This window comes from Amblyomma maculatum, chromosome 1, assembly GCF_055883805.1.
Source record: "Amblyomma maculatum isolate TAMU_Amacu chromosome 1, ASM5588380v1, whole genome shotgun sequence".
Classification (NCBI taxonomy): domain Eukaryota; kingdom Metazoa; phylum Arthropoda; class Arachnida; order Ixodida; family Ixodidae; genus Amblyomma; species Amblyomma maculatum.
The window spans coordinates 350,232,278-350,376,456 of NC_139344.1; the positions used below are offsets into that span (position 1 = coordinate 350,232,278).

At 45.2% G+C, this 144,179-nt stretch overlaps 3 protein-coding genes across 3 annotated transcripts in view; 1 reads left to right on the forward strand and 2 right to left on the reverse strand.

Annotated features, from left to right (window-relative positions):
- Positions 1–21,279: 21,279 nt before the first annotated feature.
- Tusp (WD40 superfamily protein Tusp) lies at positions 21,280–59,596 on the forward strand. Its single transcript, XM_084590163.1, has 10 exons — positions 21,280–21,569; positions 36,602–36,797; positions 37,387–37,497; positions 39,163–39,311; positions 42,584–42,808; positions 48,724–49,066; positions 50,645–50,763; positions 52,472–52,868; positions 56,177–56,576; positions 59,459–59,596. The coding sequence occupies exons 1-10, from the start codon at positions 21,438–21,440 to the stop codon at positions 59,532–59,534; spliced, it is 2,148 nt and encodes a 715-aa protein (XP_084446289.1). The 5' UTR covers positions 21,280–21,437; the 3' UTR covers positions 59,535–59,596.
- A 19,415-nt stretch (positions 59,597–79,011) lies between these two features.
- Positions 79,012–92,042, reverse strand: LOC146207741 (uncharacterized). The gene is made up of 6 exons (XM_084587149.1): positions 91,895–92,042; positions 91,123–91,302; positions 84,603–84,857; positions 83,086–83,318; positions 79,803–80,021; positions 79,012–79,236 (listed from the first exon to the last, which is right to left on the reverse strand). Exons 1-6 carry the CDS (start codon positions 92,040–92,042, stop codon positions 79,012–79,014), a joined length of 1,260 nt encoding a protein of 419 aa, XP_084443275.1.
- Positions 92,043–142,480: 50,438 nt separating this feature from the next.
- Positions 142,481–144,179, reverse strand: part of LOC146207742 (cytochrome P450 302a1, mitochondrial-like) — a 79,309-nt gene continuing 77,610 nt past the window's right edge. Inside the window, exon 11 of the mRNA XM_084590176.1 lies at positions 142,481–144,179. This exon is cut by the window's right edge and continues 161 nt beyond it. The gene's annotated coding sequence lies outside the window, so the exon portion shown is untranslated.

A 144,179-nucleotide genomic window follows, 5' to 3' on the forward strand; every position in this document is an offset into this window, starting at 1 on the left:
CTCTTACGTATGTGTGAAAGCGGTATACGTCATGTGCCCTTTCGCATGTATTTACTACCACGTGAATCATCATGACAGTACACGTGCGGATTGTCTCATTATGACGTTATCACCTCGCTCTCTCTCATTTCCTATTATTGATCTTCCATAGTACTGAGTAGCAGGATGAAAGCATATTTCTCGAGAGACCTAAGTCCTGAACTTGCTTTTTCTTTCTCATAATTAAGAAGCGCCTTCCTGCTTTTGGGAAGTGCTATATAGGAGAACTGTGGGAGTGCAGGGTTTAGACACACAGTCTTCAAAAGCGTTCTCCTAAACAGGCTCGGAGGATATAATGCACGATTTCGTCATCTCTAAATATAGTGCTGCCAGTTCCACATCGTGTGATGCAGTTTGAGATGCAGCCTCAATCTCAAGGGCAAGCACTCTGACAGAACGCGTCAATGTTCTCTTGGTACGCTACTTGCGCGCGGGCATCTTTTTTTTTACTATATATATATATATATATATATATATATATATATATATATATATATATATTATTTTTTTTACTTTTAAGCGGCTGTCATAGCTAGAGCAGGGGATATCGACGGGGCGTCTACTCAGCTTCGCTAGCGCTTTCGCCTTTACGTCTCTCAAAAATTTCCTGACGTCGACGCGCGCTCAAGTGGGACCTCGGGATATGCCCAAGGGCTCGCGCGAAGGGCTGTCGAACTGCACATTTATATAAGCGAACCGTCGGTTCGGCGCACCTCTCGGTATTTTTTCTTCGCTGGCTGTGCTGCACCGCGACCTTTCCTGTCTGTGCTTTGTGACGCATGTCACGCAGTGGCGCGGGCGGTGCCTGCTCATCGAGTGCGGCTTCTAAAGGCTTAGTAGTGCACTACTCGTTCGGCGAATATGCCTTCGAAGCCGCCGCACGCCGCCGCACGCCGCCGCGCACCGCTCACCCTCGTTTCCACCCAACACTGGCTTTCATCTATCCAGAGCTAAAAGGGCCCCCTTAGTTCAGTTAGGCTTAGCTGTAATCGAACTAAAAATAGCCTGCAGCTATAAACATGGTAAGCGTGGTTAGTACTGCTGTGCTAACCAATGGCTCTCATGCGAACTGAGCTGTTCCCGATGCTGAAATTATTAAAATATCAAAACCAATAAAATGTTTATAGTTAGGTTGGTGTTCGCATTACTCAATTTTAAATTTATACCCTACCAAGCGGACTTCCACTGAAGACTTTCCTACTTTCAGTCGCTGGATTCCTGAGTGAAGTATCGTTCCTTCGCGTTAAGATCTTTTAAGATTCTGTGGAGCTGTTCATTTCTTTTTATAAATGCTTTGACCCCGAGACCTCCGCACAGGCACGTCATTACAACAATCGATCAAAGTTCAAAACACACAGTCTAAAATAGTGGTCACACTATTTATTAATTATCACTTATGATAAGCAGACAATTTTCAAATCGTATTTATTGTAAGCAAGTAATTTTTTAGACCGCTATTTTCGCATGACAACGCTTTGTCGATTTTCTATGGGTTTGTTTTTTTGGCATTGGTAACATTCTCCAATCTTAATGTACGTCAGGCAGCGTTGCTATTTTGCACTTGGCCTCTTATTGCTAGTTTTCACGAAATATCTGCATGACAAGCTGTAATACTTGGGCATTTCGTCCTATATTAAAACACATATACGTAAGCCTAACACAATCGCATTGTATCTTTTTCGATACCTGAAGAAGGCTTACCCTTCTCCGCCCTAATATTGCGCATTTCCAAAGCTTTTCAGTCGTACGAAGTCGCCATAGGTTCGGGTAATCACAATCCCCTTCCACCAGAAAGCCGGCCTCATTTTTTTTTTTTGTCAACAGCAGCACAGTTTCTACTGTTAAGGTATATCATCATGCAAAGTAATTTTTTGTCTTCTTTTCACTACACGTTGTATACTCGAAGAGAAGGATAGACTTTCTTGTTGTTTTTACAAAACGAGAACGCGCATTTTCAAAAAGCAGCTTCCAGGCTGTCTCTATGAAACAAAGATATTTCATGTAAACGCGACCACCCGAGCCTTCCATTATAGAAAACCAGACGCGGTTCTCGTTTTCTAGCTTCCTAGCTCTGTATATGCAACGAAGGTAAGCTGACGAAAAATAAAAGTAATATTGAAAGCAGCCCAGACGAAAGCCGAACGCTGCCAGCGGGCTCTCGCCTAGTCTGTACAATGCAGTTACAATCTCGGTATAAATAAATAACGCCCTTAAATCCCTCCGCCGCGCTCTTTATCGGTCTCTATAAGACCAGCAATTTCGCAAAAGTGGCGTGACCTGATACGTAACGCACGCGCAGGTGTGCTCCACCCACGTGGGCGGAAGAATGCAAGGCATCTGCGCCCTTCCCAACGGGATGCCAACCTTCGCTGAAACATTGATACGGCTTTTTAAACATGCAAAAGTTTTTTGGCGAGCGAGTCGCATGGGGATAAAGAAACAAGGGCGGCCAGAGGATGGGGAGAGGTGAGGTCCCTGTAAGCTGTGCCTACACGCGCGGGTATCGACGTGCAACGCAGCGGCCTATTCTTTCACCTCGCTGTCGGTTCTTTATCGACTGTTTCTGTTTACTGAGAATCTCATTTCAAGTTTCCAGTTAAGCCTCAGTCTGCAGAGGAGGATGCTTAAAATCTGGCTCGGTAACTGCTTTGTTTTTGACCTTCGTACTAAGGCTGCATACGAGATGAATATCTCGTACATACAGGCTGTTAATGCGCTGAAGTTAGGGTGATGGAACCCTCTTTAACGCGATAGCGTTAAAGGTCGCGTTCCCCGGAATATCCGACGTCGACTTCAGCATCGGCATCTGCTTTGTGAGCGTAAAATCATGAGCATGGCACTGGCAGGTGGTGGCTTGGAGCTGACATGGCCGAGCAGTCATTCTTGAATGGTTTGTGCGTCTTAACCAGATCACGTGATATCGGGAAGTGAGGAGGAGCTACCACTTCTGGTTACTCATTTGAATCAACCTTCCAAGTGATCTTGTATGCTGGGTCAAAGGCGCTACTCTTGCCGTAGATCGATGAACGTAAATCAGACGTATCGCGGTGTAACTCGAGTTGTTATTATTGCGAAGCATTGTATGTCCCATTAGCACTAAAGCTGGTGGCGGCGACAGCGTCCTTTGCACAGAATTCGGGTGAAGTCACCCCGCTTCAGTACGGTACCACAATTTTAGAGGGTGTATATGGTAATGAATGATGAAACATAACACATTGTGACCTCTGATAGTTATGAGCAAGCGACATGACTGATCACTTTGGAAAGAAACGTACTGTAAGGTGTAGACGCTGTACAAACATTTACTCATAGTATGCAACTTAATATGACTCAGCCCTCAACAATGTAACGTAACGTAAGGTATAGAGTTGTACAAAAATTACGCGCCTTCATGTCTTGTAGACATTACTTAGTCGTTATGAATTTAGTAGCATGACTTATATAGTGCTTGACAAAGTAACGTAATGTAAGGCATACACTTTGTACAAATATTGCGCGTAGTCATGACTCATAGTCATTATATAAGGTGACGTAATTTAAGATGTAGAATTTCTATAAGCATAATACACAAAATTACTCACTGCCATAGTCATTATTGGGAGTCATTGTTCAACGTAGCTGTTTCAGCGCTTCATAGAGTATAGTAATGCTTCCGCATCCTCTCACGTAAGTAGTTGAATGACGAATTGACGAAAAGAGACAACCCTGGGGAGAGTTGAGTCCTGATTTTGCTTTACAATACAGCCAACACAGGTAGTGTATTATAAAGCTTGCTGTCTGGCTCATGCTCGCAGTGTTTGCCTGTCGCAGCACGAGCTAGGTGGTCGCGTTTGGCCGACGTCGCGGTAGGCTTTTGCGAGTATGCTGAAATAACATATATGCTAAGAATTTTGATAGTCAGTGCGCCTCTGGACAAGGGTTGCCATCCTCAAACCCACTCAGGTTTGAGTGTTTGCAGCGGTGCCCTCTACGGAGTGGCTGAGGGGTAAGCCCTTGCTATACGCTCACAAGATGTCCTCTGTTCTAAGAAGAGTTTGACAACGGAACAGTTTGCAATCTTCAATAAGGTATATGTGGCTGTGGGGCTAAACTTCTCCAAGCCGAACGTAAACCGCGAGGAATGCCGCAGTGGAGGGCTTAGAGATGATTATGTCTAGTTCGATCGCTTGCCCGAAAATATACTTCAAGCCTTCCCTGTACTTGTTGGACAATGAATTATTTCCATCGATTCACCTTACACCCTTAGACATTAAATTTTCTCCGCAACAGATCCTCTGCAACGTAGGCGTTGGCATTACACCGGGTCACGCTGACTGGTCAGCATACAGATGCCTCACGAATGACATTTCCGCCACGCGCCGCGCTCTATGAGCCACCCGTAAACAGTGACATCTCGAATTACATCACAGTGACTTCATGCGTGCTGGACAGCCGAAGACTGCAAATAAAACAAAAACGTAATACAGTAGCTACTGCGAACAGCAGTAGTTGAATCCAGTGTTACATTGTGGTAATCGCTCTTCGGGTTTCTTTATTTATTTCTTGTTTTTTTGTTTGTTGTATTCTATCTTCCGTGCGTGCAGGAAGATGCTTTCACTCGGATACGAAGATTCCCCGCTGCAGACGCAAGTGAGGTGCAGCAGAGAGCTTTCTTGCCACATCAGCGGACCACATCAGCGGGTGGTCCGCTGGGCCGCTAAGCACCCGGGATTAGGGCAGCCCGCGAACCGAAGCGCCCGAAAGCTCGTCACTTGTGTGCTGCGGCGCCCCGGCAGTTATATTAGCTTGCCCGTGTGAATAAAGCAAAACGCCGAGCGGAAGGCGCGCTCCGGTTCGTTCCTTTGCCATAAGCATGGACAGCTTAGCGAACAGGGCAAGGGTTTAGCGTCCGGTTACGGCACTCCCAGTGGGGTCGGAAATCCCAAACATGGCGGTTGCCGCGCGCCAGCCTATTCGCCCCGTAAATCACATTCGCTACTGTTGCTTATATACGTTGCATCTTGTTACCATACTGGTGCCTCTTATGACCGTGACCGTGATCGTGCGACTGGGCAGGGTGGCGTCTTTTCACCGCCTCTGTGTTAAGCGTGTGTCATGCTTGTTTTGAAGACAAGTAGTGCGGGATAATTTTCTGCCCCAGGCTGTCCTCTATCTTGTAACGGGAGCGTAGCACTCGGAGTATTTACACCCGTTGTTTTGAGACTAGCAGAGCATAGTTTGATGTCGCAGAAACAGGTTTTGAATATAGTTACTTGGATTTGTATCAATACATAGTTTATATTGAGTAGTCAACATTTGTGCCCTGAGATATAGCTGATGCTTCAATAAAAAAAAAAAAAAAGAAACGGGCGCAGCTCAGGTTTGGGAAAACAGCGCATAACTAGACACTGAATGACAAACAACAATTAAAAAAAATGAAATTAAGCCCTCTCTCTCAGCGTTCTATAAACAAGGTATCACGCCAGCTGGAGCAACTTCACCTCATGGAGTTGAGATGCACAACATGAAGTGAAATTTCTTGAAGTTGATTGTCATATTTTTTTTTTTGCTAAGATTTGATTCTTGGTTCTAAAGCTGCAGTTAGCGTTATTTAATCTAGTCCTCCGGACCACTACGGCATCTATAAAAGGCGATGTTTGATTTTCGAATGCTAAACCCCAATTTTAGTTTGCTTTTTCTCTTTAGTTTAAAGAATTTGAAACTCCAAAGGAGCGCAGAACTCCGGGATGCTCTCATGCGCTGATACAGACTTCTGCTGCGTCGAGTGTGGCCCACGTTTTGATGAGAGCAAGTAGTGGATCGCTATAGGACACTCCATACCTGGCTGTTAATGACGTGTCGAACAAAAGCAGAGCCGTTACAAGGTATGCATGGTTGACGAAGCGTAACCGAAGGCCTAGGTTGTTACAAGGCTGCTTACAAGGAGAATGTTGTTGACGAGGTAGTGCGCCAGAAAAGAGATTCTGCAGTGCCATATAAGAAATTGGCACGCTTTTCATACGAAAACTAAACTAAAAAAAAAAAACCAATTTACACTTTGGCTGCCCATGTGCAATATTTAGGTGGCCTATGTTTAAAACTTAATTCTTTGGCTTGAAAGTTTTGTGCGCTCCATGTAGTTGAAATGTTGCTTCCTTATTTTAATGTATTGGCAGTCAGATAGCAAGGAAATGCAGACAGCATCTGCGGTCAAAACAAAATATTTTCCCCTTGTATTACTCTAAAGCCGCAGTATACAGCTAGCTGTAGTCACGGCTCTCAGAAAACCTCCAGAGAAAGTAGACATGTTTATAAACCGGTTGTAAAGAAACATCCATAAATTCATAGCAGCAAAGTGCTGCATATGCATATTCACGTTTCAATTCCGGCCTGACTCTGTGTTTAGGGTTGAGAGTCCCAAAGCTGCACACATTCATTTCCGCATAATTCCTGTGCATCGAAATGAAGCCGCCGTGTCCGGGATTATGTCCCGCCATGTTGTACTCAACAGCCCAGCGCCATAACGTGCACTCGCTGACGCGCCATAAACGCGCGACGATTCTCCCTGCGCGCCTCGGCTTTTTGCGGCTCGGAAAAATGTGGATGCGCTATGGTTTTTAGACCAGTGACGCGTTCCTCGAATGCGGTGCATTGAAAGTTTGGAGCATCGGTTCGTTCCCTGAGCTGCTTTCGCACAACTGCGTCTCGTTATGTTCGCGGATTACAGGATGAAGGGGATAATTTTGGACAATCTCATTGCACTCCAGTGGCCTCGGACAGTTCATCCACTCGTGACAGAACTGCTGTGCATACATCGAACAGGCGGACGTAATGCGCCGTTCGCTGCGCTCCAGTGCGGCCCGCGTCGCAGAAGAGCCGGTTACGGCGTCGGCGACACAGTCGGTCAAGCGTATAAATCCTGCTCTGTATACTCGCAGAGGTTTGGGGAGAGAGGGTTTGTATAGTTGCATCACCATGGCCTCGGGTTGAAATTTCAAGCACTGCTAATCACTCACATTAAACGTGACGTCAGTGGATTAAAACATATTGTGCAATGTGAAGTAAAGGTTAACTTAGGTACCAAATGTGAGAGAGAGAGAGTTATTCTAATGAATGCAAGAAACTTATTCTTGGTAGTTAGCCTGGCATGATACTCCTTATGAGCGTAAAAATGAAACGAAGGAAAAAAAAATGTAAACATAAATTAGCCGCACGCAATATTCACACTCACATACAGAAAGAGATGAGTTTCAAAAGGTGGGCGTCAACCACATATCCTTGGGGTAAGTTAATAAGGCTTGCATGCCTCGTGCAGCTGAAGCCCCATTACACCAGGGACCTAAGACGTGGTCAAGACTCAGGACTCCATTCAGAAGCAGTCCTAAATTCGTAACCTCCTGTTGTGTGCGTTAAACCTTTTGGCGGCAGAAGATCAAGTGTCCAATGTCTCCGTACGTATTGCATGCATGGCAGGAACATAGAGGGCTGCTGAAATACCGATTTTATCGACGAAATATTTTGGTTTTGAAATGTCCAAGCGAATTCGGTGGATGTAATTACGCTTACACCTATCGATATCGTGAACGATTCGAAAGTTACAAGTGGAGTCAGTTCTATGAAAAGGTCTGTATTAGCGCTTCGGATCGCACCTCAGAGAGCGCCATGAAAACGTCAGGATTCTGCATTCACTAGTCTTACTGCATCCTTTTGTGAAGATGGAATAGGAATCCGCAATTATGCGGCCAAGCACTGTTTTCGCTGCGTCATCAGCGTGGTCCTCGCTAGTGATGCCGCAGAGAGCGGGTAACCACTGTAATACAACGCGGTGAAGCAGCTCGCAGGCATTGGTGCGTGTGTAGCCTGTTTGAGTTGGCGATAAGCAGTTCCTGATTCTGTGGTGACTTTATCGGTTGGAGTACAGCGTGACAGTCAATGAAGGTAGAGGATTGTTGCAGAAAATATGCAATAGCTGCTCGCAGAGATGTCGCTAAGTAGCCGTAGCTGAAGTGCGGTGACTAAGTGTCGCCGAGGTTGAGGTGTGCGCTGAGGATATCCAGATGCAAATGGCTAGCGAGAAAGGCGTGGCAAAGTCATCAGTGTAGATGCGGCAGTGAGCACTGTAGTTCCCAGAGATGAACTCTGGGAGCTACCTGCATTTAAGTGCAGGTCTGGCAGCGTGGGCTCCACTCTTCATGTTAGATAAGGTGCCCTGATTTTCCATGAAGCAAACTTCTAAGACGATAAATATGACGTGACTGCGCGCTGGTATTGTGCCGGGAGAAAATAGGAGATTGCAGTGGGTGGTTAGGTTCACGCGTCATAAACCGCACCTGCTCACGAAGCAGCTCCTCTGGTAACAGCAAGTCCAAAGAGCGTAATGCATCGGCCTAATTTTGGAAATGAGTGAAACAAATTCAGTCCTACAAATGTAAGGAGCGACGTTTCAAACACATTTTCAGCACGCACCCATAAATGCAAATTAGAAAAATTAAATAACGTATTTAATTAATTAGCAAACAAATGAAATCATTCTGCCTAGTGCCCGTATTAACCCAGTATATAGCGCAAATACAAAATAAACCGGAAGTAGGTTTCCTATTTATAAAAATTTTGGGCTTTCCAAAAGAAAGAACACCTAGTATATTTATTCCAACCAAGGCTTCGCGGTGTTTTGAGACCTAAAACTGACCTAAGGCTGTCAGCCCGATGGCGAAGCTCATCACTGGCAAAGCTGCAATTAGCAAGGATATAGTTCTGGTTTTCATTCTTGCTGGATGTAGTTTGCATCTTGTGCTGGGAGTATCAGTGAGGTGCAAGGCGCGAAAAATACTGGCGCTATTGTAAGCAACCCTTCATGGCGCCTAGAGATGACTTCAGTACGATCCTTGACCGCCCATCGGTTGATTGTCTCCTCGTCTTCACCGGTAGGACTATAGGCACACTGCAGATGGAGGCCTTGTCCTTTTGGTCTCCATTTAGTTCGGTCCTGCGCCGGTTGCAGCGAGCCTATTTCAGCAAATTACGCAATCACATCTTTCTGGCTCGCTGCTGACCATGGCCACTTGGCCTTTTCTTTGGAATTGGCTTTCTAGCCCCAACAGGTCATCAGTTATTGGGTATTTGACATCCTATTCGCTGGCTATTAGGAGGCGTTCTCAGCGCGGCTCCGATGGAATCGGGAAATGGGACGCACAGTAGTCCTTGTGTTGTCGATCGGAGCTCCCGCAGAAAGTAGAAGCTTCTGCTGGGTTATGGGGACATTGTGTTATTTGAGCAATATTCATCATGTGGATCTCTTCGTTGGAATTCGTGCAGTCATTGCATTAAAGAGCCCACATTTAAGAGTAAAGAAGAGATGTGAGCATTTTTAATCGCATTCATAGCTTCGTAAAAACCTATTAGAAACAACAGCTTTAGACACGGACCCTATGGCTTGACTGTCCAATATTATAGTGGGGCTGCTCGAGACGCGGGTCATTTGATTGATCGCCGAAGCCACAATTCCTAAGCTCCAAAGGTTGCCGGCGGTTTCCTGTACGGGATACCAGCTGATATATACAGCGTCGCTGCCCTGTTGATTATAGGTGGATGCATAAAGTATTTTCAATAAATTATGAGTAGATATAGTGGCACTTTGCAAGAGAATCGATTAGTGGAAGTGAGCTACTATTACGGCTTGGCTCGCTTTAAAGTATATGATTTCGTGGCTAGTTTTTCTATTCTCTCTAAACAAACGGCTGTGCAGAAATATATATGCCAGTAGAACGTGCCTGCGATGCAGTAATTGCTTTTCCGATATTATGGTGTAGCTGCTTGAGACGCTGGTCATGTGATCAATCGTCTAAGCCTCATTTTCTAAGCTCGGAAGGTTGTCGGCAGTTTCCTGTACGGGATACCACCCGATACTTGTGATATACAGTGCCACCGCCTCGCTGGCCATTGGTTGATGAATACGGTATAGTGAATTTGGGAATAGATACCAACGTATTCTGCTAGAAAACCGATTAGTGTTCGTGACCTGCTCGCATATGGCTTTTCTCTCATTAGGCTATATGATTTTGGCGATAGTTCTGCTATACAAAAATTCAGACGTGTATATGTATATGTCAAAAGGACGTGCGTACAACGCAGTAATCACCCTTTCCGAGGACACGTTTAAAAAGATAAGTGAATTAATTATGTTACGTTTATTTCTTCTTTTTGCGAACACGGTAGATGTAAAAAAGAAGCATTGAGCTGGAAAGCACCGCTCCATTCAGGGCTTAAGCACGTGCCTGGCCATGCCCACGCCGTAACCGAACGTGACTAAGTCTGGAAAAAGAAAGCGTACGCGAATGATGACAGAGAGGCGACGACAAACCACATGGTAGAAACAAAAGTTAGTGTCGCGCGCGCGAGTGTGACAGAGCAGCACAACCGGGGAAGCGCGAAGGCGGGACTTGGGCTGATGAGCTCGAAAAGACATCGGTGACGCCCAGATCACGGAAGGACTGCTGCGGCCTCTCTCGTCTCGTCAAATATTCACGAGATCCGCAACCTTCAGCTCGCTCTGACCCGGTCACTTCACCCCCCACCGCTGCTTTACCTTCTGTAGCAGATACGTTTTTCTTTTCATATAAATTATCCCCTGGCATTTAGCTCACTTTCCGTTTAGCAGTATTTCTTTCATCAGGCTTTCTCTTCAACTCCCCCTTCCCCTTCTCCGTCCATAAATGAGCTTATAAGGCAAAACCTCTTGGACGAAGTGGAGCTGGTGGAAGTTTAAAAAAAAAAAAAAGTGGAAGAGAAGAATGAAAGGGAGGTGGTGTTGTCTGCTCATCAATTCAGCCAAGAAGTTTTCTTGATGCGGAGGAGGACAGGAGAAAGATATATAGATATATCCCACGGAGAGGAAATTACTGGGCGCGCTTAATTATTCACCCCGTTCTTCCTGCGTTCCTTCTCCGCGGGTCAACCTGATTATTCGTGTAAAGTTTAGCGCTTCACGCGCTTCCTTAATTATACCGCACGTGGCAAGAAACGGTGCGATGATGTCAGGAATATAGCAGCATTCAATCTCTTTCCGGGTGAGCGCATGAAAATGAATTACGGAGTCGGGAACTACGAGTTAACGCAAGCTGTAATAATGAAAAGTGATCAGGAGCACCTTTAAATTAAATAATTCAATCAAGAGAGAGCGTTAAACTTCACGAAAACGCAAAAAATGGGTGAGCGTTCCCGAATAGAAAAGTAACGAAGTTTAGACATTTTAATAATATTGTAGGAGGCAAACTTTCTGACATGCAAGCACACTCTGTGTTCTATAATGGCGTTCTTTATATAATAGATACTTGTGAATGAGTTAATGGTTTCTGGATATGTACACATATTTGCTTGGTGTAAATTTTAAGCGCTAACAGCGCGAAAAAATTTCTTCTTCCCTTTTTGGGTGAACATCAGATAATAGACATAACCCAAGCGTTTGTGCTGTTAGTTCTTCACTTAAGTAACGAGAAAAAAAATGTCATTTGTTCGAGATTTACCATGTAATCAGGCGCTAATCGCACTCAGAGCCTAAAGTTGCTTGCCGGCTTAGCGGGGTCAGCTGCTCTAAGTAACATAAAAAGAAAAAAAAAACTGTAGTTTTATCATTTAACCAAGTTTCATGGCGTGAGCCATCGGCCGCAGCCGTAGTCGCTGCTGCTGCTTCGTTCTTGGCTCGCGTCTGGGCCTTAATAAGCGTCTTGGAAACGGGCTAGCCTGGCTTCTCGTTGTCCTGTGGTCTCGGCAGTTTGTTTGGCATGGCTGCAGTCTCTATCTTTAGAGAGATGGCGTATGTGTATGGCATATTTACCTAGATTAAATGCAGGATTGGCGCATAGAACTTCATGACGACGACGATGTTCAATGCACAGCGCGAGAGTGTTTTGAAATTGGAACTTTACTGCACAGCGATTAAGACGATGATGGTTGCTGCCCAGCGCGAGATGGAACAGCACGCGGCGCACGAGCACGCGGCGCCATCTGTGAGCCTCATGAAGTACTAGGTACACGCGAAATAACCCTGAATAACGTGAAATTCGCAAATGAACGCAGTAGAGCTGTCGCTCTACAATCACAAGGTGAAACATGAACTGCACATACCTTGCCAATTGTGTCAGCTTTCTTTGTATAAAGCCCCTCATCACGAGGGTATCCTGCGAAATTTCTGCACAAAACCGAAACTGCGCGTATTCGACGCTCAGGAAGCTCGGCAGAAAAGGCATATCCGCCTATACGGACTGCAGTGACGGCGGCGCCAAATTGGAACTGCCTGCTCTGTTCCTACGTATCGTGAACCCGCACTCCTTGCTCACTCGCTTTCAGAAACAGCGGATATGCAGTTGGTGTGACTGTCGCTTTTCTTGCACCTTTTGGAGAAGCAAAAAATGTCGCCCAAGAGTCGCCTAAATAGCAGCCTAAGGAGAAGCGTAAGAGTCGTCCACAGTTAGTGTGAACAAGCTAGCGCGTGGTCGCACTGTTGAGAAGCTCACTACATCCGACACGGCATGCTTCAAGGCGAAGTAGCTGATGATCAGAAGCACCATCTTGAGGTCCACGATCGCTCGCGCCATTTTGCTTCAATGCCAGAAGCCCCAAACGCATTGAACGATGTTGCTCTCCTATGCGCTCGGCCAGAAACTGGTGTGTTCCCTCTAAGAGTGGACGATGTTGTACATGATGGCGCTCTGTAGCGCATGCAGTTCAGATTGGTTGTAGTAGTCACTATAACACATCTTCAATAGAAGTAGGCTTTCCCGAGAGCTTCCTGCGGTTCTCAGCGCTAAAATGTCGCTTAAAAGCGCACGATTTCATCTCACCTAAGGTAATTAAAATGAGCTTTTTTCTTTCAAAGAATGATATGGCATTGTCTTCTCCACAGCTCCGCACTCCCCACTTGTTAGTAACCGTTCGATTTTGTGAAATACAAGACTAATAAGGGATATTTATTTAATTAACTTTATTATCAGGATTAAGTTAATTTAATTTAAACACGAGCACTTGGGGCATTTAGAGAACAGAAAGTCTTCGAGTGAGAAAGACATCATCTGTATTTTTCATGTTTGTATGTAGTGTGCCTTTCTCGACATGGGAGCTCCGATGAATGACCCGATAGATATCTCGCATCATTTCCATAGGGAGCCTGTTCTGCGCTTACTTCCTTGTTTTCCCTCGTCGCCAGGTACCCGGTTCAAAAAGGGTTCATTGCTGAAGCGCCACACCTCATTATTGAGCTCGTTTGATGGATCCCAAAATTTAAAGCACATTTAAAATTCGAGTTAATACTTTCCCGTATGGGCGAAGTGCCTGACATCAGTTGAATAGTTGTGGGAATTGTTCCTCAGCCATATCTGCTATGAACGTGAAGAGTTGGAGCAATTCTTTGTTTTTTATCGCGAATTAACCTCCTTCAGCAAACATCTCCTTGAGCCGCTTGACCAAAATTTGAGGTCGCTGTTCACTATACGAAATATGCGCTCATTTGGTGTTAACCAATTGGGCTGTATTCGTTGGCCACCTGACTCCGATGTATGCAAGTTCATTTGTTCCTCCCAGAAGGTTTCCTTTATTGAGGCGCCGATCACACTGTAATTTCCGATTCATCCTCTCATGCTTTCCTTCCTCAGTGTAAATTCAGGCTACACTTGAGGACGTTTCAGCGAAGAAATCGTTCCTCGTTCCTCGTTCTTGTTTTCTTTTTTTTTTTTTTTTTACTGATTTCATATTTCCACTGCGTGACCTCTCATCCTCATAGATATGGATGGCGCAGCAACGCAACAGAACAACACTTAAAAACACGTAAATCTAAAAAGAGGTCAACCAGCTCCTTTTGTAAGTGAAAATTTGATTTATGCGTTTATTCAGCCACAAAGACGGCGATAACCGGCGAAACTTCTTGCCAAAGTAAAGAGGGCTCGTGACGCATGTCCCGTTGAAGTTACCGTTAAGAAAGCATAAATGTTGATAATTGAACTCCTGATTCCAGCGATGAAATGAACACAGAGTGGTTAACAATATATAATTTGTTTAACGGTTTCACAAAATTCTGCTTCACTGCTCGTCCGTAGCGCTTTATTCACACAGCCTTCACGCTGATGTCGCCAAAATGATACTCTAAATTGTTCGACAACAGGACTGCCTCCTTCATTTGCCCTTTTCTTTCTTTTCTTTTCTTTTACCACGGACTGTAGTAGTTATAACTGTTTGTTCTAGTTTCCACTTATTTGGTTTGTAATCATCGGTTTGGCTTTACCATAGATGGTGGACACGCTTTCGCTGACACTATGTCCGGCCAGCGACGAGACATGTTGGCCAACAGAACGTGTACATACATCTCGCAGAAATACGAAAGCGTGCAGAAGATGCAATCAGACAGCTCGTTCCAACCCGTCTACGACATCACTGACCTAGTGTTTCTTCGGATGTTTGTTTGTATTTCTATTTTCGTATCTCTGTCCTTTCGCGTTTGCCAGGAGGCACATCAGGCGAGGACGCGATAAGGGACCAGCCGTCGTGCACCGCCGCCTGCCTGGACTCCGGGCGGGAACAGCATCCCGGTCCTTCGGAAACGGTGGCGCGTTTTCCGCCGCGGTTGCCTCCTGCCACCGCCACTTCCTGCCCCTATCCATCGGGCCAACTGCACCGTGCCTGTGCGCACGGCGCCGACATCCGACAAACGATTTTTCCATTAGCGAGCACGCGGCAGCTAACCCTAACGGTGGCGCTGAAAGAGCGCCAAGCGATGCGGGAACGAGGTAGCCCGCAGAAAAGGCCGCCAGTACGGGATAAAACTCGCTAGCGGATCTTATCTTGTGTTGAAGCCGTCGAATGCGAAGTTTTCCCGCAACTAGGTCCTTTATGTGTATTGAATGCCGCTGCGTTCCTCGCACTGATGCCCTGGTTTAATTGATAGAGCCAGCAGTATTTACCCTTTAACTGCGTTCAATTTTGTATAGCTACAACTGAAGAAATATATATAATGGGTCTGAGAGAACAGAAACAAGTGCCGAAGGGTATAATGCGGGCGCTCATGCTTTTCAGTCGTATTCAGACGGAACGCATTCGAAAGTTTTGTAATCCTGCGCAGTTATGAATGACAAAGGATGGAGCTGAATGTGTATGGAGATCGGGTCATGTATGAGAGGCTGTGAGCGCAACGAACACAGCAGTTAGAGACCAAAGAAAACCCAAAACTATAAACTATAAGCGCTGTTGCCTGCTTCTTTTTTCTTTGGGCTACTTTCCGCACCATGCGCTTCATCCTTTAATCGATTAAGCAATGACGATATCAGCCAGTGTCAGCCAGTTTATGGAGAGCGCCACCTCCCGACGTAGCTCGGTTTTCTCTGGGAATTCCCGCCTGAGGAATACACTGCGTTTCCTTCTTCATGTCGAAATGCATGAACTTGCAAACAAATAAGGAAGATTGAGGGAAGTTCATCGTTCGGTTCAATAAAAGCCAGCCCCTGTTCTCGCGCAGATCACTGGGTCAAAAAACAAAGGCAAGGCCTGAGGTGGCGGCCACGACTGACTCAGTGCGAGGCGGCCACAGCACCGAATGGCCGTGTAGAAAGCGGGTCACCGCGGCCGGCGATCGCGCTGATGTGGTTAGCAGAATGGAGCTTGCAGAAACAGGAGAACCAGAGTACTCGAGCCCAAATTATGCGCGGGGCTACACGTGTAGCGCTAATTAGAGGGCTGGGTGTGAGCGAAGTAAAAATAACAAAGGCTAAATGTTTGGTGTGCGCCAGGGATAGCGGAGTAACGCATGCTTTGTCTTCTTCAGCCACCGTCAGCTTTAGGATACGCCCAAAAATGGGTGTGGCTGAACGGTCACGTAGCGCGCATCATCTGATTTCCTGTAATTACGAGCGTTCTTTACCTCTGAAAATTGAAAAGCCAATAAATGAAAGGGATAAAACGTGATATGCCTATTAGTGAAAGTCACAAACAACGTATGCGTTGGGATAAGGCTAAGGGTATAAGGGTAAGGGTATATATACCGTGGGATAACGTATGATGCATACATTCTCACGAGGAAACGGTTCCTGGTGCACACTGCTTTTAACGCGAGCTGTCGCCAAACCTCGTCGAGGAACCAGAAAGAGAACGAAATGACGAAACGTAAAAAAAAAAAAAAATTTTTCTGACAGGCTTTGATGCCTGTAAATGGCAGATTTTATGTCTGCATGAGATGTATACTTCGTCTCACGAGATATCTGCGGCACTGCAAAAGGCCCTTGCAATTGTTCTCTTATGTGCCTCTCGCCTCTGCGCACTATAATAGAGAATTGTGCTCGTACTGTCACCCCCGTCAATTTAGGGGTGAGAGGTGCGTAGGAGCACAATTGCCTAATGCAGCGCGCGTGATGCTGATTGGACCGGGGTGCCTCTTCCTTTTGCAGTGCTACAAACACCTTGTGAGACGAAGTATAGACATGTCACGGACATCGCATTTACAAAAACAAAAAATAAACAAACCTTAGTTATTGTTGGGCGCGCTTTAGAGGTCAGTCTTGGCCCTCAGAAAGCTTGTTGAAGGGATGGCCGTTAGTGTTACTAGTGGTCTGCAGCTTGTCTCAAGAGGTGGTTTAATAACACAGAATATACAGTTATTAGCATTACAAGATGTTTGAGATATTTCTATATAAATTACTCACACGGCTCCAGAATTGAATGGGAACACTTTGATACAAATCACGGGCGTAATATTGAGGAGGATCTAAGTTCTGGCTAGGCAAGGCAGCCCGGGCTTGGCTCCATGGAAGCCGAATGCATAAGCAACAATACCTTGTCCCACATCCGTTGCCGGTTGTATAGCCATAAATCTCAAGCATAAATTTCATTTCAACTCATGTACTTCATGCTGATGCATTTCGTATCAGCCAGATCCATGACTGCACTTCATCACTAAAGAAAATACATACAGATCCAGCTTCTCCACAGGAGAGAGTGAGAGACAGAGAATGCAAGTAATTTAAATGTTTCCAGGGAAGGGGTTATTTTTCCGCCTCACTCACGCATGGACATCACCATCGTATACGAGGGGAATTAAGCTGCTGGATTCCATCTTTCGTGTCGTGATCTAGCCGCGTCCATTTTTTTCGCAGCTAACCTTATAAACCTCATTACTCCATCTGGGCTTCTACCGCTCTCGACTGCCTTCCTGTTCTTTGGCATTCACTCAATTTACAGCGCTCTGTCTGCCACATAATGTTGCACGTAGCAGCTTTGTTCTTCGCTCGCTATGAACTTAGCGCAGTCCACTGCGCCCAGAGGGGGACAACGGGTAGCAAGGAATTACGGGATACGGGGGGCGCACGTGTCCGGGAACAAAGCTATTCTGCAGCTCTCGAGCCGTTAGGCTTCATGATAATATTAGCATATGGAGCATGCAGTGCAAGCATTCTGATATATTTTGATGTATTGCACCATTTATTAGCTTTACGATTCCCAAGTAAGCTTCCTTTTCTTGTCATCTCCGAATCCCGGAAGCTGTTGCCGTCGACTATTAAGGCTTGCGTACATCGCTTGCGGAACTTCCGTTTTATTTTTTGTTGTTTTTTTTTTTGCACTGCTACCGATTTCTGGATTACTGGCCCCCAGCCAGGAATAAAATGACAACTACATTGACCGACACTGACCATTACTGCAGTTAGGGCAACTCCAGCTGCAAAGCGGGGTAGCGTGGGAGGAAGCTAAATGACAGAGATCCATGTCACTTGCGAATGGACCTCGCAGGAACGATGTTAATGGCAGTCTATTTTCTCCCTTACGAACGCAATTAGGGGGGGGCCATTAGCATTAGTCAGATGCTATCGACCGTCGCTAAAAGTGTCGTCCAGCCATCTTTTGGACGAAAAGGCGGCTTAGCGAAGATAAAACAAGGAATAAAACCTTGTTAACTGCTTCCCGAGCGCGCAGATTGGTAGCTGCTGAAAATGGCCAACATCTTTCTTGTGTGGGTCAATGGGTAGTTTCTGCTCTTCTTGCGTTTTCGTTATCACACTCGATTTGAGAAAAAGTTGTGATCTCTATGTCTTGAACTTTTTTTTCTTTCAGAAACGTACTTTCCTAAACTTTATGATAGTTATAAGTGATACGCCCGCATATATACCAGCAAATCCGCCTTTTCAGACATCGGACTAAACGATGATATCTACGGACTCATTTTGTAGCCAAAGGCTCAGTTCTTCTACAAGGAAGAACTCCGTTGACTCGAATACGTATCGCTAAATGCCGAATTGAGCTTCTTTAAAAAAAAAAAAAAAGGAAACCAGTATGTTCTATCAGGTTGTGTGAGTGACTCAACTATGCATAAAGCAAGAGTGCTGAGCTAACCATGCCAAACAAAACAATCTGTTAAATACGAAAGCGAAGCCGGCCTAAAGTGCGCACACCAGGTTACAGACCAATTTTCACAAATTTCCGGCAGCCATGCATTCCAGAAAGCGAATAAAAGAGTTTATCATACCCTTATATGCAGTATGCAGTTGTCGGTACCGCTGCTTTCAGGCCCTAACTATGCATGCGCGATATGTGCATGCGTATACTCAATTCCTTACAGGCAAGCACCTGTTTGTAGTGCCAAATGGGGACATTTATGGTAAAACTATCTCAAAGTGCGTGCAACCACTTTTGAAAGGGCTGAAACTCTGCCAGCCTATTCAGAAGACGGATGAAGGGCAGCGCATCGCAGTTATAGAAACGTAAAGAGACACGGGAGGCGCTTACACTGTTTAGCATGGTGCAAAGACGCCCAGATTGATAAGTCATTTCGAACGTTTCGATCTGTATCAATCATCGTGAACAAATAGCTTCAGTTTTTAACTGTGTAATCATTTATGAGGCTTACGCGCCATTATCTTGAGGACTCATTTTTGCGCTGGTACCATTGGCCTGCTCCGTATAAAAGTATAGATTCAAGTGCACCTGAACAACAGATAAAACAACCCACATCTACAGAAGAATGTGCGCGGTGTGCATGGATGCGTGGGGGTGAATATACATCATTCATGATTTTTTAGTCCAGCGGAAGAATAGGAAGTACCGCAAGAGGTTATATGCGAAAGAGAAAAAATAGAGTAGACAAAAGCAGTACCTACGGGAGCTCTGGAAAAAAAGTGAAGGCCTGATGATATTAATGTTAACGCATCACCAATAGCAAGCGCAGTGGTGTAAATTACTTTTTAAACAGTAGAATGCAATCTAAATTGTCGCAATTGGGGGAGGGGGGGGGGGGGGTATCTGGCGTTTTATATGCAGTCAATGTTTCACGCAGCAAAGGCTTTTTGTCGGTGAATGGGGATTTTTAAAAATATGACGTCGTAAATCTATGCACGGTGCTCCTCGCCATCGACTTATTACGCGAATAGCACACTTTTTATCTCATGTAAAGTGCGAAGCAACAAATTAAACTGCGCACCCTAAGCTCTATCGCCGACGGTGTAAAAGGTGCGCCCGGCTTGTGGCAACAGAGTAATGAGCGACGCAACAACGCGCTTTGGTTTCTTTAAAACTGTGATTATAGACCTGCTTAACTTAACCACAGCCACTTAACTCAGCTGCTTTACGCTGCTGTGTTATCACAGCTACTTAACGCTATTATCTGAGCTTTTAGCATACAGATTATGCGCTGCAATTTGTTGGTGTAAAAATTACATCCTGTGCACCGGCCCCTATTCAGCACATTGTTTGCGCGGGACGAAAATCACCTGTCCGATCCCGCATTGCAGTCGATGCACTAATGTGCCTGGACTTGCTTATTTGTACAATCGCAGCATATATACGAGCAATTTCTAGAAAACTGGTTACTGGGGGAAAGATTTAGTACGAGGTTTAACCGCTCACCAACTTGTATATTATAAACTACGTAAGGCACGTTAGTGCAGTTTATGTAGGTGGGTTTTGAAGCAAAGTGGGCATCATGCATCTGATAGAGTTTGATGATTAGATGAACAATTAGCAATAATTACCAAAACAACTTCGTATTTGTTTATCTTAAAAGCCAATTTTATTGAGCAAAATCAAAAGCCGTCAACACCAAAGATGGATCCCGTTTCAAAATTTTCTTATTCGCTCATGTGCTCTGAAACATCGAAGGTAAAAAATGTGCATTTGAAAGCTCGTTGAGTTGCCTTTCCTGGCATTGCACATTCAGAAAAGGGTGTCTATTCCATGTCATACGCATCAAATGCAGACAAAGCGCGTGTGATTAATGATAAAAATGACATCATGGTTTTGGCGACATCGCCGCTCCTAATGACGTAATAACGTATAACGCTATGGTGGAAGGCAAACTTAACGAGCGTTGCAGTGCGTATTTTTGATATTCAGTATTTCGAAACGCTCAGACAATTAAGAAAATTTTAAACAGGGCTAACCTTTGATGGTGGGCGCTTTCAATTCAGCAGTATACTATTACACATCTAAATAAAAATAAAATAGATTAATTAATTTCATTTACCTAACTTTCCACTCATTCAAGCTCTATCGCGTACGTAGTACATGATGTCTGCCTAACTCTGAAGCCTACTTGCATAGACCTCACCTATGCAATTCTCGTAGTTTTTAACAACTTTTGTAAACAGAAAAAAAAAAAGAAAAGGATTGTATGTGAGACACTCTAGCTGCGCGCTCTGACTGTTCGCACTTCGCTTGAGTAGGTTACAGCCGGCCCACGCAAATTTAAACGCACCGTAAACCATGCCGTCCATGATCTCGATTTTTTTATTTCAAAAAAAGAGTTTGCAGCTGGGCTAGTGAAAAAAATATTTGCATAAATATTAATCACAGTTCATAATAATTTAAAAATGGCACAGGGCTTCTATTCTTAACTAGAACACGGTTGCCGTCTTCATGCGAATGCCTCTGACTCGACCGCGCATATGAGGCAAATGGCAGGCCATGCGAGGTATCACCTTCAGATCTCTCTGTACTTGCATTCCTTTACGTCGATATGCGGCCGCATAGGAGGTAATGTCAGTTTGAACATAGCGAGCATGTTTAAGCTTAGACTGCGCGTTTCTCTACGTAACAATTGATAATCAAACATATGAAGGTTAAGTTTCCGAAAACAGCATGGTAAGAGTAAACAACTCGACCAATTTCTAGCTGGCCCTTATTTGTGCTAGGTCTCCCTACTTCTATTATAATTCTACCTAAGCACGTCCTTGCATACATTCGCGATGGTACCCTCCAGTGAACAGAATTGACAAGCGCCGCTTCTCTCTTCGCAGGTGACGCTGGTTAAGTGGAATGAGCCGTACCAGAAGCTGGCGTCGTGTGACAGCAGCGGAGTGATCTTTGTGTGGATCAAGTACGAGGGACGCTGGTCCATCGAGCTCATCAATGACCGCAACACCCAGGTGACCGACTTCGCGTGGAGCCACGACGGCCGCATGGCGCTCATCTGCTACCGAGACGGCTTCGTGCTCGTCGGCTCGGTGGCCGGCCAACGCTACTGGTCTTCCACGTTGCACCTGGACCGGGCGGCCGTGCTGTGCGGCATCTGGACGCCCGACGACCACCAGGTACGCTGGACCGTTTAAGTTACTCGCATATGACGCCGTCGTGTACCTCCTTTCATGGAACACATTCCTGTGTGCAGAACCCCTGCGAAGGCGACGTGCTTATAAAAAAAATATAGCTTTGTCAAGTTCAGTCTGTTACCGTGGCGGACCTAAGAGTAGCGAGGGGTGGAGTCTGACGTCAGGCTGCAGGCACTCGGACATCGGAATTGTGCGTCTCAACAGTGACAGGCTGGGGATCGGGGACAGTGATTTATTTATATAATGACAAGAGAAAAACGCACTAATACTTAGCTTTTTAGGTCCTCCATCAAGGGGATTTTTCTGTTTATACATCTGTAGTTTTTCTTTTTATAGATCTGTAGTTTGAAGTTTTTAATGATGTACAAAGACTTCGAATTGGTTATATGCACAGTCTGCGTGATCCTTCCAACATAGACGTCCAGGACACACTCTCTGCGCCGATTCGGTAAGGTGCTGACCCTGCAGTTGTGAAGCTGACCTTGCAGTAGGTCTGACAGCACGAACTGCCCACACCGCACTGTCTCCGCGCCGGAGCGCTTCATGGGAAAGAAGAGCGGATGAGGCACTTGAGCACAGGGAAAGGCGAGACGCCTTTTGTTAGGCGCGTACTCTGAGGTGCATCAGCGCCGAGTTTACGAGTACAGCCGCGCCTGCTCGTCGGCGAATTAGGTAAATCACACTCGTGACTCCGCGAACAAGCGAGGGGCGTTGACGCCACTGCCACCGACAAGACACACCATTGCCAGCGCGTCCGGGTGATCTACGCTCTGACCACTATGTGGTTGCTTGGATTTTTTTTTCAGGCTAGAGGATGGTCATCTTTAACACCACTGGTTCAGTGCTCGAAAAGTTTTGAATACCTAGCACTGATAAAACAGTAACGCTGGCTAGCCAGCTCTGAGAAATCACTCTAAAAGAGTGTGTCAAGGACTCTAGGGCGCACTACTGACAAGCAGGATTTCGAGTAAGTGTTTTCCAGAGAAGCCTCGGTTATAAGGTCGGAGAGTAAATTCCCTAATGGCCGCTATACCGCTGGCGAAAGGCATATAGGCGCTGAAAAGTCTGTCCTTGATGCGTCATAAAAGCCAAGAGTTAGGAAAGAGCCAAGAACTGGCTTCTCCTGCGCCCACATCACTCCCGTTGTTTTTGGTGCCTTTTCAGTTAGCGTGGTTGTAAGCATCATCCTGCCTTTTAAGAACTTCAGGTTCTTGACGGGGGAGGGAAATAAGGAACGTGAAGAATTGGGGGGACAGTCCAAAACTGTCTCCCAGTAGAATTTAGGGACCACCGCAACGGGGCTGTGGAGGAGGAGGGTAAGAAGAGATAAGTGATAATTAGAGGAGAAGGCGACCGCCCTGCTATTTGTCCTTAAATATTTTAAAATTTAGCTGCGGTTTATCTCTTTTTTTGCCATTCTAAGCTTCTTTCTTCCTAAATTACAAAGTCAGTTATTTCGATTTATTTGATGGCTGGGCCAAAGTATCATTTCTGTTTTTACGCCACGAGTACTCTTGTTTTCCCCTGCCTGCTTCTACTGCTGATGTTTTGATTTCACTTTCGCTATTGCAGAAACCTGCCGCTTCTGAAGGGTCTATCATGCCCTTCGTATTCAGGTACACAGTTTACCAGAACGCGGTTATCATTTTGTGCAGTGCTGCTGTGGCATAGGCGGCTACTTTATATGGTTAAGTAATGCATAAATGATATGGAAGACACTGCACCTGTAGACTTCGTGAAGGGAACCCGAAATTTAGCGCGCGAAAGTCTGGCTCGTACCCACAAATTTGACCAGAAAACTTTAACCCTCTTTTTGATGAGGCAAGGGGATTTCCTCTCTGTTACTGCTGAGCAATTCGTATTCCTAACTACACATTACAGTTCTATGTAATCAGCATTTTGTGAAGATTTACTTGGCTTCGACAGCACTGCGTTTCAGCATAGCGAAAAAATCGCACCGTTTTAGGGCAATCTGTTCATACCGCGTCGCATAACAACCGCGCATGCGTTTAACGAACCACATGAAGTGAACAAAACACGAGAGTGAAATTGGGAGAAAATATTCTCCCAGAAAAAAGAAAACGAAACGGGGGGTTTGAAAGGAGAAGGGATAAAAAAATAATAAAAAACTGTTCGATATACACGACACAGCGTCAGTCCTACGCCTTGCGATCGTAGCACGCCTCCACATTGCACCCGTGTGCACATGCGAAAAACCATAAGCGAACGTCTCCATTCTTGCTGCCCGCATAAATATCGTCGTTTTTGCGAGTCGGCAATAAAGCGTGTTTATCGGATGGTCGCGACTATAAAAAAAAAAGAAAAAAGAAAGGGACGAGATAAGAGCAACGCGTTTCCAGAATTTCTGCTCTCCTTTCTTCCAGAGCTGCCAGAGAGAGTCCGCTTCAGCTTCCCACTACAGATATGCAGAGAGGGCTGTCAGTTCTGCGCTTCGCGCACGGTTCCTCGTATTTCAAGAGCCCCGTGTTGCGGCAACTTATTTCGCATACTTGCTTTCAATGCCCGCACGTTTTCTTTCCCTGAAAGCCCAAAAGGGCCACTCACAGAAAACTTGTGAGAAGCGAGTAAAAGTGAGGATGCGCTCAGAAAAACTGAAGTGCTTCAGCATGTGCGTTCGCTGAAGTTTAGCCTTTCTTTTTCTTCCGTAGGGTTGTTGTGTTTTCCCCATACACGTGTCGTAGATTTGCTTGCCTCAAAGTCGTCGACATCGGGATTGTTTGATGAATCTCAAAAATAATTGCTAGCTTTTTTTACTCAAATTTTAGCGCGCACTTGAATTAGCCTAAATCAGTTGAAGAAATTCAGGCAACGTTTTGAAAAACTGGAGAAGAATGAAATAGGATAACACCGCATTTATCGGCATTTATCGAGCAAAAACCCGCCTCTATCAATGATTTCCACTGAGGACTGTATCAGTGTTTGTCCTGTTTGCATATTATAGACTGTGTCATGTTATCCAATGCAATTGAGCTGAAAAGGTTATTAAAGCATGCTATTGTAAATATTAAAGGAATATTATTGAAATGTATGCTTAGTTATTCGTCTGGAGAGGTAACCCCACCTCAAAATTGAGGCGCTATGGAATGGTAGCAACACTAGTAAAAACATTCCGCTTTGAATAAGCTAAAATATTAAACCGTTTTGTTTTATCTCTTACGAGATCAGCAAAGTTGTTTCTTTAAACCAAAGCTGTAAGCTCGAGAGCTCGTTTCGTAAAGAAGTTCCGCGGCACTTTTATAGTTTAGTGCTTCGTTCCTTTCCGAGGCCGCAAAGTCTGCTTTCAGGATCAAAACGAGGCGTCGTAAATTTCAGAGATACCGATTGCGGAAGTGCCCGACCGCGACTAAGCGCCTGGAAAAAGCCGTAAATTTGAAACGGACCATAGAAAGCGTGCCAGAGCAAAACAACCATTTGCTACTAGCTCGTGTAGCTTTATAGTCCAGAAAATGTACCGCTCCTTTTGGTTTTTCTTGCTTTTTTTCTCAACGGCGAACTCTGTCCACGTACAATAGGAAATAATAAAGCAAAAATAAATTGCGGCTTAGTGGTCTTTCAATGCGTGAACGTCCCATCAGACCCCACGGAAAAGCGCCAAGCGTAGTTGTCACTGAATTCTCGACTGCCGCTAAAGGGGAATACAATGGGAGCGCTGATCCCGTCAGAGGAAATCCCCAGGGATGGGAAATCTCGAGACGCGTTGGTTGGCTCCGAAGGGGCTTGCCAGAGATTGCCTTTTGATGCGTTCACTTTTTATTTGGCACTCGAGGTATTCAGCAGTTCTTTTCAGGCTTGGCCCATTCTTCTTGAGAAACGCTCGCGGACGAAAGGCAAGACGGGAGAAGAGGCTCGTTCTTGCGGTCGAAGGCTGGAGCAGTGAGGAAAGAGAGGTGCAGTTTGTCGAAGCAAACCTTCAGATATTTCTGAAGGTGCATTGTATCTCTTCGCAAAAATGTGCTGTGGTATCGAACTGTTTGGAGAGTAATGTTAAAAGACATATACAGCATTTCAAATATTGTTTTCGCAAACGCATAACTCAACAATAACAAGATTATGAAACATTTTCACACGGCTCCGCCACGGTGGTGCAATGGTTAGGCGCTCGACTTCTGTTCCAGAGGATGCGGAATCGAATCCAGGCTGCAGAGGTCGCTTTTCGATTGAGGTGAAAAGCAATGAGCTCATGTGCTGTGCGATGTCAGTGCACATTAAGGAACTCTAGGTAGTCGACATTTCCGGAGCCCTCCCCTACGGCGTCTCTTATAGCCTAAGTCGCTTTGGATGTTAAACGCCATAAACCAAACCAAATCTTCACACGTTTGTGGGATTCTAAGCGCACGCAGTCTACTAATATGTTTATTCCTTGTAAACGCTGCCAAAAAGAGTCAACCAAACTATGCATTCGGTGCTTTACACGCGAGGATACCTGTCTTGTGAAAGGTTTTCATAGCGGTGTATGAGCAGAAGCCACTTAAGCGAAAGAAAATTGGAATGCACTGTCAACACAACCATATGTCACCTGCAAATGAATGCATGAAAAACTGCGTTTCTAACTTGTGTTAAGTATAGCATACTAAATATGCTCATCAATAACTGAGACCAATAGCTTCGATAGCTAGATGATGGTTTGCATGTTCAGCATACCATCATGCCCCGCAGCTGAGAATAATATGTGTGATTGACAGTCGATCAACACACTGCGCCGCTGTCTACTGCGACATTCTTTTGCTTTATATGTGGGTCCAGTCGTGGCTACCTTTGTCTTATTGAAGAACAGTCAATCCTAAGCCTATAATAAGTTTCACAAGCCGTTTTCAACACTATGCCAAAGGTAAGGGCCATCTAGGCCAATCGGGATTGTGCTCCTGCCTTTGAGTGCCGCCATCGGCAACTACATTTTAGAAACAATCATGTAACGTTGCCACCCTGATCAGCTCGAACTGCCCTTACCTTTCATAGTGCTGCAAACAGCATGCGATGCGGAATATTAGCGGCGTCAGCAACATCAGTCAGTCACTGCTATCTTTTTGCCGCGAAAACGTTTCTTTGGGCCCACGCGCTGCCTCCCGCGACCTCCCGATAACTTAATTGCTCTCTTCGCTCCCCCTCCAATTCCGTCCCTATGCGGCGGCAATCAGAGCGCCGGATTGGTGGCGGCGGATCACGATATGTGTACCGCCCGAGCCGAAACGCATAACCGCCGTCGTTCGCCATTGCGAGCAGCCTGCCTAAAAGTTGTCTGTAATTGTGATTGCATGTCTTGCTCGAATTCTTTGCCTCGGTCTATCGAAAAGCTGAAACAGCTGATGAGCTGCGCTCATACTTTGCGTTAGGAAGTAACGTAATCGTCGGCAATTTGTTTTTCCTCGCAATACCGTCAACGCCAGTGTCAGACTTTCTGGAAGACCGCTCAAACCACGAACTATATACATCGTGTATATTAATAGCTGCTCTGGCAATTAGACAGAATCCGAAGCCCGTCCCAACGTGGGGTCAATGATTAGTGTCAGGGAGTGCAGAATAGGGCTAAGATATAAAGTACAGCTGTTGGCAGATCCAGAATGAATCCTGTCCCCTCAAAAAATATAAAAGTGTTTTCTTGTGCATTATGCTGTGCGGATGCTTAGAATTGTTTGTTATGAGAATTGTGTCGCTGCAGATGGGGTAAAGTTGTGTGACGTTTTTTTACGAGCAACATTAAGCGAAGTAATCAAAGCGAAAGAACACACTGCCTGACGGGCTGTTCGTAAACTGGCGCTGAAACTGTCGGATTGCGGACACGCACTCGTTATGCTTAATCGTGTGGTCCGTCTCACCAGCTCCTTACTCTGTTGAAGTGGTCATTGCAGATGATGATGAGGCACTTGATTCAGCTCGTCTTTGGCTGCGTTCGGCACCGCCATTGCGACGTTTGGCGAGACGGGCTTCACGTTCTTTTGAAGTTTCGGCGGCAAGTTTCGCTCGACCGGCCTCTCTTCGTCTCTGTGCGGCAACCACTCGGCGAGCTATGTCCACTGGATGATCGGATTCGACCTTTCGTCTTTGGCACTTCTGAGTCAGACAGTTCACGAGGCGTCTCACCTAGATCATTCATGATGACTGCTGGCGTTAAATTGTGGAGAGCTGTTGCAATGCGTTGGTCCGGCTGAGCGGTAGCGGAAGCTATCATACAGCGCGAGCTCACGGCTCCTGCCATGGCTGTTTCGTCATGGCTGTCACGTGGCTAGGCAGAGGCAAGCGCTCGGTTTCGGCTGCGGCAGCTGCTGAGTGACGTCATAGTGGTACCGTGGTTTCTCCTCGGTTCAAGGTCGACATTATGCGCACGGCAAAAAAGCTACGGAGGCACTTTTTTTAAAGCAGTTGACTATACGTAAAATATACACTGTCATTCGAACCCACGATGTTTGTGTCGCGAGCCGGACACGGTACCGGTTAGGCTACATATGTTTTCTTTCTTTCTAAGGCGAAAGGCTTTCTAGATCAAGCCCAAGATCACCAAATAGAGCCTTCGCCCTCTCTTAATTAATAATTAATGAAAGGCTTTCTAGAGTTATTGTGACTTTGTGTTCGTTCGCTGGATGTGTTCGCTGGTTGAGCCTATTGGCAGGGAGTTTCCACCGCATGAATCTAGCTATCTCTCCGGTTTCCAGCCGAACACGCTAACCATTACTCCATGCCGGACTCGTGAGAAACCGATAGTAATTCTCCTTGTCTGGCGTGAGGACGATTGTAGCCATGACAACGATGACACAGTTATTCATAATGATGATGATGATAGTAGCAATGATAATGGCGCTGGTGGTAGCAGCGATTACAGTGATGGTGCATTAGTTGATAAAGATGGTACTAGCACTAGTGATGATGATAATAGCAGAGCGAAAATGATGCAGTTACTGGAAACAGTGTATTTCGCCATTTATGCTCTTAAGCAGATTTAAGCTTAGTCTGTAATGTTTTAACGTGGTACTTATTAGACTGAAAATGTGCTTTATATAAATGAACTATTTAGAGAGATTTTATGAAAGTCCACAAAAGACACCTAAAAACATGTCGAACAGAGTACTAGACGAGAGTTAAAGGGGAACACTAGGCCGCTTTGGCACGCCGAGTTTGCTGAGCTACGAGGGTATATGGAGTGGTAGTGTTTGTGTGTGGATGAGAGAGAGAGAGAGAGAGAGAGAGAGAGAGAGAGAGAGAGAGAGAGAGAGAGAGAGAAATTGAGGTGGCGAAGGTTGGCCAAATTGAAGTTTAGTATTTTGATAATCTGGACTAAGAACGGTGATCTTGTGTGACGACTAACTGTTGAAGGGAACCTTTAAAACTATTCCATCATGTCTTAAAGCAGGGCTTAAACGTCACCTTATTTTTTTTCCTTTCTGTCCTATGTCCCGAAGCTTTCTTTGACATCATTCAATTGTGAGGAAACTGCGGAATATTTCAAGACAGTGCTATGAGCATGTCGAAGACAATTTTGCAATCTTGATGCGTAGCGAAATATTGGCTGCAAAGCTAATCCTGTGCTTTTCACAGAATAGTTAAGGAGCAGGAGGAAGATAAGCAAAGGCAAAAGCGGGGACGTTAAGAATACGCTTTGCTACCGTACAGTGGGGAGCAGGAATGGGGAGTCATAACGAGGAATGAAGAAAGGCAATAAGGGTATAAAGCTTACACTGAACACATAGCTTATCATGTAGCTCCGATACTCTCATGAAACGGAGAAGTGCCTGAGAGGCCTTCATCGCTGATGATCGCCCCTGTCAGTGAGAATACTCAGCTCCGTCAGCGGTCTTGGCTCAAGACACTCCAGCGGGCGGCATGGCGGCTGTATTTCGTTTATGTATGCGGGGAGTTCAAAAAAAATATGTGCTAAGGTTTTATTGCCGCCCGCTGATGTCACTTGCAGGGTTACCATCCATGTAGATAACAAAAAGAAATGGTTCATGAATGACGCATCAAAGTGCTTTACGCTGAGGTAAGCCAGGTAGAAGAAGCCAGAGCTCTAGATCAGGGTGCAGCGATTGTATACATTAATTCATAACTGGCTGGGAGTTTCCTGGCTGGGTAAACGGCTGGGTAACTGGGTGGGTAACCCGGATTTCCCGCGCAGGTGTTCGAAGCAGTATAGCCACTGTGCTAAAGCTCATCCGAGTGGCGGGAGATTTGTGCGATCTTGTCTCGTGGTGACTGCCTGCAAAACCACGTTGCCTGAAAATATTTGGTATACAGTATCATTTAGCGATGACAGAGTGAACCATATCGCGGGCGGATATCCTGACGGGCTGTTCATTGCATTCACGGCAAGGTGAGCTTGCAAGCCCTGGAGGGCTGCTTTGGGGAATCACTGAAAACAGACCCCTGATGAGGGTGTTCTTGTTGGATGTACTAGCGCCGACACAAAGAGCAATGAATACTGCACCGGAGTCTGCTGGGGTGTCTTATATCTGATTACGGTCGCTCTGTGAAGAACTAAATATATTCACAGTACCCCTTGTGTATAGAAGTGCGGCTCGTATTTGCGGTTCTGAAGAGATAAAATTTTTTTTTTTTTTTGCGAACTACGTCGTGATGTTCACTGTGTAACATTTTATGGAATGCACGATTGTCGCGCTATCTTCTGAATGGCATTGCAAGAATATCACAAGACATGAGCCATAAGCTACTACCGCTGATTATTCTAGAAGTGGCGTTTTTAGTCGGTGTCAAGTGCTTCAAGCGCGCCGTCGCTCTGGACAGCCGTTTCAGGAACTTCCGACTTATTCTTGAAAATTGTGGAAGAGGTAATTATCAACCGATTCGAGAGGTCGTTGCTGCTTACTCCATACTGAACTTCTGAAGTCTCAGTCATGGTACCCATGTGCACAAGCACGTTATTGATTAGGCGAGTTAAACAAAGCTAGCTTTTTCGTTTGTGCTTGCGATCAGTGATCTTTTTCTAGCTAATCACGCTCACTGAGGTGCGCACATTGTTTGGTTCTGGCGTATTGATAGCTGTATATTCGAAATTAAGCTTGTGTTCTTTTTTTTTTTTCTTTTTTTACGAAAGTCATTTTGCATGCAGTGTATGTGAGATGTCTGCCCAGCAACTTTCAGCGTGGAACTTTACCGTTGTATAATGCCGAGCTGTTATGCGCGCTTAGATGTCGCTGTACGTTCGTCTCGTGGCACTAACTACCTGCGGAAGACGTTTTCGTGCGTTTGTTTTCTGGTAAGGGTTTTAGAACTCAACCACGGCAGCTTCACATCACTTAAGCTGCCGTTGATAGCTGTGCGGTATCAAGTCGCTTGAAAGCTCGGCGAATCGTGCCAGCTAGGTCGATGTAATAAGTAAGGCGTAGTAATGCAGCATCAACCAGTTGTAATCGATCGCGAGCCCCGGAGGTGTGCGTAATATTTTCCCCTAAGATGAATGACCACGAATTTGATACTAGCCAGCTCATGACAGTGAAAGCTCTGCGTATCATAATATTAAAAATCGAGAATTTTGAACTCGAAACTCCCAGATCGCTCTTTCGAATACAGCAACCATGCCAAATCTTGCTCCAAGTTTGAAGACATGTCTCATGCAAGCACAGTGGAAGTACCGTTTCTACTTGCGTGTTTACGCGAATTGCCCACGCATACACAAAAAAAAGGATCGTCCTTACCACGACATCAAGCGAAAGGAACGGCCGTAGCTTAGGACATTAAACGATCTTCCCGTACACCGCATGACTTCGTGGGGAGAACGTTGTGCCTATTCAAGAGTGACCTGCCTCAGTTTTGTCGGTGACACGTTGATCGTTTTTGTTACGTAGGTATGGAAAGTTGTACACGAGGTTGATGCAGGTTTCATGGTGAATATGACGGTATTGAGGCGGTTGCGAATTGGGATGGGAGAACAGCATAATGGACATCAGTTGTTTCTACAAACAATACAGCACATAGTCAGGCTAACTCGCGTCGAATCTAAACGACGATCTTTCTTTTCGGTAAGAAATACTCAAAAGGCTGGTGGCTAGGAAGCTCAATAGCCTTACGCAGGTTTGACTTACAAATCATAAGCTAAAGTACTCTCAAGTGTCTGAAATGCGGGATTTCTTTTTCTGTTGGTAATTCATCTGAAAACTTGCGATTCTCTCTCTTGTTATTGGGATACTAAAGCTGGCGTAACCATCGTATATGTTACAGCAGATCTGTTTGGACTGGAGGTAGTGGCTTGAGTGTCTGTAGGGAGTTACATGCTGCTGGCGAGTGCTTTCCAGACAGCACCACACAAGTGGCCTGCTATTCACTTTCTTGATCATGGCAAAAGGGAACCGATCGTCCGCCGAAGGATCCTCGCTTGGAACAGAGTACAGTCCGTAAAGATGGCTGCTTGCCTCTCACAACTGGTACATCAGTTTTCTCAGTTTGGTCGCTGGCGACCCATTGGCTTCTTCCGCTCCTTATCGCTGTCCTTCACTCATATCGCTATTGAGAGGGGAGAGCGTCGCCTCTCTGATTGTGCGAGAAAGAAGAAAAAAAAATGGATGATGGTGAAGTTTCGCCTTTAAGGACGGAACTTAAATAATAGAGGCAAAAATAAAAAGATAAGCGATTAAGCGAGTAGCAAAGTTCATGTACAATTTGATGACAACCTTTACGATCCATCGTTCCATTCAGTCCAGTGGCACGTTGGACAGCAGACTTTTTCGAGAGACGGTAAATGAACTGGGCTCGCAGGCCACAGAAAAGAGCCATCAGGGCCGTCACGTCATAGCCTTATCGTCGAAGCTTAAGCGTCCCTTACATTTTGGAAAATATATAGCAGATAGCTGCCAATGTCCCGAAAGAGGTTCTGCGGATATATTGATTTTCATTGCGCAATTTTGGATATAAAAAAAAATAGTAATAAACGACTTCCCGTTGAAAAATTGCGCTTGTTCATAATTTCTTGGTGTGACGACGCAGGATCTGGCCCAGCAGCATCTGTTCCACAGATTAAAAAAAAAAAAGAAACGAGAAATTTCTCTGCATCATCCGGATTATCACGTGTCGGATCAAGTTTACAGCCCAAGGCTCAAAACCGAGAAGAAAGAAGAAAATAAGTGCAGAGAGGCACGCAATTTCGAAAATGACAGCCAGGGCACCGAGTGACGGGCAAGTTCAAAAACAGAGCAAACAGGCGGGCAGGTGGGTCTACGATGAACGCCGTACAGCGGGCTTTGATACGGCGCACGTGTAAGCCTTGACGTCCAACGGAGGCTGCATCGTCTCGTCTCCCACGCTCTCTGCGTTCCCTGATAGATGAAGCCGCGCTCCAGACGTCTCGCGCTCCGGCTTCATCCGTTATCTTCGGAGCGGGTGCGTCCTACGGATTCCCTCGCGGCTCCTTTTTCACGCGCCTACGAAAAGTCGAGCGCCGCTGGAAAGAGCTACGCGTAAGTCTGGTAGTAACGTGCAGCATCATGATGGGTGCTAGCGGCTGGGTGCTACCGACAATAACAATACTGTACAGAGTGCCCCAGCAAACTTTACGGAGCACGGAAATCGCAAACAAATGTTGAAGTGCTGGGCAATTCAAGTAATAGACGGTAAAGAAAAAAATCTATAGTGGTCGGTGCGATCAGCACTGCGTCCTCGAAGCGAGGCCGCACTGCTAAGCTGGCAGAAAATTCTTCTTTTTTTTTTTTTTTTGTAGTGCTACAGTTCACGTCCTGTAAACCTCCGTGGCTACCTGTACACAGACAAAGAACTCCATATGTTTAGCGACCTAAGGAGAGAAGACCTCCAGGCGGCTAAGAAAGCTTTTGTAAGGAATGAAGACAGTACGTCGTCTCACAGTCTCACAGAGTGTATGCTCCGACAATGAGAGAAGCAGATCCGGTAATAAGAGCTCAGAGTGAATTTACAAGGTGTGATCGGCGTCAGAATCACCTGGAGAAAGGCAGAGGAAAAGGAGGCTCACCACTGGTAGAGAATGAACGTACTGGGATGAACACCGAGTGCCTCACACCAAAATCTCACGCCTTCCTGGTTCCATTTGGTCGAACGTTATTTTGTCTTCATTCCTCGTTTGTGAAGTTGAGCGCTGAGCTGAAGACTTCACGTCTCACGAAATGCGTCGTAGTACTTCGTTATTGATTTGTTGTTTTTTGCATGTGTGTAGGCTCGTTCGCGTTGATGTGAGGATCCGTCGGCGGCAACATTAGACCGCCCCAAAGATATGCCCGTCAACATTTGCCAGCCCTTGCGAATGCATGTGATCCTTGCACAGCGGAATAAACAATTTTTTCTCCGCTTTTATTTCTTATTGAGCATGTCGCTTTTATTTTCTTGCTTATTTATACATTACTCCATTGTTCGCGAGAAATGTTAAACAAGACTTATGGAAGGATTCCTTGAAGGATGAATTTTTCAGCGTAGGTCTTGGAGTTCGCCTGCTTAACACTCTGGCGATGCCTTTTATTTCCTCCGGCTGCAGATCTCGTGTCTAAGAAACATGCGAGAACTTGGGCAGCCCCCAAACATCTTACAGCATAGCACGCCGTCTGTAGATAGCGTTACACGCAACAATGAAGATGAACACAGGGTAGTACATCACAGCGCCATCGAGCGGCTCGTCTTCGCCTTTGTTCTTGCGTGTTTGGCCCTTTCCAAAGGAGATAATTTTCTTTCTCAGTGCTGGAAATATGTTTTTAAATTTCAATAGAAGCAACTGCTGACTGCCCTCTAACTCACGCGTGAATCTCCCTTCACTCGGGCAACTTTCCTGAGAAGCGTGCTGCGCCGCACTGCACGCAAGTCCACGGGACGGTGCATAAAGCGAAGAGCAGTGCTCTGTCTTCACGCGCACTCGGGCACTGCCTCGCGCCGGTACCCACAGCAGCAGCGGCAACAGCGTGGCTACAGCGTTCTCGGCGTGTGCGCGCGATAGAGATGGATCGATGCGGACGCCGGAGTAATGTTGCGACGCCGTTCATCATACACCAGGTTCTGACGGTGTTCGCTTTGCCCACTGCTGTTTCTCCTTTTTGCCGCGTAACGCGGCCCCGAGCGGCCGGCGAACGAAAACAAACCCGCGCGCGCTCTACGCTTCGGCTCGTCCGGCGCAAACAACGTCGGGCTCCGCGTTGCCTTTTAGATCCGTGCTACCACTCCGCTCGCAAAGGTTCACACTCATGCGGTGGCGTTCAAGCTAGAACTTTCGGTCGGAAGAGTAGGTGGTGTGTAACACGTATGTTAAGAACATAAGTAGCACTATAGTCTTCTATTGACACCGGTTGTTTTGTAGATTGTTTTTTGAACCGATAACAGTACCAATGTTTTTTCGTACTGCAAATGTCGGTGACCATATGGTATGTCATAAAGGAAAACTGCCAACCTTTGTTGCTGATGAAAGAAAGCGTTTCCCAGCTCGACTATAATAAATTTGCGAATTTCTAGGAACAAGCTCTTTCGATCATGTGTCACGTATGATCACGTGTTCTTGGTGGGCATGAAAATGCGCGCGGGGGACGGGCTGGCAACGCTGTCATTATTAATGTCATTTCACCACCCCTGAAAAGGTCGCAAAAAAGTATAGGAGGCTGTTTAGTCAGGAAAAGGTCACAAGACAAAAGGAATATAAAACACGTGTTCGATTGTAGCCACCTTTTTTCAGGGTCGGCTACAGCTTCTCTCCTGGCTTAATCGAGTAGCAGGGCAAGAACGAAATTGCGGTACAAAAACAGCGCGAACACAATCTCCTTGCATTCGCGACTTGCCGAACACGCATGCCATATAATATATTACAGATTTTAAAAGTACGGAGGAAAAAAATTTAAATAGGAGCAAAATGTAATAAATCGCACCCATCGTGTCGATTGCCTGTAGTAACGACACATGGCAAAACAAAGCGCCCAAAACGAGAAGCGCGCCAGGTTCAGATCACCCTTATTTCATAGGTTTGCGAACTATCTGATAATCGAGAGACGTACAGAAATGTTGGAGATATAATGCAAGTCAAGCAAGAGAATTTAAATACTCTTTGAAGAGATTGCATGCCTTAAAAATAAAATAAAAATAAAAATCAAGTAAAGCATGAGTCGCAAATCACTCTGAGAAACCTGTGCAGCCGCTGCTCAATAATTTCCAGTCTTTCAATGTTTCTTGCAACCCCTACATTTCGTTAAATACAACACTACATGAAACTATTTGCATTGTGCAGAAAAAATAAATCCTAACGTCAATTTCAGTACTTGTTAATGGGAAATTTGTGTGAAGCTATTTAATCATTTTCACGATATATTGAGTAAAAAAAACTTTAAATATGCTTGTATGTATGCATGTGCAGTTACAAAGTCCTTTTTTGGTTCTCTTACAAGTAAAAGAGAATTTCTCAGAAGAAGAGAAAGAAGAGCCATGGAGTGAGCGGTGCAGATCTCAAGACTCTTCTTTGGAGAAATTCTGTTTGGCTCGGGACTCTCTCATGACTCGTGACTTTCTTTCGCTCGGTTACTTCGACAACGGCACCAATGGTGACTCATGGTCTAAACGCCAACTGGGAGCATAAGAACGGCGCTCTGCAATAAGCTGAGGTTCAACACAGTTTGTTTTTTATTTAACAGGGCTACGGATATGAAGCTTTGGTGTAAAAGCTATGGTGACCGTTTCCACAACTTGTGATTCATCATTTTCCTGCTGTAAAACTACAATCTGTCTCACAAAACTAAGGTTCCTTCCGGCAAGGAAAAGTGCTTTACGGGACAGTATGCAGAAGTTTGTCCTTCCTGTAACTTTCCTCAGTCATGTTTCGTAGCATACTTTTGTTTCAGGAGATATTTCATCAACTGGCCCCTGAACCTACACAGTGTCAAATGAAACAGTAAACTGTTGATTGCAAACAAGGAGTAAAATGAGAGTATATGTGAGCGGAGTGTATGTGAGCGGAGTGTCTCACATTAGCGGAATTGATTGTAACTTCGATGGAGCGAGGACTTCACCAGGAGGTTGTTGATACCACCGCTCACACCTCTGCTGGCGCTTTTACTCCGCAGGTGCTGTTCGGCACATCGAACGGACAGATCCTGGTAAACGACATGCACGGCGAGTTGGTGGCTCAGGTGACGCTGAACGAGGACGCCGCCATCGTGTCCATGGCCTGGTCCTGCGAGAAGTTCAAGATGGAAGAAGCAGACGACGACCGAACAGCCGCGGCCTCCACGGGAGACGCCTCCGTCCCGCCCACACAGGGTAGCGCCGTACAAGTTTATCTCGACAAAAGAAATTGAAATCGATACATGAGAAATCAAAGACTGCCAAACGTAATTATTCTGTTTTAGTTTTAGCAAGTATGTATGGATATATTACAAAGTGGATGCACACATCCGGATATTGGATTGGACTGGATTGGTAGAACGTTTATTTGGGGCCTGCAGTAGAACGCGCGCTCGCGCGCGTGCGGTGGTAAAATTTGCGGTCATCATCATCATCAGCAGCAGCCTGATTATACCCACTGTAGGGCGAAGGCCTCTCCCATATTTCTCCACTTAACCCGGTTCTGTACTAGCTGCATCCACTTGACCCCTGCGAACTTCTTAATCTCATCCGCCCACCTAACTTTCTGCCGCCCCCTTGCGGTGGTTAAGCTAAAATGCTGGTGATTTCAGAGTCTTTATTGTAGAAAAGGTTTCCATCTGTCGTTAGGCTCCTTGAAGGGCAGTCTATTGCTTCACTTTTACGCTTCATGATAATGCAGTACTTATACACATATAGCACGTGCGACGTAAGGAAAAACACCGTCGAGTTGAATTGCCCTTTGCCTCTTTCGCACAACTTGCAGCTCCCGAATCCAAGCTATCCGTCCTGGCCGTTTGCTTCAGCAACGGAGCCATTCATGTCATGAAGAACTACGACGACATTTCGCCAACCATCATCAACACCGGTCTCAAAGGTATGACGCCTCCTCACTTGAACGTGATTCTGATAGCGAGGAGCCACAGCTAGCTGATATGAAATGGGACTAGCAATAAATAATGTGAATAATGCACATAAAACCGCTAATGCTTTTATTGCTGGGGTATGTCACTTTAGGAAGCTTATTTTTTGTATTACCATTGTCTCGGAAATTTTCTGGGCGGTACCTTTAAACGTTTGCTATCAATAACATTGTAATGTTTGTTTTCGCTTTTTGCCCAGGTTGTTTAGCTCATAATTTTATAAAGAAAGTATATACTGCATGCATGCTACATTATCCATCGAAGATTTGGGCTTGTGGACAGAAAGAAGCTACAGAAAACATATGGATACTGCAGTCCGTATTTCTTATTCATGTCTCTTGCGTTGTGTTTATGTCACTGATCTAAAAAAAAGCCCTTCAGTCCTGCAGCTGCACTGGTTATCTTCCACTGATTGGCTTCTATTTAAACTTTTATGGGCGGTGAAGCGACAGATGTGCGTAAAACGATGCTTTTGCAGCTAGTCTCAATTTAGCCAAATCTCGTTCTTTTAATTTCCCTGTTGGCATTTTTATTTTCTCCAGCTGCATTTTTTGTTGCATTTCGGTTGAGCTGTATTCTTGATTGCTTTTCACTGCAGATTAAGCTTGCTCTGGAAATTACAATTTTGTACTTGAACCTGCATAGTCTGTATTAGGATAGAATACCGCCGTTTTACCAGCTGGTACCATGGGTACGATTATTTAGTTGGGTAACTGTCTAAATTCTGTAAAAAAATAGACGTAGTCAAATGGAATGCACATGCTAAGCGTAGAGGCTTTTGTCTACGAAGCCGGTGCCTAAGTGGTCACAGAGCAGGACGTCGTAACAGCTTTTAAGCGGATATTTTTTGAACTTCTCTTGAGGGGAAGGAGCTCGCATTACTATGGGTGGCTAAGCCGGAAACAATGAAAAATTAGACCGCATCGCACTCTGATCAGTGCAGTATCATGCCTTGTTCCTTTCAATGACCTGTACACTTATGCTCTATTTGTCCGCACTGCTGAAGAATGATCATGCTTTTCTTTCAGTTTTAAACTTGCAGCTGAGAAATGTGTTTCATGGATTGCCTGTAAAGCGCTGTTTTCTGCACATACACTAATAGTGCGGGAAAGCCAAATTGGGCATGGTACTATTTGGAAACACTACACACATGGCAGTTTGGCTCTGTAGAGTTTGAATGTAACGTGCACAACAAATTATTGCTGCTTTTCCTCACCGGAACATTGCGCAGTGCTGCACTGTATTTGAGGATAAAGTGCATAAACGGGATAGGCTCGGTCCCGCACTGTTCAAGAAGGGAGTGCCGCAGAAGTTTTATTATATCTTTGTCCGGTCATGGTAAAGAATCAATTTCTTCCTAACACGCCGTGTTTACGTTAACGGTTGTACGGACGAGCATCATCAGAGACATAAGGTAATTTTTTTTATGAGCCGAAAACATAAAGCGTTCGCTACTAGCCGAGGCTTCTCAAATACTCCCTAATCCCAATCCCTGAAGAAATGAAGTTTACTCAGGGCTGCTATCTATCGTCTACACGAATACCATCTCTCGGTTTTAGATATACAAACGCAGCGAGAAATGTGGGTTTATTTATATTGTCCTCTGTGCTGTCTGACAGACATCAAAGTGGAATGGTCCAACAGCGGTGAGGTGCTCGCTGTGGCTGGAGTCGCATCGGAATCGACCGATGGAGACTGCCGCAATCGCATCCATTTCTACACGGACGCGGGACTACTTCGCTTTGTGGCCGCCATACCTTACACACAGGTAACGGAAGAGTGAACCCTGGACTGCCAAAAAGCAGTCACTTGAAGTCTGCTTTTATACAATGTCTCTTTTCTCATTCGATCAATTCGTCGTGTTTTAACGCGAAAGCGTTACTTCGTTATGTTCACAGATTTATGTCCGCAGACTGTCCGCAGACCGCGTCCGCAAAATCGTGTCCGCAGCGGTTGTGGATAATTGAGAAGTGGTAGAGGTTGAATCGTGGTGTTAATTGATAGAAGCTGGCATATAATTGCTACAGAAAGAATAATTAAGCCAATAAGTTAATTAGGTAATTAATTACAGGCAAAAAATGTAAAAGTTGTCCGCAGCAGTTGTAATTGTGAAGAGGTAGAGGTAAACGAGTGTTGTCAATCGATAGAGGGTGACCTAGTGTAGTGTCTGAAATAATACTTAGGCCCATAAGGTAATTAGGTAATTAATTAGAGGTAAAATGCAAAATCGTGTCCGCAGCAGTTGTGAGTAATTGTCAAGAGGTAGAGGTTAACGAGTGTCGTCAATCGATAGAGGGTGACCTAATGTAGTTTCTGAAATAATAATTAGGCCAATAAGGTAATTAGGTAATTAATTAGAGGCAACAAAATGCAAACTCGTGTCCGCAGCAGTTGTGGGTAATTGAGAAGTCGTGGAGGTTAATGAGTGGTGTCAATCGATAGAGGGTGATGGAATGTTGTGCGCGAAAAAATAATTAGGGAAAATGGTTAAGGCCCCGCCGGGGTGGTGCAGTGGTAAGACGCCCGACTACTGTGCCGGAGTTCCCGGGTTCGAACCCGACCACGGCGGCTGCGTTTCGATGGAGGCGAAACGAAGTGGCGTCCGTGTGCTGTGCGATGTCAGCGCACGTTAAAGATCCCCAGGTGGTCGAAATTACTCCGTAGCCCTCCACTACGGCTCCTCTTTCTCTCTTTCCACTTTCATTCCCACCTTCCTCCCTTCCCTTACGGCGCGGTTCGGGTGTCCACAGAGCAAGTGTGACAGTTACTGCGCCTTTCCCTTCCTGTGAACCAATTTAACTTTAAATGGTTAAGTAGGTAATTAATTAGAAGAAAGAAATGTAAATGTAAAGGCGAAAATGGTCTTATTAGCGAATGGCTTGGCGCCACATTTGAATGTATTAAATACTAAAATAGTTAATTAAATCAGTCAAGTAGGGTGACGTCAAAGATGTGACGTCACGCAACTGCAAGCAGAGCCGAAAAGCGGCATTGGAAGGATTGGCGCAATTTAAAAGTACTGAAGACCAAAGAAAGGGGAAAAAAGTAAAATAATGTGACGTCACGCAACCGGAAGTAGAGCCGAAAAAGGGCATAAGAAGGGACTGGCGCGCAATTTGAATGTACCGAAGACTAAAACTGGTAAACAAGTGAGTTAATGTGACGTCAAGGATGTTACGTCACGTTACCGGAACTAGAGCCGAAAAAAGTCATAGGCAGGGATTGGCGTGCAATTTGATAGTTCCAAAGACTAAACTAAATAAACAAGAAGTGAATTAATGTGACGTAGAGGATGTGTCGTCACGCAACCGGAAGTAGAGCCGAAAAAGGGCATAGGAAGAAATTGGCGCGTAATTTGAAAGTACTGAAGAATAAAATTGGTAAACGAGAAGTGAATTAATGTGACGTCAAGAATGTGATGTCACGCACTCGAAAGTAGAGCCGAAAAAGAGCATAGGAAGGAATTGGCGCGCAATTTGAAAGTACCAAAGACTAAAATGGGTAAACAAGAAGTGAATTAAGCAATTAAAAGCAACCAGAAGCAACCAACAGCAGCATCCGTGCTTTCGCATTACTGCAGTGCAGATTCTGCCGTGCTCTTTATTTTTTTTGTGCTTTCTTTTTTCATCGTTTAAGTTTTAGGTTTTAAGGTTATTTAACGTCTCGGAGTGACTCAAGATATGAGATGCGCCTTTTTCTTTTTTTGCTCACTCGGCTTATTGATATTTGATGTGCTGTTTCTAGAATCCCGTGCAATAAAGTATAGTTAAAGATAGCTCTACACTGACCATATTGTAGCGTAGCTTCATAACACGTGCTTTTTTTCAGTCATATTTTTTCTTTCATCTGCACAAGTGCACGCAGACATCACTTCCAGCTTCGCCTCATTGAGGCGCTTACCTATTTAAATTGATATGGTTTACGCTAGCAACGACTCCTTATTCCTAAAGTCAAACGAACACAACTATTGTGGCCGGTTGTTTGCAAGAGATAACTTATAATTCTCCTCGAAAATATTGTATAATTTTATCAGCTGCGAGACAGAAGAAACAGTATTTATATTTCCGTGGCGTCGTTGTAGCTCGAGCAAGATAGACCATTATTGTCAAAAGCACGATAGTGATAGACTCTGAGACCTCAGTGAATGTCGATATTCATACAATGGTGAAAAGACTAAAATATATCTGGCTCTTTCTGGTGCGGTAACAATACGCTGATCTCGTCACATGTGTAACTCAATGAACACCAAGTGACTTTCACGAAACTAAGGGACATTAGCTAAGTGAAATAATTTTTTTTTTCTTGTTTTCCTTCATCTTCTTAATGTGCAATCCGCCACAAACATTCCCTCGGCTGCATTGCTGGCACGCTGAGGTGGGCTGTCTAGGGGTTGTTTTTTGCTGCCGTGAGAACCGTCTCACTTATGAGTTTTGGATCCTAAATTTAATGTTGAACGTAGTCTATATAAATAAAAGGGAACGCAGACAGGGGCAAATAGGAACTAGGTTTGTGTTCAGGGGGTTTAACGTCCAGAGGCAACTCGGACTAAGGAACGGACGGCTTTGAAGTAATTCAGACCACTTCGAGATTTTTAACCTGCATTGATATCGCATCACACACGCGCTGCTTTTTCGTTTCATCGAGCCCTCGTGAAACGTAAAAATGTACATTTGTTGCGAATGAAGCTTGAGCTGGGCTTTTTCACTTTTCCTCCTAGTAGACGCAACACTCCAGAGCATCTGGTAATATTCCTGGCCGTCTTCCATTGTCGTAAATACGCCTTGAAGTTGTTAAAAGCGGCCACGAGCAGCTTGATATGAGCCAATATGTTCGGATCGGTTAACAGGCGTGGTGGGCAGCCTCTCCGATTTTGACAAATCATGATGATGATGATGATCATCATCGTCATCGTTTATTGATCCCTTAAAGGTCCCATCAGGGACATTACATTAACGTTTAAGACATACATAGTGACCTTAGCGGTATAAGATAATTGGGAGAGAGCTGCTGCTCCAACGAGGAGTACCGTTTCGTGTGCAGAGTCCCGTGACGGCACTCACGTGGGGCCACAACGACAAGCGGCTGTTCGTGGCCACGGGCAGCGTGATTCACATCGGCTGGGTGACGCGGCGCATGGCCTCGCTGCAGCTACTCTCTCGCCTCACGCTGCACCGGGCGCTGAGGGACGAGGCCGCCGTGCACACGTTGCCCCTGCCGCGCAGGCTACGCGCCCTGGTGGCCAACCTCTTCGGACAGACTGTCAAGGTTAGAGGCCGCCACTGCACGATGGGGTAGAGGTAGCTTTACTGTGCAAAGCCATCCGACATAATAGTAACGGATTGTGGCCGAGTTGGTGCTTTATATAAAGGAACGGCGGCTCAACAACAACAGCAGGGGGGAGAGACAACTTATGTGTGCACGTATTGCCACATGTCCGTATATGTTTTGTCTCTTTCTAATGCTGTCATTATGACGGCGCTGTCTCTTAATATTATCCGGCATCATACCACCCGAGTTTAATCAATTTATTCTGCATTTCAGTCGACCGCATAGTGTTTCCTTTGCCTGTGTCCTTCCTTCAATGTTTTTGTCTATATATTCATGAATAGTTCTTGTTTCTTACTTTGTGAGGCAGCTGATTCAGACCGGGATCAATGTAACTAGTCACCGTTCCTGTTTGTTTTTCGCCAGTAGAGGTCTGGTGTTTAAGCAAGCTTTTTTAGTGTTTGCTAAAGGCCTGTTAATGTTATTCAGACGTGTCTACAAGTCAGTTGTCGGTGAACAGTAAAAGTTCGACGCTTGTGAAGATTGTGTGAAATGTGAAGATTGCCAGCTTCATTCGGAATAAATATCACTCAGCCTATCAGGTGAAGGCACCGTTTTTAAAGCGAACACTTTACTAGGTTCGTTGAGCGAATGTAATCTGCGAAGTTTATTTTTGCATCACGTGCGGCACGAGGATCCGGCGGCCGCTCGCTTCTTCTTCTTCTGCTGCTTCTTCGCTTCTTCTAACAACTTCGATAGCTACAACTTCTCTTTTTTCTTCATCACCTACCTGTCAACCTTTATTCTCACCGGGGCGTATCCCCGCAAATATACAATATTTTCTGACACAATGCCACACGGTCTTCCAGTCCCATGTCTACCCTTTCCCTCCATCGTCACCGCTGCCCATCTATGCTCTCCTCCTGGGACCTTCCCTTCAAAATTCCATCGGTACATTCGCGTCGTCTGTAGCCGGCTGCGTTTTCTTGACGTTCGAAGGCAGCCATGGAGGAGATAAGCCACAACAAACCGTGTCTGACTCTGTTTAATCGAGCTTCTGCTCTAAAAAAAGGTTCAGGCCTATATGATTCTAATCTGGCTTAACAGCACAGAACAACCAAGCATGACGAAGCTTTCGCTTGAATACCCGGGCTTAGACGAGCTATGCCGCAGCTTTTCTTTTTTTCTATTTGCTTCCTCCGTCTTCCACCTTCAACAGTTTATATCAGTTATTCTAAACTATTTGCAAAATATAACCGGCTGATATTAACAACGCATAGCAAACTTTTTGTTTTTGCTCGAAAGACATGTAATCAGGAAGAAACTCGTTTTAATGATTACTACAGGAGTTTTCTTGGAAGTCTATTTGGTAGGCTATTCCAAACGAGGCTCAAACAAGATAGAATAGTGTTTACGCATAAGGTTAGGTGGGATGGCTGTGGCTTTCTAAACGCTTCTTTGACTAGTATTATGACATTATCAATTCTGATTTTAAATTAATTTGTATATTGTTTCCTGGAATCTGCACCAATTTTTCTTCTTAATTTCTCTTACTAGTTATTGGGTTTGTTCAGTGAATACGAAAACACCTTGCACCATCATTATGCTCCTTACACAATTTCTTACATAAATTTTAAACTAAAATTGGCTCTCATCACTGTTTAATTTATACTGCTAAACTCTGTTTCTATTTTCTATGCAATTGTAACCACTTAAAAATGCGAGCTTAGTTGTATACATACCAAATTGATGTTTATGTTGCACTAAGCTCAAGCCGGTGGCGTCAGGCTCTGTCAAGCTGGGTTTTTATGTGGCAGCCTTTTCCTCATTACCCCTCGATGTGCTTCGTACTTGATGCAGGTAATTCTCAATTCCATCTTATGTAGCAAATTTGCGGACGCTGAAACTGCACAATTCATGGTAGGACGCCCACTAGGGCTTCGTACAGTGTCTCCTTTTGCAAGTTGAGTAAAAATAGGTGTATCTAAGAAGATAGAAAGGAAAGCATAAGCCCGAAATTCTCGCATACTCACGAACACGCAGGATATTCAGAGAATTTGTTTCATAGTCATGTGAATGAAGTAACCTTAAGGTTGTTTTCCACATCAAGCCTTACCAGCTTCAGGTCAGGGTTTAAGTACATGCTACAGGTTTAAGATGCAGCCCTTTCAGATATTCAGTCAAGGTTCCACTGAAATACTGGGTGCTGTAAAACTGTGACAGCTGCGGACTAAGCTTTCAAGGTCCTTACACGCAGCGCATGTCAGGCACAGTAGACTGTTGAAAATGTTTTGTGGAGGAGGCTACTCTACAGTAAATCATATCCATGGTACCAACCTGGAGAACGGGAAATGATCGGAATATAACCAACCCCTACTCACAGCATTCATTGATAGCGAGAAACATCTTGACGCAGTCGGGACCTCTACACTCATGAAGGCCTGACAAAATCAGGGAGTCGATGAGCCATATATGAAAGTTATCGAAGATATCTCTTGAGGCTGCACAGCAACCATAGTCCTCCATAAAGAAAACAGCAAAATTTTCGTAAAAGAGGGTGTTAGGCACAGAGACACGATTTCTCCAGTACTATCATTGCTTTCTCAGAGGAAATATTCAGGGACATGTATTGGAACAGGATAGCTAGGCGGACGAGTTGGTGATACATATTTCAAAAAAATAACAGCGCTAACAACATATTAAAAAAAAAATACAGCGCTTATCCTGTGTTTTTTCTTCTTTTTGTCCCTGTTGTTCGAGCTGTTATTATTATATATATATATATTTGAGTATTGGAACAGTTAAGCATATAGGTTGATGGAGAATGCCTCAGAAATATGCGGTTCACTTATGACATTGCTGTGTTAACTCCAGTGACGAATCGCTGAGATTGAATAATAATCTAGATGGTCGAAACAGAACGGTAGTACTATAACAGAAAAGACTAAAGTAATGTTCAACAGTCTCGGGAAGGAACAGCAGTTTACGATAGGTAGCGAGGTGTTGGAAGTGGTAAGAGAATACGTCTACTTAGAACAGGTAGGGGCCACAGTAGGTAGCGAGGTGTTGGAAGGGGTGAGAGGATATGTCTACTTTTTCGAGGAATCAGGTTGAGTTCGAGCACATTCGGGATTTACTCACAGATCATGACCGACAGGCTACCTGCTTAGCCCTCAAGAAGAAAGTATATAACAGGTGTATTTTACCGGTACTCACCTGTGGGACTGAAACCGGAAGGCTAACGAAGATAGCTGGACTTAAATTGAGGACCACGTAGCGAGCTGTTGAGCAAAAAATGATGGGTGTAGCGTTGTGAGGGAGGAAGCATGCTAAGTGGGTCAATGAACAAAGTGAGCTAGTGGCATTCGTGTCGCAATCAAGACTTTAAAAAGTGGCATGGGTCTGGCAGTTAATGCAAAGGCAAGGAAATGGATGGCAGCGACCTTCCACACATCCTTCGCTTTTAATGTTTTGCGGCCGCTATCACTGGGTCATCAGACTCAAGCCGTTTTGCGACTTCTGGTGTCTACTGTGAAATAGTTGCGCTGGGAACTGGAATCTTTTACAGGCAGACTATCGGAACCCCAGGGCGCCTCAAAAATTCAATCGCGCTATTCGGTAATAACTATTGCCAATATCAAAAAGCAGGGGGGGGGGGGGGTAATTTTGTCAATCAGTGCAAATACTACTTTAGTAACTTTGCTGACATTTTCACTAAAGACGTTAGAAGCACAGTGTAACACAAGATAAATGTTCAAAGCTTTTTATAACAATAAAAAGAATCAAGCAGGGGCCACATTCTACTTGCTGCGCACGTGCAAGGAAAGCATCGTGCATTTAATTTTAAGCGACAAGTAGAAAAATCTTTGGTAGGCGCAATTTAACATCCTCCTGGAGAAGTGGGCTAAAGGGTACGGCTTATGCAGAGGACATCATAATAAATTGGACCTCGCAAGTTTGCTTAACGTGCATTTGCATCGCACATATCGAAAGCGCTTGTGCATTGCGCATGCCCCTTCCCCCTCCCTTCTTCTTTTCGCTTGCTTCCCAGCCACACATGTTTAAATGCTACCTACGCTATAGGGATTTGATCTCGCTGCCTTGAACTCCGCAGGTTAGCGCTAAGATCATTCAATTAATTTCCTCGTTGATTTTATCAAAAACCAACTCAACTCAGTTTGTAAGAGAAAGTGACTGGAAAAAATGCTTATATTATTATGAAACTCATTTGGCTCTTTCCCGTAAATTTATGGTCTTTCTTCAGTGGAATGACAAGATAGAAAAGACGATACGCTATTTTTTATGTAAATGTCTTCTATCTGTTCTTACAGTCCAAAGCCAACAAGCCGGGAAGGACGCCCTATTGATCCAGGTTACAAATAAAGCATAAAATCAATGCTGAGGCCGGTAAAATTAATTGATTTCGCAGTTGTTGATCTGCGAATAGATTATTCACTTTATTGTGGATAGGCAATTTGAGCTCTTTTTACTGGCTCTGTAAGCGTACCGCATCCAATCTGCACTGGCGCCAAGAGCCGTAGAAACTCCGTTACCCCCCCACCGCGACCACCCAGTCGTTAACCAGGGTACGGAAAATGATGTCGACAGTAGAAAAAAAAAATGAAAGAGTCCATGCACAGTAAAGAAGGCTCTCGCGTTTCTCTTAAGAGTTACGACCCTGGCTGTAAGGGTCGGCAAAGGCCGGTGCAGATGCACATCGTCGTAAAAGAGAGAGGAACATTCGCCCAGTCCCAGCGCTAGGAGAGACTGACAGCGCGCGGACCCAGCGTCGAATGCGTGTGTGCGCGCGTGCGCTGGTCCGAGGCTATCAAACAGTCCGCTCTTACTAGGTTCATGCAAGGCATATACGTTAACGATCCATAAAGGGCATCTCCGTCCACTCCATTCTGTGTGCGGGCAGGGACGAGATCCGGGCGAGTGCTGGGGAAACACACATCTCTGTCGTCTCGGTATCCATTACCAAATGTGTACTCACAGTGGCTATGGACAAAACGCTCCGTCGACAGTGACGCATACGTTATGCTTCGTCAGCATGTCCGCCATCTTTTTCACTTCTTACACGGTACTCGGCTTAATGAGCTGTTGACAAGGCTGTAGATGTAAGAGACGAAAAGGAAAACGAAACGTGCGCAAGTAACACGGCTTGTGCAAATCTGTAGCACTATAAACACGCGATTCTGTGGAGCGCTTTATCTTCCCCCTCATTGTGAATTATGTTAGACAGTGAGTCAGAAAGATTTTATTTATGTCTCATGCACACGACAGTGCATTAGCGATTGAGAGTGCGTCAGATCATATGGCACATCTGCAATATTCCCCTTTTGTCAACGGACGTTGTTTACGGATCTCCGGCATAACTTTTAAGACCTATTACAAGAAGAAAGGGCCGTAAATTTGTTTTGACGGGCGCGCATCAAGTAGAGAGCTGCAATTATCTGATTATTGCTGCAGCAGCAGTTATAATAGCAGTAATCAGAGTAAATCGAAGCTGCACTGGCGTAATATGTGGGTGATGAACGAAAAAACAAAAGCTACGGGAACGTACGAAGTCAGCCGTATGTATGGAAGGAGTGGGAGGCTACATCCCCCCAAGTTTCAAATTTGCACCGAAGTGTCTGCCTTACAAAAGCATATGTCCCTTTCAATAAGGACGGTCCTTAACGGCTGCTTCTGAAAGCAAAATCACTTGATCGAAAACAAAAAAATCAATCAATCAATTAATATATAATTTATTACACAATAAATCAATCGATCAATAGCTAAATGTACCAACAGATCCACACAAGCCTAGTGTCTCGTCTTAAGCAGTCAGAATCAATACATCACCGCTGCCTCTCGTCTTTCCTATTTTGTGCCTTCGTCCTTAAGGCAACGCTCTCGCTTTGTGGACGCAGTGCTACCTTCCGGAGGCGCACCAGCTGCGCGAGTTTGTTTCCCGTCCGCACAACGTACGCCTGCACTGTACCATGGTGCGCCACGACACCGAGGACCTGGTGTCGGGCAGCGCCACGTACACGCTATTTCTCGAGTACCTGGGTGGCCTGGTACCGCTGCTGAAGGGTAAGCGAGCCTCCAAGCTGCGGCCCGAGTTCGTCATCTACGACCCCCAGCAACCGGCCGACCAGAGGGACGCGCCCGGAGGAAGACAGACCACCGCCTCCTCCGCACACGGCCGCAACTCGCCAGGAGCCGACTCGGGCGCGGCCGCCTCTTCCACGACGACTATGAGGGACGCCAGTACGTATAAGGCACAATGATCGGAAACAAAAAGGACTATAGGAGCTTGCTTCTATCACGATGCTAGTTTAGGATGTTTACTTTCCAAGGAGTGCTGTTTGCTTAGTACCGCAAGCGGAAGACTTCGTCCTTTTATGTTCGCCTACCGAGGAAATGTCTTGTGTATGCTGACTAGACCATCGTGAGATCATTAGCGATGAAATAGAGTCATGGCGCAGCTGACTGTGCAGTTTGATATAGATATAGGCCTGTTGTCTAGATTTTAGCATGTCACGTTTATAAATAGCAATACTCGATGAAGGATCTCGCCCTCACAAGCCCCCTGGTCACGTGCTGATCATGCAAGAGGCTGCTTTTCCAAGCGTCAGAGATGAATCGGTGCTGGTGTGCGTCCGTAGGTGCCCAGTCGTAGCCACGTGATAATAGAGCAAACGATTGGTATACAACAATTAACGACTGTAATAAAATTGCAAATTCTGTCTTTAAAACTGAGTAACTGATTTCTAAATCGAGTATGCACTGACAACTGTAGTTAGCCAATACGTCTGCTCCGTTTTCTTAAGCTTCACGGAAACAAAGGGAGGGTACCAACATGTACGAGTACTGTAGGGGAACCAAGTTTCCATGTTACTGCTACTTGTGCAGGTAGCGGAGAAACGAATGCATAAATATGTTTCTGTGTGGGATGCCATGCGCTAGAATGACGCCAGCAAGCATGCCCTTTCAGTCATACATGCTAGTGATAAAGTTGTGGCCTCACAAAAAGGGCAAAATTGTAGTCACAACACTGATTTAAGCATATTATAATATTCGACCGAATCCAAGATCAAAGCAAGGCTTTCATTTCCACAATTAACAATGTCTAATCGAAACGTTGCTGATACTCAAGGAGGGTTTAATTAGTCACTGAAATTGGGGATGTGTAAGAGGATTGATAATGGTATCAAACAAAAGCCAGTTCTTGAATTCATACTAGTAATTGGAGTTTTACAGCTGTGAAAGAGTTTTAAATGTCTTGGGATCATGAAGTAGTGTCTGTTTCGTTGTTTACAGCACAGCTAGGTTTGTAGGTCTGATCTCGTTTGTTTGAATCAGACAGATGAAGGGTGCACAGTCGATAATAGTGGTGGATATTTTTTTTAAATCGATAGGGCATCAGTAAGGTATGAGATGAAGAATGAATAAATGATTAAATGAATGGAAAAAGGCTGGCTGATTTTATGAAGTCTAGGAGTGAGCGATGATGAGGTCCCTGCGTCCAAACCACATATGAGGCAGGATTGATTGCTGAAAGGCCAGCTATCCTCAGGTGCCGGATTCGTGTTGCTCTGCATCGTGTGTTTTGATCAGCATTTGCTGGCCGCAACGCAGCTGGAGTGGATTTTTTCTTTCTTTTTTCTTGGATTGGGGGGTGGGGATACGGGTGTCCCCATTTCCCATTTTTATGGTCCTCTAGAATAGACAGACAAAAAACATAAAAAAGGAGGTGGAGCCTGTAACACATGCCCGGTGCTCCCTGCTTGTGTGCTGCATCGCCGTTGATATTGTGATCCCAGCACTGACTGTTCTCTCCCACAGCGGCAGGCGCGGCTTTGGCGTCGGACAGCGATGCGGACGAAGGCTGCGCCTCGTCTCCGGGACGCCGCAGGAGAGCGGCGCGCAACGCGGCTGCCACGGACGCAGCAATGGCGGCGGACGTACGTTGGACCTATGTTGACCTTCATCGCCAAGCATGTAATACGCGATAGAGTTTAACGCTGTTGCCGTACTCCCAGAATTCAGACATCGCGTAAAAAACGCGCTAGTTCGCGATCCTGCACTTTGCTGTTCGCTTGATTACTGATCCCTTAATTTGTGCCTCTATTACATACAGTGCTCAGAGTTCAGTCATAAGCTACAGCATTATGTGAATCATCACCCGACATAGAATAGAACGTGTCGGCGTGGGCAACGTTCTTCGATAAGAACTTTGGGTGTGGCATGGGATAAAGTGTCTCTCGCATTCATGGCTTTTGATTTCTATTCCCATTTGCGCCTGTTATCTGGTTTACTGATATTGCTGGAAATTGTGCTGACGGTTTTGTTCGCTCTCTTGTTCTACGCAATAGCGTGTAGGGCTCGTTCGACCCAAAAGCCGTTGCCGTAGCAAAGATATCATAATACCATATCGGAAAAAAGCTCTGTGGCGTCGGCATGCGGTGGCCACCTGAACTCCATCGAGACCTGATACGTCGTTCCCAAGACAGATAACTACTCCGTGTTCTAAATTTGAAAGAGGTTTTTGCAATGATAACTGCGCATCTACGTCGATGCCTCAATGAGGAATAACCACAGAAGGTCACAGGCCACTATCACCTAATACCATTAGGACTAAGCTTACGTGTCCCTCTAATTTTCTGCTCTCCGCTCACTCAGATATTGATTCCTATCGCACGCGAATAGTCAATGTCGACTGCGTAGGACTGTGACAACCATCCTACATTCAAATTGGGTCGAAGGAAGACAGTCCCTTTTTGTTACAATTAAAGCGGCAAGCGAAGAATCCGACTCACTAGCTTTGTCCTGAAAAAAACAATGTGCACCACAAATTATCCTCACAATAGGGAAAAGTGAGGTAAAATGCGGCAACAATTTTCAAGTTTTTATTTTTTTTTTAATCGCAGGGTAAACAAATAAAGCAGGATTATCTGGCATCGTCCTGGTGTCGTACTGAGTTGGTACTAAACGTTGCGCTGAAGCTGAACACCATAAAATGTCGTGACAATACAATGTGGCACCTTGCTCGAACTCTTATGGTGAAATGGGACAGCGTGAAAGTTATTCAGCATACGAATTCGACTCCGTTGGCCCCAGCGCATCTACTTGGACATAACGGGATCACAAACTTTGCGCTTAGAGAAAACCAGGAATTGTTAAGTTATAGGACTTGCTACAGAGTAGAGAGCACTAGTGCATCTAAGCTGGCTGCGTGATTCTTTCAGTTCCTACTTTCTTCCCGATGCTTTCACTTATACTTTGCTAAAGGTTTTAGAAAAAAATTACGCGCTACACCATAAACAGACACGCAAGAAAGCATGCTAACTAACGTATATAGCCCTCTCCTGTGTACATTAGTTGTCCTGTCCCCTGTGCATCTGTTTGTAGTGCGACGCGGCGTAATTCTCAATATATTCAGCCAACTAGCCGCTATCGCTGTTTTGCTGCACTGCTTTTTTATTTTTTATGCTTGGAAGAAACAAAACATCGCGGAACGAGAAGACTAGAAAGTGGACAACACATGACGCTGTCTTGTTCGCTTGCTCGGCCCGTACTGACGCGCCGTATTATGCCCTGATCGAGTATGGGCGAGCCGCTTCAATTACTGGCAACCTCGAGCCATCGAATATGTGTGACATCCACTTGCAGGGTATCTCTCTTTCGTCGTCCCGTGGCTGCGGTGGTGGCGGCGCTGCGCGCCGCGAGCTCCTGTACACCGACGAGCTCCCGGAGCGTGAAAAGATCGTGGCCGTGACGTCCAACCTCTGGGGCACCAAGTTCAAGGTGCTGGGCCTGGCCCGCTGGCTTCCGGCCTCGCTCGGCTCGGTCACGTACCGCACCAGCCTGCTGCACCTGCAGCCGCGTCAGATGACGCTGCTCATCAAGGAGCTGCAGGGCCCACAGCCGCCCTCGGCCGCCGCCTCGCGAGCCTCGTCGGCCGCGCTGGTGCTGCACAATGGCACCACGGTGTCAGCCGGATCGGCTGTGGGCTCGGCGGCACAGTCCGCTACTGGCTTCTCGGAGGACGAGGATGACGACATGTGCGGTACGCATGGTCGTTTCCTCCAGAGGCGTCCACCATCCGATAGAAAGTTTATCCGATGGTGCATTCATGGAGAATGGAAGAAGTAATAAAAATGCTTAGGCGCACTTTAATGATTACTGGAGGAGTTTGTTCGCTAGTGGATCGGAGAGGCCACTTCACAATTAACAAGGTCTGTGCGCTCCTTATTCATATGCTCTGCCTAATGACAGTTTTCATAGACGTGTTTGTGTTTCTCAAAGTTTTCCCGGGTAGTTTTCCTGGGTTGCTATCTTGCCCCTCGGAGTATTTTTTGGATTGAGGCGGAACAACGCAAGTTTACAATCTAAAGCACTGTTGCAGTTTTCTTATTTTCTGAGGCCGACGTGTGCGATTTGGTCTGGAAATTGTAAAAGTTGTCCGAAGGAATCTTGCGGACTGGATAAGCGCAGTGACTTGACACTGTTGGCGGGGTGGCGAGAAGAGAGGGGACAATTCAAACTGCGACTATGGGCATATGCGTCTACGGCGCTGCCACCGCATACAAGCATATCAAATGAAATAATGAGAATGCAGCAGCTGCCGGCAGAGACAGAAGAACGAAGGAGCACGGGAGTCCGCTATAGGCGGCTACAAGTGCTACCCTGCACGTAAAAAGGCGAATAAAGCTAAAATGAGGAAGTAAAGAGTATGGAAATTTTCGTCGGAAAATTATTGTTGTAATGCAAAGAACACACCTTAAATGCTCACAGCCCCGAACTCAGCCCTGAATCTACTGGAAATGTTAACAGAGCCTTCACTGCTTTTCGCTGAGGCGATGGTGCAGGACTCAGAATATTGGCTTATATAAAAGGACTAGGCTCTAAATGGAGGAGCGCACACACTTGAATCGGCCATTCGTTGAAATGGGAATGTGAATTTGTAAACGCCACTCTTAATCAGAGGTGACACAACAAGGTAACATTGCAGCGTGAGTGCCGGATGGTGTAATCATTTGAAGTAAGGGCCCCAGGGGGCACAAACGGCAGGCCCATTTTCTGGGCGTAGCGGCGACATTTTCACTACAGCGAAAGGATCTGTGCTGCATTATCGTGCAGCCCTTTTTTCCTAGAAATCAGAAATAAACAGACGCTATTTTATGTGCTGTATGAAATTATTTGGGTGTCTGCTGCTACTCGTCCCCTCCTCTTGGCACCATCACTGTGTGAGCGGAAGGCTACAGCCGGGCATTAAAGATCACCACGGGATTTTTGACTGCGGATACCTAATGGAGGCACTAGAAATGGGCAGAGGTAGGCTTCGCGTTGCAAAATCCAGTTGAAACCAAAGTTGTGCACTGCAGGAGTGGCGTACTTGAACACCTTCAATTGTAGTGGGAAGGTCAATCCTATCAGAGGTCGCAGTGTAAGACAGCGTCAAAATACAGTTGCGCGTGTACCGCCATAAGAGTACGGGCCCGTTACTTCGTCGTTAAGCTATCTTTGTCTATGTGGGGTCACTGGCTCTAATGAGCGCGCTTCATTTCCTCCTAACCTCAGGCGCTTACGCTAACAATTTCTTCAAAAAAAAAAAATCGACTTATACCACATCACTGTTTTCTCCTTCCGCATGCTCTTATTACCCTGGTGAGCGTCTTTCTTCCGAAGTATTCATCCGTCTTGACGAGACCAAACAGACGAAGTCAACTCCTGTAGCTTCGCTGCGAAGTTCAAAAGCTTTTGATGCAAAAATAACAGAGTTCTTTCGTAAGCTGGCGTTCAGCCGCAATGAAAGTGGCACGTTGTAAAAGTTATATCAAGCAATTAACGTGGAAATATATTCTGAGTTGAAGCTTTTCAGCGTATATCGCAACGGCTAACTGTCGAATTCACCGCCTACACAAAATGAGGCACATGTGAGCCCAGGACTGTGAGGTCGAGTTTACGGTCAGATACTGGGGTGTGATCAAGGGAAGCTTTGATGGTGGATTTCTCGCGCACTCTACAATCTAGCGTTTCCTGTCATTAATTTCCCCAAAATTAGTCAATTCTCCAAGGTCTGCTAAAATAATGCCTATGGTTTACAGTTGCCGTATTGGTTCGGTAGAGGTGATGAATTGTGTTCTATACGCGTTTTGTACTACTGGGTAAAACTGTCTTCAGTTTCTTGAACTGAAAATGGGGGAGGGGGGGGGGGGGGGTCGCACTTAATCTCTGCCTTTTAAGCTATGATGCGGTAGTGTTAATGAGTGTGTCTCTTGTTCCGCTTGCATGTCCCCGTTCGCGTATATGTACTGGCTATTCTCTTAATCATTGACTCCTTAATTTGTGCTTCCTTTATCTTACACATACCCATTAGCAAAAAAACAATTATTCGCGGCGATATAGTGATAGGCTACCATATCATGTGAAAGACTACCCAGCGCAGGTATAACGACTCACTTTGACCATGCCGTAAATTCTTAATCTCGCCCCACCCACGTTTTAAAACAGTCCTATTTATAACTGACACATTTTTTTCAAAAAGTTTCGCTTATAAATTAAAATTATGTGGGACCACAATATGAGTGAAAGAACGTGCTTGCTTGGTTGAGGGTACTGTGTCTGACAAGTGGTTTTAGGGTGCTGTGTTCAAATTCCATCTCACCTTTCTCGTGTAGAAATTCATACCACCGCCATGTCTCCAATGCATTTAACTTGCCAGACACCAAAAGCTAAAGGCATACTCGAGAGTTTTTGCTTACAGTACTTTTGTGTGTATATTGGCTGCCAGAATACCCGAGTGTTGAATGTCCTTTCAAAGACGGCAGCGGTGAAGGGCACAAATGTGACTTTTGGCCACCACTGAAGCATGAGCCAAGGAGACATGTAACAAAAGTCGACATAATGCACGCATTCTTGATTGACATAATGTAATTTCGTGGTTTGGTTTATGCGGTTTACCATCCCAAAACGGCTAAAGCTATGAGAGATGTCATAGTGGAGGGCTCCAGAAATTTCGGCACCTGGGGTTCTTTAACGTGCATTAACATGACACAGCACATGGGCTCCTTGTTCTTCGCCTCCATCTAAAAGCGACCATCACTGCATGTATTCGATCCCGGATCCTTAGATGCAGCAATTCAGGGCCCTAGCTACCAGTTGTGTCACTGCGGCGGGGCTGTAATTGTCGTTTACAAGAATCATGCCTAGGCAATGTCCAGTAACCAATGTCAAGGCACGTCATGGGCCATAGCGACTGAAAACCTTCACCCTTTCTTCCAGTTAGCATTTCCCACTGTGTCATAATAGAGATTTTTATTTCATATCCTGGGACAGCCATGAGTAATGCGCTTCGTTGTTTTGTTTTGCCAGACCCTATGGCGAGCGAAGAGACAGCGGCGCCGATCGCCCCGATGACGCCCAAGAAGCGGTGCGGCCTGGGTCGGTGCCCGGGCCTGGCGGACCCGGAAACCGGTGTGGTGGCCGCCGACGGGGACTCGGCCATGGCGGTATGCGCGGGTGGCGGCTGCGGCGGCGGCGCCGACGAGGAGTACCTGACGCTCGAGACGACGGCCGAGGCCGGCGTACAGCGGCTCACGCTGCGCCAGGCGGGCCACAGCCGGCCGCGGGGCACCACCATGTCGCTGGCCGCCGCCGACGCCGCTCTGCCGGGAACCTCCGCGTCGTCCGCCTGCCAACAGCAGCGCGAAGAAGAGGCCACGTCGCCCTCCAAGAGGCCACAGGCCGAACTCAGGCCAGAATCTAGGCCCGGGTGCGCGCCACCATCTGTATATATGTTGTCATTGGGCTGTGCAGATCAACTGTTGTTCTAGTAGCCGTCACTGCAATGCCACATCCTTGACCGTAGGGGGTATACAATCCTGCTTAGATAAAAATGGCCAGGACACGCAAAAAATGCTCTCTGCGCAACAGTAATGATGGCAAGGGTCGCCTCATTTGATTGATGCACGTACTACATTGCAGATTGCGACTGTGACTTTCAGTTATAAAAGTATGCGCTGGTTGCGGGTCACCGTCTAATAATAGCGTTATCCGCCTGAACTTCCGCTCGCTCGTCCTAAGCCAGCTGCTCCTGGTACAGCATAAAAATACACAGTTAGACAAACGTCGCATGTACTTTTTCAAGATGACCGTTTTGAGCACCTAATTTTTCAAACCAGACCGTACCAATTCGTTTTCTATGCTCTCAAGCACGCTCATGTTCTCGTAGTGAAGGCCTTTGATGCGGACAAGCCACATGATACTTATTTGTATATAATGCCTACAACACCCACTAAGCCGCGATTAGTCATTGAATCATTCATGGGAGCTAGTTCTAGGTCGTAATTCTCATTCTTGGACGTAGCGAGGACGTAGCGAGAAAGATACCGCAACACAAGTTCGTACAGAACGTACATGCGTCACCCTTGTGTAAAGCGCTCCAGTGGGTCACACTTTACCGCGGAAGGACACTTCATCGCGGTAGTTTGAAAAAGAAAAAAAAAACAACAACAACGGGGTATTCTTTCTGCTGTAAGCTTTCATATATTGCTGTGGTGCGCACTGCTGGGCCGCTGTACAGAAGCGTGACAGAAGCTGTTTGCATGCTGCCTGCACGCGTTAGCAGCGCTGAGGCAGATATTTGATTGGGCAGGTGACGCAGGTTATGTTGCCGAGGAGGGGGGGGGGGGGGTCACTAAGGCATACCTCGGGATTGGTGTTGAAACTTTCAAATAGCTGTCATTGGTTTATCACCAACTTTGTGGGATCGGTTCGCCTTCCAGCTCTTTTATTGTTTCTTTTTGGATAGGTTCAGACTTTCTTGGGAAAAGGGAAGGCACGAGCAAGTTTAAAATGTTGGGAGGGGAGGGGAGGGGGGAGGTAGGGGTCTGTTTTCTGTCTTAGAGCTGTCGATAACCGCCCATTTCTTCTACTGCGGGGACGAGTTTACGACACTTCGTTGTTCATTGTCACCGATAGATGCGGCCACAGTTCGTGTAATCTGAGAAGCATAGAAGCACTGCCAAAGCAATAATCTCGATATTGACGTTTAGCTGGCTAGTAATAATCGAGGCTTTGTTACAACAGCGGCCCTTATACGTGGGCTCGACTGTACTGGTTGGAACTCATCCTGAACAAACCAAGCTTCGTGTGAACATTGTCCAAGGACCTACACGTTGGTTCCAGCCAACTTGATACTCTACCGCACTTCGTCGTGCGCGAAGCTGAAGCTCCTAAACAACCACATACAGCAGAGATTGAGGTCGCCCTCTTTGATAGAAGACGAAATAGCGCTATCTCTCGACTTCTCTTTCTGTGTCCTTGTGAAACTTTTGTGATGAACAACCAACTATTTCTAGATGTGTTCTTAAACTTCTCATTGATCTCAGTCTTATCAGTCTGTATGAGTCTTATGAACGTGAAATACGTTGCACAAAACATTTCTTGAAGTTGCACTGCTCAGACTTTCACATGTTCTTTTTAAAGGTGGAGTCCATATTTTGTTCAAATATATTCTTGCGTTCAGCGGGATGGGAAAATAGAGAAAACTAACCTGTGTTCGACTGCGTGACCTGGTCGTTTCTTTGTTTTTTGGTGTGGAATTTCGCGTTAGAGACAGAAGGTGTCAGGATGCACTGAAACAATTGGGCCACCCCTACTGAAAAACCAAAAGTTCTACGGGGCAATAACCTCATAAAATCTCATGTAATTGCATAGACTTTCATACGGTGCACATTATTATTATAAAATATTGTACATAATTTATGATAATGTACAAGAAACTATGAGACCTTATGCAATTATATGCGAATTGTATGTGATTTCGTATGTGAATTGAGTGAGACTGTGTGAGAAAATGTTAGGGTATTGCCTCATACAATTTTTTCCGTAGGGACTTCCCGGATTCCTTGCACGGTTGCATAGAAACTTAGCAAATACTAGTTACACATAAGAAACATGGAACAACCACCCCAGGCAGGCACTGAGGTAACTAAGAGCCGTTTAAAGGCACGATTCCTGGTTTAAGGTGCCTCAACTTCTGTCCGCGCACCATGCTCCTCCGAATGTCTGTTAGTTTTGGTACGGAAGCGGTCAAATAGGAAAGTGTTAAAAACCTGCATGTGATCCCAAAGGCTGTTGCGATAAAGTTAAATCTCCCTGCAACAGCTTGCCGCAACATAAATTCAGAGAGCCAAGAGATTTCGAATGGTTGGTACTTGTTCATTATGTTTATATACACATTAAATGTGCGCATCTTTTATGGTGCTGTCACTCCTTTCTCTACAACACTGAAATAAAATATTAACACTCTGGTAATTTTTGATGTTACCTATGTTCTAGCGATTCCATATGGTGTCAAAGTTTGATGCGAGCTCATTTTCGATTCAGGTTCTGCAGAGCATAGGAAGAGTAGGCCACTATGTCAATGTCGTGCACCATCTCGCCACACTGTCCACATTGAGTTGCACAGTGTTCAATAGTGACCGCCGATTGGTGGCGCTCGGTGCTAGTGTCCAGTAGAGTCACTGATATGAAAGCTTATGTGTGACTCTAGGGTCCTGAGCATTTGGGCATAGATGCATGCATACACTCTAAAGAAAGCGGCACTATACCTTCGGACATATGCTAAATCGGCCCATCGTCCATACGCAGGTTGCGGCGCGGCGGAGTGGCGGCGCGCAGCCGGCTGTCCCCCGAGCTGTCACCGGAGGGCGACGCGCCCCTGTAGGGGGAGGCATCCCCCCACAGGTCGGGCGCGACCGCCGCCGGGACAGCAGGCGTCCGGCACCTGCTGGACCCGGTGCCCCGCTGGGCGGACAAGGCCGCCGAGCTCAAGTACATCGACGACGAGCAGCCCGACGAGGGCGTCGTCGGCGACGTGGCCTCGGTGCTGCTGCTCAGCCACCACCGCAACCACCGCAGTAGCATCGGGCCGCCCAACGCCGACTTCCTGGTGGGCGACCCGAGGAGCCGCGGCTGCGACGCCCGCCGCCTCACGCTGCGCTCAGCATCGTCCGCCGCGCAGCAGTCACAGGCTGCGCACGGCGTGGCACAGGCGGCTGCCTCGGCGGCCGCCACATCCCGCGCTAACGGCGAAGACGCTGCCGACGCGGCACGCGCACTACTCGCCGACAAGGTGAGAGGATGAGCCTACCTAGGCGTCTGTACTGCTCAGCGCAGGACGCTTCCCTTTCAAATTTATCATAACGTCACTGAGAAGACAGTGCTCGATATCGGACATTGGTAAGCCTCAAAGAAGAGGTGCACTGTATGAAGACATATTTAGTATATGCTGAACAGTGAAATGAATAAATGCACCTCATGTCGTATGTCCAGAGGGAAAGGGGTTTCCTCTTGCTGTGGTTCCCCCATCACCGTGTAGAGAACCAAAGGAACTTCGGTAGGAGCTATATTGTGGTTTCCTTTGTGTGCAGTGCATTTGAGACCCGAATACTTATACTCGACGTCTTCTCACGTTCTTTCCTTCTGCTTTCCTGTAGCTGCAGCGCCGGAGCGCGGAGGAGCCAGCCTGCGTGTGCGAAGCGTCGCAGAGCTCCTCCCCGGCGACGGCGCGCAAGCAGCGCTTCGCCGAAGAGAACCCCTTTGTGTGCACCACCAGCTCCGCGGAGTGTGGCGGCGCCTCGCTGGCCAACGGGCCGATCGGCCCGCGTGGCAGTGCCAATGGCGCACTGTCCCCGCACACGTCCACGCTATGCATCGGCGGCTCCGAGGACGAAGGAAACCGGACGACGAGCCGGGAGAGCACGCCTTCGGCGAGCCCCTGTCGACAGCCTCGCCGGCACAGGGGATCGCTGCCCGTGCAACCCGGCAGCAGCGCGTCATCGGCGACCGCGGGAGACGACAGCGGCAGTTCGGCGCCCCCTTCGCCGGCGCTGAGCCGCAGTATCCCGTCTTCGCCGGTGACGGGCCGCAAGAGCCGGCAGCAGCAGCTGCGCACGCTGCTGTACAGCCCGCTGCTACTGCGCAAAGTGCGCGGCAACCACAGGCAGCGTGGCCTGGACAGCTCGGATGAGGAAGGAGGCCAGAGCGGAGAAGAGGTGCTCTCGGACGGCTTCCGCGACCTCGAGAGTCTGCAGAAAGCCCACATCCGCAAGAAGGTATCGCAGCAGCGAAACCCTGCATGCATGCCCTGGCAGCCAGGAACAACGATTGAGAGAAACAAGGAATCACAATTATCTGTCATCCCGTCGAGTCGGGGTGTAATTCTAGCTCTACAAAATAAGAGATCAATTAGAATTAGAGGAACATTGGAGTTCAATCATCCAAGGCACTAGGCTTGTGCTCGGAAAGGCTGCTTTACCATAGGCTGTATTCCCATAATCAACCAGAGGATAGAGAAATGAGCAGAGCGTATCCAACCGCTACATAAAGCCATCCTACATTACAAGAAATAATATAATTAAGGTGAAAGCATCGCATTCAAGCAAACATTCCTTAACCAAAGTGTGGAAAAATAATATATGAAGGTCTAGGGTTTTCACTACAATACAATACGCACTAAACTATTGGACCCATAGCCAAGGGCTAGGGTCGGGTACATAAACAATACAACACAACACAACGCAATACAATGCAACACAATAAAGCGGAACACAATACAATACAATACAATACAATACAATACAATACAACGCAAAACAACATAAGTGCAGCACGTGGACACGAATCCATTCCGTTCATAAAATAAAATTCAGACATTCACAATACTTTTAGGGGAAACGAACAAAAGGTCCTAGAAAATATTTGCTGACTGCATAGCGGTCATTTTCTCCCAAAGGAAAATTGCTGATATCTCAATCGGCGAGGGTGTAGGCCAGGGTGAAACAGTCTCTACATTAGTACTCAGCGCGTGTTTTACACTAAGTACATTTTTTAAATCTGATTGGGAAGAACTGGGAATTAAAGTTGTAAAGACACCTTAGAGAATCTCTTATTTTCTGGTGACATTGTCCATAAGATGGTAAAAATGAAGAGCATAAGACCTATACAAGACAAGTGGAACGTTCGGTTTGAAGATTAAAATGAAGAAATTTAAATAAATTTGCAGCAGTCTGCAGGAAACGAAAAAGCAGTTCACAATTTATGGCGAAACACACGAATAAGCGAAAATAATAGCGTCTGCATCTATTTAGGGCAGGAAGTGTGATGATGATGATGTCCGCCATTTAGGTCGTGAATAACAGTTTATAAATTTAAGAGAAAAAGATGCCTGGTGACTGTTTCAAATCTGCAGAATTATTTTGGAGATCAATAGAGATATGTCTATGCTATGCTATCTGGGCAGATTAACTGCAGTGACTATATTACATTATCCAGCTGATAGCATTCAAATAACGTTTTATTCGTGAACTAAAATGAATTCATGAATATTTTGCTTTCGGTTTACGACCTAAGGATATATTGAGTAATTAAAAGCCCTGAACACCAAAGCCGAGCCCTGTTTTTAAATAAATGGCGTAGTGGATTAAAATGTCGAGCTTAAAAACGACTTTTCGAGATCTTGTGTCACTGCTCTTGCTCTTATTTCTTCCACGCGCTGCGTATCCTAAGCCGCTACAAAAGGCACGATCATGTTTTACAAATCTGTGTTGCAACTGTCGAGATTTGCGGAGAGGCACGCAGCAGGATAAAAAAAATAACGCAACTATACAGCATCTAATATCTTTCAAACAACGTGCTTGTGCGCTCCTAACTTGACTGAATAAATCATTCAAATTTCGCGCCAGCGTTTTTGCGAACCTAGCAGCTATGGTTGTGTCACCTCAGCTTGGTCTTGCCTGTTGACTGTAAGGTTGACGGAACTTTGGCGAAGAAAGTGGCAAGCTTTGATGTCTTCCTTCGCTTTGAGTGGCGGTTACATGTACGGCATCGTCTCACATCCGTCTTTTCGTGGCCGCAGCTGAAGAAGCGACACGGCAAGGTGCACCAGCAGGAGATGCTGCCGCCCAGCAAGCCGCCGCCCATGTACCGCGAGTTCGTGCTGCACAACAAGGCTCCCCTGTGGAACGAAGTGAGCCAGGTCTACCAGCTGGACTTCGGCGGTCGCGTCACGCAGGAGTCGGCCAAGAACTTCCAGATTGAGTTCAAGGGAAACCAGGTATTGTACGTGTGGCCACATAGAAGTCTTACAGGGTGTGTCCGGAAAGTAATGCAATTATTTTTATTTTGGCGCTATATAGTCGATCCCACCGCGCTCGGATTGGTTGGTTCAGGCGAAAGGGACGTTTAGCTTTCCATCACTGCCTAGCGCAGACTGCTCTGAGCTCTAGAAGCGTCGCGATCGCTGTTTCCATGTGCCTACTGATAGTGCTCTCGTGACGACGTGTGATGGTATCCGCACGCGAACAGCGGTACACGATCGAGTTCTGTGACAACCTGAATGAGAGTCCTGCTCACACCTATCAAATGATTCATCAAGTCTACGGGAAATTGGCTCCATCTTATTCTCATAGCGCCAAACTCCTATTCTCCTAGCACCGCGAACCGCCAAAGTCCAGATGGCAAACCTCATATCCCCTCTCCCTAAAAAAGCAACGATGAGCCAGTCGAAATTAAAACAATGCAACCGGTCATTTTTGAAGCTATTTGTACACACATTTGTACACAAAAGAGAGGCAATCAACGCTGTATACCAGGTGGATGTGCTTGAGCGACAGAAAGAGGGTCCTTCGAGCGGGAAAGGAGATCGCCGATACCTGGGAGTTGCACCACGACAACGTTCCTAGCCTCACTCTCCGCGCGTGTAGGTGTTTCTGGCCAAACACAACTTGCCGACGCTGCACGAGCCTCTCTGTACCTTACCTGGCTCTGCTTCCTGTTCCCGAGAATCAAGTGCGCCCTGAAAAGACTTCGTTCTGAGCCAACACAGGGATACCAACCGCCGTGATAAAGACTCTAAACGAGGTTTCGAAGTCTTCCAGGATGCGTACAGTGCATGGCAGAGTCGCTGGTAAAAATGTGTAGATGCCAAACAGGACCACTTAAAATAATTTTAAGCGTTTGTAACGATATCTTGAATAATTACTTTTGTACCGACAAAATTGCATTACTTTCCGGACACACCCTGTAAAGGGCGACTCCAGCGTTTTTCCGGCCTCCTCAGATTTTACTGGAACTTGTATTGTACGTTCACCACAGTTTGAGGGTGATTTGTGCCGCACTGCGCAGTGGTGGGATGTTCTGCTGCAGTGCAAAGTAATTTTAAAAATTTCCTTTTTCATGGCCTCAATCATGGAGATTTGTACAGGCAACCTTCATTGCATGACGTCACTGGATGCACGGACGTCTACTTTTGCTCTGGTCTGCTTCCGAACAAAGTTTGAGCTTCCTTTTGGTTATTTAAGAGAAATAGTGACTTCAGCTGTATTTTATAGCCGCCAGTTTGACTAATCAGCGCACACACGATAGGATTTCCGTCCGTATCCTGGACGTCATAGACTTCTCTGTAGAGCATCAGTGTGAGGTCGAAACGTACTTTTGGTTTTCCGGTTTTGGCTCTATATATATTAACATGCTTCAGCTGTATATCATAAAGAACGATTTTTCGTACCAGAAAGAGGCGAAAATATAAATAATGCGAGGAGATCATAAACGAAAAATTCTGGAAAACAAAACAGAGATGTCCTTTACGACCGCTTTACTGCTGTTGTCTACCTTGAAAATTCGGAACCGAATTCGGCTACCCAATCAACGTGTAGAACTTCAACGCCATAGATTTCTGCTGGCTTCTGACCTATTTGGTGGCTGCAGGGAGAAATATAGGTGTAGTAAAGTCAGGTTCGTTATCCTCTTTTTCTTCTTCACATCGGCACCTGAACTCTTCGAAGTGCCCGTCGATTTGGCGGACGACAGGCAGTTGACACGGAGACGAATTGCAACGGTTATGAAATAACAGATGACACAACTTTACAGACAGCAACAATAAAATAGTACATACACGTATTTACAAGAAAACCAGGCGACTACACTTGTACAATAAAAATTTGATCGAAACTTAACGAGCTGTCACTGCAATCTACAGTTCAGTTCATAGCACTCTTATAGCTACTTTATGTAAGCCCGAGTCTGCCTGCTTCCGCTAACGGACTCTAGCCTAATGCTTCTAAATAACGGCATTCAAATTGTCCAGAAGGAAGAAATGACGCTGGGAGAGAGCACAAATACTGCAGCACTCGTGAAGCTATGCTCCTCGTCCCATTAGAGAGTTCTCAAAATTTCTGGAAGCCGTGATCCGCCCGCGCGGCCTTCTCAAGGACACGACGAGAGGAGAACCTGCTCCGTGCGATGGGATGCTGTCGTACCTTTTCCTGTACCTTTTCCCCTATTCCAGAAGCTCTTCCTGGCTTCCACCGTAGTCTGTCACCAGACGGCCTGGCCCCAGTGTTGACGGGGAGTGCACCGAAAGTGTTGAAAAGAGACCACTGCAGCCTTACAGGCGCCTTATCATTGACGACGTCAAGTGTTGTTGCCTTATATTAATATTCTACGAAATCACTAAAAAATACGTTGGCATTTCGTAGTGGATTATCTGATTCGTTATCTAACTTCTGTGCATGCCAGAAAGAGCACTTTGAAAATACTTATTGAAGCAGGTTCAGATCACATGTATCAACCTAGCTGTTTTTTATGTTACAAATTCTGAAATTCGTACAGCGGCCGTGCGCGTTTACAAGGCATGCGATGGTTCGTTTCGTCTATGCTTTATTTTAGGCCTCCCTCTATATCCTGCTGGCGGAGGCTAGCATGATTCACGTAGTACGAAGTGCATGAGTATGGGGATTTGTATGTAATGTAAAATGAATATTAGGTTCAGTTCCATTGCACAGCTGCAGGGACAAAAGTGTGCAGCACGCAGTACCGCTTGAGTCGCACCTGGTGGCCAGGAATTCGGCGGTCGTGAATGGCTTCACTCTCCCTGAACAGGGACAATAAGTGGTTTTCTTTGCCGCTTTCAATTTTTCACGCCTAAGCATACATGTCTGGAAGCATTTGCTCTGCTCTCCTTACGCTTAGTGTAGTAAGCAATACTCGTATTTAGTTGACTAGGTGGCATTACTCGAGCAGCATATGCTTCTGTTCTGACAAGGATGGGCAAAAAGATCCTACATGATGTACTTTGATGCTTACCTCTTGCACACTGTGATGTGCTGCCAGACCGTAAGTTAGCGCTTCAAACCGAAGGCTCAATTGAACGCCTTCAAGAAAATGGTCCACAGCCTTCAAGGCGATTGCCAAGCCGCCAGGTGACGCAACGAGAGCGCTTTTGGGTAGCGCTTCCGGGCCTTTGACACTTTGCCCGGCAGTACCTTTGAATAAAACCTGGGGGGCAAAATCTGGTTTTATAAGGTAGTAGTGTAAAAACGAGAAACAGGAGCACGGTGCCAACAGAGAAGTTTATAGTTCACCGTAATTACTCTTTTCACGAACCCTCCTTTTGAAAGGCCTTCGGCAGCAGCAAGCTCGGTCTAATTCAGCTAATCCCCTCTCTTTCTTCTAAAACACCCTTTACCTAGCTCTCTGTACCAATGCCTCCTGTACTGCATGCTGGAACGTGAACCAAGAACTTCCTGCCAACCCCTACCGGTGGTTGCGAGTGCCTTCTTGTTATAAATGGTCGAACTTTAAGCAGCGTTCAGAGTCTACGTAACGCTAAGTTAGGGTTAGACCGTTTATAATAAGATGGCGCTCGCGACCGCCGATAAGGGTTGGCGTGAAGTTCTCGGCTCACATCGCAGAAATGTAGTACAGGAGGCATTGTCCGTACATAGCACGATTCTGACTATGGGATATATGTACCCGTTCGTTTTATTTGCCTCTTGGACGCTAAAATGCTCGCCCCCTCGGCTCTCCCTTCGCAGGTGATGCAGTTCGGCCGCATCGACGGCAACGCCTACACTCTGGATTTCCAGTATCCGTTCAGTGCCCTCCAAGCATTTTCCGTCGCGCTCGCCAATGTGACGCAGCGGCTGAAATGACACGCTGCTCGTTTTAAAGCGGACCGCTGAACATTCTTGTGCCCGTGCCCTTCTACTCGGTGGGCAGCTGTGCGTCTCTGTCCGCGCGTGCGGTGAGGGTGGAAAGCGAAGAAGCTCAAACCTGCGCGGGAGGCGAGGATCCTGACGAAAAGGCCAGAACAGGAGCGACGACGGGCGTAGTTGGGCCACGACACTGGACGCAAGGAGAAAAGGCGAGACTGCTGGCGCGGGACCCGAGGCCTAAATGAAGGCTCCAGGACGAGTGAACCGGCCAGACGGCAGAGGGATGGAAGCTGCAACGCTGGATTGGAACAGCCGTGGAACCGAAGGCTTCGCTTGAGTGATATATTCAACGCTGATTTGCGTTCTTTGACAACGCTCCATTTTGTGATGCTAAGTTAAGGACAGTTCAGAAAGCTTTACTGTTTTTTCTAGTCACCATGTAGGACCGATATTTCGTTTAACCGATATTGGCCAGAAGGTAAGCTGTGAACTTTAGTTTGACTCTTTAAATTTTTAAACGAGCCTTACCTTGACACAAAGATGGACAAGGAAGGTACATAACCAGGTCTGCCTTCTCGGCGTAAGCATCCATTTCAAAATCATGTGTTACCAACTGGCCCAAACTTCCACATTGGTCTTTCAGTAGTTTATCTAAGCGCGGATGAAGTGTCACGCTTGGCGTACACTACAGAAGTGCTTGAGGAAGCGAAATATTTCTGTGGAGTACTCAATAGGCATTCACCGCTATCACTTTGAAGGAAACCACGCGACCGTGATTTTAGTCACTGAAAATGGCAAAAGGCGACAATTCATCACCAGTCTGAAAGCCGGCATATTTATTCTGGACCCATTTAGTTTGAGGACTTCAGCTATTATATTTATTATCATTTGCGTCTAATAACGGCTTAATAATGACCATCAGGTAGCGCCATTTGCTGTTGTTTGATTGGAACCGATACTTTCTTGCGAAGTCAAACAGCGCACTATGCAAAAAATAACACATCCAATGAGATTTTATGAAATATCCCTGCACTCGTCTAACGTTGCTTTCACAAGTGAAATTTTTACACCTAGAACAATGCACCTAAACTGTCCAGTTAAATATCGCGGCATTTATAGCATTAATACCCACAACCTATTTTGCGACGTGTTGAGCCTTCGGTGTTCCGCCTGGAATGGCCTGTAGTTATTGTAAAGAATACTGCTGGTCTGACAAGCCAAACAGCGCTTGAATTAAACAGGAATACGTTTGTACCTCGTGAAGCCACGTGGTGTTAGTACATGGAGTCATGGCTCCCTACTGGCCCTCTGTTGTTTATACCGCTATCTGTGTAGAAAGCAGAGGGTGGAGTGATAAGTTGGGCTTAAAAACCCTCAATCAAAACTGCAATACATCAAAATGATCAAATTGTGCTGCTGTGCGATGGTTTAGGTTTACACCTTATATGTGCGAGAGCAATGCGAGTATGGACTTTACAAAAAATTCAGCATGGTAAACACTTCTACGAGAAACTAGTCTGACTTGAAATAGCAGTCAAAACGAAGCTTGTCATTAAAAGCAGTTGGGAAGGAGGAGGGGGTAGCTAATGCTAATTGCCAAAGAAACTTCGTTAGTAAAGCATGGTCTAATTCGCCTTCCTAGGTGAGAGACAATGGAACAAGAATTTCAGAATTTTATTTCAGTATCACGTATACAATGCTGTAGGTACGGCAGAAATACTTCTGGAGGCTTGACGAGACCTACACTGTACTGACAACTATGATTTTACTTCCTTTTTCAACAAACCTAGTATTACAGGTTATCATTCCCATTTTAAATCACTCCCACTTTAAATTGCTCTCATTGTAGAAGTTTGCTGATAAGAAAATTTTCCGCACAAGCGAACTCTTTTCACACTCCACTCTAAAATGCTCTGCGATTCAGTCATTGCAAAGCTTAGTTTCAAAGAGTTTGGAATTTCCATTTTCTTATCAAGCCAGCGTACACAAGGTGGAAATTTTGGTGGATCGTTATTGTTGCTATTGCGTGTTTCCTAGAGGCACGAATTGTGTGTTTTAAATCTTAGCTCTTTATCTTCTGCTAAGGAAGCTTCCGCTTTGGACAGACAGGCCCCAGAGAAACCAGCGTTGCAGCAGACGAGGTTGGTCAATGTTTCTAGAATGGTTGGTCATCAACTTGCCGCATCCATAGCGGCAAACTTAAGCATGAGCGTCTCGAAAGACATTGTTTGGCAGAAGTCGTTGGGCGTGGCTCCGACTTCTAGCGAGCGTACTATAATACTCATACTCTACAACCTATAACAAGTCTGCGCGTGCATGCTAAGCGATGAGGTACCCGAATACATGTAAAGGAAAAAAAAAGAGTGTGCCCAGTGCAAACGTTAATGAGAGAGCATAACTTGCCACCCTTTTTTGTACGTGTAAGCAGCCTGTTGCCATCGCGAAGTGAAGGAAAGTAGCGGGAAGAGCTCCCCGCTTAAGCTTCGCCAAAGCTTTTTCATGCTTTCTACTGAGTGTTTGCGTTTGGCTCGGTGGACGTTGTGTTTGCCTCTTTGCTGCCTGTCGCGGGAACTGTGCAATGTTCGCTAAAGAGACGACGGTGTGCCCGTGTGAGCGCTTTGCCGGGGCAGTGGCGAAGTTCTCCTGTTCGCCGAATGGTGCAGTCGCCTCACCGTTGTTCTGCTCTATTTTCACGCCAAGTTGGTGACTTGTTCCGCTGTTTGTTTTCACGCCTGTTTTCTGTTGTCAGTACTTTTGTCAGAACGTTTTCTGAACGCCTGTGGTGTGTGTGTGCGTGTGCTTGAGTGCGTACGCCTGCGGCGTAGAGACGTGCGCGCTTTTTTTGCCACTTGCATGTTCAACGAGTACAACCGAAAAACAACAACAACAACAGCACTCGCTTCCTCTATTCTCTTTCCCAGCCCATTTTCAGAGCCTATAGCAGGATCACAACATATACCGTACCTAGCTCACGCCACAATGCTCTATATCACTGTGCATAATTCTTACACCAGTACTCCTCTTATGGCTGCCTGACTTGTATTCACGCATGTTAGCTGCTTACGGGATGGAGCTCTGGAAGAAATTTCAGGGTCACTCCAAGGCTTGAAGCGCGCATGTTTTTCCTCTATAATACTGAGGATTGCCTCATCTTTGATGAACTGGAGTTTAGAGCTAAAACTACTGAAACGACGATGGCTATAGGGTCAAAAAGGCAATAAAATTTCTCTGTGGCTTCTTGCTCGAAAAGTATTGAATCTAAGCTGTGTTTGCGTCCGTTGGGAAATTTCCGGGTAGTAGTCATCTAGTGTTCCACATTGGAACGTACACTATGTGTTCATGCTAGGACGTACGTAGTCGCTCGGCATCACCTGCAAACAGCGCATGGCAGCAATGTTTCATCGCTTTGCATCGCAACAGTAATGAACGCCTCTCTTGTAACGCGGATCAATCCACTCTTCAAAAATCGTGCTTTCAGCTGTCATAAACTGAAACACTTGCTATGTTACAAGTAGAGCCCACGTTTGCGCCATGACAGCTTTAGAACCCCGCATCTTCTTAAAATCTACCTTTGCTAACGACTTAGTGCACGCGGGCACGTTATTACGTGAATGCGGGCACGGTATTACGTGAATGCAATACTACTCTGGCACCTTGCTTCCGCAAGTAAATCGCATCATTCGAAAACGCTTGCGGATTTTACCATTTTTCATCCAGGAATGATATTGCGATAACCTGGCATGCATGAAATAAAGCAGCGTGTTTAATATAGACATAGCGTAGAGAACGTGCTGAATTATCTTACCAGCACCATGAAGAGCTTGGAAACAGATTTGGCGCCTTGGACAAACCCATCGCTGCAAAGCTAGCACTTTTTTCATATCCCGATCATTATTCTCAACCAGCCGTCCAGTTATGATCTACTTACTGCGCTGTTTAACGTAGTGGCTATGTAGTGATCGTAATTACTCGCTTCTACGTGAGAGGTCAAGTAAAATCATAGTCAAAAGAGCAGTGCTGTTGAAACTTTGACACACTACCGCCGTTTAAGGCAGTGGAAAGTGTATTGATTTCGAAGGCGGCAATGACATGCTTTTCAGACTGAACAATAACAGGTCATCAAAACCTGCGCAGAATTCAAGCCTGGAGTGGCCCTTCGAAAATACCTTCGTTGAGAGCATAATGGGGATGTGTAGGAGGGAGAGCCTACAAGGATCCTTGCTCCCAGTTTGGAGTTGAAAGGGCTCGTGAAAGCTTAATACAAAGCAAGAGCCTCTTTGAGCTAATACATTGTTCTCATATATCACAACATGCCCTCATAAATAAAATGATATTTTCCTTTGCGCTCATGCATATTCGCTACTCTATTCAGATATTGTATCTCTTACCTGTTGTACTGGGGGAAGGGCCGAACACAACAAACTGCACACTACGACACTTCTTGATATACCACACACGTTTTGCAAGGGCTGTGCAGCGTGAACCTCGGCAAATTAAAATGGTGAAATTATGCTGCTAGGAATTTCGACGAAAAAGCAAAAATCACTGAGTCGAACGCAGATTGGGACTGATAGGGAAGTTTTTGTGTTGGTTCTGGTGGAATGATGTCGCATCCAAGCGGCAGTAGCTTAGGGCTAATGTTCTGAATTCTGCAAATAGCCTGAAATTGCCGCCAGGAAAAGTGAAGCTCTGTGAAACCAATTCTGTGATCACACTGGTATCCAGGATAAGGGTTTGTTGATTCATGCGTGATGCACGACTTAAAGTGGTTAAATGCATGTCCAAAGAATCAGTTAAGATACAGCTCTACTTTTGAAAGCCCACCTATATAAAAAAAGCTGATTAAAGCTTTGCATCACCCTCGTATTTGTGCATGCGAGCTCAATACTCGTTTCTGGAACAATAAAAGCGATTTTTGTTAGCTGTCATTTTATTCGCATTACCATTAGTAAACAGAAATACAAAGGGTTATTCGTGATAACTTCTTTTCTTATTCTCAAATTTTTTATGTCTAGCCACTGCAGCAGCAGAGAGATTTAAAAACATTCTAATGTATTAGTTGGGCAATGTATGCTTAGTGCGTTACCGACATGTTAAAAAGAAAACAAAATTATTTTTCAGAAGTATCATAAAGTAGGCAGTGCACACGTTGCGTGGAACGCTGCCGCAGGCATGTGTTAATCCACGCGTTGAACATCATCTGAGCATGTAGATGCTTAGTACTGCTCCTGTGAAAACATCGCCATAGTCAGAAGACTACGATCATCCGCTCAAATTTTCCCCCATCACTCGGATTCGTTGCTGGAAAGCAATGGTCAGACACACTCAACCACTCCACAGATTTGATATGTGATGGTAGCTCTTAGTTTAGACAGCCTAAGCAAACGAGAGAAGGAAAGTGAGTCCGTCACTTCTTTGGGAAACATTTAGAATTGCACGCAAACGAAAGATACTTGTATAGTTTTTTGAAAAGAGATGTATGTATATTTTCTAAGTTAGCGATGCGAATAGCAGTCATATGTTCTGTTCATGGCAGTGGATGAAAGAACTTACTGCTAAAAATTGCAAATGAGGAATTGTCAGAAACAATTTACAAACCGACGTGCTTAATCTGAAAGGTAGGGTACTGTTCTGCACTCTTACATGTCGGCGGATAAAAGTACTCATGTTCAGTACGAATTATGTGTTTTCAAAGTTCGTGTTGAAAATTATGTGTCATTTGTTTTAAGAGGATGTTATCACACGAGCTTTCATCGCCCACGAAAAAGGGAAGATCTGTATTATCCGGAAAAATAACCTTTTACCAACGCATCACAGCTGCAGCAAATCTCAAATAGCTGACTGCCAAAATATTTCCACTTGCTCTACAAAATGGTCACTGGAGGATTTGACTCTGCTCACAAAATTCATGATGTCAGTTTTAGCATTTGACGAGGCTATATACACGACCTTTGCTCTTACGAACACCACGATGTCCGTATTTTGTTGAGCGTGTTTCACTTCTTTTTTTTTTTCTGTTGTTTTTCACTGCTAATAAAGTGGAGCCAAGCGTTTGCTATTGCTCAACAGTGCTGGTACCGCTTCTTTTTTTGTATCGTTACACTCTTTCTCATATGGCGAATTCAAGTGGGAGAGCAGGCGCACTCGAGAGCACTTCGAAAGTGCTCTCAGACAAGCGGGCGCCCTCCAGTAGGAGAGCAGGAGTAGAATCACTGGCTTCCAATGGTAGAGGAGGAGGGCTTTTCCTCCGCTGAGAGCACCCGAGTGCACTCCCGGCTGCTCCCTCGTCTAAAGCGAGAGTAGAGGAAGCCACATGGCATAAAGCGTCATATCCGCGCCATCTTTTTTTTTTTTTTCTTGAGTCGGCGACGCTTAAAATGGTGGCTGCAAAGCGTCGGCGCTCGGCGAGCGGAAAGCATTGCTCAGGTTCTGTATGCATGTTTGAGAGTCGCTGCTGGTGTCGAAAGGGCCAAAGGGGGCAGATCGCCGCGGTGTGAGAACAAAGGCATACAAAACAAGCGGTTCTACATGGAGCGTTGGCCTCTCCTCGGGTTGCAACTGCCGCCACTGCGGGCAGGCGGATAATGCTGGGGAGAGAAGTGCGGTCACATGGTCGTGGCGCTCTGCTCTCGACACACAGAGAGCGTTCCCGTGGGAGGACAGTACACCCTCGCTCGGCGTGCTCCTGTACTACTCTGCACTGCTCGGCGCCTCTGCTCTCGTCCCCCCAACCGAATACGCCAATAGTGTCATGGCGTTCGCGAGGAACAACTAGCTACCAGCTAATCAGGAACTCTATCATACATACGCACCGCGTATCCGTGCCACATTCCTTATTAATTCAATGCAACATCACTGCACTGCCAAAAAAACTTAACAATAAAGAATAAGGTGCACACACGAGTTTCCAGTTGGCACTACTCGTGCCGTTCGTAGTATGCAGCACCAAAGGCCTGAAGCCCCAGCCTTTGAACTACCATCAAGCAGTTAGACGAAGTATAGTGACAGTAGCAAGATTATTAACAAACTTGTATTCTTTCTATCTCACTTGAGACAGCAACTAGAAAATCCCTTAAGCTCCCATATTAAGCATGAATTCAACATGAGCCTCAAGGAGAATGCGGTATCGCACAAGGTTTGGAGCTGAATTATTCCACGCCACGCAAAACCCATGTAAAAAAAGCAACTAGTGTGGCGTAGCAATACGATAACGCAAAATGCTGGGGTGGAGAGCGAACACAATGAAATATGTATCGTGGCATTATACCTACCATACACGCGTACCATCGATATAAGAAAGCGGGCGGGGATCGATGGATTTAAGCTTTGCCTTCTCGTTACCGGTAGCTGGTCTGGGCATCCGGAACAAGATATATTATTCGTAAAGCGCCCTCACATGTCTTGGCGTACCGAAATAGGTATAGCATTTTCTATCTGAAAAATTCTGGGACTTTGCAAACGCAAGTGTCTGCTGTAGATTCCAAAACAAGCATATATCTTCAAAGAAAGCAGACCAAGAAGGGCTTCGAGGTCCGTCTTAGGATCCAGCAATAGGGTTTGCACCATGTTTATAATTGTCACGGGAATTTAAATGGACTCACTATATCTTTACCAGATAACAGCGTAATGTCAATGACAAAGCATTGCCGCTGTCTCCTATTCCGGGGATATCGCGGTGCTGTTGTCCACAAGTTCAATGAAACATGCCCCTCACGCTTGCGGGACAATCAAGAACTGTGAAGTTTACAACAGCATAATTATTTCCGAAAAGAACCGGAAATAGCACAGTCAGGCAACTAGATGGGCATGATGTCAAAGGACGAGGCCTGAATGATAGAAACGAATCAAAATACAGAGAGAAGCGCTGCGATCCCAATGCAACGCCGCGAATAAAATTGTGTCACGGTGGCCAGGCTGTGCTAAACTGTATTAACAGCTGGCGATATTCGGTTGTCTGCACGCATCATGCTCAGTTGCCGCTCTTTTCACGTTGGTTCGCTCCCCACGACTCATCGATGCTGCGCGCGTCTAGCGCTATTGGTATGACCTGCCCTGCGACGTTCTTCCTTGTCTTGGTGGGAGTGTTATTTGTACGGGATGTTGGCGGCTGCTGTCTTCGGCCTTCGCTGGTCCAAAGAATATTGCACGCAGTTGCGAGGAAACAGCTTCAATTTGTATGAAGCTTCCCTAAAGGTTATTGTTACAGACGTTTTTAAAGACGCAGCAACGTTTTGCTCTTTTTATCGCCAACAATACTGTTGTGAACGTTGTGCGTAATTGCCTATCACATGCATGCCACTTTATACCTTGGTGAAGTTCTCGCACTTCCCTTTATTCGCCAGCATAAATGCCTTTTCCTTCCACCCTCTTCTAAAAGCCTCTGCAATTGGTTTCGTTATATGGCAATATGCATGTTTTCTCTGAGCATTTACAAAAACTACGGCAGCCGAATATAGCAGCATGACGATAAGTGTACTGCTAGATTAGAAAATGGGCTAACTCTGCTTATTGAAAGATAGAAAAACATTGCGGAGGTTTATCTCGGTTAAACCTAGTTATCCGGGCGTAAAGCTCTATAAAGCATGGTTACATGGTCATACAAGTGCGTTTCTTCGCTACCCGAGCTTCGTCAGTCTCTGAGCCGATGGTGCTTTCTCTCGACTGCTGCTTCTCGGCGAGCTACATCGGCTAGATGATCAGACAGCCTGATGCCAGCGCTGAAGCGTTGACACATTCAGACCGGCACGTACCTCATCAATGGCGAGACTGAGCAACCAAGTGCCGGTGAAGCAGTTGTTAAACACCAGGTCACACGTGGGAACACGGCGCTGAACCTCCGTGTCCACGATCAGGCGATCACTCGGTAGCCACGGGTAGTGATATGGACGAGGAAGACGAAGATGGAAGGCAGTGGCGAAGGTAGAAAGCTCGCGCTAGGCCCGCTACAACGGCTCAAGGTCAAACACGCATGTGAATGACCTTGGGAGTTCAGGTGCGAATAAGAGAGTTATGCTCTACAAAGGGACACTAAAGCATACGAAATTGAGCGTCACTTTAAGCTTACGCTTTGCCGCAAGTCGTTCAGAAAGTCATTCAGGTCATTCAATACATCTACGAATCCTTTACCAAAAATTCAAACCACAAGTCAGATTTTTCCGAAAATACCTGTACTAAGCATGCAGCGTAAATCAGCACAATTTTTACGTTTTCCAAAAACTTCTTTTATTCACATTTCGTCAAATGCATGGCACATCCCTTTTATAATACATTTACACATTGGTATCACGTACACAATTCGCATTCGCGCTTTCATTAAAATTCTGCCTTTCAAAGGTTCCAACAATCACCACCGATAACCATCAAATGTTCACCCACCAATAACAGTTTGTGTCCCAGTTAAGGCGCCCAGTGCTTGATCTTGGGTAACTAAATGCGCTCAACCTGTCGCGAGCATAACGGGCAATGCCTCATCAGCCACGAATATAACAACAATGCTATCTCACTGCGTCTTCGCGCCCGTGAACGAGCAATTTAATGCCAGTATGATCGCACACTGTCCAGATGCAGCAAAAAATGCCCTGAGACTCTTAAGCCGATGGGTAAAAGTAGGCGAACCACAAATGAATCACAGGCTTGCAACAAAACACTGCCACTCTAGCCTGATGCTGCAAAGCATGTGATTCGCACATCTACCACTCACAGCTTTGTGAGAACCCGGCCAGGTTTAGACATCAAGTGTTCCCCTTGCTCTACTAGCCCCGCCATTATCTTTGCTTCGAGCCTCGCACTTCGCACAGAACAAGCGGCGCGAATGCATCGACTTGGTGAAGTACAACCAGGAAAACATCAAAGGTACAACGTCAAGCAACGCGAACACGTACAAAAAATTGTGTCCATGTTATGAAGCGCTTTGTCAGAGACAAAAGCAAAGTGTCGAAACTTGGCCAGTATAAACCCTGGACTCCACCAAAACAATTTGATAACATCGGTGGAAAGCTGTCAAATTCCCTGGCCCCACCAAAAGAAAAAAAAAACCCTACGCGCCCTTAAATGAACGCGGAAATATTTTTAACCACTAGACAAGTACAAGAAGTGAGTTCTCGAGAAAATTAGGTGTATCAGAACATATCCTTAAATGTGAAATGATGGTCTCATTGGAACGAGATCAACATCTACCGACATCATGCACCACCGACACACAGTTACTGTCAGTTATTGTCATTCTGCGACACAGTTTTATGGTATGCAGCTTAAGTTTAATGATTAATTGACACCACGTGGATAAAAAAAAAAATTGTCCTGATTAGAGACTCATTCTGTCTGAATCTGAAGGTACGACATCGGAGATGCTGAAATTGTAGGAACTGCTGTAGTATATTGCGCGTTTTCTTCACAAACAAAAATTAGTTGTTGCGGTATTTATGGAAAACACTTCACAAGGGTAGTATATAGGGGTATTTGTAATAATTATTACAAAATGTGTTTACAATTATTTAAAATACATTTAAATCTATTTTGAATAGCAGCCATTAAATAACAGCCATTGATCGCATTGCAAACGGTAAGCTTTGGAAACGCTCCATTTAATGCGTTGAACTACGTATACATCGGATACTGATAAAAAAAACAAACAAAATAATTCACTTTCACCCTCCAATTAAAATTTCTAAAATCGTGAAGAGCTCAGAAAAGCATTAAGTTTTTAGTGCTTCGGTTAGCTTACTGCATTTTCAAAAACTTCTTTCAATCCAGCGAGGCATTGAAGAGGAAGCTTCTTCCGCAAAACACGATAGTCAAACTTATGAAGAGTTATAAGAGGCAGGTAGGCAAATTCGTGCCTGACTAGGCTCTCAGAGACCTAACAAAGTTTTTATTAAAACATAGCGAACAAGCAACACCCCCAGGGCAATGGTTAATTGCCTGTCAATTAAAATGTCGGTTGCTGCACATCTGTAACGTGTTATCCTCCAAAAATCGTAATTCTGGCAAGCCTATAGTGTTGGGGTTTTGCGGCCCAATAATTGAGGGCACGAACAATCGCTTGGAATGAAATAAATAGTAAATATTCCGTAGACTTTCTTTTAATCCTCTGCGTACTCTCGGTACCTACACGAACTTACAGGCTCCCACCGGTTACCTTCGCCAAAGAAAAACTGATAGCAGCTTACTTCAGACCAAGTAGATGATTGTAGAGCAACCATTAGCAGCGTTCAGCGTTTATTTCAATCTGGTAGTTTTAAATCTTGCTGAAAATATCTCACTGTGAAGCACTAGTAGTATTTTGTATGCAATTATCGCATCACAGCAACGCACTCCTATGAACGGTATCCCGGTTGCACTGACGAGAACATCTTGTGCTTTGGAGGCGCATTTTTTTAATAATCATAACAAAGTGTCGTGGTGATTGTTCTTACCGGTCTCGCGGAGTGAAGAGCACAATCGCAATGCATCCAGCCATATAGCACAACCTGATTTTGTTCAAAGGGTTTTTAATTGAATACGACTGAGTGCTTTACAGTAGATTCAGTTTAATGTCTAGACTGGAGATTTCCTTGCTGGTGAATGTACGGAGGAGGCTATAGCGCTCCACGTCAGCAGAAAACTTGTGAGATAACGTATAAATCGCTCACTATGACCTATAATGCTCATGCTCATTTTGTTCAACTGCCGATAATGTCTTGAGACTAGTATGTCATCATATTACTGCACGAAAGGAACTAAATGCGTTTACTCTTTCCTATGATGCCACTTAACAGCTGTGTTACAGGAAGTCGTAGTATGATATTCCTAGACTTTCTTGAATTTAAAATAAATCGCAGCAGTGAGGCACGATAATTAAGCACTTAATTGAGAGCGACACCATCATAATCCGCGTACACTTTAAAATGCGTCCAAAGCAAAAGAACGTTTTCTTTAGACAGTTATGCACCTGACTTCCAACTTTCAGCCTTTTTGGCATTTTGATATGCGAACCTAGCGACCCGATAATGGCGAAAATTTGGTCTCCCTTTATCCCCCTTCGACCTCAAAAGCCACCTTGATAGCCGCTTTTTTTATTCTTCTTTGCTATAACGCATATAGTGTAACGAGAGTATGGAACATTTTTCCTTTTGCGCAGGTAACCGTGGGGAAACTATAAACCTTCAACACAGCGGTAAATGAGGCGGATTCGCTCATTGGCGCAACTGATCGGGGTCCCCAGCCACTTTACGGCTCTCGCCAAAGGTCCTCCTGGTCAGGTTGGGCCATCAATCCTGCCAGCGCGTATAGCCTGTTGACGTCAGTCTGGTCCTGCGCCCGATGCTGTCGGCGGCGCTGTCTGAGCACACGGCCCCAGTGGTCGGCTCCCACGTTTCGCTTCTGAGGCGTCGGAGGCATCACCAGGTACCGGTAGTCCTGGGGGTAGAAGGTGCCGTGCGAACGCCGTGTCACCTACGTGGGATGACAGTATTAACTCAGATTCACGTACAATCGGCAAGAGGCACCAACAATCGTTCAAGGGAAGCTTTCTTTAGGTTCGAAGCTACATTCTCGAGGCGTGACGAACTGCTGTCATCGACAATGGGAATGGCGGAAAAAGACTATGAGCCACTTTAGCTCCTTCAGCATAGCTCCTTAACGAATGTGCGCATAAGAATAGATGAAGTTTGCGACGGTACTGGCTACAGCAAGCTGTAAGCGTAGGTTTGCAATGTAGAGTGCTCTAAGAGAATAACTCGTGAGTGAGACTAAAGAGAATGTCGCAAATCTGGGCAAAAAACAAAACAAAAACGAAGCCATTAGAAAGAATCAGTGTTTCACAGATTATCATCGTACAACTGTAATTTTTCTTGGTCTTGTTCTAAACTTTTGGACTGTTATTATTTTTCAGTGAGTAACCACGTAGTGTGAAGTTAACAGCACACTAACCAGAGTATCTGGTACTTGGTTTCATGACAAAAAAAAAATTAACGGAAGTGCTCTATGGGGCCAAATTGAACTCCCCACCACGTTCGTACCTGAAACCAATCCGGCAGGGCTTCTGGCTGTTCATCCTCGAAAGTAGGCCGCCCTGTCCTCGGTACTGGAAGGATCTGCTCTTGGTCAGCAAGAGCTGCCAGAGCCACCAGTGCTCGAGCACGCTCTTCGTTGCTCATTGCTCCGAGCTCATTGAGGTACTGCTCCAGGGGACTCTCCGGCTCGGGGGGATTCAACGTGATTCGGGACACCGGAGGCACCTGGCGAGTTTTTATTTTTAGGAGGAAGAATGAAAAGGGGTGTTAACAAATCTAAAGAACCTATAAGAAACATCTAACGTACATCTAACGAATTTCATGATGACAACGTGTGCGCGTTCTAGGTGTCTCCACATTAAAAAACATTTGCTTTCAACAAATACGCTCTCTTATGCGTGACGTTCTGTGCTTGAACTGGATGTGTAACTGTTGCAAGAATGCACTACGTATGTGCCTGTTTAATACAACGAGGTCTTTTTCTCAATGCACTTTTGTTTTTCTCATAGCCACCCGCTAAAGCCTGATATTGGCGCTCTTACTTCCACCAATACGCTCATGAAACAAACTTTGACATAGTCTGAAAGCGCAGGAGTGAGAACTTGCGTTGTTTTGGACGCAAATAATGCCCTTGTCAGTAAGTGCATCTGAGATCGCAGTTATATATTATTAATAATTCTATCTTCAGAGCACAACCACACATGTTTCGTCAAGAGTATTCGGGGTACAATAACTCCGTTTAAGGTTTAAACAAAGAAGTAGCATAGATGGATGGGGAACAAATAAAAAAAATATCTGTGTCCTACTCGTAAATTTAAAAAATTCATAGACGGAGTTTCATAGTTGTATCGTGAAGAACCATGGGAGCAGTTAGGGATAAGGGTAGATGGAGAATACCTCAGTAATCTGCGATTTGCTGATGACATTGCCTTGCTAAGCAACTCGGGGGATGAACTGCAAATAATGATTGATGACCTAGACAGAAAACGTAGAAAGGTAGGCTTGAAAATCAATATGCAGAAGACTAAAGTAATGTTCAACAGCCTCGGGAAGGAGCAGCAGTTTACATTAGGTAGCGAAATACTTGAAGTAGTAGGCGAGTATGTCTACTTAGGACAGGTAGTAACCGCTGATCCGGACCATGAAAAAGGAAATAACAAGAAGAATAAGATTGGGATGGAGCGCATTTGGCAAGCACTCGCAGATTATGACTAGCAGCTTACCGGTATCGCTCAAGAGGAAAGTATACAACAATTGCATCTTGCCTGTACTCACCTATGGGGCTCAAACGTGGAGGCTAACCAAGAGAGTTCTACTTAAGTTGAGGACAACCCAGAGGGCTATGGAACGAAAAATGGTAGGGGTAACATTAAGAGATAGAAAGCGTGCAGAGTGGGTCAGAGAAATAACTCAAGTTACCGATATTCTAGTGGAAATTAAGAAGAAGAAATGGACATGGGCAGAACATGTAGTGCGAAGAGAGGATAACCGATGGTCGCTGAGGGTAACAAACTGGATTCAAAGGGAAGGAAAGCGTAGCAGGGGGCGGCAGAAAGTTAGGTGGGCGGATGAGATTAAGAAGTTCGCAGGGGTCAAGTGGATGCAGCTAGCTCAGAACCGGGTTAAGTGGAGAAATTTGGGAGAGGCCTTCGCCCTGCAGTGGGTATAATCAGGCTGATGGTGATGATGATGATGTTTTAGAGTACGTGGTTTCTTTTACCGAAGACATATTTTTCACGTAAACAGAGAAAACGGCTGCGGAGCAGCATTTAAGAGAAAGTGTTAAAAGAGAATAGAGTGTAGTTGGTACTTCTCACTTCGGAAAAGTTCTTAGTTGCTTTGTACTGTTTGCAAAAGAAGATGACCCTAAGGTGAAGGGTGCCTGCAATTGCAGAAGATGGCGTAGTGTGGGATACTCGCTACTTGATCTCTTATTAAATACCACCGATTGTCACCACTTAGCGTGTGATTGGAACGTCCGGTCATGTAAGGCCAGGATTTGTGAGGTCTCAACGACGCTGCTGAGGTGCAGGATTTTCAGTTTAAATTTATATATATGCAGTTGTTGCTGGACACCCACAAGCCTATGTGACTCATGCGAGGAAGTTGAATCGACAGAGCGCTTCCTCCTCTCTTGCCGGAAGTTCGCGCTTCAGAGAAAGACTTACTTTAAGGTTACTTTCTCCAGGTTAGGCCTCCCTTTGTCTCTACCAGTGTTACTGTTGTTGTGTGAGGGCCAGATGATTTGCACTGGGATAAATATGCGAGATTCTCTTTGATTGAATAATTGCAACTGGTAGGTGGAATTGGTAAATCTTTTCAATTTCTTCGAGATCTTCATTTGCTACAAATATTCTGTCTGGTATTTCTTTTAAATGCTCTTCGGTCGTTTTTCATCAATGCATAATTTAAAATTCCTGATTGGAGCAATTATTTTTAGTGTAATCACCTGTGGAAATTTCCATGTATACGCCATTATACCTTGACCAATCCCCCCCCCCCCCTATTGTGGGTATGTGCAATGTTTAAAAGGCCAAGAAGTCTCGCTTGCTAGTTGAGCACACGGCCTGAATGCTTGGCTTGAACGTTATGTACAGCCCAAGCGAGAGAACCAGTCCTAACATTTGATGAAGGCTGCTGCTCGTTCCCTCCTCTTTCCCTGTAGTTTGTAGCCACAGCATCGCTTCGCCATCTGCTATGCCCGAAGCGACCAGCGAGAAAGCTACCCATGGCCATACATCTGCCCCCCACCCCTTCGACTACCATCCTCTGCCCAGGCTCTGACAGCATGACACCAGGTACATGTCTTCAGTGGAACTGATGACAATGCCGACGATTGGCTATCATCGTACGAGTACGTCAGCGCCTGCAATAAGTGGGGCGACGCCGCCAAGCTCCGCAACGTTCTATTTAACTTCACTAATAAAGCCAATCTATGGGTTCGCAGTCAGGAATCCGCTTTATCAACGTGGTCTGCGCTCAAGCCAAGCGTTCAGGCCGAACGCTCAACTTGCAGGCGAGTCTTTCACACCAGGAACCTTAGGCCTTAGGGGTCATCTTCTTTTACTTCAGCCATGGTGCGGAGGGGGGGGGGGGGGGGGGGGGGGGGGGGCGGTACACTGCGGCATGTTTCTGTTGCACGTTGTTACTGTTTGTAACCACATGACTGCTTCGCAACGATCATGCGAATATAAATGGTAGATGTGGGAGTGTGTACAAGTTCTCACGCAAGAAATCTAAGAGATACCAGGGAGTATGGAGATCACAAAAAGCGTTGGCGACAGCGTACCTCTTGTTCAGCGAAGAGCGGATACGGTTCCTGCTTGGCCATCTGAGTGAGGAAAAAGAGCAAGTCGTCCATGTTGGCGTCTCGCTTGAGGCGCAGCGCACGCCGGTGAAGCCTCCGGTTTCGCAGTAGCTCCTCTAGGCTGTTACGCAGGTTGCGCTTGCGCCGGAACACGCCACTGTTCATGCTGCCGACGCCCACGTCACCGTAGTCGTACAGGGAATAGTCCAGCTCGCCTGCGAAAGAACATCGGTAGCACGCCTTGCTAGTTACAAAGACAAAATTAGTATATATTATATGCTGATTCGCGCACAAGTCCAAAATGGTTGAAGAAGACCGACTGCTTCCAAACTTAAACCTCGTGATAACATCATCAATCCGCTATTTGTTATTATTTCATAGTGACACTGGCAGGAAGGCGATATGACTGAGAAAAACGTAAGTTTGCTGCTAGCCAACCATCTGGCTTTAAACTTATAACAGAGCGCGAATTACGTGTCATAAGGAACAAATAAAAATGTAGGAATCAGAGCTTTTGAAGCTCAATCACGCTTTGACTTTCTCATTCTCGCGTTAAGATTTTTTTTTACGGTTGTTCTAGTTAAGGACCTTGACGTCCTGATCATCCCCTGAGCTCTCCTGAAGACACCACCTCCAGGAAAGCAAAGTGACAGAAGCAGGTGGTTACTTTTGGGCAAATCAGCAGGAAATGAAAATGCGCACGGAGCAATAGTGGCACTGCATCGACTTAACGTGATATTGGACGTATCGGTGGTGACGTCAGTGATACGGTCAACGCGAGTAATGCATATCCTGGGAAAAAGCTTGACGAGACAGTATAAATAGTACTGTAGTCCGCCTACCCTCTGTATTCTGCCAGAAATATAATAGGTGTGGTTATATTGCTTGTCGATGTGGACGTTGAAATGTGCCTCTCAGTATCAACTTTTTGCTCTTTAACCGACTCATAGAAAATGTCCTCAACGCGTGGCCCATGCCTGTTAGCTGAGCACCCTGCTCTGAGTGCTTAGCTGCAAACGTTCAGTTTCTTTCTCTGAAGCTTAAACGCGCGGATATTCCTTTGTTCCTGAATAATTCTGCCCAAGAAGAGTGTCAAAACGAAAATAAGAACCATTTTTTTTATATAACTATATGCGCTGCTTTGAACAGGTTCTTTTCAGAAACAGTTCATTTCCTGCAAATGACAGCAACAATGTCTCTGTTCTTAAGCTGCCCTTTCCCTTCTCGTTTCGGCTTGCCAGTCATCTTATAGGTGGTGTTCAGTGCAGTGGGTAACTTACTGCGTGAAAAAATTCACCATGACACTGATTCTTTTTATAAGTCCAAGAGAAAATGAAATAACGCCCTCTTGTTCCCTATGTCAATGCTAAGGTGAGCTTGTAACAAGAGATTACATAACTGTGAGCCTAGCTGTAACCTGCATTCCCTTCCTGCTTTCATGGGGACCCGCTGAACTTCACTTCTTTACACTTTATCAAACACCAGTCGTGAACGCCTACCGCCGTTGTCAGGCTGAGCGGGAGTCCTCTCTTCATTGTCACCGCCCGCAGCGCCGGCTGTCGGAGCTCCGGTGTCGTCCGCGTAGTCGTAGTAGTCGAACTTGCCCGCCTGAGCCCCTGCTGTTGAGCCCAGCAAGTCACTAGCCACCTGCTGCTGAGGTTGCTCCCCGTCAGCGGACGCTGCGACACTCTGCTCTGGTACTTCGTCTTCCGAAGGGGGAGCTGCAGCATCAGATTCCGAGCCCGTGTGGCCAGCTGCAAAGGTTTCGAATTGACAACCACGATTTCATACTTGCAGACAAGTTTCTGTGTTCGTGAAGCAGATGCTACGAGCGCGACAAGTTACGAAAAATACACAAATGCACTGTGATGTCCACCGTACCAAGACGTTCAACTAATAAAACAACTTATATTTGTCAATGGGACAAAGTCGATTTCGCAGTGGATGTCACCAGAGATAGAAATGAATGCGGCAGAGCGCATATGTGACATCGTGGATGGCGTCTTCTCCTTGTGTCTAAAAGGATTACGTTCGTAAATAACGTCAGTGCTTATCTTGGCTTTCATAATGATATTCGGGCCTTCCGACGCCTGCATTCTTTGCGTTGCATAATTTAAATGCGGCACTACCCGTGCACAATACCAGGCAGACGTCAGTATATTTTTGGAACTGCGTATAGTAGTAGTATAGTATCCGGTATAATATGGCACAGTATGATACGGTGGTATGTTATGAGATAAGATCTTATGGTAACCGGGTTTTAACAATCAAAGTGACACATTAACTATTATAGAGGCTGTAGTTGAGGAATCTAGAAGTGAAATTTGCGGCTTTGACGGGTTGTCCATATCATACAATTTTGCTAGGAGCTTCAGTATAGGCAGTAAAAGTTGATTTTATCGTTGTGAAGACGTAATTTACGTGTCGGAGTATAAGAGAAAAAAGAATAATTAACTAAAGTGATCTATAGCTCTGTTAAAATCAAAGGTGAGCTCAGTTCTTAAAGTTTTAGAATCGGCATCGTTTAAAAAATGCTTGTAAAGCGGCTTCAAGTTGGCTTTCCTACGCGGAACACTGTTGAAACAAAGTCGCTTGAATAAAATACCATCAGAGATTAGATATTTGGGACGTACAAGATAAAAAGTGATTCTGGTGATGATATCACGTGCAGGGATGCCATTTTAGCGTTGCGCATTCCAGCAAACCCACTTCAGCCGGTTTCAAAAGTGTATTTTCACAATCGACATTTCTAACCACGACCACCATTCAAAACTTTTGTACATAGACCTTCAATTTCGCACTATAATGTTGTACCCTAATGCGCAAAATTGAAAAAAAAAAGAAATAATCTTAATTGGTTGTCTTTTAATGGTCCACTACCGTGCAAATAATGTCCGCCTTGCCGCACAGTTCATTTGCAAAGATCGCGCATACGGATCTCTCATGGCTTCATTAATATATATATATATTGTTACGTAGAGGCGTCGGTAGTCATCGTGGTGGTTCCGATGTGGCGGCCGCTGCGGAGATCCAGCTTGTGACAGGGGATCGAATAGATTAACCTCCACCAAGAGATGTTACGTGGAAGATTTACAGTCCCAAAGCTGTCCGCACAACTAACGTTGATGAGGGCACCGATTTCACCACACTCAGCGTCGTCGTCTTCTCGGAGTCTGTTGCGCTTCTTCATCCTCATCACAAACAGCGAATACAGCTAAGTAACACTATATTCAATAATTTCAAACTACACTACAGATTATGAAAGCGTGAGCTGTTACTTGTGGAAGGTATTACTTTGTTCTTGATGTAGCTAGTGCTAAAAATCTTGTTTAATGCAAAAAAAAAAAATAACGTTTGATGCTGTGACATCATCCGATAGTATGTGTAAACGAAGGAAGACACTCGAGCCAGCTCTTAAGCCGGTGTTTTGTTCAAGCCTTTGATAGCGCTTAGTAGTCTCGGGAAGAATATTAAAAACAAAATCCTTTCTTCACTTAAAATGATATTTTATTTGCCTTAAACCTTACCAAAAGCGTTTTATCTCAAAACTTTTCCACCTAGCGTTACTTGACGGAGATAATTAGGTTACGGTTATCTCATGCTTATCATATCATACTGAAGTTCATGTTCGCGTATGAGAGTATTTATCTGAATCGAAAAGCAGAAAAGAACGTACATATATATATGTAAATATGTAATTGTGGTCTTGCTACTAAACCGGGGCTTGTACAAGCAGAAAATTATACAACTGGCAGAGTGGGAATTTCGGCCTTTTCAAATATTGATAAAAACCACCCACAATCGCAACAAGAAAAGATAACGAAAAGCAAGCATAGCGAATTGAAGTACTAGTTCACACACACGCACTTGATGGACGAACATTGTACAATCCCTGGGGGTGAGACACTTGTGAATGCCCAATATGACTGAGCAACGCAGACAGAGCCAGCAACAAATTGCATATTGCTGTTCACTATTTTTGGCTACGTAAAATTATGCTTTTATTGGCAAACACAATCTTCTCACTAGAACACAAAATGAAGTGGCGGCCAAGCCTGAGTTTTAGTCGTTCCTCAGAAATTTAGCATTTGCGCCACCACTTATCTGCAGTTCCCTTCGTTAGCTCAATACCAGGAATATAAATTTTTATCTGCATCGACAATGGGCTGACTCTGTAAATGTGTATTCACTATAAAACAAAGCGACTTCATCCAACCTTTCCATCCCTCACGCTTTCATACCGCGTTGACAGATATCGCATTTGTGCTGTATTTCTACAACTTTACTAACTTTAAGTCAGGTTATGACACAACTGCAAGATGGAGAAGACGAAGAAAAACGATGGTGGTTTCTACATTTTCTGACTATCCAGCAATAAAAAATGGAGTATCAGGGAATGGATAGCTAAAAAAAAGAAAAACAAGATGACCAAAAAGAAAGATTACAGAATGTCTTATCGCTCTGCTTAACGAGCAATTAGCTGAGACAGAGAAGTGTGGGACGCTTTTGTAGAGCGATCGCTATTAACAGCCGTCCTCTCTTCGTATCTTAACAGGGCACACCAATTCACTCCCAGCAAAACCTCATTGCAGCATGTAGAACGAGGGGTATCAGCCTTTTAAGTCTACAAAAAAGTGTAAAAAGAGCTCCCTCTTTGGAACAGCAATTGAGAACTATAAGCAAGCGTATGCCCACAGTGGCGGCGAAAGCGTGAGCTGAGCGCATCCAATCCCTTTTGGACGGAGGATGAGCAGAAATGACTCCCGTATAACGAGTTCCTGCCTTCGCGATGCCCCGATTCAAGGCTTTTAAATGATGCACACTGCGTATGAGTCTACCATGCCCTAAACCACAAATGAGCTGCCTATAATATTTATCTTCTCCGCCTATACGCTTCCATGTAATGTTCTTCCTCCTGCCTCCGCGCTCGCACACTGCCGCTGATATTGGTTTCCCAGGATTAATTATTCAGTCCCCAAGCGCCCCAGTGAAAGAAATGTAACAATATACTGCCCGAGCAAGCACGGTAAAGTGAAACAAGCAAGTTTACTTTAACAGAGTAAGCAGAGCAATACTGCTGTGGAAGGAAGACAGCAAGCACAAGAAGCGGCACCCTATATAACTACCTCTGGCAGAGTTATATGATTGCAGCACCCTTCGTTTAAAAAATAAAATTCTAAGTTGAGGCAAAAGAGAATGGAAGCAAACTGGTGAAATTACATCGTAATCGCGAGGGCTTCAAATTCCAATCTGCCCTGTTGATTCATTTAACTTGCTAACTTATAACGTAATTACATTCTGGAAAAACCTATCACCAAGAAACGTATTCCTGGTAAACAGAGTTTGCTTAATAAAGTTGTGTGGTTGCATTGATAAAACTTCAGGGCACCATATTTCGTTTCCTGTTACTGCTGTGTGAACACGTGCGACCACAGGTATGATCAGCTTATTCTGTTATGTTAGAAAGAGAGTATGCGATGTAGAATATGAGCCTCATTTTATATGCTCGTTGGACGCATTTTTTTAAGCCTCTTACAGTGCTCGGTAATCTGGCTTATAGAATCCTGAGCTGAGGGATTTAGCCTAAATGGAAGACTATATTTCTGCCTGCCGAGTGCAAAATACGCCAATGAAACAGTGGTCGGTTACATCAGGAAAAAAAGAAAAATACTTAAAAAGCATATCTCTTGGTTTTCAGGCTTGCAGTGGTGAAATTAACTAGCTTTTCTATAACATATCAAGACGATCTCGATATTACTCCAAAACATTTAATTTGGATATATACCTTACTCTAGCGTACAAGTTAAATAAAAGTTCTGTACTTTGCCTCTTTTCTCCAGCTTTGGTGTTGTGTGACATAGCTGAGATCATTTGCCGCAATACTTTAGAAAGTCTAAAGCTGACTTATTTTCATGTTGTTTTTACTGATATTTGGGGCAAGTAATCCCAGCGACGTAAGCTGAAAGCCCAGCCCTCAAAGTTAGAGCAAACATAAACGCTGGTTTTCATTTTCCTGTTGAAAATCGTTTGCAGCGGATATAACTTTTATTTCAAACCGAAGCTCTCCGCCTGTCGCGGCGTTACCAGGCCACCGCATGCAGTTCTGTTTTGATAAAGATGTTTGCTCAAGGTATAAAAGGGTTGATTGAATCGAAAAAAGGAGCGTTAAATGAATGTAAATTTCTTTGCCAACATAATAAACTCGATGATTGGCCCTTGAGTAAAACAAGTATGCCTATAAAAAAACGTTGCGCGGTGGAAGTCGCGTTACTTTCAGATGCCGGATTTTGGGCAATCCGCAACATGCGGTCATTATATGCCTCAGTATTTTTTGAATTGCAGACAGGACTGTGCGGGCGGTTGCAGTTTTATATTGTAGTAATTTGCTGAGTTGAAAAACAAATTGTATAACATATTCTAGGTTACTCATTTACACTTAAGTTCATATGAAAGCACTTCTTCACTGAAGGCTTATATTTCATCAATACTGCGCATGTTGATATTTATTTTGAAGAAAATAAACAACAGCAGCCACTCAGTTACAATTTTCACATAAGTGACCCCTTCCATGAAAGAGCTCTATTTGAAAAGAAGCAGGTGCCCCTCTGAGCCAGAAATTAATACACATTTTGAAGCTGATTTGCAATACAAAAGCCATACAGCCTTGAGCATGTCTGCTTTAATGCGGAAGATAATTTACTCGTTTTTGGTTTCCGATTCATGAGGGCGAAATAGGGCCACCATTCTCTTGCATCACAACTCATTTGTAGAAGTAGTTATTGAAAGAATTATATCCAAATAGTGTGTTTGTTGGTAGATGCCCATTTATTATACGTCACGAAGAGTCGGACACGACTGAACGACTGAACTGAACTGAACTGATGCTTAGCATTGGCATACTATAAATACAGACCCGTGATTCAGATGAATGTATGTGCATTTCTTGCAGCATGCTGAAGTCACTGATGCCTTTACACTGCATTCTGAATGCTTTACTGTACAGAACGGTTAGAAAGTGCTTTTCTCTCCTACACATGCCATGTCTCTTGTCAGTACGGTCCTATTTGCAGTCCTTAATCGCAGCGTATATTTAATACTGTGCCAATGCCTTAGCATTCAGCTCACGTTTATAACTTTCTAGATATGACAAAATAACTATAATTGCGGCTAACTCTGATTATCAGCAAATAATGTACCTCAAAATATGAACTTGAAGTTTAACATTTTTCTTCAATACGGATGAATAAATCTGCACTATAAGTGCAATTTAAATTATGAATATACTCTACTCCAAGTAGCCACGTTTTCATGAAATAGTGTGGGGTCCTTTTTACGGCCTTTAGGGTCGGTTGCTTCGTCTAATTCAGCTTCATTCTCTCACCGGCCAGCAATTACCAGTTCCTTGTATTTCCCCGGAGATTTCAATATTTATTGAAATATTTGTACGTATTTTACTCGATATGAGTGATTAGACGCCACCTTTTCTTAAGCCATATAGTCTGGCAGCACAGAGAAGGCGCTGTCGAACCGGCCGACTGCGAAGTGTTTTGACGACGTTAATGCAAACCGTCAGATTGAAAATAATTTTTATATTTGGTACACAGTCCGCGTCCGGTTTAGAGTCCCAGCTGTTCAATATTTGCAGAAAATAATTTATTCATTTTCGCACTATGGAGTCGTCATGTGTGTGACCAGTGTATAAACATATGTGCGAATGCCCAGCGCAAATGTCACAGAACGTCATAGGGGAATAAGCTTTGGGAAGTTCATGTCAGACTCGGCGATTATGAAGAAAAAAAATACCTTGAAGTCCACATCTATACGAAATCTGCTAAGAACTAAATTAAAACTTTCAGCTACGTATAGTCCGCAGTCTTGCGATTCCGGAAGTTACAGCATATTTTTGGTATCCTTGATAGTCGGAATTTCTACTGAGGCCCAGTTGTAGCTACGCTAAGGCAGTTTTTTTTTTTTTTTTTTCGGCAGCAAATGGGATGCAGCGGACCCACGTGGACCTACCGGCTTTGTCCTGTTGGTAGTGCGTGGCATTGTTGTCCTGCTTTGAGCTAGAAGCTTCCTTGTCGTCATGAGATGGTGAGGAGGAGGCTTTCCTTTCGGGGAACACGATCAGGTCGTCCACCATGCCTGCAGGCTTGTTCTGCTGGTTACCGAACATGATGTCCTCCTGGGAGCGCTTGTCTGCTTACAAGCGAACAGGAGAAACGGAAAAATCTTTTAGGAAACAAGGTTAAACCGTGACATTAATCATAATTTTCTAAGTATCTTATTCTCGACCACTGCCTGGGGTCAGAGAAGTCAGGCACAGTCAGAGGATAAATGGTTATGTTGCCCTACAACATCGCTTTTAGGCGGTAAATATGTGGTGATTCAACGAGTGCAAGAAAGACTTGGTCAGCAGCCGGTTGAGCACTGTCTAGGCAAGCGGCGGTCAATTATTGCCAGGGCAGATCATTTTACGGACTGAATAATTAGAACTAAAAAATGAACACGCAATTATTGCTTAGCATCAGCGCTGTTTATTTCACATTGCTTATTGAGCTATTTATTTGTGTCAACTTGCTAACCCCAAGTGTATATACTTGCATCAAAGAAGAACCAGACAGCATTACAAGGCACGAGTAAATTAGCGAATTGGTCGAAGACATGAGCAGTTGTAAATGGTACTCAGAGTCAGTAACAAATTCGGGCAACCTCTTACCGTAGTAGCCAATCTGTCACGCAGTGAGCTACTGAATCGGGGCTTAAAGGGTCATGAAACAAGCAAACTAACCAGCATCCGAAGGCTCCTGCTGCTGTGGCGTCTGGGTGTCGTGGTGTGCGTGGCTGGCGGCACCACCCATGGTGGCGGGAAGCCCCAGGGCCTCCTTCACCAAAAGGCAGCAGGCACCCACGAGGAGGAGCTGAGTGACACCCATCATGCCACCCTGCTGCTGTAGCCCCCGAGGACCATAAGGAGAGAAACCAGCGGTATTCCTGTTAGCTCGCTACAGCGAATGCTTGTCGAGAATTCGCGGAGATGATGAAGAAAGAACAAGAATGTGATCAAGAAACAACATGCTGAAACAATTTATTATTATTATTATTATTATTATTATTATTATTATTATTATTATTATTATTATTATTATTATTATTATTATTATTATTATTATTATTATTATTATTATTATTATTATTATTATTATTATTATTATTATTATTATTATTATTATTATTATTGCTAGCACCATTTTCTTTTGAGCAATGAGCGGACTACGAGGCGTAAGCAAAGTCATCAAGGCTGCTCAAAGGTCACTGATCCACGGCTCAAGCTCTGGGACGAAACGCCACAGCTAGAGTGGAGTATAGCGAGGATTCACAAGCTTGGAGATATTTACAGATTTAGAGTAGGTTTGGTTTGTTAGTCTATACTCTGCATGCCACATCGACTGACACCAGTAAAAAAAAAAAAAGAAAAAGCAATTGACATCAATTACGAAAGTTCAATTGGTACCAATTGGAAAGCCTCCAGTCGTAAATTAGTGCACAATTGAACCGCTTGGACTAATTGAAATCGGCCCTTTTCTAGTCATAAGGTTTCATCAAGGTAGTAGCATCCGGTAGACCTTCATAAGAAGTAGTTCCACATTAAGGTGTGCAAAACACTCAATACGAGCGATATTAATGGGCAAGAATAAAAAAGCCCGATTGGCATGCATGGATGGCACTCAACCATATTGTGCTAACGTTTTTACGAAGCAGTGCAAATTATAGCCCCTACTTTCTTTCACATAGATCAAGACAAGCATTCAGTCAAGCATCACACTCAAATGGCATTAGTGTTTTGTTAATGCTTTTTGCAAATGTGAAAAAGTTTTATTAGACATTCACATGAGCGGCGACAAATGGCCAAAACAGGAAATGCACATGATTAGGAACAACGGAAAGTGCACATAAAATACACCCTTACGAACAAATACATCACAAATCAGTATTCACATAGAGAATAAAATTTGGCTGTTCGTGATGATGGCAATGTACATGAGGGTATAGACAGTGTAGAATAATTTGCCAAATAAAATAGGTATAAACATATACAGCAATCGCATGCACAGTATGTATTACACATGTGTGTTGTGATGTAAACAGCAGTGAGTGGTTATATATACTTGCATTATATTGCAGGTACCAAAGTGTGTTAAAACCCACTCAAGACACGTCCATCCTACAGTGGCATTATTATGAAACATTCCTGACGTAACCTGAACACATATTCAAAGACGACATTTGCTCCACCTTATATATCCCATATATTTAACTACCATGCGGGGACTATATGCCTGTCGGTTCAGCGCAGTTATTCTATTTAATTTCAACCGCAGAAAAGCGCGAGTGATGTAAAGAATTCCACTGATTAATGTCTTGAAAGCTCCTGATATAAAAACCGTAAGTATTTTGCGGTGTTTTTCAAATATGCAAATGTTCCCATGGATATTTTGGGCACCGTTCGGCACACCAGTCGGACTTATTGGCAAAACCAACTGTTTTTCCCAAATGGTTCCCATTTGCGAGTCCAATTGGACTCAATTGGCATCAATAATGACTCAGTCGTAACCAATTGGAGTCACTAATTTCCCAGCTGGTCCAGTTTATTCTCATTGACAAGTACATCATCATCATCATCATCATCATCATTATCATCAACCTGATTATACCCACTGCAGGGCGAAGGCCTCTCCCATATTTCTCCACTTAACCCGGTTCTGTGCTAGCACAAGTACAATTGGAATTAATTGATTTCTCCCCTCACTCAATCGTAATCGTTGGAATGAAGGTTTTTTCATCTGGTTCCAATAGATTCCATTTTCTTCCCATTGATAATTCCAATTGGAGTCAATTGTTTTTATTTATGTTTTTACTGGGGCCGAGATATATATCACCAAAGAAATTGCTCGTACTAGCTGAAAAGGAAACTATGGGCGACTTTTATTGGCATTTAATTTTCCTTGTGATTCTACCCAACTGTGGCTCCTTGTGCGAGACCTTCAATCCAATGTGCTGACCTAACATAGATGAGCCCAACAAAGGATTCGCATATCTGGAAAGAATAGGGCTTCCAGGTTATGATATAAGCAAATGAACATCTGAATAGATACATGAACAATAGAAAAGTGTAATATATTTAACGAATTGAAGCTGCTATAATCTGGGAATTATGGGACTGCTTGTATACGTCTTCCGAAACGCATTCTGCACCGACCTAATTATCATCATTATCAGCGTTATTATATGTATGCTTCCGTAGACATTCAAGTGCTGGACTTTTTTATGTGCACTTCAACGGAATGACGATCGGAAGCGTTGTTTTTCGCTTTTCGAAAATTGGATTGCAATGAGAATTGTGGACACTATAAAGTGGCTAAGCTGGTTTTCTCAGAATATTTCATTAGGCTTCGTGCGTTATACAAGAGAGAAAAAAGCAAGCGACGACGATTAGGAAACATTCGACCTGCTGCTGTAAAACTAAAAGAGCATAGACTAGACGTTCTTTTAAAGATTTTTGGACGCCATGTCTTCACTAGAACAAGCAGTTGTCTACATGAACTTAGTTATAAAAGGAATTCCTAAAATTGCTGTCTCAGTTCACATATCGCCGATATTTTTGCGCACGGTTGGATGCAGTTCTTAAATAAAGTTGTCTTGAGAACTAAGTACGGGTTAATATGATGAAAATACAGTTTACAATTTGATAAAAAAAAAGAAAAAAAATTCGCCTTTCCTTTTTAATGAGCTCCCGCGCATGCTTTAATTGCACAAAAAAGGTGAATTCCGAACATGGCGATATTACGCACGCCCCGCCGGGGTGGTGCAGTGGTAAGACGCCCGACTACTATGCCGGAGTACCCGGGTTCGATCCCGACTGCGGCGGCTGCGTTTCGATGGAGGCAAAACGAAGGGGCATCCGTGTGCTGTGCGATGTCAGCGCACGTTGAAGAACCCCAGGTGGTCGAAATTACTCCGCAGCCCTCCACTACGGCTCCTCTTTCTCTCTATCCACTTTCACTCCCACCTTCCTCCCTTCCCCTACGGCGCGGTTCAGGTGTTCACAGAAAAAGTGTGACAGAGGCGGCGCCTTGCCTTTCATGTGAACCAATTAATATTATATATTATCACGCACAGATGATACAGCTTTTCGTCCACAGTGTACGCTTTTCATCCAATTCCAATAACTCCCCAACCAAATTTCGTCCAATTCCAACAAATATAATATCCCCCGAGTTATTAAGACTGTATAAAGACAAGAGTACATATGATCTTACAAGTTAGAGAGAGAGAGAGAGAGAGAGAGAGAGAGAGAGAGAGAGTATAAACACTAATGGGCAAAGATATTGAGAACTGCCTTACGATCCAATAGATAGGGTTCTCTTTCCAGACATAAAACTGGACTTTAGTAAATCGCCGCACCACCTGTGAACCATGAAGTCAGCTGCTGGCGATGTTCTACTATTCCATTTTTATTGATTGCTTCCTTACTAAACTTATAAATGCCACCTGGAGGCGTGGCTGCCTGACAAACTTTCATTGTGAGCTCAGCCAGAGCGCCTGCTTGTAATACATGAAACCATAGGAAGTTCCAATGACGGCATTACTTCCTCTCTCTAGATATATCCAAGTTCTCAATTTTATTAGTTTCATTTCATTTCATTTCATTTAATTTATTAATACTGTCAGTCACCATAAGGTGCTGTAACAGGAGTGGAAAATACAAAACGAAAAAATGAGCAATATAGAACACGATGAAAATCAATAGTCAATCAAAAATTGTCTCTGAATGCACACACAAACAAAACAAAAATGAATTACACAGAAATCGGAACAACAGCCATCCTACACAACAGCAATAGAACCTCATCACCCTGTGGTAGTGCCATAGATGAAATTTTCTAAATGGCGTACAAATTCAGATAATGATGGTGATCGAACAGCAGAATCTGGAAGAGAGTTCCAGTCCTTACAAGTTCGCGGAAAATAACTAAACTTGAAGTAATTATTTTTTATAGCCGGCAATGGAATGAACCTACTATGACGATGCCTTGATGTCTCATTAGTTTTGATCTCAAAGTAGTCTGATTTATTAATTTTTAGATAATTATTGATAATGAGGTAAAGAGTTTTTAGTCTTTCATACCTGGTTCTGCTTTCTAACATTGGTAGTTGGGCTTGTTGGCAGAGGTCTGTTGAAGAATGGTTACGGCGGTACTTATTATATATAAACCTTGCAGCGAGCCACTGAATCCTATCTAGCTTGTGAATGTTAGTTGCTGTGTGAGGATCCCATACTACTTTGGCATATTCGATAATTGGTCTGACTAGGGTTTTGTAAGCCAGGCACTTTACATCCGGGGTAGCACTGTGCATTGTGTGCCGCAGGTACCATAGTGTTTTAAAAGCTTTGGAGATGACATTTTCAATGTGGGTATTCCATCGTAGGTCTGATGTAAAAGTTAAGCCTAGGTATTTATACTGATCAACTCTTTCGAGCATGTAACTATTTATTTGATAATTGAAATTAAGAACATTCTTTTTCCTAGTTACTGACATGAACACAGACTTTTTTAAGTTTAACTCCATCTGCCAGCCGTTACACCAATTGACTATTCTTTGTAGGTTTAAATTTAACTTACTCTGATCATCAATCGTATTTACGCTACTGTACATGACAAGTTAGAGAGAGAGTTGCTTCTTTTTTGAGTCCTCGCTTTGATAACTGCTTTATATGTCATTCCCCTCATACAGTCTTTGTCTTTCAAGAAGACTGTCCTGCTTCAGCGCTGACAAAACAGACAGTGGAAGCCATAAACGAATATTTAATTGGTCATTTTCCTTGCTCAAATAAAACAAAGAAATCATTTTTAATAGTTGCATTTGTGGCGCAGGTACAGTTGCGAGAGATGTCGATTATATATATTCGCCACAAAATAATTATTTTTATTTAAAGACAAACTTGGCTATACGCCGCGAGCTCGACTTGACGCTAAACAATAAATGACAACCCACAGTAATGCAGCCGTATTATATGACTTAAAACTATGCCCGCTTCTAACTTGCTTACTTAAGTAAGTTACAATATCCCATGATAATGGAAATTAAGCTTGAAAGGCTACCTTACTACGCTAGCTAATAGGGTCACGCAAATAAAGCGGCAAATACAGTTTACTCAAAACCCCTTTCAAAAGAATCAAAATATGTTACCATTCCTCGAATTATGTCGGGATCTATGTTGACAGATGCGTGTCCCAGGAAATGTAATTAGCTTCATGCGCGTTAGCCGTAAAATCCAACTGCACGGCGGGACCTCACCTATACCCTTAAGCGTATTAACATTGTTTTCTAGCCCACGAAAAACAGAGGTTATTAAGGCAACCTGCTCCTGCAGCCTTATTCGAACGAACATGAGCGAAACATGTTCTCCGCTCGGATATACAGCTTCAAAGCGTGCCGCCTCTGTGTATTCCTTTGAAATTAGATTTCCGGTAATGATATCAAGCACGGCTGTTTGCACGTGAGCTGGTTCAGTTATTGGAAACGAATTATACCGGTTGTTTTTTTCGCACTAAATGCCATGAAAAACCTGACATCAGCAAGCGTGTAGGCTGTTGTTGTCGTTATTGTTGTTGTTGTAGTGGTTATTTATTGTATATAGAAAAGGAAGGAAAAAATGTTTGCCAGTCCTCCAAACAAATTTGGACGCAAAACGCGACCAAATTTATCTCGAATAATTTAAGAGACATGTAAGTTCTTTCGCTTGTTTCAGATTGCTGTAGTTACTTTTGGCTCCTTATATTGATGTTTGTTTGGCAGGTTTTGGTTAAGCGCGGCTGCGTGTGGCGGGCAGCCGTTGTTCGACAACGCCGAGCGCACTTGTTGCTTTTACTAGCATTTAGTTGTTTATCTTTTTGTGCTTGAAAGTGACTGCAAGACTTCACTTCAGCGCCTCACCAGTCTGGTCGTTTGCTATCTACATTGTGTCACCATCGTGTGACAATATCCCTTGTTTGCACAAGTCCTGTTCTTTCTATGTGGCACCTTCGCCACCTGCGGTGCAGGGCGAGCAAAAAACAGCATGCGCAAACACAGCGAATTTTCTTTTACTTTAGCTCCTGCGCTGACATTGGCATGGTCCACTTAACCAGCTGTTCTCGCTGTTTCCAAAGATTGTAAATAGTTCAAACTACGAAAGTGCAGTTAAAATAAAAACACGTCCCGCGGTCATATATTATCTGAAAATTGGCGCTTGTACGCAGATGCTGCCATGACGGCACGCATTAGCGTTCCATGCCGGACAAATTGCATGAACGAGGCGGTTAGCAGCGAAAGGTCGCGTCATAACGATTCAAGAAAAAATTCCCGCATTAAAATGGCTTACCTGTCAGGCCCATTTTCACTCACAACAACATGAATTAACGATGACGTAACCACTCCGGCCGACTCGAATGTGTCCAGAAAGGTCTTTCGTCGTATTCGTTATTGGGCCGACTGACACGAAATAAACTAATTTTCGGGTCTGCGCATTGGCACATCGTATCTTTGCTCGCCTGAATATAAAAAAGAAACGCCGCGCATTGCGCAGTGGCATACTGAGAGGAACCTCTCTTATCTCATTTGCAACCATCTTTTTGTGCCTCTCCGTGAAAGCGAAAGTGGGACAGTGGAGCACTCATTTCTCAATTCGCTTTCGTTTCGGGATCGGGGAAGCCAGTCGTCGCTAATTAACCTCCTCCCGGGATTTGGGTCGTTCAGCGATTTCGTCACAGACCCGCACAATGCCAGATGACCCGGGCTCGGGAGCTAAATGTCACAAAAACAAGCGATGCACGACTGAAAGGAATTAACGCGCCCGATGACGCTCGTTTGTCGAGCACGTCTTCTGTTCTGGAAGAGTTCGTTACCTTCGTTACCTTCGTTACCATCCTTGTCCTTGTCCTGATGTGCCGCTGGTGCCACGGTGCGTGGTAATGTGAAGACAGGAACAACTTAGTTTGGCTGAGAGTTGTCATTGCTCTATGCACCTTGTACTTACACTCCATTCTTGCTAAACGAGGACAGATGGTTCTATGAACAAATTTATGCGATGGACGTCGCCTCGATATGCCGCTGTTCTCACCTATGTTCAAAGCTTTTCTGAACTTCCGCCATAGCAGTCACGTGAGCTAGGATGCACGAGGATGTGAAAGATTCAAAGAATAGCAATGTTAACAATGTCTCTACTGCCCAGTCACCTCAGGAGTGAGCAAAGGTGACAGAGACAAAATATTATTGGTGGACCCTAGCGCACCCTATGATTCTTTTTCTTTCTGTAATTCTTTCTCACCTTCTGAACAAGTTTAGAAAGAAGCGACAAAGGCTGGCGGATTAGTAAAAGACGCCCTTTTATGTTATAACTCACACCTATCTTACCGACTTTATTTTCATCAAACTGTATTCCGCAAACATCCTTGATTAGTACTGCTGATTAACGAGTTTCTATCTGTATACGTAGCTCATCAATGTTGGTATTGTTTATTTGTTGCTGTTTCGCATATCCCGTTTAATTCTGCCTGATTTCACTGCTGTTAGTACAGATAATATAAATGCGACTGGGTCGAATGTGCATCTGGTGTTCATATTTGCATTTCGCTGCTGTCCACCTTCAACGGGTCTTCCTGTTTCTTGCCCAGTACTCAATAAAAACAACCCTGTATTAATAATTTGCTATGTCTCCATAGCCTGTACCCATTGTCTCGCACCCTAAAACACTGACAGGTTCGCTTCCTCATACCAACTTGGAAAATATAAGGATACACCAACTTCCCTCTGGCCTACCAATCTGCGTTTTATGTCATAAACTTAATTATTGTGCCTATTTTTTCATGGAATGTAGGAACGGCACAAAAGAAGAGCTCGTCTCGGCAGCTTTTATTTTTCTTTTAGCATTGCCTCTTTTCGTCTTCGTCAGTCTTCGGCACACACACACGTGCAATGAAAATCACTACATTTCTGTAACGAGCGCCTGGAGGGGATGTTGTTTTTAGGTAGGTCGTTACGGCTCCGCTGGTCTTGGTGAAACAGATATCTTAGTAACTCGGTTAGTATTCCGACTTCACTATAACAAGTCTCGGAGCCCCTCTCCTAAGAAACTATAAGGGAGAAAATAACCACCACTAACACCGAGAAAAAGAAGCGGTCAGGAAAATACAGAGAACAGATCCGCCAAGTCGCATACCGATTCCAAAGAAGCAAAACTTTCTAACAAATACGTACACGTGGCGGTGTGCAGGGAGCTATTCATATATGCTGCAGTCTAGCGATAACAAGTCTGCACTGTTTTCGTTTATTTATATTTTCTTCCCGTGCTCATTACATTAACCCTCCTTCTTTCTTTAACGAATCCATGAGAGCGGCAGCGAGGTTTTCCTTACCGCGCAATTTTTTATTCCATTAACGGCCCTGCTCGTCCCAAGAGTCCTTTTCATCGCCCGCAGGGCACGGAACACATTCTCTGGCGAAAGGAAGCAGGCATCGAGTAGACGTGAGGGTAGGGTATATATGATGTGTTTGCACAGCTCCGAGTAAAAAAAAATGCAAATGGAAATAGCTGAGCAGAGATTGAAGCCACGAAGAGCGCCAAATGTATTTACGCGCTTCGCATTTCACTTAATAATAGCCTCCCTCTGAATTTGAACAAACCAGGATCTCGCGAGAACGTGCGCAAATATCAGTTTTCGGGCGGCTTGCGCTGGCAAACCTGGACTGTTTGGTGAAGACACCGGGCTAACTTTCACCGTTACCTAGTTTTTTTTCGTGCATAACAGGAAGGGGGGGCAATGCTGCGTGTACTTCACGAGGCGTGGGCGTTATTTCAAAAGCCACTGCGTACTCGTTTACTTTGTTGTTATTTTTTTTAATTTGGTTTATAGAGCTCCTAAAAATAAACACGCTATTTGAAACTTCAAATTCTGTCCAGTACGAAAGACGCACGTGAATGGAGGTTGAAGCCTATTCTACCTGGCAGCCGTGAACGCAAAATGTTTCGGGTACTAAGCTCTTGAAGCACCATTTTGCTTAATATCTGTTTGCGACGTTTGCCATGATCATTTCAATATGCTTGAAATGCAACATTAACAAACCAACGCTAGCGAGACTTTATTTTTATTTGCCTGCTGCCCGTAAAATGTTGAGCCTAACACGAAAAAAAAAAAAGAATAACAATATAAAGGAGCACGATTGAACTCAGTTACCCTTTAAGTCGCAATTTGTGAAAAAAGCAATAATAATAATAATAATAATAATAATAATAATAATAATAATAATAATAATAATAATAATAATAATAATAATAATAATAATAATAATAATAATAATAATAATAATAATAATAATAATAATAATTGGTTCAAGGGAAGGAAAGGCACGGTATCTGTCACACTTAATCTGTGGACACCTGACGGTAGGGAAGGTAGGAAGGTTGGAAATAAAGGAATCACTCTTGAGACAGAGAACGCGCACGTAAAAGGGAGCAAGTTCACCAACGCATTTGGCCATAGCTTTAACCATGTTCTGGCTGATTTGAGAGTATTTGTTTTTTCTCCACACATTCAAATTAACAAAACTTCAATTCATCTGTGAGCAGATAGGATGCACTGAAGTGTCACGCCACTCTGATAATGTTTTTGCGTACGCCGCTTCTGTGCCTGTAAAGAACTAACTTCATTTACTACCCATCGCTACTCGCGCACTAGTGACAACGGACGAACTCCACATGAGCTCCGCTGATTTCCTGCCTTCACCCAAGACAGTGAAACCCTAGCACAATTTAATCGAGATGAAGGGGCAGTGCCGGCTTGTTAGTTTATGTTCTTGGGCCCTGCTTCTGTTGAGTGGCCTTTAAAATCTAAGAGCACGAATGGAGAAGTATAGATCACAATTTCTATGGAGAAACCCGAAGAAAGATCTGCCACTTGCAGACTGTGTTTCGGAATATATCGAAGCTTCTTTTCTCCGGCCTCATGCATTCTTCCAGCGTATATTGTCCTTCCACTTTTTCCTAGAAGGGCTCCCGGTCAAAGACTTCGATCGTAATGGTTACGAAAGAGATCTTCCATAACGGATCTGCGCCGGAAATTAAAGAACGCATTCGTCAGGGGCCTAGAGCTGCCTCCGCGGCTGCCGTTGACGATGTTCAGAATCAATCGTGTCTGGAGAGAAAACGGAATACTGAAGAGCGCGCGCATTCAACTACGCAGCGTCGACGAACGACCTTTGTTGTTCGAGGATGATCGATCTGTAGCGCCTCCCGCGGGAGTGATTTGACACACAAGGGGATGAAACGGTCCTCCTAGTGGCAGGCAGACGCGAAGAGGCTCTTCCTTATCTTACACCGTCCCAGGGGGCCTATTCAGTGTAGCTCGAAAACGCGCTGTCGTATAGCGCATCCTTGCCAAAGCAGAAACTGGCGTTTGGTCGAGCGGATTTTTAGCGGATTTGTGTGAGAATATCTATTTTCGCTGCTTTACCGTTTTTCAGAATAACATTTCTTGTTATGAGGCTGCCTATAGGGAGCAGTTAATGCGATCGCATATGCATATCACCATATGAATGCCAACCCTGTACACCACTGAAGTGTGCACCCTCAACGGCCATTTCGACATGTCATTAAAATTCGCCGACGATTTCTCCGTTGCAATCTACAAGAAATGCCCCAGGCGGCGCAAGTCATCGGCCCAATACTGGTACCATGTTGGTCATACATTGGCCATATGTCGTGCTGGACACAGGTAACAGTGCCAATATTGGGCCGATGAACGGCTCTACATAGGGAATTAGCTTCCAGATGAGTGCATTAGCGTTTTGGAAACACGACGCACGAAGATCAGCTAGGTAGAGTTTATCAAATAAATGTTTTGGCCACCGCCGCCGCCATCCATCGCCGCAAACAATACAATAAAAACTGCGGGTCGGCGACATAAAGCATAAGCAAACATTACATAGCTTTACTACATTATATGTCCAAGGAGGAAGGGATGTTCGATTTGGGAAACCGATAAGTTTGCAGACAGGCCCGAATAGCTCAATTCGTGTTTATACAGGCAGTTTTCCTACGCAAAGCCTCTGTCTGTTGTGCTTAGCTCGACGTTTTCCTTCTTGGCCTAGAACTGTCAACGTAGAGATTGCTCGTTTCTGACTCGCAGCTCATTTTTCCGGCTCTCTCGTTTATCTAGCGGCAGACGCTAAACAAGAGGACTAAAGCATCGGGTGGTTCTCCGTTGAGTGTCCTTTCTTGAATGATTCGTGGAAAGATGAGAAGCTGCCGAGTAGTCGTTCGCTGTCGAGCAGTGAAGAGAACTCACAGGGGATAGCCTGCTTTTGAGCGATGCAATAGCTGTTCAGATTTCCAAAGTGGAATCGAAGAATCGTATGTACTCGGCGATAAGTAAATAGAACGAAGAATAGGGGAACGATAGAACTCCGAATATTTTCAGCGTTTCACCGGGTCTGACTGACAGGAAGAACCATTTACCTCCAGCCCAAATAATATAAGGTACTGTGGCAACAACGAATTGCTCCAAAAGCAGGCTGTTACCGCTTGAACGGACGCCGCTTTGACTAAATTCGCTTGGATTGAGCCCACTTAGACTCCCTATTTTCTCATAATTTCATTGTTTTCTTTGTTATTCATGTAATGCTGAAGGTCTACCGTTTGCCCGTAGCAAAATCTTAGGCCGGGATACATTGTCGCACATGCAAGCATTCCGAGGTACGCACGTTTTGACGAATAATGATGAACATTTTTGCTCATGCTTTCATTCATTGTTTTTTATTGTTTTCTTCGTTATTCATGTAATGCTGAAGGTTTATCGTTTGCCCGTCGCAAAATCTTCGGCCGGGATACATTGTCGCACATGCAAACATTCCGAGGTACGCACGTTTCGACGAATAATGACGAACATTTTTGCTCATGTTTTTGACGAAAAATTACCCAGTCGAAAGAAACTACAGATCCTGGTCAAAAATACGACAAAATATTCTGTAGTTCTGTCGTAAATGTCAGATTTTTCTGTAGTTCTGTGTACTTTTCTGTAGTTCTGTCGTTTTTCTGTAGTATATTTCTGTTGTCTGTAGTTCCGTACCACATTTCAGTTTTATCTACAGAAATTACTGATGTTACTACAGAACGTTCTGTTGTCACAATAGGTTTCCTGTCAAAAACCACACAGAAATTCTGCCGTAACAACAGGAACTTTTCTGTAGTTTTTTCCGACTGGGATATAACGCCTCATTTCGACGCAAGTTTCGCTAATTTTGTTGCACCATCGATAGCGGAATTTGAGCACCATCGGCAAATGCTTCCCCTACGCACCCTCTCTATGTCTACCTGGCCTTGGCTAAAGCGGACGGCCGAAACTCCGAAAACCTTATTTGCCTGGCACTCGTGTTACATTCAACTTAAGTCGGATTTTTCAATTATCTATTTTTACGGATGGCACAAAGCTTAGGAGAAATTTCTGTGAAAATATAAAAGAAAAACACAAAAACAAAGAATATCGAAGTCTGAATGTACAAGATGGGTCGATGTAGTTGTTAGGACATACCTGCCCTCGGAACCACTCACGTTTGAACTTCCTGTTTACACTATTATGTATTTAAGCCTCTAAGCATTTCTCGTTGTTTGTGGAGTAAAACTTTTTCGAGGCCGCCGTCTCACTTGTAGACATTGTTGTTACAAATCAGTCATTATCACTCCTCATGGCAATTGTAGGTATTACGTCTGCTGCGTATCAGCTGTAAGCCGGATTTCACCGCAGCCCCGTGCACTGATAATAACAACAGACTGTCGAAATGGCGGTAGCCATCAGCCTGCCGTGGATCAGTGGTTATGGCGCTCCATCGCTGAACTCAAAGGCACAGGTTCGATCCTGGCAGCGGCGACCGCTTTTAGATGGAGGCGGAAAGCAAGGCACCCATGCACTGTTTGATGTCAGTGCACGCTAAAGAGACCCAGGTGGTCGAAATTTTCGAAGGCCTCCACTACGGCGTCCATCATAACCTGAGTCGCCTTGAGAGTTCATTTAACGCCAAACCGAACTATAAGCCACAAGTGAAGGTGCCTTTATCCTGCTTTCTTTGACACCTACAAAAAATGTAGGTGCGAAGCACGAAACCCAAAAAAGGAACAAAAAAAGGAAAAACAGAAGAGTTCAACGCTGCTGAACCGAATATTGATCAAAAGCAATAGGTGCGGGTGACTGAGCATTCTTCTTCTTCTTCTTCTTCTTCTTCTTCTTCTTCTTCTTCTTCTTCTTCTTCTTCTTCTTCTTCTTCTTCTTCTTCTTCTTCTTCTTTTCTTCTTTTCTTCTTCTTCTTCTTCTTTTTCTTTTCTTCTTCTTCTTCTTCTTCTTCTTCTTCTTCTTCTTCTTCTTCTTCTTCTTCTTCTTCTTCTTCTTCTTCTTCTTCTTCTTCTTCTTCTTCTTCTTCTTCTTCTTCTTCTTCTTCTTCTTCTTCTTCTTCTTCTTCTTCTTCTTCTTCTTCTTCTCCTTCTTCTTCCTCTTCTTCTTCTTCTTCTTCTTCTTCTTCTTCTTCTTCTTCTTCTTCTTCTTCTTCTTCTTCTTCTTCTTCTTCTTCTTCTTCTTCTTCTCTTCTTCTTCTTCTTCTTCTTCTTCTTCTTCTTCTTCTTCTTCTTCTTCTTCTTCTTCTTCTTCTTCTTCTTCTTCTTCTTCTTCTTCTTCTTCTTCTTCTTCTTCTTCTTCTTCTTCTTCTTCTTCAGCCCACACATAAAGCCCCGCTTTAACCAAGCCGTATGAATGTGCCTTAGTGGCCTAGAGGGATAACGAAATGCCAAGGTCCTGGCAGGCTGATTCTAACATAAGCGTTCCATGCGAAACGAGAGACCCAAGTCGGCAGCTCCTGCCAGCTTGGCGTCATCTACGGGGGTCGTCTAGAGGTCAAAGGTCAATGGTGGTCACCGCCGGGCCACGCTGATGGCTCAAACTGCGAGCAGTATTGCTTTCGCAATAAAAAACAAAGAAGTAGACGGGCGCAAGGCATTATGCAGTAACTGTAATGGCAGCCGCGAAAAATGAACAAGAAAAAAGAAAGGACAAAAGAAGGTCGTAGTTATAGGTTTAGTGCCGAATGGTTCATGTCTGCCGCTAACAAAAAGAAAAGCGTTAGCAGCGTACTCACCTATGTTGGAAGCTGCCATCAAATGCGAGCTCGCTTTCAGTTAGTGCTTGTCGCGTGGGCTGCGGTATTCAGGAATCGAGTTGAGCCAACGCTAGCAACACGACAGACTCCGAGACCGAGCGCATTTAGGTCGATATAGCCGCAAGTACGCAAGAAGAAAAAAGAAGGAAAAAAAAAACAACAGTAATGGCACTGCACCGAATGCATACCTCCGTGTCCCGCGTCGCCGCCATCGAAAAAAGGTTTTTGGTCGATCCGGCTTCGCTGCCTTCGGGAACAGGCAACACGCACGCATCACAGTGCAGTGCGATTCCCTGGGGACTCTCTTGTTGCTACGGGAGTCTGCTGAGCCGGCTTCGAGCACTAAATTGAGGAGGCGAATGCTACGGCTCTTTCGAAAGGCGCTCATAATCCAGCGTTCGTCCTTTCGAAGCAGCTCGTGTCCCCGCGGAAAGTACGAGTGTTCGCGTCGCTTGCAAGCACGTAATGCTGCCCGTGAGGAGGCCCGACGCAAAACCTGAGTGACAATGCCCTGAAAACGCAGGAACTAGGAGACGCGCAGTAGCGGGGCCCACGGTCTTAATTCCGAGATGACACTGGCCTTCAAAGAGCGTTGCAGTAGTTATAGTTTGTAGAGCTTATGCGACACATTAGTAGCAATTACCATCATGTTCAGCAAGGAACCCCACCTGCCTTTGAAAGGACCCTGGCAACACATGAAAATCAGCCTGTATAAAATATAACCACGTTCGTGTAACAAAAAAGTTAACTTCGTTAAAAACAGACCATCGGGAAGGGAGCAAAAGTAAAAACAAAAGTGAAATACATGAGTCTTCGATATCTGCCGTGTTAATAAGTTAACAGCGAATACTCAAACTAGTATATTTTTAGCTGGCAGCTCTTGGAGGCTAGTCTGCGTCGTTCGCATTCATGTTAGTGTCTCGCAGTTGTTTCCAGACCTCATTTGAAGAGTTCTAAATAGGTTCCGAGGTAATATTTAAGCCCAATTTTATCGGCAATGTTTTCACCCTTTGCTCCCAATTCGGGTTGAGGAGAGTTCATTAGCTGCGGCATGAATTATCCCTATGTTAGGTCGTACGGTAACTGCTGAAATTGTCTATCAAGTCCACAATAGTCAGCACGTTACTCTCGATGTTGTAGTTCCGTTACAGCGGCTATCTGTCGGTCTACTTAAATATGAGCATTTTTACCATTTCTGAACTTAGCACGCTTAATTTATTTCTAATAAAAGTTAAATTATTAAGAACTGCTACACATCTGAGGGCAATCGAGCAGCCGGTCAAGCGACCTGCTCACCGGGGACAGCGAACAAAGCCAGACCAGTACCGCATGCACCGTCTTCGTGCACTGGAGCCCATGCTCTCCCTTTATATACTGCGTGATGCAAAATGTCCAGGAGCTCTTGAGCTCTTACTCTTTCCTCTATATTAATATAGATTTTTGCTCTTACACAGAATGCCCCTTTTCCTCTTCGCTATTTCGAGCAGACAAGTATACCGGGTTTCCATGAATGGCATAGATCCATGCACTCCGCAACGAAGCGCATTCGCCTAAGGCTTGCTCCGGACAGACCTTATGTCGCAACGTTTCCTGGACTCTTGTTTCGCCTCTTGAAGCGATGGAGAGCGCGTATATCCTTTAAAACAAAAGCGCTGACAGAAGCGGGGCGTACACGTGTTCGCTCACTGAGTCGAACGTCTTGAGAGTCACCACCAAAAGTCCAGGGCATTATCACGGAATGCGGTGAGAAGCCTCGCAACGAACAATAGCATTACCAGAAGAGGTTATATAATATTAGCATTTATTAAGAAGCATAAACGTGTGGAGTCGAGATTCTACCTTTGACATAACTGTGGCCAGCCATCAAAGATACTCGTATGAGTATTTTTTGAGCGCGAAGTGAAGCAAATTAAGTTAGTAAGTGAGTAAATGAATGAGTGAGAGAAAGAAAGAAAGAAAGAGAAAAAAAAAGAAATGAACGAGTGAGTGAGTGAGTGAGTGAGTGAGTGAGTGAGTGAGTGAGTGAGTGAGTGAGTGAGTGAGTGAGTGAGTGAGTGAGTGAGTGAGTGAGTGAGTGAGTGAGTGAGTGAGTGAGTGAGTGAGTGAGTGAGTGAGTGAGTGAGTGAGTGAGTGAGTGAGTGAGTGAGTGAGTGACCGAGCGAGCGAGCAGGCTAGCAGGCGAGCCAAGAAAGGGCGGTCGCACAACATGCTCTTGTGGGCTCGAAATAAAAGAACAACGACGAAAGAGGCCATTGGCGACATAACTGTAAAGCTGCATATGCAGTAAGTCAGTAAATGAATAAAAGGCGGAAAGCTAGCAGAAGGATTACAATTCTCGGCAATGTTTTATTAGCGATGTGGTTGTGCGTGGTTTCTGCGATTAAATGTAGAAGCATTGCCGTCATTTACGCTCTTGTGTTTTATAATATGTGTAGTATAGCAGCGAGTTTTCCAGGTAGAACATGTCACAACTGTGGTCTGTAGAGTTTGTTCCCGAGGCAACAAACGGACTATGATAGACGCCGTCGTGGAGAGCCCTGGATTCGTTTATACGACATAGGGATATATTTTTTTAACTCGCGCTGTGACATCGCACTACGCTGTTTTTGTAGCTCACCTCGATGGATCACTGCCTTGTCGTGGCGGAGGGGCTTGCGAAACTCGATGAAGTCGTGAGCTCTGCTGTGTAGGGCCACCCAAGATAGACAGGTCACGGCAGAGAGTTCAGACAAAATGTGATTCACTGGAGAAGGTAATGGCAACCCACTCCACTATTTCCTGCCAAGAAAACCCTATGGCCAGTCACAATACCATTATCGATATGGCGCCTGAAAATGAGCCCCCCAGGTTGGAAGGCGTCCCACATGTTACTGGGGATGAACAAAGGGCGATTCCTAGTAGCTCCAGGACGAATAAAGCGGCTGGGCTAAAGCCAAAAGGACGCTCAGTTGTGGATGTGTCGGGAAGCGACCGGAAAGTCCGATGTTGCAAGGAGATATATCACATAGCAACATGGAATGTAAGATCTATGACGCAAGGTAAACTGGATATCGTCAAGCGGGAAATGGACAGATTGAACATTGATATCTTGGGTATCAGCGAGCTCAAGTGTACCGGAATGGGAGAATTTAACTCCGGCGACCATTATGTCTTTTATTGTGGGCACGAATCCAAGAGAAGGAATGGGGTCGCTCTCATAGTAAACAGAAGAATGGGCAAAGCAGTGCTAGGGCACAACCCCAAAAACGACCGAATGATTTCACTTCGGATCCAAGGTCACCCTTTCAACATAACAGTTATCCAAGTCTATGCACCGACCACTGCTGCTGAAGAAGCTGACGTTGAGAGATTTTATGCGGGCCTACAATGCCTTTTAGACCGCACCCCATCATCAGACGTCGTTTTTCTCATAGGAGACTGGAATGCTAAGGTCGGGAGTGAATAAATATCCGGAATTACAGGCAAGTTCGGTCTTGGTGAGCCAAATGAAGCTGGGCAGAGGCTAGTAGAGTTCTGTCAAGAAAACAACCTGACAATAGCGAATACTCATTTTCAACAGCACAAGAGACGCCTGTACACATGGATTTCACCGGACGGTCTGTACAGGAATCAGATCGATTATATTATTTGCCGGCAGAGATGGAGAAGCGCTATACAAGCAGTAAAAACAAGGCCTGGGGCCGATTGTGGCACCGATCATCAGCTTCTTGTTGCCAAAATTAAGCTTCGATTGAGGAAAACGCAGAAAACTAGAAGGCCTTTCAGGTATGATTTGGATCAGATTCCATTAGAATATGCTGTGGAAGTGAGCAATCGATTTCAAGAATTAGATCTAGAAGACAAAGAGCCCGAAGAGATGTGGACTGATGTTCGTTATATAATACAAGAAGTTGCTACTAAGGTAGTTCCAAAGCAAAAGAAATGCAAAAAAGCAAACTGGTTATCTGAAGAGGCTTTGCAAATAGCTGAGGAAAGGAGGATGGCAAAAGGTATGGGGGAAAGAGAAAGATACAAGGTTCTCAATGCGGATTTTCGGAAAATAGCAAGGAGAGATAAGAATGCCTTCTTGAACATACAGTGTCAAGCAGTTCAGGACAACAGCCAATTAAGGAACACAAGAGCTCTGTATAAGACAATCAAAGATATCAAAGGAAGCTTCTGTGCTAAGCTGGGCGTGATAAAGGACAAACGAGGCAAGGACCTCACTGAAGCCTCAGAGATAAAGAAGAGGTGGCAGGAATACACAGAAGAACTGTACAAGAAGGACCCGGATGTGCAAACCCAACATAGGACGGTTGTGATTACTGATCTCGAGCCGGGCATCCTGAAGAGTGAAGTTGAATGGGCCTTAGACAGCCTTGCTAAGAACACAGCTAGCGGAATTGATGGTATTCCAGCTGAGTTGCTTCAAAACCTCAGCCACGACGCTGTTAACACACTGCATACATTATGTCAAAAGATTTGGACAACCCTGCAGTGGCCACAGGATTGGAGGAGGTCAGTTTACATCCCCATTCCAAAGAAAGGCAGTGCCAAAGATTGTTCCAACTACCGCACGATCGCGCTTATTTCGCATGCTAGCAAGGTGATGTTAAAAATCCTGCAAGGTAGGCTGCAGCAGTATGTGGATCGGGAGCTTCCGGACGTGCAAGCTGGGTTTCGCAAGGGCAGAGGAACTAGAGACCAAATTGCCAACCTTCGCTGGATCATGGAAAAAGCAAGAGAGTTCCAGAAACCCATTTACTTCTGCTTTATTGATTATGCGAAAGCGTTTGACTGCGTAGATCACAGCAGATTGTGGCAAGCTCTCCAAGAGATGGGAGTTCCAATTCACCTCATCTGTCTCCTCAGGAACCTTTATGAAGGGCAAGAGGCCACAGTCAGAACTGGGCATGGTCTTACTGATTGGTTTCCGATTGAGAAAGGGGTGAGGCAAGGCTGAATACTGTCGCCCTGCCTATTTAACCTATATGTAGAGTGCATCATGAGGAAGGCCGGTCTGGACGAGTCTTCAGCTGGAGTGAAGATCGCTGGAAAACGCATCAACAACCTTAGATATGCGGATGATACCACTTTAATGGCAGAAAGTGAGTTGGATCTCAAGAGACTTCTGATGCGCGTACAAGAAGAGAGTGAGAAGTTTGGGCTTAAACTGAACATTAAAAAGACGAAGATCATGGCGTCTTGCCCTATCAAGTCCTGGAGCATCAATGGACAAGAAGTGGAAGCTGTGACAGATTTTCTGTTCTTGGGCGCCAAGATTACCTCGGAAGGAGACTGCAGCCATGAAATTAGGAGACGCCTGCTTCTGGGAAAGAGAGCAATGGTTAGCCTTGACCGCCTAGTAAAGAGCAGAGACATTAGTCTGCCAACCAAGATCCGTATAACCCGTGCTATGGTCTTTCCAGTTGTGATGTATGGATGCGAGAGTTGGACTGTGAAAAAGGCTTACCGCCGAAGAATTGACGCGTTTGAATTGTGGTGCTGGCGAAGACTCTTAAGAGTTCCTTGGACTGCCAGAAGATCAAATCAGTCGATATTGTCGACCACAAACCCTGACTGCTCATTGGAGGGTCAAATTCTAAAGTTAAAGCTCAGCTACTTTGGCCATCTGATGACAAGAGAGGAGTCGCTGGAGAAAGACTTGATGTTGGGAAAGGTTGAGGGTCGCCGGAGAAGGGGTAGGCAGCGAACGCGATGGTTAGATGGCATTCTCGAGGCATTGCAGATGAAGCTATGTGATGTTAAGAAGATAGTGAGAAACCGGAAAGCGTGGCGTGACATGGTCCATAGGGTCACGAAGAGTCGGACACGACTGAACTCCTGAGCTGACTCGATGAATATACGATTATAGTGGCTGGAGCCAATTCCCATAACTTAGAATTTCCCTGCTAAATACGCACTGTGTCAACGCATGACGCCGATTGTGTGAAGTTGACAGCGCGCTTCTAATTTGGCAGCTTTCATAGCTAAATCATGACGGAGGAGTAATTGCTTTTCCGAGTGAGTGTGGCGTGCCTATGATTCCATTTACTGAACACGCTAATCACGCGATGAATATAAAACAGTATCGCCGTACTTACGCTTTTCCCTGCATCGTAACCATGAGCTTTTCAATCCTGTTTTGATCCCATCTTTCATGGTATTTTCCCGAGAACATTTCTTAAAAGGACCTATTTGAAGGCAGTGTCCGTTTCCCATTTCACTGTGCGTGACATCCGACAGATGGCAGCATTATGCAAAAACAGCAAGCTTCCATTCGCGGAAATCTCTATTACCAAGTCCATCAAGTCGACTAGAGCTTTCGCCCCTCGTCAAATTCACCGATTAATCATTGGCTGCAATGTGGCGCCAATGGCAAGGCCTGGTCATCAATGAGACAATGGTCGAGCCGCTTCCCGTGGACACTTGAAAGCCGCCGCTACTTCACCAAACAACAGTGACCAATGTCTGGGTTCCAAAGGGATGCGTAATGATAAACGAAAAATGGATATATATAGAATACGGACCCATGTGTCGATTCGCCGGATTACTGGCAACATAATTTTCCTTGGAATCTCTTAACACTTCTATTTGAAGCGCTCAGACTGTTCTGAAAGACGACAGAAACATTTGGTTGAGTCTTACGGCCGCGGTATTGAACGAACAACTGCTATTATTTTGCTTCATTTATTTCGTTGGCATTTTTTTTTTTTTTCAGATATACAACTTTGTCTGACGCATTCTCCCTTCCCGCAGCATGAACACCTTTTGTCTCCATGAAAGACTTGCGAATACAGTGTGAGGCAACCGAAACTTTAATGGAAGCTTTGAATTTCACAAGACAGGCTTACTGTACTGAAAGAGTCAGAAAATAAGCGCTCATTTTCAGGAGCGAGATGCAAAAACAGGGTGGTTTCAGCAGGGGCCGCAATGCTTGAACTATCCTGGACTGGCCTCACGTGTGCCCAGACGTCACCTCCTAGTGTTACACAGCACATGAATGTAACACGTGCATGCTTTTGTTCCCTTCATTTCCTTCGTAAAAAAGCAGTCTAGGCATTGAGCTTTCAATTGTTTCTTTCTTGCTTGCTTGCTTTCTTTCTTTCCTTCCTACTTTATTTATTTATTTATTTATTTATTTATTTATTTATTTATTTATTTATTTATTTATTTATTTATTTATTTATTTATTTATTTATTTATTTATTTATTTATTTATTTATTTATTTATTTATTTATTTATTTATTTATTTATTTATTTATTTATTTATTTATTTATTTATTTATTAAAAGTAGGCTGACAGGGGCCCCTATCTGATCCTTTAATATAATAGGCGTGCAGGTATAATGTGCAAACCACGTTTTTTTCTTCTTCTTTTTTCTTTGCACTCTATAGCAACGCGGAAGCACTGTCGGCTTTTCCTGTCTTAACTCATAAGATATAGGAACGCCACATTTATTCAAATATGTGCCTAATCCTGTTTCTCCTGACATTTCGTAAACGCCCCAAACACCACCACGGTACTGCTTTGATGCCCATGAGCAGCGTGTTGATAATGTACCAGATAAGAATAAATTGGCCATAGCAAGAAGAACACACCCTTGCATTAACAGGCCCAGACAGCGTAAAGGCAGCGCACCTCGAAGCGCTGCATACCACACATTTACTTTCTCACTTGTCATTGAACTACGACGCACACACACACACTATCGAAATCGAGGATTTCTAGGCTTTAATGCAGACGCATCATCGCCAGAAGTTGGAGGGCGCCTAATGCGTCTAAGCCTACGCGCCAATTCGTAGCCCAAGGGCCTGCTCTTGAAAATCGAACTTCGGCGCCGTAAAAGTGCTGGCCTTTCCGGAGAAGTAATCCCTTTAATCCGTGTCCTCGTGATAATTGCTGAGTAGGAAGAGCTCTCGTACGAGGAAGCAGCTTTGACCCTAGAGATGCCCATTATCCCCTTATCTGGCTGTTTTCTTTCGTCTGTTCTCCGTATCGTCAATCTTGATTGTTGTGTGCGAACCCGCTATTCAGCACTGCGTAGCAGCAAAAGTTTTTTGCTGGGCAAAAATAAAACGAGTCGGAAGGGAAATGGTGGCTGTCCATGCTGGCGGCCGCGTTTGACGTCATTTAATTGCATTCCAGCCATAGAGTTTCTTACCCTAACTAGAGGGAAAGGTGAGGGCGCTGCACTTCCGCCCCCATGGGCGCGCTAAGAATCATGGGCCGGTGTGCTACTTGTTGCGGGACAGTCGCCTTTTCTCAGAAGCATGGAGTGACGTTACTATGATGTTCTTTTCATCATCATCATTATCTCAACGTGCGTACATAGACCGCAAAAGCCATAATAGCGAAGGCGCAAAAGGAGACGTCGCCAATAAATGGTTTTTGTTTCCCGAAATGCCACTAAAAACTTCCTTAGGTATTGCGCAACCATAAATATTCCCAAAACATTTTTTTCCTCTTAAAATGTGCCTATTAAGTGCGAAATATTGGTATTAGTGCTGCTCAAAACTAAGCCAATAGGAGATAGAGCCACCACTTATATTGGATAAATCTCACACTGACATGCTGTTTCTCTCCCTTTTTGAAATTTATAGTCACAATATTGAATGATATGACATTATTTACGGTAGAACAACGTTTATCTTTGCATTAGTTTTGGCCTAAAGTTGTAGTTATGCACTCGGTAGCTCTCCGGCCTATGATGTTTTGAGCGCCCATGGTGGCTGAACTGGTCGTCTGGAAACTCCATGTAAACTCCCATAGATGGCAGCAGAGCTTTCCCTCTAGGTAGAGTAAGAAACTCTATGATTCAGCGGATTCGAACAGTTGCGTGGGCGCTTATATCATGTCTGAAAAAATAAACGTTTTCATGTATATCCAGCTTGGGGGCTCAAAGGCAGTCCTACGCGCACAGCAAACCACACGTCGTGTGGGGTCTTTGAAAAAAGCGTGACCTCCAGCTTCATGGCTCGAAGTCATGCTTCCTTCAAAGCATGACCTAATGGTTTTCATTACTATTCAAACCTTCCTGTTGTATGTTTGCGAATATGTAATAACCGCTTCCGTATTTATACAATCCTGTTGACACTTGTTTTCAGTAGTTGATTTTTTTTAATATTTTTTGCTGGTAATATCATAGACCGTATAGAGGCTAGAGTGGAAATGGACAATACACGAAGAACACCCAAGAACGTCCTGTTCAGACATCAGTGGCGTGTCAGTATCCTCTCAACAAACTAAGGGTGTACGAGGGGGTACAAAAAGTAATGCCGCTCATTTGTTTTCTCGCACAAAGTTCATTCAAAACTTATAAACACATCCGCGTATCTTCTGGCCCTTCATTACTTTTCAATGCAGTCTTGCATGTAAGCCTACTTTTATACCGAGCATTTTTTTTTTTTGCCAATATGATTAAAACGTTCGCCGGCACATCAACCTGAAAATAACCAAAAGCGATTCCCAAAACTGCCTAGACAGCACTACTCTATCCACCTTGCACTCCTGACCTGCGCGGACCCCGATTTGAGAGACACGAGGGTGATATTCGCCTTATCATGACAGGACCCTACCAGAAGGTTGACGTAAAGTTATGCTCACCTTGTAGTGCGCCTCCACGCGTCGTGGTGGTTGTGCTGAAGACGGCGACACACTACAGCGTGCGCTGGCGGAGCGCGGTGCACAGAATGCTGCAGTACCGAACGCCAGCAGTGCACTGCCTCGCTCGCGCTTGGCAGAGCGAGACTAGTCAATACATTTTGTTAATCCATCCGACGGACGGACGGACGGACGGACGGACGGACGGACGGACGGACGGATGTATGTATGTATGTATGTATGTATGTATGTATGTATGTATGTATGTATGTATGTATGTATGTATGTATGTATGTATGTATGTATGTATGTATGTATGTATGTATGTATGTATGTATGTATGTATGTATGTATGTATGTATGTATGTATGTATGTATGTATGTATGTATGTATGTATGTATGTATGTATGTATGTATGTATGTATGTATGTATGTATGTATGTAGGGGCGGACGGACGGACGGACGGACGGACGGACGGATGGATGGATGGATGGATGGATGGATGGATGGATGGATTGATTAATTGATTGATTGATTGATTGATTGATTGATTGATTGATTGATTATGAGTGCGCCCCCTTTGAAACGGGGTGCTGGCAGTTTTAACCTTGTTCAGCCTTTTTTCTTTACTTTTCCTATATCTTGAATCTCTCAACTATTCATTTCAGTTACTAAATTTTATTTCTAAACTTCGCCATCTTTCTGCTTTTCAGCCACTAATCTTCTAATCGTTTTTTGCTAACTTGCACCACAAATTCATTCACCCGAAGAGGTGACTGAGTCCGCGGTGCAGTTAGGATTAGAGTTAGTTTAGAGTTAGGGTTAGACTGGTGTCTCCAAACCATAAGGCCTGCTAAAGCTAAGGCGGATGCTGATTTTAATGCGCAGTGACCGTCGACCGGGGACTTAATTATGCTCTAAAAGCTCACATGTTTTGTTTATTATTTACCGGCGAGGAAAATCTGAAGCCGGTTATTTTAACTCGATAATTGCTAAGGGCGAAGTTTCAAGGGCGCAGCGAGGCGGATAACACTGTACTATTTCCAGGCCTGACTGGCTACTTGGCCTAGAGGCAAATTAGGGCACCGGCAAAAGATTGCACCCTAGAGGAAGCAAACATAACGAACAAGAAAAGAGAGTGAGCCTGTTCCAGAAAATGTTCTTAGGAACAGGCGCTTTAGTGGCACGCATAGTGCTCAGACAGCTTTATCGCAGCGTCGTCCCGGCGGCCTAATTTCCCCACTGGCTATGGCGGCAGCGTCCGATGCAGCCGCCAGTTCCGATTTACGGCCGCACTCTGACCTGGCGATTCTCCCAAATGGTGGCGCAATGTCTGCTGTATAGGATGTAATCTGGTCCTTCTTTTTTTCTTGCCCGAAGCAAGTACTTAACTCGCGTCTGTTTATAATACTATAGGCTTCCGTTTCCCGACCATTGGATTACTTTTATCGCTCTCAGTATTATATTATGCAAGGTCTGCAATGGTATACCTGGTATATTCTAGGAATGAGACTTCGTTAAATGCAGTCTACTGGAACCACGACTTATGATTAGAGGAGGCCATAAGGGGGCCACAGGGCACCTTAAGGAAAAGTAACAAAAGTCAGGAATCTGCATAAACATCCCCTTAGCAGTGAACTTGATAGCGCCCTTAACCCCATCTTGTCATTTCGCGAATTTCTGAACTAAAAGGCACCGCATAGAATTTGAGAAGACATTGAACAGTTGGTTTGGTTCATCGTGATGATGAAGTCATTATCAGGAAACAAAAGGAGCAAGCCGGGGCTATAAGAGGGTAATGAAATGGGAATTTCATCATTGTATTTCGATTCGCTTCTCACTTTTACATCTCCTCCCATCACTTTCTTCAACAAGCGGCTGAGGTGTGCGCCGATGATTTGAGGGTTTGACGCCAGAAAGTGACTCAGGCTATGAGGGAAACGCAAGACATTTCACTTCTTCGGATATTGAGCTGAAGAGCCTAGGTTTGAATTGGGCCACGGTGGCCGCGTCTTGATGGAGGGATAAAGCAATAGGCGTCCATGTGATTCGCGATTTCAGTGAACGTTAAACTCCACGTGGTCGAAATTATTCCCAAGCCCCCTAACACGCGACCTTTCCTGCGTTTCTCCTTTCACTTACAACCTTTATCGCGTCCCCGTACGGCTCTACTGAGGTGTCCACCGAGGTAAGAAACAATTATATTGCCTTCGATTCCCCCCAAAACTAATTTTCATCGTTTTTTTTTTATTTTGTGCTTATTTCAGGTGACCACCCACCGGGAGATTGCCACCCTGTCTTTATTTATTCCTTTTCGTAACCTCTACGAAGACGCTCACTCTCTTTGGCTTGACTGGAGTGATGATGTTCATGCCTATAGCGTTTTGCTATATAAAAAGAAAAAGAAAGTGAGATGCCACCAGCGCACTAATGCGGTACCTCGGTCTCAAAATTTGTTTCATTATTAAAAATTGCGAAAGCGTTTTCAACTGTTTCTTTGCAAAACGTATAGAGCGTCGGCACAGACCTGCGAATCCTTTAGGGCATCACGCTTTGCGGGCAACCTCGCGTACTCTTTAACATCGCCGCATGTTCGCGGTCTGTCACCTGCGAGGTATGTCGAGCGATTCAGAGGCATTCCGATACGCGTAGCGCCGTATTACGAGCGAGCGCCCTACTCAACAACCACCAACTTTCACGAAGCACGTGACTGAGGTTGCGCATAGGTTATGACCGTTTGATCAAGTGTCAGAGCGCGCCCTCACCCGGAGAAGAGGAACGCAAAGCGAACCACGTGTTTGAGGGGGAACGTGATGCCGGAATGGCGTTACGTGTTGACAGCGGAGTTGCATTTCGTTGGCGGCGTTAGGTGTCTCATTGGAGCAGGACGCGCACATGTGAATGTCAGTGCCCACGTGACTACCCTACTGTCACTGTGGCCTGCGCTGTTACGCCGTTGGCATGCTGTGTAAGGACTTCGTCTGCCTCGAAGCCCCTCACACGTGAACGCGACGCATGCAGCAGCGCAGAAGCAAGTCGAAACGACAGCTAACGATGTAGCATTCCTGTTGTTAATTCGTAACCATGCTGGGATTTTTTGTCTTCAGCAGAAGATATTTTCTTATTTAGGCACGCTGAGATGAATTATGCCTAGTAAAATGTAGCACATGTACCAGATCTTCGCTGCTGGCTGTTGAGGTCAATGCACGTGCACACATGCACGTGATCGTAACCGTGATTGCACTTCATCTCTTTGCGCAAGCACATTTGAGCGTGAACAATGGGAACATAACGAAAGCTCTGAAGCACATGCACGCACGTAATGGCTTAAAGGGTCAGGAAACTGCCGAAACTCCCACTCAGCGTAGTTAAGGAGGAAGACCTCGCCTAGTGAGTGGTGCGTTAAAAAAGGGCTCGGTATATTCATTTTCATGACACAGAACAGACTCAATGAATGTCTATAGTACAGCAACTTTCTGTCACAATATGTACAGAGTGACAATTATTTGAATAACGAAAACGAACAACGCCGAGAACTGCACCCCACGTCACCGCACCACAGATGAGCAATATGAGTACAGGCCTGTGTCCACTGAAAAGTATTATTTAGCAAAGGTGGTAGCGTACAGTGGCTGCAAACAGACGGTAAGCAAATACGTAAGCTGCATGGATGAAGCATACATAGATATGCAGGCACCAAGAAATGAAGTAAATGTGAATAGATGTTTTAAATGTTTGAATGCATTGAAAAAAAAAAAAAAAAAGGTGATCATCTGCAAAATCATAGCTGCTTTGAAATGCCCCGCCAACCCTCAAGAGAAGGGAGCTATAGTTTCAGAGATATCGCTGATGGTACATTTCACAACGGCTACGCCAAATCTGTCAATCCCGAGGCCTCAGTTTGAGGTCAAAGCAGCTTGGATTGTGCTAATCAGGTGATCGACTTAGATATCGACTCTAGACGAACAACTGTTGAACACCAAACAATGTTGAGCATCCACAGTCCCCATAGCCAGTATTAGAGTCCTAGCAGCTGATGTATGGTGGGTCAAACGCTCGAGCATTTTTTGCCCGGAAAGTCAGTGAAAATGCAACGTATACAGAACTTTATGAAAAATCCTGACAAGGGGAGTGCAAGTTTTCATCTGTTCAAACGCCTCATTTCTTTAACCATGCCAACTGCAACGCTCTTCACTGCTCGGCTCGGCTTCTCCGTGAAAAGCTACTCTGAACCAACCTTGACAAGTTAACGCACTTGCACAAAGGCTGCTTTAGTACTTGGCTACTTGCTCTTTTCATTTTTTGTGTGCGTGCGTTCTGCGTGGAAGTCTGAAAGTGAGTGATAGTTCAGACTTTAGCATCGGCTTCTTTCCGTCTATCCATATTACCTGCACCGCTCAGCCGTCTAGTCTCATCGAGTGCGGAGCGGGAAAGACGATTCCAATTCCCTCCTTTTCGTACAGAAGCGTTCTCGCGTGTAACCTACACGAATTGAGCCGGGAACTTCGCCTTACATCAATTTCAGTTCAGCGTTGTTGGAGCGAAAAATATCAAGAGAAACAATGATGTACACTGAAACAAAATTCAATGCGAGGTTGAGTGCACCACAACTACGGTTTCTATTTTGAGAAGCTAGAGAGATGTGCAAATAGTGGTCCCTGAATGAAAATTCGTTCAATGCAAGCACAATATAAAGGGCTGGTTAGGAATGAAGCAAGGTAGCGTGAGAACAGAGACAGGACGGACAGTCTTGGCGGAAAAATCGATTTTAATCAGTCTTGCGGCGGTTTGTGCTCAAACCATTCGTGTGCGCGCTTTTTTACGGACCGCTTCGGCAGGTACAAACCTGTCATGTTTATTTTTTTTGCTGCCACCGAAGCGCTGTGATGGAATATCCGTGAGCGGAAATAATCGGGCCAAAACATTGAGTAACATGGAGTCGTTCAGTATTTGCGGTGGATTTGTATTCTTCGCCGTCAAAAAATATACCGAAAACTTAAATTTCTCAGTCGAGCTGCCTTTATTTCTGTTCTAAACGACCGGCGAAGCTACACATCTTTGAAACAGAACTACATTGATTGATTACGTTACAATGACAGAGAATCAACATTCTGTGAATTGAAAATTTTTTAAGTAACAAAATAAATGCAGATATTGCAGCCTACGGCTGGTTTTTAACTAAACTGCGATGACGTCCAAGCGCGTATCTCAGATATATTATACTATACTTCATCATCCTGCAGTGCACGATCACGAAATCCATATTCTAACTCATCGTGTGCGTCACAAGTTTAAATATAGTGGTAGAAAGAAATGTTCCAACTTTTAGTCCTAATTCGTGGTCAATAAATGCTTACATTTAAAAGCGTCAGCTCTTACTAACATTTGCCGGTTTCTTGTCCGGTTGCTCGTAGTTCACAGATCCAAGATGGCGGCCAAGTAACGTGATCATAGCTATAACATTGCAAATTATTTCTCAGCCACCACATGATCGCCGATACAATGAAGTCCACCACCTGTCATGTGTGACGTCATGCCTCCCCAAAGCCACGTGACCGAGTCCTCTGGCCTCTGTTTGGAGCGTCTGAAGTGAATAGACTACATTTTATGACTATGTCATAGAGTCATGCAGACAGGTATTGGTGTTCTTATCAACTTAAGGCAGCCTACGTTCTTCTCTTGCAATAAATTACAGCTACTTTTATATTTTATTCTTTCTTGACAATTTTTTAAAATGCGTTCAAAACATAAAACCATCTGCTCGTAGCGGCGCTACTCGGCCCTACCCGTAGGCGCGCTGCAGAAGCGGTTGTTGCTATCTTTGGTAGATTTCACCGGGTTTAGTTAATTTATTTGTTTATTTCATTCTATTTAGCGTTATTTTAGTACTCTCAACTATAGTTTCCAGAAAATTGGTACATCTTAGTTAATGATACGTTCTGTACACAAACGGGACGGCGAGGCAGTCGTGTTTGTAGATCTGCCCAGAGTTGCAGTACTAACTGTATGTCATGTCCACGATGTCAGTGTTTCCAGACGCGGTCTACCACTGATGGAGCGTTCGAGAGAAGCGAGCAAATAAAATGTTGAAAAATTCAGTACGTTGTCCCCTACATATTTAGTGCCGAAATGAAAATTGTTCTCCACAAATTCAATGGCCTTAAGCTAGAGCCTTCTGGTCAGCTACAACATGTGTTCGATCTCCCGTGTAGCGACGGTTTTTTGATTAACGCAAATTTTGAAATAATATTTGTGGTTATTAAGAATACTACGCATAGTAAAATAGCTTCAGGCGGCTGTCAACTCGGCGCTCCAGAGTAGGAGCATCAAGACTAACATCACTGCACTGATATCCAAACGTAATTGCAACGCAAAACGTTATACTCGGTCCAGAAGAGACACGGAGTGTTGAGGTCTACCGGTTTGCAGTCACAAATAGAAGCTATTAAAAATGATCGAAATGGAGTAGAACCGGCCTCGACTGATTTAGTTTTTTGTCTGTGCTCCTTTAATGCTGCAGCATCGATTTCTTGAATTTTCTGATAGTTAGTTCATCAATCAATATTAATGCAGGAAATCCATTTCTCTCCAAATCATTCTTGTAATTCGCTTTTCGAAAAAGCCTTCTGTGGCATGATTATTCATATCTTCAGAGTTGGGACCACTTGTTCCTTACCGAACCGCTAACGACTGCTTTTTATTTTGGAAAATTATGTAACACCAAATCCTGGCAATAAAATTTATTATTGTGATCGCAACGAAACTACATTTGCCGCGTAGGTTCTCATTCATTGTTTCCCAAGCAATATTGTCTCCTGATGACAGCTTGAAGTATCATATGTTGTGCTTCAATTCATCATGATTTTTCTTTCAAAACGTACATCTCGCCAAAGTGACAGCCCGAGTACACGCGGTGCATCGTGGTCTTGATGCTCCGACTGAGTTACCACTAGTTCCTTACCAAGGCATTTACGGCGTGAACCATAAGCTATCGCTGACCTTCTGGCTTTCGTTATGAGAAAGTACACTTCCGTGATGCCGCACTTCATAGCTAATTTTGACAGTATAATAAAACACCATGCAGGAAATCACACTTTCGCACAAATAAGTTTAAAAAAGAAATGCAAGAAGCAGTCTTTTTCATCAAGTCTACTTCTCCAGTTCGTAGTCGAGACCTAAGCGAAAATTTTGAAAATGCGAGTTTTCTTCGTAAAATGCGCTGCCCCTATGACGAATGAGCATATATATGTATGTAATTTAATAGAGTTTGAATCCGGAATCGAATCCCGCTTTACTCTTATCCTCAAACCGAAAAACGTCTTAATGGCGTCTCACACGTGAAGAAAGGCTATGAACTGGAAACGATAGCTACGCCTCGTAATCTTTACCTGTCTACATGCTTATTAAATAAGCGCTTTTATATTACTTCAAGCAGTTCCGATTCATTTATACTGGTAAATAAGTGAACCCCGCGCCGAACTTCTCGCGCTTCTGACAGAAATAAAGGGCTAAACGTGCTCTCTCGCAAGTTGCCACGCTCTCTAAATCCCGCCTTCTCCCTGCAAAATGCAGGCCGCAATATCGCTGAAGCCGCGTCTCATCTCCTATCCTCCGCATCGCCGACGAGAAAGAAATAACCGGAGCGCCACAGGTACTCGTAATAACGATGCACCTCTCCTTTTTGTATACTTGTTCATTGCGCAATCACTGCGCGGTTGGCGGCGCCATCTACAGGTGGGGTTCAATCAAGGTCGCAGCCTGCGACACAATCTCGATCACTACCGGCTCACAGAGGAAATTAATTTCCCGATTGTCGCACGTTTCACCCCAATAATTAAGCAATGCGGATTCTGCCAACTAATAGCTTAAAATAGTTATTTGCACCTCATGAAGAAATGTCAGGCTCTGAATCAATCTAATGGCACAGGATATCCGGGATCGGGATTGTACGCCAGTAAAAATCACGGTTGTTGTTCATAAGTACTTAACTGCATTTTGTTTTGTGTCATCAACTCAACGTCAGTAATATTTCAATATTCTCAGCCTGGAACAAAGTAAAATACACCTCCGTCAAGTGTGCAGTCCTTGATGTGCACTTATTGTCATGCTTACAAGCGGCTCTACCTGAAGACTACCAAGGCCTTCCCACAGTGTGCAGCCGGGCGCTTCACCATGCTGAGCAGTCACGTACAACTCCTTAAGCACAGAACAACTCGGTAAAGTGCAAGTCACAAGGCGCCGGTGTCGTTAAGGCTGCTTTTCTGGCAAACATCTGTTGGACGTGAGGCGCTGCCTCCTTCACCTCCCCCCGCGAAACATGGCTGCTGCCACGGCCGCCGCGGTGCGTCTGGCGCCGGCGGCTCGAACGCGCGCTGCAGCCAGTGGAACAACCGTCCGCCCCGCTCACCTTGGCCTGTTGTCTCCGCTTTCGGCCCGGGTTCTTGGTCCTCAGATGACGGCCCAACGTCCTTCCGAGCTTCCCGTTCGTCTTTCGAAGCGGCTCGCAGGTCAGCCTGATGCGGCGTCCAGAAGAAACGGTGGCGCAGGCGGCGGCAAACGCTGCTGGCCCAAGGGTACGCACTGGCCGGACGGAGGAAAAGAGCGCCCCTCCGCCGCTGTAGTTTCGTGGGCGTAGGAAAAGACACTGCTCGTAGCCGGGAAAATGAGAGAGGGAAAGTTTTAGGGGAAGGTAGGGAAGAAAGGGAAGCGATAGGGAGAAAGAGAAGGCCAAGGGGTAACGAGAGCAGGGATGTCCCTGCCGGCAAAAAGGAGGCCTAGAACGAACGTCAGCAGGGAACAGAGGGAAAAGAGAAGAACCGGGAAAGGGTAGAGCGGGCGAGGCTTCCCGACGAGGTTGCGCAAAGCTTCTGCGCTTGCGCAGTTGTCATGGAGACCAGGGAATGCGATGCGTGGGCGCCCCTCTCCTTCCTCCCTCCGGCGGAGTACCTGAATATTAGGAGGGCGCATTCGTACGTTTCGCCTTCTCTTTTTTCACTGGCATCTCATCACCACCCGCCGATACCCAATAGCCCGAGCGCTAAAAGTGTGTATGCATGTGGCGAACCTGAGCTAAAGCAGAAGTGGATGGCGCGGGCTGCTCGTGGATTAACACGCTGCTCGATGTTGACAATGAGCCGTTACCACTGCTATCTTAATCGTTTATTGTTTGTGCAGCATAGTGTTGCAAGCAGTGATTGGAAGGTACACTTGACTAATTGTGTTTTCGAGATTGTTATTCAGAGTCCTATTCTGTGTGATCTGCATTTGCACAGAATCCAGCTTCACAACCGTAGGTGTAGAGAACATTTTAGGGGATGAACTGAGAAAGTTATAAAAACATCGTCAGCGTCGCCGCAACTCTCTCATAAATGTAATAATTCCGGGACATTTTCACCGCAAGCAATTTCGGCTAACGATAACAATCTATATTCTGAACGGTATTTGCAGCGTTTCTGGATGCTACCTAAAGTGAGTCTCCAAAGATAAAGCTCCTCCATGTGTCACAAGTCTAGGAGGAAAGGGGCAATGGCCTGTTTGTAGGGTGGGAATGAAATTAAATTATGTAGCAAGGATCTCCGCTTCCGCAGTTATTGCGAACACCAGGAAGAACCTCTATATTATTTCGAAATCAGGCTTGGGCCGGACGCAGGATCTCCGCTATTAGAAATGCCAGCTGACAAGTAGACGTATGCATCCACATCAGAACCTTATCTTCGAGGCCCTATACATAAACTAAACCACCGAAACAACCTTCCAAAATTATGCAGCTAAGCTTGAACTGAACACGTTGAATCTCAGCGATATCTGCACATAGGTTGAATTAATACAATACATACAGGTTCGGAAGAAATAAGACATTGTCTCAACCTTCATGGTAAGAGCACCAATTGTCCCAGACATATCAGTCCTGCTCAGATCCACCTTCCTATTGGTTGCGGTTAAATTACCGATAATTATTCTTTTTTTCTTTCCCAATGATTTCATATTGGACCCTTATTTCGTTTTTATCCTTTTCATTCGCGGTTTTCTTGGTGGTGAAAAATGAAGAGAGTTATAGGATCCACTTGCTATACACGATCTGCAAGGCCTGACAAAAATAAATCTCAGTTGGCTATATTTTTCCTTCTCATTGGTCCCATTGTCACTGTCATCGTACTTGCGGAGGGCACTGTGAACAGATCGCGAACGGCTATTGCTTAAAAAAAAAAAAATCTTTGTGAAGCTAAACAGCAGCGCGAAAATACGATTTAACTTAGTGCGGCCAGCTCATTATTCAACGCTCAGTAAATGGTTCTTTACTGTCTTCTACGCCTGCTGTATATACGCCTCCCAACGAAAGGCTAGCTTTTCTTTCTTTTTTATTCTAGCTTTCGTTTTCAGGCAGATGCGAACCAACTAGTACTTCCCATTTCAGCATCGAAGCCCGGTTGGAAAGTTCCTACAACGCCGCTCAAATGTTTTAAAGAGTTACTAAAAACTCCGAGGTTTTTAACTATCCCGGGCAGTTCCTGGTAATTCACTAACTTGCTCCTCTTTTCTTTGTTTGGCGTTACTGATATTCAACAAGGTTGACGACTGGGCAAGTTGGTATAGGTTAAGTATGAACATGTTACTGATATTTAACTGTTCATTCCAGCTGAAACTGCTGATATATACTGTACAATGGAACTAAGCGCTACTTAGTAGCATATGTTATTTATACAAAGTTATTATTCACAGCTAGTTCTTATCACTTGCATTGAGTGTGCAGTATATTAGAAGGAGATCATTTTCTTCGTTTTACGTATACAACAGGCTCAGGTATTCTTCATTTGTTCTAGGGCTATATTTTTGTTTCCCCGGTGTGAGATGAATGTAATTTTAATTTTTGTGGAGGTCAGTTCACAATAAAACGAGATATAATATACTGTTCACGCCGTTTAGTATTTTCTCCACGATAATGCCATCGAGTCCCCTCTGTTCTTAAAATAAATTGATTTTGTCTTTCCACGTCATTCCAGTTTTCTTTCCAGGTTTCTTCCAAGTCGTGTTCCAGGCTGCGTTTTTCATTGCTTGCGCATCGCGGTAAGCTTGGCTTACACATACATTATTTTCCTAACGCTCCTTCCCCGCCAGCCTGCAACAGTCGTTTCAACTTCACCTCCTCTGCAGCTCCCCAGTCGTCTTTGAAAGCAATGTTGACAACAAGGCTCGTTTTTGCAGATCTGCCATGTTCAAGATACACCATGCCTGTCCTGAAAAGTACCTAGCGTTGAAAAGATACGGATACAGATTTAGTGGACTAATGCCGGTCGAATCAGGTACGCAGAGGCGATTCTTCCAATGACCTATTTAGCATCTCACTCGCGCACACAAGCGGGATGATGCAAAATTTGTTCGGCAAACGTAAGCAACGAGGATAGTAATTACATAAACTTCATACATTTTGGCTCTGAACAAAGCGATGTTTTGCGTCAAGCTGAACAGGGATTTTTATTATTTGTCTTTGTAGGCGGATTCGCAGGCTGTGCAACGATCAACATGTTTGCATGGATAAAAATTCTCTTTCAGTTGCATAAATTCATGTCTCTGATTGTCTACGACTCCCGCTAGTGTGTTGTGAAATAGCCTCAGTTGCCTGTGAAGCGATTCCATGCCTATTCAAGCATGTTTATGGGGAAATTGATGCCGGCAAAACGTGAGTGCTTCAATAAAAGATCAATTAAAGAGAAAAAAAAAACAAGTAAAAACAAATACTAACTGCTCGTTAATATTTTCGTTTGCACCTTCGGACTGCGGTGTTATTTCCCTTTCGGAATTCCACCGCAGTCAGATTTCGCAACACTGCTGCAGTTTCTTTCGCAGCTCGTTGCTTAGGGATGGCTATTTTCGATAAGTGGCTGCCCTGGGAAACGTTTACGGGTTATAAGCCTGGAGCGTTGAGGCGGTTTAGCAGCGCAGGCTCCTGTGCAAAACAAAAATTATGAGGGACTTTAGCGACTAAAGTAGTGAAAGACGAAAGCCTGTGTGCCGCATTCTGTTACGCAACTGTCAATAATTAGTAATTAATTAGCTGATTGTTTAGTCAGTAATTAGGTACCTAATATATATTACTAATTGGTCTTAAATAATTAAATAATAAGTCATTAATTACATTGATTGGCATATGGTCATATAAGGCATGCAATCGCGAATACTGGATGGGGCTCCGTCATTGGTCGAGACCTTTATGACGCCATCCCACCTGGGCCAATCAGAGCCACAGTAAAAGCGGGACACATTCTGTCTACGACAGTATTAGCCAATAAAGGCTTTCGCCCTAAAAACAAAACACACAAGTGCCCACCGGTAAAAGCAGCATCAACGGCTATCGAATTTTCAGACTTCCGTATAATGTTCACCTACGCGTGGCCTCATAATAACAAATACAGCGTGAATGAGAAAATGCGCGATGCGCCTGTGGGTGCACCAAGAAATGGCATAGCTCATGGCACAGCTCGTGCCGTCACTTCTTAAGCAAAATCAGGTAGACAAAGGCACACTCGTTAACAACGCGTATAACGATGTAGGGTGGAGGTACTCGTCAGATAGCTCGACGTTTGTTTGGTTAGATGCAGTCTCGTTTGTACGACTTCAGCAAGACACACGATCCGAACGTCGGTTAGCCAAGGTAGGCAGGCAGGCACACGTGAGTGAAAGAGCAAACGCCAACAAGCATTGTGCAAACAAGGACTGGTATTTCGGAACCTCTTCAAGTAGGTATTGACGAACGAAATAACCTTTTCCCCTGGGATGTAGTATGTCTTGTAAATACACATTAGTACGGCTATTTGACGTCATCAGTAAAAAACACACATATACCGGATTTTGTAAGAAGCATGAAAAAATGAGTCAAGGCTTGCACAGCTTAGTCGCGCCAACGTGAAAGGGGCGTTCACGAGTAAGAGCCGTCTATTGGCCCACAGCTGTGTGCCCTGCACATAGTGTATATGCGTTTCGTTTTGGTGTGCTCATTCTTCTTCGCATCATTCTGCCATAGTGGTCCACACCTGCCCCAAAACCATCCTATCCACTATGGAGCTTGCACCGACTTCGCGGGCATCGTTGCATACACGGCTTCAAGAAAAAGGTTGATTTGTTGCCGACCGAATAAAATCAGATCACTTTCGAAGATATGCATCGCCACATGGCTGCTCTTCACTTGTACATAAACGGCTTAGTGAAACTTATCCGCTGCTCTTCAGGTTTTGCGTACATCCATTCAAAGCTAAACGTATAACCAGACTTTGCCAACGTGGGCCGAATCTACTGGTATTTAAAAATACATTATTCAAAAAGCCTCCAGCGGTTATTTTACTGACTAGAAAGCAACCTCCCAAAGATATTAAGCTGCTTTTCGCTATGGGTCTCATGAACAAGAGGTCGGGAAAAACCAAACCTGAATTACTTTGTTTAGGACAAGATATCGTTCACTTCAACCACCTAGGACACATCAGCATCGCAAAGAATCATCGCGCAGATTGCCCACCCAGACAGCGATCGGTACGTTGATCCCAATTCGAGACCGCACGCAGCGAGCAGGTCTCGAACACTTGCGCGGGAGATCACGCTTGGCGCTTGGATTCCTCGTCAGTTTTCGAATCCACGTCTATACTCCCTGGACTCCGACCTGAAGCTCCAGCTTTCACACGGCCTACCACAACGTGAATTACTTTGGTGCCGCATTGCTCCTACGTTAGCGGCACGGAACGTGTGGGTGCGAAGATACCTTGTGAATAACCCGCATAGAGCAGCGAAAGATAGCCTCCGTACCGTGCGCCGTAATGTGTTGTCCCGTGCCCGCTGACCGGCTTTAAGATTCTTAGATAATGGTCTTGGCAAACATTGGCGGTGAAGGCCTACCAGGCACTGCTCTATTTATCGAGTGTTGGGCCTGAATTGCGGCTATTACTTCGCCGTAAACTTTTTGCTTACACTTCTGTTATGCGCCCTTATGTCTCTTTATCCGTTTCCTTCAGTGCAAGCCTCTCGAGGATAGATAAAGCCTTGATTCTTCCGTAGTTAGGGCACTCTACTGCTGAGCCCTAGGAAGCAGGTTCAATTCCAAACGCAACGGTCGTTTTCTATTGGAGGGACGCAGGGCGCTCGAGTACTCTGTGATGCCAGTATACGTAGAGCTCCCCAGGTAGACGAAACTATTCAGAGCACTCCACTGAGGCGTTCCTCGGAGCAGGATTCACTTTGGGACAATACCATAAAACCAAATCAAAACTGTTACTCAGTAGTGGCTCTTCCAACACTTTCTCGGCGTGCGTTGTACTCTGGCCAAACGCTACGCTATAAGCCCAGGTTTTGAAGGAGGCAAAGTATGCTCGCAATGCCAAGGGAGTACGCTGTGGACTCTCCGAGGATTTGCCACCCCTCAGCAACTTGCAACTAAAGTGCACATTGAAGCTCCTTGGGGGCCCAAACTGTTTCAAAGCCCTTCACTGCAGCCCCTGTTTCTTTCTATCTGCTTTCACAGCCACGTTTTATTTTTATTTTTTGTTGTTGTTGTTCCATTATGGCACAACTTAGGTGCGCACTGAGAAGGGGGACCTTAACTGCACGTTTGGTTTCCTCAAAATCAGTTCACGTTTTTTTTTCGCCTCAGAGCTTAATAGAGGTGCCCGCTGAACGCATTATATTGGTGGCTCCTACAACGTATGAGCCAATGACCTTACACATAAGTAAGAGAGCAGGAACATATCTGCAAACTGTGACTACTTTTCATAACGTTAAGAGGGTGTGCCAGTTTCGGCTCTGTTCATCTGGCTGCATTGCCAAGAAGAGTTGCGTTTCGACTCTCGCCCTCAGTCGTGTATCTGGTCCTCCTTCTCACTCTTTCTTACGAAATTTTATGAACCAGTCTTCCTTCCCCACCTCGCTTCAGCGTGCTAAACCAACGTGCTGGCTAAGCCTTTGTGGTGCATGGAGTAGGAAGCCCTCATGAGAACATCCTTTCCGAGGTTCTAGCATATTTCTGTGTAAAGCATCATCCTCGTCGCTTCGTGTGACACGGCAGTTGATGACGCGTCTTCTTTTCGATTTTAAAGCAAAGCCGCTCATAAGATCGCCAAACCAAATTTTGATGCCCATGCTTAGCCTAGCCCCGCCACGGGAGGTGCGATGACCCAAAGTAGACTGTGCAGCAAAAATTTCGAAAATTACGATCTACTTTTGAATTTTGAAGCCTAACACGTGCACTAAGACGTTTAACAATTTGTCAAATTCTGCGCCAGCATCCCAGTGCCAGACCAAAGAGCCAAACCATGTCAAACTGCTTTTCGCACATCTTGTTATGATTGGCTTGATTTTTGGGGAAAAGGAGCAGTATATGGCGCTTCTCGGTTGGTCGGTTGGTGCCTACACTTACAGTTTAATTGACATAATGTAGTTTAGGCCAAACCCGGAGATTTTCCTGGAGCTTGGATGCACTTTAAGCCTTCAGTCACTGCTGGCATTGCGAACATTTTGGCGTCGACATAGAATTTTTTCTGCGCCAACAATTATTCACCATCTCGTTCTTCAGTCATTTCATCTGTTCGACAAGGATTTGACTCATGTATTATGCCATTTACGTCAATAATCCTCTTGAAAACGTTTTGTTTAACAACCGGTTCCTGCTTTAGGCTGCGTAATTTACCGCGTCGTCCTTCAGAGCTAGGTGTGATAAAACGGATAAAGATAAGCTAGGACAGACGGATTAAAAGTGGAAATGTAAAAAAAAAAAATAACGACGTGATCTACACTTGTAGAGAAGCCTTTAGGCCAGTGAAATGGCATTTGATTGATCCTTGTAGTCGAGTACTTAATGGCGCTCCTGATGTTAAAAATATGCTGAAAAGTAAGCTCAAGAATTTTCCTTGCCGTCCTGTTATCTTTAACTGGCTACCTGACTCAAATGACATCCTATGTAACTAAACAGCAGAGCGTGTGATATAAACGCTTTTGAAGAAGAATGTATTCGTCAACATCGCGCTACATAAGGGCCCGTCACCTGTCGTTCAAATGTAACGCCTTCAAGAAACGGAACCTAACCGTTCTAGCCTACTGGGTAGGTAACTGATGTGGTCTCTGTCTAGCAATGTTTTTTTTTTCCGCGGCAACGGAGGATCCTCATGGCGGCAAAGGGTGGAATACATCTCTTTTCTTTCCCTAATAAAATCGGGGCACGCACGAAGCGCGTGCTAGATTATTAACGCGTAGCGTTAAGGATATCGTGCCGCATGCTCCGTCCGGTGTCCGTGGGAAATTACTTGACATTCTGAAAATGAAATCAGCAAATAAAAGGAGTGTCCGAGCGAAGTCAACCCTATCGCGGAGATTCCTGTAACCAAGGACGTCACAAGATATAAGTAATTCATTGAAATAAAGAGATGCAATTGCCTATGCTAGGGATCAAATACAGGCCCTCTTCATACCGAACAAGAATGCTAAACATAGTCCACGAATGTTCGTTTTCCGAAGCGTTTTAGAGGAGAGCCTATAGAATGCTGTGTAGTGTGTGACCTAGTAGCATGTTTATAAATACTGCAGTGGCGTACAATAAAAGAAAGACATCAATTGATTCTACGACTAATAATTAAGTGGAGATGTTCTGAATGACATATCAGGATAATGTAAAATCGTGCTGGTGCAATTACTTGTTTTCTTTTTTTTTGTATGAAATTCATATGAAGGGATAATATTTGCCATTGTGTTGGATGCGGCCTTAAAAGACCTATCCACAAAGAAAAAAAAATGATAAGAATTATTACGATACACCCTAATGCCAAACTTTGGTTTAGCTATTTAGGCGTTTTTGCGATATGTTGAGGCAAAGAATTTGAGATCTGCTAGTACGTATGTATGCATTTACAAATCACTATTTATTTTTCCCTTGAGTGCAAAAGAATATTTCAGAAGAAAAGAAAGAGAAGCGAGTGAGTGGAGCAGAGCTCGTTGCTCTTCTTTCTCTGAGGAATTCTTTTTGGCTCACGATTCTCGTCGCTCGTGTCTCCCTTTCGCTTGAATAAACTGACAACAGCAGTGACATGGCTCAACTACCGAACGGTCACATAACAGCTGTGCTCTAAAAGAGTGAAGAAAGGCAAAAAGATGCAGCCTTGTTGTTTAACTTCTGCGGCAAAGCGTAAGCTATTTCCAAGATTTTGCTTAGCATTCAGGGCTCACAAGCAGGGCTACCTTTCATAACCCATCATAACCGACGGAGTAAATCATAAATAAAGCTCTAATACGTGCCACGTTCTAAACCACTTAGCAAACCTGCTTTGTTTTTCGTTTCCGTAGCAGCATATGCGTTTGCGTAGCTTTACTGGCATCCCAGCAGGAGGAACCTCGCTCCTGCCCCCCAAAAGTCGACGCGTGCGCTTTCTGCACCGGTGACCTTTTCCTCGTAATTTACTGGGCGCCCGGCCGAGCGGCTGTTATTTGATTTCGAATATGCCGGTGTGCGCGAGGCCGGCAAATACATATGGGACTGGGGCTGCGTAGAAAGTGGCTAACACGGCGCGTCCCTTGGTTGGGCCCATTGGTGCGTGGGACGTGAGAGGAAGCGCTACAAATATTAGTCTCCGGACCTTGGGGACGAAATTCTCCGAATCGTTCCCCTGCACTACCCTTGGTTCCCCCCTGGTATTCTTTCGTAGGAAGAAAAACAGTGATACATTTATTTTTGCTTCCATATGATTGCGCGCCTTAACAGCGTTGTTCCTCCTCACTAGCCATTCTCCCTTTGTCTCCGCCGCAGAGACGTGAACCGAATACGAAGGAAATGTCGCATCTCGTTACTCGCGTGTCGCATAGACGAATCCAGCTCTTAGTCTCCTGAGAGTCATGGCTTGGTAGAAGCATTCAGCTGTGCCTACCGTTTTGCGTGCTGCTCAAGATAGACCTTCTGTCTACGTATTTTTTCACCTTCTCGTCGCATTTGGAGCAGAGTGTGTTGCTATAAACACGTTCATGTGGTATGTCTAGCCTCGAACTAAAAAGACAGTTTTGCTCCTCTTCGGTCATTCGCAAGGCGCTCGCGTCGCCGTCTCTACTCGTAGATCCAGCTGTGGTCTTTTGGCTTTCCGGAATAGACTCACCGAGTATTTTTCTTTACAGCACATGCTGCTACTTTATAGCACATGCTTCTTAAAATGTTCTGAGTTGGCGTGTGAAGCCTCGATGAAGGGGAGGCAAAGAGAAAGAAGGGAGTTCCCTATCTTCCCTATAATGGTGAAGGGAAGAGGGACGGGGAGGAGTGGGTAGGGGGCGATTGAAGGTGCGAAGGAAACCATGGCAGCAATCATTGTTGGAGGGTAGAGAGAGCGCAGCAAAGTAGGGCTTATCACGGTGCGATTGCTGGAATGGATCGAGAGAGGGGAAGGAGGCCACCGTCTGTCGCACAGAGATTGGCGGACGGAATCACTCTGTCCGCTCTCATGATCTGAACGCGTAAGCGGCAGCGGCTGTTCCGTCCGGGGTAAGCACTAATGCTGACACATAATATCGCATTAATCGTCGCGCATTATACGTATTGTAATGTTTTCCTTCCGGAGGATTAAAGATTAAAGAGATTTGCATACCTTTTAAAGATTTTACAGTATTGTGAACTTGCTAGGAGACGCATACTTGTATTCTTAACTGTTCAGCAAAAGCGTATTGTTGCTTCATGAAGTTCCGTCTTCATTTGCCGTATCAGTCACCTTCACGATAGCTGGATGTCCGCAAAAAGGAGCGGGATATTCATTTGGGTCTGAGGTCTGCACGTTCGAGGCTTTACTTCGTATTTGATTAGAGTGTCGGCTATCGGCTATAGTTGTAGGTCCGCTAAGTTTAACAATCGCGCACCAGCGGACTGCCTTCAGCTCAGCCTCAGTCACACCTTCGCGTCAAGCCTTAGTAACAGAAGTGTTATACCACAGTGTGCATGGATTACGTCAAGAACAAAAGCAACACCAGTGTGGATAGCTTATGAAAGGTATAACTGAGCTTAACTAATTGCACTTTAGTTACAATTAATTAGTTGTGATTATTGATAGTAATTTACGCTGCAACAACCAAGTGATACATCGCTGGATAGCTTTTTTCGAGTATAATTGCAGTCGACTAATTGTGTCTTAAAAGAACCGCTAATTAGTAAATTGCGTCATAAATTGAACTACACGCTACAACACCAATTCATATGTCGTTTGATGGCTTATATCGATAGAATGTGCCCTAGTAATTGCAGGTCTTTTAATTATTATGAATGTTAATTATTATTTGTGTTTAAAAAATGAACTCTGCACTATAACCTGAAGACGTATAGCGATTGGTGAATGAGAGAATCCGAAAACAAGAGCTAAACCGCGACACACCATCAAGTGAAAAGCTACCAGGAAAAGCATCCGTAATGCGTTATCCGGCCAAATTATTGAGTTGCACAGATTCACCCATCTATGCCTGGCAGTCCGGCGTGTGGGTCTCTCCCTGATACGTTGACACCATCAATGAGGAAGCTGGCGCCATGCGCCCCTCTGTAATCAAAAAACAAATGTTTTCCTTGACATTGGACGCCGAAAGTCGTTAGCTAAGCGGGAAATATTCGTCAATGAATATTGACAGCACATATGTTTTAGGAGATAAATAACTGCAAGTGGAGACAATGCTTCACATAGACGAGAGAGAGAGAGCGTATTGCGGTTTCGTAAGTTCCGCTGCACTGCAGGAAAGTGCTGTCACGGACCATAGTGATTTCATTTGATATAGTGGGCTTGCCTTTGATCTTCCTTAGTCTTAAAAGGACTCAAATTTTTTCAACTCCGGTACTAAAAATCAATTCATTTTTTTCGGTGCGGCCAGATAATGATGCTTTTGAAAATATTTCCCAGACTGCACAGTTATGTCGACATGTAGGAAAATATCTTCCCACATAAAATTCCTGTTATAAAATCCACACACACACACACACACACACACACACACACACACACACACACACACACACACACACACACACACACACACACACACACACACACACACACACACACACACACACACACACACACACACACACACACACACACACACACACACACACACACACACACACACACACACACACACACACACACACACACACACACACACACACACACACACACACACACACACACACACACACACACACACACACACACACACACACACACACACTCACACACTCACACACTCACACACACACACGCACGCACACACACACACGCACGCACACACACACACGCACACACACACACACACACACACACACACACTATATATATATATATATTGTCACCAACACACGTAGCAAGCAGCACAACAACCGAGCTGGCCCTTTTTAATCAAGCGAAAACTCGAGAGAGACGAGGATGACGCTTAGCCACGTGCCAAGCCATTCGGCCACTTGGTGGCGCCAGAAGATGGTCAGCAGTGTGGCATTGCCCCCCTTCCAAGGGGCATCGACCCGATGCCGCAAACGTAGGGGAATAGTCGAAAAGCGGGGCAAGTAATACGGGAAAGTCTCTGGCTCTGGTTTGGATCCTGAATTGGTTTACCGATTGTAATAGGGCTTCATTCTGGCAACGTGAACTATTTCAGATTTCGGCTGCCGAGAGGAGCGTACAGTGCCTTGTGGTAGCACCTCGTAGTTCACCGCGCTGAGGCGGCGGAGCACCTCGTAAGGTCCAAAGTATCGCCGCAGAAGCTTTTCAGAGCGCCCTCGCAACCGTATTGGGCTCCATACCCAGACTTGGTCGCCGGGCGTGTAAGTCACCTCTCGGTGTCGCAGGTTGTAGCGCTGGGCGTCGTGTACTTGTTGGTGCCGAATTCGCTGTCGGGCAAGCTGGCGTGCAGCTTCTGCGTCACGAATAAATTGGTCAGCCCCCACGACAGTGGAGGGAGCAGAATCTGGAAGAAGCATGGCATCCAGCATAGTCGAGGGTTCGCGTCCATGAACCAAATGAAATGGAGTGAAGCGTGTTGTTTCCTGGAGTGCAGTGTTGTATGCGAACGTGATGTACGGCAGAATCCGGTCCCAGTTCCCATGATCATCGTCTACATACATAGAAATCATATCGGCAATTGTTAAGCCGCTCAGTCAGTCCATTAGTTTGAGGATGATAGGCTGTTGTCTTGCGGTGGGTGGTGCCACTGAGTCGAAGTACCTCACTCGTGAGTGCCGACGTAAACGAGGTTCCTCTGTCAGTTAAGACGACTGTTGGCGCACCATGACGGAGTACAATGCTGTGAATGAAGAAATGCGCAACTTCATCTGCGGTACCACGTGGAATGGCCTTGGTCTCGCAGTAGCGGCTAAGGTAGTCAGTGGCAACCGCTATATACCTGTTACCCATGGAGGACTTCGGAAATGGGCCCAGTAAGTCCATGCCGACCTGTTGAAATGGGAATTTCGGGGGATCGATAGGCTGTAAGAGCCCAGCTGGTTTAATGGGTGGTGTTTTCCGCCGCTGGCACTCACGGCAGGTACGGACGTAGCGGTGCACAATGGCAGCTAGCCTGGGCCAGTAGTACTTTCGGCGTATCCGTGCCAATGTGCGAGAAAACCCGAGATGGCCGGAAGAAAGGTCATCGTGGCACGCACGAAGAACTTCGTCATGTAGCGTTGTGGGTACTACAAGCAGATAAGCAGTTTCTGTTGGACCGTAGTTCTTCTTGTAGAGCACACCATCACGCAGGCAAAATGACGACAGTCCGCGCCTGAAGAGCTGAGGAGGAGATGACACGGTTCCTTCGAGGTATTCAATGAGGGGTAAAAGTTCAGAGTCAGCCCGCTGCTTTCGGGATAAGGTGGACGTCGCGATAACACCAAGGAAAACGGAATCGTCGTCGGAGCCATCCGCGTGGCAGGGAGTAGGGGCGCGGGACAGACAGTCAGCATCACTGTGTTTCTTGCCGGACTTGTGCACGATTGTAACGTCAAATTCTTGCAACCGAAGGCTCCATCGAGCAAGCCGACCCGATGGATCTTTCAGGTTTGCCAGCCAACACAGAGAGTGATGGTCGCTCACGACACGAAACGGACGACCGTACAAATACGGACGAAATTTCATGACTGCCCACACAACAGCGAGGCACTCCTTTTCGGTAGTTGAATAATTAACTTCGGAACGGGACAAAGTGCGACTGGCGTAAGCAATGACACGTTCTGCACCGTCCTGCCACTGAACAAGGACCGCACCGAGGCCAACGTTACTGGCATCCGTGTGCAGTTCCGTGTCGGCCTCTTCGTCGAAGTGGCCAAGTATTGGCGTACATTGGAGACGGGACTTGAGTTCCGTGAAAGCGTTTTCCTGGTCGGGGCCCCAAAAGAACGGCTCGGCGTCTTTTGTCAGGCGGGTCAGAGGCTCAGCGATCTTGGAGAAATTGTTAACAAAGCGACGATAGTACGCGCAGAGGCCGAGAAATCGACGCAAGCTTCGTTTATCCGCTGGTTTGGGAAATGAAGAGACAGCGGCCGTCTTCCCTGGGTCTGGGCTAACACCTCGAGCGCTGACAATGTGGCCGAGAAATTTCAGCTCGTTAAAAGCAAAGTGGCATTTTTCGGGTTTTAGAGAGAGACCGGCAGATCGGATGGCCTCGAAGACAGCGCGCAAACGTTTCAGGTACTCGTCGAACGTGTCCGAGAAAATCACAACGTCGTCGAGATATACGAGGCATGACTGCCACTTCAGACCAGAGAGTACAGTGTCCATCATTCGCTGAAATGTGGTAGGGGCCGAACACAGGCCAAACGGGAGCACTTTAAATTCATACAAACCGTCTGGCGTAATAAAAGCGGTCTTCTCACGGTCTCGCTCGTCAACCTCTATTTGCCAATATCCACTGCGGAGGTCAAGGGACGAAAAGTAAGTGGCATGGCGAAGGCGATCGAGGGAATCGTCTATGCGTGGCAGGGGGTACACATCCTTTTTCGTGACGTTGTTGAGGCGTCTGTAATCCACGCAAAACCTCAAGGTTCCATCCTTCTTTGCGACGAGGACAACAGGCGAAGACCAGGGGCTCGTCGACGGTTGGATAACGTCGTCCTGGAGCATTTCTGTTACTTGGCGGCGGATGGCATCACGTTCTTTTGAAGACACCCGGTAAGGACGCTGACATAGTGGACGTTGGTCATCGGCAACTATAATTCGGTGCTTCGTTAGTGGCGTCTGTCGGACCTTGGAGGTTGATGCAAAACAATCTCGGAACGAATTGACAAGATTCTCTATGCAGCGTTTCTCACTGGGCGAGAGGTTCGGGTTCACATCAGTCTGAATGGCTGTAGGCGTCGCATTGTCGGGGTCTGACGTGTCGGTTAAAGCGTACTGGCCTGTACATTCTCCAAGTTCTTCAAAATAAGCGACCGCCGTGTTCGCCGTCAAATGTTGGGGTTCACATGTGAAGTTTGTCACTAGCACGTTGGCTTGGCCACGGACAAGTTCGACAAGGCCCCGAGCTACACAAACTTGTCGAGTTAGAAGCAGTGACGTGTTAGCTTCAGCAATGCCACTCGTGCGGGTGCTATGATCACATTCGACTGTGACGAACTTGCTCGCACGCGGAGGGATCGTTATGTGGTCGTCACAGACACGCAACATCGTTTTCCGGAAGTCCGTGTTGCTATCAACGGCTCGCTTCGTTGAAAACGATACCATGAGCTGCTCCCGAAGGTCTATAACCGCACCATACTCTTGAAGAAAATCCATGCCGAGAATCAGACCTTTGCAGCACTCTTGTAATACGGCAAATGTGCCAGTGAAAGTAAAACCGCAGATCTCTATGCGGCAAGTGCACATGCCAATCGGCGTCATTACATGACCACCGGCGGTACGCATCATTGGCCCAGACCAAGGCGTCAGAACCTTACGGAGTGCCGTGGCTAGCTGACTGCTCATGACGGAGAAATCGGCGCCGGTATCCACAAGTGCGGTCACATCACAACTGTCGGCGGTTACAAAAATTTCCCCGGAAACAATGCGTTCGCAGCACGTCGGTAAGTTCATCGGATCGGGTCGTCGCCGCTCGGGCCGTCGCGTCAAATCGTCGGGTGGAGGCTGTTTAATCTGAAACGTAGCGGCGGCCCCACCCCCGGAGGTCGCCGTGTTTAGTTTTCCCGGTGAGGGGACGTGCCTCTGAATTGCCCAGAGGAAGAGTACCGAGTGGGCGAAGCAAAACGCTTCGGAGATGTCGATCGCGACCGCCGTTGTGGTGACATTGGCTGCATCTCGTTAGCAGCCAGGTACTCCTCAATCTCCTGTGGTCTTTCGCCATAGCGGGGTCGAGGCGCGTTTGGTGGAAATCCTCTCAAGCCTATTCTCCGGTATGGGCAATTGCGAAGAATGTGACCAGGTTCGCCGCAGTGATAACAGAGCGGTCGTCTGTTGGGCGTGCGCCACAAGTGCGCCTTGCTGATAGCGGGACGCTGGTATTGCTGTGGCTCGACGGGGCGCAGATCTTGTTGCTGCTCGACGGGGCGCATGTAGCGAGGCGGTGGTCAGACAACGGGACGGAATGAATTTGGCTCGGGAGCAGGTCGACGTAAGACATCACTATAAGTCATGATGCATGGCTCCGGTTGCGGTGCTGGTGGTGGTGGTGGCTGCACCGCGCGCCGAATTTCATCACGGATGACGTCCACGGTAGAATAATTATTTGCAGAGGAAGCATTCAAGTGGAGGTTTTTTAGCTCTTCGCGGTGTTGTGCCGGTGGGGTTATCACACAGTAGCCCACCGTCAACAGGGTTGTGCCAAGGAGCTGGTAACGCAGCGCTCGTCACCCGTTTCGTGAACGAGGGCTGTCAGCTTCCTGGGCGGTAGCGATGAATCCGAGTCGGCGTTGGTGAGATGAAGAAAAGGCTTTATACACTATTTACATGTATTTACACAACAAGATCGGCTCTGGGGCCGAAAGCTAACATAGCCATACGCGACTGTTCTCGCGCAGCGACGGCCGGGGAGATTCCGCCGCGTCCGCACTGTCAGGGGGCGAACTGCTCCCGATGGACGCTCGTGACGAACTCACACTCGGAGTCTCGAACGGAAGCACTTGAGACTCCGTTGCCGAGAACCGTTGACGCTCAAAATGGTCCAATCCGACGGCAGCACTTTCGCAGGGCCAATGGGAGAGCTTGCTGCGCTCTCGCTTCAAATATGCCGCGGGGCGAGAAGGGGTTCACCGTCAGGGCCACGGCGCGCCGTGCTGTCTGGACGTTCAGCGCATGTTAAAACACGTCGCTTCTGTCCCTTTGGTACGGCTCGCCTCCAGTGCATTGGTGCTTTGCAGAGAAGTATCCAAAGTTTGTGAAGGAGGCGTTCGCCGAAGAAGTTTGGCGTCCGGCTGAATTTCTAGGCGGCTTTGGCCAGGCACAACAGCGGACAATGCTCCTCACAAGCTCCCGCAATGCCTCGTCGCTGGCTGCTGGCACGTACGCGCAGCAGGGTGTGGCCGCTACGCTTGCCTGGCGGCCGTATTGGGTACTCCGTTCCTGCAGGGAACGTTCCATGCTAGTAGCTTCTCTCGCGAAATCTGCGACAGTTCTTGGGGGGTCGCGAATGAGGCCAGCGAACAACTGCTCCTTCACCCCGCGCATGAGGTGCCGTACCTTCGTTGCCTCAGGCATGGTAGGGTCGGCCCGATTGAAAAGCCGCATCATGTCCTCGACAAACATGGCCACACTCTCATTTGACTGTTGAGACCTTGAACGAATTGCAATCTCTGCATTTTCTTTGCGTGCACTCGAGCTGAATGTTGTAAGTAACTCACGGCGAAAGGCTGCCCAGTTGACAAAGGATGCCTCGTGGTTCTCGAACCACGTCTTGGCCGAGTCTTGCAGCGCGAAGTACACATTCATTAGCTTCCGCTCGTCGTCCCATTGGTTAAATGCAGCCACACGGTCAAAACTGGCCAACCAGTCTTCCACATCCTCTAACCGGTCACCATGAAATGATGGCGGTGATCGCGGGGCGAGAAGGACGAACGGTGGGGCGTTGCTGGAAGGCTGGCTTGTCTGGCTTGTCTGGCTGCTCGTCGTGGATGTCATGGTTCGTAGCGGGGTGGACAGCGGTTCAAACTCAGGTTGTAGGCCTCGCAGGCGACGGCTTGCTTTATGGACAGGAGTCGCGTCCACGCGTTGCTGAGCAGCGTCACTGACGTCTTCGGGGGCAACGTACATGGAATCTTATCCTGCACAATCCACCAAATGTCACCAACACACGTAGCAAGCAGCACAACAACCGAGCTGGCCCTTTTTAATCAAGCGAAAACTCGAGAGAGACGAGGATGACGCTTAGCCACGTGCCAAGCCATTCGGCCACTTGGTGGCGCCAGAAGATGGTCAGCAGTGTGGCAATATATATATATATATATATATATATATATATATATATATATATATATATATATATATATATATATATATATTATGAGCGTATCTGTCAAATCTAAGCATATTTCTCTAATATTGCAATGTGTAGCTATTTTCCACCGTTCTTAGAGTGCTTAGAGTGATTATTGAAACATTCCAGCAGAAAACACAGTTTATTGGCGCCAATATTCTTCGTGTCCCGAAACATTAGAACAATACAGACAATCATTAGCACAGTGATATCGTCTATTTAAGATGCATCGGAATGCGTGTTTTAAAACATAGCCACTAATTTTATGCAGTAGTAGTCTTGAAGGAGTAACCCGGAAGGAGATATTCACCGAGAATTAGTCAAATTAAGTAAAAGCACCCTCAATGTACAGAAAAAGCCTATTTATAAAAAGGGATGGTAAAAGTTGTACATTCCTTCGTGCTCATGACATTTCAAAATCACGCTTCAATTCATAACCTAAGCGCAAACGACACACACAGATCTTCACGCAACCTCAAATAACCATTACAAGCTTTCATACCATGAAAGAAAAAAAAAATGGACTCTTTCATTTGATTGTACTTTTGTTCGAGACACACATTTGCGTCTCAGAAGCCGTGGTCGCAGTATCGCTTTCCTCGACCCATTAGAGTATTATTCATAATAGTAGAATTATTGCTGTTATTTTTATTAATAATATTATTAATATTATTATTATAATTACTATCATTACATTTTCCTACTTTCTTGCAGGATGCCTCCACGAATGTGACAAGAATAAAGCTTGGGATATGACATGCAGTAGTCAATAGCAGGGCACCAGTTTGTGCAGCAAAAATATTCTTACAGCCTACTCGAAAAAAAAAAAGAAGAAAAGAAACACTCTGTCATGGAAAAACGGCGGCAGTCAAGCATGGTCGCGACCGCCGTGCAGTGTCCACAGAGAAGGATAATTTGAGCAGTCCGTCGTGTTTACAGTAAGAATGTGCGTATGAGCGGTCAGAAGAACATTGAAAGCAAATAAAACAAAAATCATATCGAGGATTCAATATTACGCGTAACGCTCTGCGTTTTGCATGTTGCAAGGTTAAAAAGCAGATATATCTCCATCGGTGGAGTATGAAACAATGCATCGGTATCATGATAATCCTATATATGGTAGCCTGGATTTGAAAAACATGAACAATAACACTAGTAAGCACAAATTGGCGAGGTAAATGAAATGAATATTCCATGACAAAGGCGAACATGGTACGTATGTGACAGTCGTGCTTGTAAGAGAGAGAGGGTAGAGGGGAGAGAGCGAGAAGAAAGGCAGGCAGACTAGCCGGAATTGGTTCCAAATTGGCAACCTTGAAAGGGGGGAGGGGGGAAGGGGAGGCAACGAAATGAATGGAGAAGGTCACAGTATGCATGAAAGGCTTCGTCCAATAACACTGTAGGCTTGACTCACATCACTGTGCGAAGTGCGAATGCGAACCATCGCAGCGTGTCCATTATTGGACGCAAACGTGGTACATTCAGAGAACGGTCAGTATATATTCCGGTGTCACGGGATGGAAAAAGACCACTTTGCGATTCGGCACTACGCTGGGCCCACGTGGGTGGTCGGTGGTCAGTTAGTTTTTCTAATCCGTAACTTGCAAGTGTGAAGCCCTAAAAGAAGCCCCTTCTTGATGCCGTGTCACTTGCAGGTGCTTTGAGATGAATGTCCAGACGGCGTTCGTTATCAACGATCACTCACAGCTGCAATCAGCAGGTCATCGAGAGCGGAGTTTTTAATGGAGGCACTTTCACTTAACTTTTCTTCGACTTCAAGCACTCATCGTGGAGAAGTATGATCTGAAGTTGTCCGAGTACT

What these genes read in the sequence shown, in the direction of transcription:
- LOC146207741 (XM_084587149.1), bottom strand. Translation starts at nt 92,042, where the DNA reads ATGATGGGTGTCACTCAGCTCCTCCTCGTGGGTGCCTGCTGCCTTTTG. An exon ending in CGCTCAGCCTGACAACGGCG is followed by an intron (nt 83,319 to 84,602) that starts GTAGGCGTTCAC and finishes GTTCTTTCGCAG; the next exon opens with GCGAGCTGGACTATTCCCTG. An exon ending in CCCTGCCGGATTGGTTTCAG is followed by an intron (nt 79,237 to 79,802) that starts GTACGAACGTGG and finishes CATCCCACGTAG; the next exon opens with GTGACACGGCGTTCGCACGG.
- Tusp (XM_084590163.1), top strand. Translation starts at nt 21,438, where the DNA reads ATGGCGCTCATCTGCTACCGAGACGGCTTCGTGCTCGTCGGCTCGGTG. An exon ending in CATCAACACCGGTCTCAAAG is followed by an intron (nt 37,498 to 39,162) that starts GTATGACGCCTC and finishes GCTGTCTGACAG; the next exon opens with ACATCAAAGTGGAATGGTCC. An exon ending in CGAGGATGACGACATGTGCG is followed by an intron (nt 52,869 to 56,176) that starts GTACGCATGGTC and finishes TTGTTTTGCCAG; the next exon opens with ACCCTATGGCGAGCGAAGAG.